This window comes from Coturnix japonica, chromosome 1, assembly GCF_001577835.2.
Source record: "Coturnix japonica isolate 7356 chromosome 1, Coturnix japonica 2.1, whole genome shotgun sequence".
Taxonomy (NCBI): domain Eukaryota; kingdom Metazoa; phylum Chordata; class Aves; order Galliformes; family Phasianidae; genus Coturnix; species Coturnix japonica.
Genome location: NC_029516.1, coordinates 148,954,364 through 149,098,542, shown reverse-complemented (window position 1 = coordinate 149,098,542; position 144,179 = coordinate 148,954,364). Strand labels below are relative to the sequence as shown.

Here is a 144,179-nt window from a genome sequence, read left to right as displayed (position 1 = left end):
GCTGATTTACTAAAACAAGAAATGTGAAAATTGGTTAAAATGAATAAATGAATGAGGAGAGAAGGTGGATAATTATCTCTTCATGTGTGCGCTAAAGCAAATGAGAAACAGGACGGTTTGCAAAGAGAAAATCTATGCTGAAAGATGGGGGGAAATCTAACAAAAAAAAAAAAAAACAATTAAATTTTGATTGGTGAGCTGAACAACATTCTGAAGTGATGCAGAGGTAATGACTTTGACATAAATGGTGTAAGCAAAGGAGCAGGAAACACATTACCAGAGTAGGCAGAAAGAAGCAAGAATAAGGTAGATTGTGAGAACCTTCTATTCTCTGGGCTGAACAGTCCCATCTTTCTCATCTCATACTGGAGATGCTTTAGTCAATTTGTTATCCCTGTGGCTCTGCTGAACTCACTCCACTACACCCGTGTTTATCTTGTACTGGAGAGCCCAGCACTATACCTAAACAGAGAATACAGTCTATTGAGATCCCTCTGAAGGGTAGCACAACCATTTGGGATGTCAACTGCTCCTCCTAGTTTTAATCATCTGTGAAGTTGAGGATGGTACAATGTCTTCTATCACAGAGGTCATTAACAAAGATCTTCGGAAGTACTGGCAGCAGTATTGACCCCAGGGACATACACTGCAGGTCTCTTGCTACACTTTTTGATCCACAATGCTTCAGGCCATGCATTTCTAAGTCCATCTCATGAGCACATTCTCCCCAGTGCAGTGAAATACATTGCTACAAGTCTCTTTCATGGGGTGGCAGATCTTTCCTGCTCCCAGCTTCCACCAGCATTTAAGTACCACACTGACCACCACCTTCTCTTTACAGGTCACAGGCAGCAGGACCAGCAGGTCTCCTGACAATGACCCATCTGTTTCTTTTTCTCCTTTTTGGAGCCTTAGCTCTCTCTGGCTCAGAAGGTGAGTTTAACGTGATTCAGCTGTATGTCTGATCTTGTTATATATATATATATGTGTGTGTGTGTATATAAAATCTGCCTCCTTGCTTCAGCTTTTGGCCTCTGTTGTCAGAACAGGCTTATTTCACAGTCATTAAAGAAGAAGAGCTGAGGTGTTTTTCTAAATGTAAAATGAGTTAATGTCATCTCGACCTTTTCAGAAAAGTACTGAGGAAAAAACAGAAGTTAGAGACACTCTGCATGTGACCTTGCCACAGTGCAAGCTTCTCTCTTGCAAAGCTCTGCAAACTGTCATTAGCTCCCGTGATTTATCTGTCCAGACCAGGTCCTGTGGTTTATCTGACCCTCTCACTCAAACCCAGAAGCCAATCTTTCCATGGCAGGGACTCCCTGCGCAGGGATGGGTTACTTTGGAGGTCACAGAGAATGCCAAGAGAAGGTGGAGACTTCCCCTGAGTGTTGCTGAAGTTCTACATAAGAAGCAATGTACAACTGCTAGCCAAGTCAGAGACAATTGTGCAATCAGCTTGGCTTGGCTAGGCTTTGGTGGCATGACCATGACACTATATCAGGGCAGAAGACACTGTTTTTTGTCCTGTTCTGTCTTAGAGGATAAAGACTTGCAATATGCTAGATATTCCTGTTGAGAAGGCATGAGCAGCACCTTAGCCAGCCTCACAGACTGGGCTGGCCAGAAAAGCAAAAGCACTCAGAGAGAGCTGGAACAGTAATGTTGTGAATCTCCCTTCAGGAAGCAGAAAAGAGGGTATGGGAGGAAAATATTTATCATACCTTCTCCCTCCTTTTTTGTTTTTTTGTGGTTTTTTTTTTTTTTTTTTTTTCTGGTCTGGACTAGTGCCAAGCACATCTGCCCAAAGAGAGGGGAAATGTGGTTTCCACAAGATGAAACTTTGAATGGATACAAGTAGTTTCTAAGGAGACCTGCTCTATAATTGTAGAGGAAATTACAAGCTGAATCATCTGTGGTCTGGGGAGAGAAATCAATGATATTTTGTAACTTGAACCCAACTCTGCTGACTACTTACCAATAAGGAAAGTGGAAAGAAATCAATTCCAAGAACTTTCAACAAAATCCATCTTAATTCAGGTCTGACAGATGTATTTTGTTCTCCTCTGAAGCAATGTGATGAACCAGCCTGAAATCCCTATTACTTTTACAGAGATAGGCTCTCCCCAGCAAAGAGAGACTAATACACTCCAATTCAAGCCAGTCAAGCCACATGCTGATGACTCTTGGAAATCCACAGAGTCTTGCACACCTTTCAGAACTGGCCTGCTGAACCTGCTGCTGTGTTTCCAGGGGACAGATCCACAAATGTGATGCATTGCACCACACAGTGGAACAGATTGCTAAAGTACTGCTGCACCCGCTGGACCCTGTAATGACAACAGGAAGTTAATTCTGTATATAACCTAAATGGCATTTGAATCCTAAATTAGTGCTCTTTGTGTACTAATATTTTACATTTATTGTTAAAAAAAAAATAAAAAAAAAATAAAAAAAAAATTAAAAATCAGGAAATAATGATAAAAAGTGTCCGGATGCCTTTCACTTTGTAGTTTCACTTCACTGAACATCCCTGTGAGATGCTGAACTCAGCTTAGTTGATTCAAGATATTATAGGGAAATAATACTTTCTTTTCTGGAAAGATGAGTGAGACTTTTGAGTTTATTCTTTGTTTTTTTTTTCAGGTGCTGGCAACTCCACAGCCAAGCATCGCAATGCTCGGTTCTTGTTTAATTTTTTTGGTGGAGTTAAGCCTGAAAATAACGTAATTCCTAGGCCACCTCAAGAAGACCCGCCTGCAAAGAAGATCTGTACAAACCTATGCCAGAAAGGCTGGATTAGTTACAGAGGCCACTGTTACATGCTTATTCAAGAGAGAATGACATGGCTGGAAGCTGAGGTACTGGGTTGCTCAAAACAGGAGTGTTTATTATTTCTTCCCTTTTTTTCTCACATTTACCTTTCTTGTGCCTAACTCTTTTTCCTTCCCTTTCTGCTGCTTCTGTCATGTACCAGTGTTGACCAAAGGTGCCTGATACTCATTTCAGTGCTCTTGATGAGACAGGTTGTACTATGCTTCATAAAATAACATATTTCCACAGTTAACAACATCCTGCTTGGAACATAGACATAGAGTTGCTGTTTCTCCTCTTTTCCTGTATCGCTGTTGAGTTGAGATTGGGGTCTATTTTCCACATGCTTTAAAATGAAGAATCTGTAATCATAGAATGATAAATGTTGGAAAAGACCTCTACTATCTAGTCCAGCCATCCACTTACTGCCCACTACATCCCTCAATACCATATCTACACATTTCTTGAAGATCTCCAGGAGTGGTGAGTCCACCACTTACCTGGGCAGTCTGGGAATAAATACACCAGTGAAGAGAAGCTGTGGGGATTCCTTGGGGTTGTTGATTGTAAGAGGACACCAAACTGATGAGTTACAGTTGAAACATTTCTCCCTCTGCTTCCCTTGTGGCACACAGCACCATCCCTACTGGGTCTGGCCTTCAACTGTGATTCATCAAACCCTTTTTCCACTTTGTGATGCTTCCTAAAATACATTCTGACTTCATTTTGCTGCATGCTCAGAAGAAATCAAGTGAGCCCTATAATTTTAAACCCTGCACCTGATGCTGTATTTCTGAAGACTAAAACAAACATTTCCATAAAAGTTTACCTTGGCATGTCATATTCCTCTTAAGCCCTGTCTACAAGAGTCTATGAAATTTAAATGCCTCAGGATGGAGAGTTTTCCCCTGAGCCTAAATACCAATTACAGTGGTCTTGCTTCAAGGTGCAGAGGAAAGTATCATTCTTTATCAAATGCAAATCAAGCTCTTGGAGTTGAGTTTAGAGAAAGTCGAGAATGGAGCAGCGTTCCTGCCTACTCCATTTCCCATCTGGCTGGAGGGATGAGGAAGAAAGGTAGTAAATAGAGTCCATTTGGACCAGGTGCCCTGAAATTTCCCTTTCTTCTCATCAGTCTTTTTGCATTTATTTTCATTGTACAGTGCATTTTGCCCAAGTGTAGCTATCAAAAGTACAGAGGTACCTATGCTGTGTTGCTCAGTAAATTCTGTCCAGTGATAGCCACTTGAATCCATATCCTTTCAGTTTCTTTCTTGCAGTTTGGAGACACCTCCTGATTTCCACTGACAGTACAGAAAGCCCATACAACTGGTTGCACTATAGACGCTACTCACTCAGTTTCCGTTGTCCTTTTCTTTCACTGAGCATCTCTTCTCCCCGTTCCTCTCTTTTTCTATCTTATCTTTGATTTTTCATTATTTGAAACTGCAAACTTTCAATGGATTTCCCTGTCACTTCAAATTTCCACTCCTCTTAGATTTCCCTTTCTTGGACTTTCTCTTATTGCCTGCCTCTTTCCATCTCCTCATCATTCTTTCTACATTTTTTTTCTTTGCCCACTTTTTATTCAGAAAGCTTGTCATGAAAAAGCTGAAGCCATTTTATATTTCCCATGTTTAACTCTCTCTACCGTACAGAAAACATGTTCGGCTAAAATTATAGGAGGTCACCTAACCAGCATCACCAGTGCAGAACAGAATGAATTCCTACGGAGGCTTTCTGAGGTACAACAGACTACCCAGTTCTGGACAGGGGGAACTTACCAAAAGGCAAGTATGCCAGGACCAGAAATGAAAATGAACAACAGTCAAAAGAACTTTAGGACTCAACTGATAAACCTATTATTAAAAAAAAACAACAAGCTTTTGTTTTCAAGTGGAGATCTTCCCTTTGTTGCCATACAAAATAATTTCAGTCTCATCAAAACTAAGAGAAGTATTCAATATTACTGTTATATTCTTTCAATGGTTTCGGAAAAAAAATAGGAGCTGGAAGGAAAAAGGTTGAAGGGATAAACTCTCATTAACATCATATTCCAGTTAAATTCCCCCTGAAGGAGAGCTGAGGTACAAACCTCAAAGAAGAGGATGGATGGTGGGTAATAATTTCTCTATTTAATCTCAGTTTAGCAGCATACCTGGTCAGTAGACTCAACTTGGTTCTATAGATGGATACATCCATTCAGATTATTATAATGGATTTGTTCTGAATGTCCTCTTGCCAGTATTCCAGCCAATGAATCTACCAGTGCTCTTGCTGGTATGATGAATTTGAAATTAGCATTTTAGAATGGTAAAAGCAAGTGAATTTCTGACTTTTAAGAGCCTTTTAGAAGCTAAAACTCGATTCTGTAAGTTTCAGCATGTAACAGGGTGCATGAGTGACCAGTGTGTCCATCCCAAGCATCTCAACACCTGAATGTCACCTACCTGCAATGAATTACTCATGAGTGCTATTGTCTGTTCTGAATAACAAATATATTCAAGAAAATTACAATTTATTTGAGCACAATTCACGAACAGAGGATGAGGTGAAATTAATCTAATGCGGAATTGAAAATGAATTATTCATGCTGTTCTACAGAACAATGATATCCCCACAAGCAATAACTCTTTTGACAACCGTATGGAGGAAAGTCCCCACTCAGTCCATTTTCCATATCAGTAAATATGTAACTGTACCAAACAACTTTCAGAATTGAAAAGCAACCTGAAGTTCCCATTAGATTTCTGAAGTTTTTCTTTTTTTGACTGCAGGGTTCGTCACTGAGATGGAGTGATGGATCTTTGATAACCTTTGTCCAGAGGCCTCTGACATCCATTTTCAATGCTGTTGGAGGACTAATTAACAGTCTGCTTAACTTTAAACTTTGTCTGATGGTCAATATTGGAGGTAAGGAAAACCTGGGATGGTTTATGATTCCTGTAGTTTACTTTGATCTTGAACTTCTGACATTTCAAGGGGATAACTCTTTCCAGGATAAGAAAGAGAAAGCACCATCTTATTAAAATGTTGCTCAAACCTTCAATGTATGTACTATGGATTTCCGGAGACCAAGCTGAGATTGAATGATTTCATCTCAGGAGTGAAATGGTTCTCTATCACATCTAATATTCCTTTGTGATTGCTCTTTGTTTCCAGGAGGGGCTTATTGGGACAGCTCCCCCTGCAGCCAGAGGCTACCATTCATCTGCACTTACAAACAAAGCCTGGAACGCCGTTAACCTATCACTGAACCACTGATGAAACCCAACTGGCTGTCACAGCATTTGGAGTTGAGTTCACCTGAAGTACTTTAGTGCAGAAAAATCTTTTGCATGGAAAAATCAAGGTCTTATACTAAAAAAGAAGAGGTATTGTAGCAAGTGACATTTCTGTTCTGTTTGCATTATTATGGTGATTTTCCTGCAGACTATCTTTATAATGATCTTATTAAAATAAATCCTGATTTTATTTGAATGCTTGATGAAATCAGCGTACCGTTTAGCTTTTCCACAGGGTGTTCAAGAATATTCATAAGAGCTCTTTAATTATTAAATAATTACCAATCATGCATTAAAACTTTATTCATTTCACCATTTAATCATGCCAAGTAATACATTTTAAATCCGAGATATTTTTTCCTTTCTTTGTGTCAGATAGATCCAAGTAAAATAAATTGAATATTTTTAATATTTCAGTAGATAAATTGCTAGTTCAAGAAACAGGGATAGTCATAAGATGAGGCCAAGATCACAGGGAGAAGTCATGAGTGTACCACTGGGCCCAGGAGGTGATGCATCACTCTGTAGACTGGATAGGATGACACCCCATTAAATGAAACAAAAGCTTGCTCTCATAGTTAGGGTTTTCTAAGTTCTCAATATGATCTATCACTAGATAGTTTCCTGGCGGAGAAGAACTTGGGGGTCCCGGTGGGCAAGAAACTGGACATGAGAAAGCAGTGTGCACTTGCAGCCCAGCAGGCCAACTGTGTTCTAGGCTGCGTGAAAAAAGGGGTGGCCAGCAGGGAGGGGGAGGTGATTGTTCCCCTCTACTCAGCTCTTGTGAGGCCCCATCTGCAGTACTGCATCCAGGCCTGGGGACTCCAGCACGGGAAGTATGGGGAGCTCTTGGAGCAGGTCCAGAGGGAGGGCCACTAAGATGATCAGAGGGCTGGAGCACCTCTCCTATGAGGAAAGGTTGAGGGAACTAGGCTTGTTTGGCTTGGAGAAGAGAAGGCTCTGGGGAGACAATAACACAGCCTGATCTGCATTCAGTGAGTCACTGACAAACTGACTTAAACAGAAGCCATTACTTCAGTTAAGTTCCTAATGAATGTTTCTTCACACCAGAGGAGCTTTATCACAGTTAGCAATACCTCACAATTTAGCCTATCAGTAGACAAGGTCAGCAGAAATAGCAAGGCCTTAAACAATGAACTTGAGTCTTCCCCCTAGAATGAACATCTATTGGTCTTAAATCACTTTCTAAAAGGGAGCAACTTCTTTCAGCCAGGCTGTCTCCTCTGAGAACATGTTTCAGCAACAACTATCCAGTACTTGTGGGTATCAAAGGGTTCAAAAAGAAAAGCTCCTGGGGTAGGATTTTTCATGCCAGTACCATAAAGCACTTAAATGCTTTCAGAAATATGACCCACAGATAGACTTGTAAACCTGAAAATTTTCCCACATCCTATTTATGTATGAACAAAAAGCTTCTATTTTCAGACAACAAACTGAGCATCCTCCCTGAGCTGTACATGTTTGGGAATACTATTTATTAATTCGTTTTTAAAAAGCAATTAATTATTGTGTTCCCAAGCTGATATGAAGGAATCTGTCTATATGCCATGACCATGAATTAGAATAATTTCATTTCTTATTTATATTATGGTGATACCTAGAGGCCAGAAGAAGGAAGGAAGCTCTCCAGGAAGGTTTCCAGGAAGGCATGCACTGAAAATTTATGGCTTTATTTATGAAAAAAGAGCATTAAGGCTGATAAAGGAGAAATGTTCTAACAAAGATGTGAGACAATTCGTCATTCGTGTTTTCTGAACTGGCTTATGAAGCTGATGACCCTCTTCTGAACTGTCTGGGCTGTTTGTTGTTATGTAGTAAAACACAACATGGAGAAATAGGAAGGGGGACACCATTCCCTGCAAAAGATACATTTGATTGACTACTCATTAAATCCCTCCTTGTACACTGTTAGAATTGTGAGACAATACAGCCTAGAAGGCCTTGCCAAACCATTTGAACTTTGTGGTAGCCCTTTGTGAATGTTTTATTGCTGACAGTCAATCACTCTACACACTTTGCCTAACTTGTGGGTTCTTTTCCCCCAGGCAGTAGATGACATTAGATTGGTGTCTTGTTAACACAGTTTTCTGAGCTATGCAAACTAAAGGTTAGTCCTGATTTGTGCAAGCAGCTACCACAACATGAAAGCTAAAGGGATAAATGTGAGCAATTAAGCATAATGTTTGTTTTGTGATAGAGTGAGAGTGGTCCAGAATGACGTGTGTGTGTGTGTGTGTGTGTGTGTGTGTGTGTACATGCTTTTGGAGACAAAAGCCGAGCTTTGCATATGCATATACGTAACGGCCCTACTTCATGTATAGTCTTATATGCAGGCTAGATGTCTCTTTGCAGATACATGCATAAACTTAAAGATCACCCTTGGATCACAGCAACAAGAAGAACAACAACAAAGGGTATTTTTTTTTCTGCCAAATGAGAACTCTGTGTTCCACTGTTGAAAGTCCAAATCAGTGTTAAGGTAAATGCTGTAGAATTTGAATAAAAAGCCCACTGGAGTCCACAAATGACATAGATCAAATACACCTAATCCTATAGAACCGTACAGAAAGGATGGAAAATCACTTGAATAGTCCTTTTTGCCTTTTTCTGGTAGGAAATACATAAAATCATGCGTTTCTTCTTCTAAAGCAAGAAATCCGTTTCTGTAGACATGGGTGATTGTGCTTAAGACTGGGGAAAAAAAAAAAAGAAAAAAGAAAAAAGAAAAAAAAACAAAAAAAAAAGAAAGGAAAAAAGTAAGTTAATTCAGCTTCCAGACCGCTACAGTATACAACAAGACCCTGAGCTGCTTTACACACAGCCTTCACCTCAAAAGACTATAACAGTTTTCTTCTTGCTTCTAAGTGATGATTAACATACATGCTCCAAATACACCAAGGGCTAATAAAAAACCCTGTATCATGCACACATACAGGAGATAATTCATCATTCCTCAAAAGTCTTGAAAGCGCTGCCAGTAGTTCTTCCTGTGAAACAGTAGTTTTTCTCTTGAAATATTATATTCTGCTTACAGAGGGGATTTTTTTCTTTTACTGCAAGGAAGTATCATAGAATCATCAAATCGCCAAGGTTGGAAAAGTCCTACAAAACCATCCAGCCCAATCATCCACCCGTCACCAATAGTTGTCACTAAACCATGTCCCTCAGCACAATGTCTAAAGGTTCCTTGAACGCCTTTAGGATCAGGGTCTCTACTGCCTCCCTGGGCAGCCCGTTCCACTGCTTGACCACTCTATCAGAAAAGTAGTATTTCCCAAAACCCATCCTGAATCTCTCCTAGTGCAATGTGAGGCCATTCCCTCTTGTCTTATCACTAGTTACACAAGAGAAAAGGCTCACCCCCAGCTCACTGCAACCTCCCTTCAGGTATAGAGAGTGATGAGGTCTCCCCTGAGCCTCCTCTTCTCCAGACTGAACAATCCCAGCTCCCTCAACCACTCTCCTTAAGGTTGAGGTGATAGTAAGCCTTTTTTGAACCACCTCTCCATGGCTTTGCTATGCTAAACTATCACAAAATTGTTTTCTGCTCTTGCTAAACCTCTGCTGTACTTTGTGGACACCACATGAGAGTCTGAGTGGCCAGAGATCAAGCCCTTCTTCAAGGGATGACTGAGATCACTGACAACATTAAGAATAAAAGATTCATCTCCTTGCTAGATGATGCTTCCTTACCACCTTGCTAGATGAGCTAGATTGAGTAGTATCTCTAGTACTGGCAAGACTGAGAAACTATTTAATTTAGAAATGAGAGATGGGTCACTCATGAAAAAATTATATCTCATGAATTCAGATTTGTAGATCAACTCCACTCCTCTGTGGCTGCTTCTCTGAACATCATTATCAGAGTTGATGATCTACAGGCAGACTGGTAGTGCTTTGAGAGACCAAGATAGCTCCACTGGCCTAAGTCCTATGCAAAAAAAGAGCAGTTTGGATGGGATTCATTTCCCTGACCCTGAGCATCTACATGGCTGTCATCTAGGGAGAGTTGTCCTCATCTACCTCCTTAGGCCTTGGAAAACAATAGGAATATTCAGGGAGAAATTTCTCTGATCACAGTCAGCTGACTCTTCTAGGATGAAGTGGATCACAACTAGAAGTCTCCATGTCTCTGCAAAGTCAATGAACAGATTTCAGCAAGGAAGAAATCCTTGACAGGAGGCAGAAGACTGTGCCATTACAAATCAGTGCTTTGGTAAGACATAAGGCCCTCAAATTGTCCAGCTTTACGTTTTCTAAGCAGATTAATGAATCTGAAATTTCTACATTGTGCTTTACTTCCAAATATCATAGGGAATACCTGCAACCCAACACTCCTGTCACACCATGAATCACAATCCGTGTTTTTCATTCCATACCCACCCATCTTCTTCCAAGCTCGTCATTTGTGCGTTTAGTTAATAATGCAAATCACAGAAGTTTTGCTTTTCCTTGTTAAAGCACCACAATACTGGATTAAAAAAAGCAAGGTTCATTTATTGAACAGGGGAAGGAGACTAGCAGGACTGGTCTTTGAATACCCAGAAAATGCTTTCCTTCATTTAGACCAATGTCCCCACAGTCAGCATCTCAGGAATGGCAGCACCAAGACTACTAGCAGAAAAGTTAAGGTTCAGACTGTGTGCTAACAGATTCAGATGAAATGCACTAATTAATTTCTAATTAGTCAGCTCTACATATACATCAATGAAAGCTGAAAAGATTTGTTGTATTTTTGAGCAAATTTTATTATAGTGTAGATTTCTGGATTTCTTGGAAAAGTTCTTAATGTAGGACATATCTTTTCATCACTCACTGCCATATCTAAGAAAGAGAGGGTAGAAAGAACATGAAGAATAAATATTTTAATATATGAAACAAGGAATTATTAATACTCTGCTTCTCATGCAGAATATAAAGTGTATATATAATGTCCAGGAGGAGGTGGCTGATGATGCAGCTCAACTAGAAACTTTCTTCATTAGGTGGAGGCAAACAGGCAGTGCATGTGGAGTCACATTGGGCCACTCAGACCAGGCAACACATGAGGCTCCCTGAAAAAAAATAAGGGGAGATGAGAGGTAAGGAAGGCTTAAGCAGTGTTTTCATTCACTGTTGTTATTTTGCCTCAGAGACTGATCAGTCAGCATGGGAGCCTCCTTTATTCCTGTCCTAAATAAATTGTATGTAGGATCCTTACCTGTCAAGGGCGAATTAATTAATTTTTTTTTTTTTTTCACTTTGCCAGACTCTTTTCCACAGAGGAAAACAGATATGGAGCCTAAAACTACCCAACAAGTCTTTGTTTTTCATTCGTAGTGCTCAACAGTATTTAGTTGGCCAACCAAACAAATAACTAACTAAATAAAAAGGATGCTCAGTCCCCAGAGACACTCAAGGTCAGGCTAGATGGGGCTCTGAACAACCTAATCTAGTGGCAGATGTACCTATTCACTGCAGTGGAGCCGGGCTAGATTACTCAGTAGCACGTCCCCTCCAACTCAAACAATCCTATGAGTCTCTGATTAAGAAATACAGAAGTCTGAGAGGAGATGCATGAAAAGAGTATTTTTTCTTCTGTTTAGCTATCTAGAAAGCCAGACTTGATAGAAAGAGCCATCTTGCAGGCAGGATGTCTGTTTGTTCCAGTTCATTTTTCATTTTATTGGGAGAAGAGATCCTGTTTGGTTGGTTTTATTGTTGTTGTTTTTCCTTTTATTTGTTGTTGTTGGTTGTTGGTTGGTTTGTCTTTTTGCTATTTTTCTTTTTGACATATTACTTTGAATTTTCTGGGCTGAAAATATCGTATAAGATAGGGTCCAAGGCTCCAAGCTACACTAATAAAAAGTGACAATCTAGAAAGCCTCTTTTGAAATCTTCTGTATTAGAACAGGGTACTATCTACATAACGTGGAATGGGGAGAGCAGACTTTCATTGCAGACTTTCTGCAGATTCTTTCTGTCAAAAACAAAGAGCCAGATAGAGATTTGACATTAATTAATATATGCCAAAATATATAATAAGCAGTTTAGATTTTGCAGACTCATGAAAAGGAAATTGCTTGCCACTTATGAAAACCCTTTCCCTGTCATAAATAGAGCTGTTTGTACTCAAGTCAAGGCTTACCGTGTGAACACAGCTGTACCAAGATAAGGAGTGGGAATCAGTTTTGTACCCTAAAATTGTACTTGCAGATGAAGCACAGCAGTGATGTGAGCTGCCAAAAGATGAAATGCCTTCTGCATGCACATACCCTATCACTTCATCACAATCTGGGCTTCAGGCTTTGGAGAGACAATAAAGAACAAAACCACAAATAGAAAAAGAAATCTCTGAAGTTTTTTTTGCAAAAGGCTGTGCTGGGCTTTCACTCTGGACCCTTGTTTTATGTTACAGGCAAAACAATGAGTCATCTTTAAAAGCTGTTAATTGATTGGGGTTGGACCATGTGACCCATTAGCATTGTGAGCAGTTTTAATGTGTTTTACAGCAAGTGAACAAAAGGAGAAAAACATGCAGTTGCAATAGAGTTGCATGCCCTCTTCTTTACTGTTTGGTTTTTCTGTAGTATGCATTCAAAATATCTTGGTATTCCTTTAAAGAAGAAGAGACTCGTCTAGACTGATAAATTGAATATAAACAACACAAGCGCAGAATAGATAAAATACAGCTCAGCCCAACATGCCACAAGGTTTACTTACCCTTCACAATTTGTTTTATCTTTTTTTTCATTTTAGCTGAAACTTTCTCTACATCTGCTTCAGTATATACTTTTTACATACATACTATTTCAATGATTAAAAAAATAATATTTTTCTGTGAATGGGGCTGGGCATTGGACACTGATTTCTTTGCATAGTTTCTCAAGTTGCTTTTTGTGCAATTATACTGTAGGCGCTCATACTTGACAGAGAGGCCTCTACTTGATCAAAGACTTGCCCAATGCTGTTGGGATTGCCTGTGATACCCAGGTACCCAAGGGGAAAGCCAGCAGGAAACAGGTCACAGGTTGAAGGACAGAGTTTGAAATGTCATCTGGAAAACTTTGGGGAAGAAAGGAACAGATGCTATTTGATGCTATGGACACTGTCTGGATCTCATCCCAACCATCCATGTCACCAACTGTTAATTCACTCCCTGGTTCTCTTAGAATAGGCTCTTTCTAGGACAGATTTACAGTGATGGAGGGGATATATCACACAGCAAGGGACAAACCAGGTAGGATAGGACATAGGGTTTTCACTGTGTTCAAGCCACTTCTTCATTCAATATACAGTGCTTCCTTAGCTCTAGTGCTATTCCCATGTCCTTCATAATCCCCATTACATGAGAAATGGCATTGGCTCACTATTCAAGAACAAGAAATATGGTAGAGAGGGGGTTAAGTAGCAATGAATATTCATGGCTTTGGGGATTTCTTATTTGACACACAGTTATCTGCCACTTTCTCCCTTCAAAGTGCAGCTGCTGGTGATGTGTACCCACAGCTCTGAACTCTCAAGTATTTTGCAAATCAGATGGGAAGCTCTAGTTGGGCTCTCAGAAGACAAAAATTACGTGACAAAGCAGCACTTCAGCGGCCTGCCTAGACTTGCAAAGAGGTTTACAGTCTGCATCCTCCTCTGCACAGAGAGCTCAAGATAGATGCTCTCCTTTGGGTGTTGCCACCCTCACTACTATTTGAAGACACAGTATTTATGGTCTCACAAGGAGCCCTTGTTATAGTATTTCATGGTTGATCGGCAATAAACACGGTTGGCTCTGTGATTAATTTCTCTGGAGCACTTGTCAGACACCTGAACTGGGAGCTGGCTTCTTGCTCCCTATTTACGTGCCCAGTTCCAAAGTGCTTCGAATGCACCATGACCTAGAGGTGATTCCAGAGTCAAGGCTGATCTGCTAATATATAAAGATAAATCACTCTCAGATTCTGGGTGACACTTTTCAGGTAGATAGATTCATTAGAGTACACTGCCTTACAAAACCACCTCATCCACTAAGACACAGAACAAATTCTGAATTACCAAATGAAGTGTGACAGCTTTGCTCACACAAGAATACTTTGTTATCTCAGGTGAATAAACTGAAAACCTAATGTCTTTCAAAAAGCCTCTTGTGTCATGATGTAATCCAGCACAAAGCCTAACCTACTTAGGTGAAGTATTCAGAGGGGCTAAAGAAAGAAACAGATCGTAGGATGTAACTAAACAGTTCTCTCTCTAAAGATGGAAGAATTTGAAAATACATAGTTAATCTTCTTTCCTGTTTAAATGTGTTTATTTTATTTGCTGTATGAAAGAGATATTGATCTAAACACTTGTTATAACACAGTTCTCCTTTAGAACCCCCTAAGAAGTTCAGTGTTGTATCTTAAACGCAGAGTTTAACTGGTACTGAGTTATACCCTTAATATTTACTTTTGTTTTGGCATCTAATATTACTTTAAACAGACAGGAACAGAATATTTTCTTTAAATAAACTCCCAAAGTTTATTAAATTAGGTCTGGAGAAACAAAATGAAAGTGGGATTTGGATAAGTCATACAATGCTCAGAGAAGTGTGCATACAGTATTCGACTTTAGGTTTCAAAATATTCGTTTTTTAATAGGGAGGAATTAGAAGACCTTCACACAAAAGGCAATGAGTTAGCACTGCTGAGAAGCAGAGATCAAGGCTGAAGGAGGGCCAGGAGCTAACTAGAAGAAATCTTCAGAGCATTTGGTGGTAAATATGGCTGTACAAAACCTCCATAGTGAAAACGTAAACCAAGAAGGTAACTCAGCAGAATTTAGATTTTCTTATACTCGGCCAATATTCTCCAAAACATCTAGTCGGGTTTGGAGACTGTCTCACAACTTTGGGTTGTGGCTTGAGTCAACCAGTGCTGAGTTTCAGTCGAACAGTCTTATTTATAGTTTCCGGCAGACACAAAGCCAAACTCAGTGGTTTTGCATGGTTTCCATCTGAAAGCTGGTGAAGAAAAAAAAAAAAAAGGCCATTTCTGCTGATTTTTACTTTGGGTTTTTGGGGTGGAGGAGAGGAAAGAGGGAACGTTCATTCAAAAATTGAAGCAACGAACAAAAATAAGTCTAAAAACCTCACCATCCAAAACTACGAAAGGTTGACATAGAGCCTGGGAACAGAAACCACGGCGATTTTCCTGTCTCCCATGGTAAGCAGAGACTGTGTGGTGAGTGCTAGTGCTGCTGGAAAATGTCTGAGAAGAGCTCCACAAACAGGGGGTGGAATGAGTGGACAAGAAGCCAACTGATTGCTTCTGGCTGGATCCTGTCCTCCTACATTAAGAAGATCTGCTGTAAAATAATCACCAGCTCACCCATCAGCAGCAAGAGCTTTTACAGCCTGCACCTCTCAGCCATGAAACCCCAAAGCATGCCAAGAAGAAGCCATGTGGTCTTCTCAGTGGTTGGAATAAAAATATGGGAAGCCTGAAAGTACCAAGCCACTGACTCAGAGTGTGACTGTAAGAAAGTCACTCCACCTTCTTGTGCTTCAGTCATAAAGTCCAAATTAGCTTAAAAAGTAGGAATCACTAAAAAAAGTACCCACTCTGACTAACCTATTTGTTGAATCATCACACATGTGATGTCTCTAGGAGCTTTCTTAGTGCATGAAGCACCTTCCCAAATGAATAATCATCCAAGATTAAGACACTGAAAAAGGGAATCTTATGAAAATAAACTACAAGATGTCCAAATGCATAATCTATGGGAGCAAACTTAACCCAGAAACCCAAATGCCATTTTTCAAATTAATATCTCTAGTGACCTTTTTTTTAACTATTGCTCATTTTAACTGGATGATTTTCTATTTCTGTGTCATTGTAAAGGGGAGGGAACAAAACAGACCAAAATTAGAAATTACTAAAATCTACTTGCTGAAATGGATGAAGATGTCAAGATGTTCCTTTTTTCTCCCCTTTTTTCCAGCTAGAGGGAAAGACAGTGAAGCTGGGTTATATTATAATGAGTTTATCTTGCATTTCTGTACTGAAGGTACACAGCAATTTAGCAAGCATTAAAAAGACTTCAGAAAAACTTTAGTGGAAAAAAATATGTAAATTGGTGCTATTCACACAGAATAATGGCATGAATAGAAAATACATTTAAGGTGTTAAGCTTGTTCTCCTCTGCTCTCAGAATTATACTCCCAGAGCCTTGACTGTCTCCCAGGTAACATACAAAGAAATGGGGACAGACACACAAGCAATATCCATCACAGAAAATGAAAAGCAGGCTGAGAACTGATTCTGAGTCCTGAGCAACAAGACCTTTTGGGATGGCTTCAGCTTAAGAGGAACCCAGACACCAAAGATATCTGTAAAGGGCTGAGAAGCAGTCAGACTCCCTGCGGTGTAGCATGTCTGGTCCTTCCTGTTATAGCCTGCTATTACAAACAAAAATATATGACCACTCCAAAGTGCCGTGCTAGTTCATTATCAGTCCCACCAAAGAGTGCAAACACATGCAGAACTCTCTTACGTGCTCTCTCTTGCTTCATTCCTTTGACCAGTAATTAATAATGATAAATTTGAGGTGGTGCTGAACAAAAGAAGTTATAATTTGATATAAAAATATAATCACTCTCAAGAAAGCTGTTTACAGTTCTAATCAAAAAAGCTGTTTACAGTTCTAATCAAAATAATCGTACCATGTGGTTGTCAGTTAGGAAGATCATTCAGGGAAAAGAGCAAAAAAAAATCTCAATTTATTTCTGTAAGGATGAAAGGTACCAAAACATACCATATTGCCTGCACTACTGGAACTATGCATGCTAGTTGGAATACCCTTGCTGTCAAAGGGTCAATGATTCTCTCCATTAAAAAACAGATCTCAGCTGATTCAGGTGGAAAAGACCTCTGGATGTTATCTAGTCCAATCTCTGATGATGTGATTCCATGAATAAGGGTTATCTCTGAATTTAGGTCACACGCTCCAGCTGCGCTTTGTGTATCTACACAAAGGACAGAGATTGTACAGCTTCATTAGGCAACTTTTTACCATCTCTTCTTCATGTTGTTAGATCTTTTATTTTCCCTTGTACTAAGCTGGAATTTCCCTTTTTGTAACTTGAGTTTGTTGCTCCTTATCTTTGTATCTCTGCAAAATGTTTGGCACCACCTTCATCACATCCCTAACTAGGTAGGCACTGGCAGTTTGATGTTAGCTTCCTCCAACACCAACTCTTACCCGAGATGAACAAGCCAAGTTCCCACAGACCATCCTCATACATGGTATGCTCCAGTCCTTATCCATCCTAGTAGTTCCCAAGTTCACTTCACTTTGTCAGCAACCTTGCAAGCATGGGCCCGGTCATCATCAACACTGAGACATGGGAAGATTTAGACTGAAAGAGATGATGGGTGCTGGTGTGGGTCTTGCTCTCTGCAGCAGTAGTAGATGGTCACTTATGTTGCTGCTGCTTCTGCACTATTTGATGGTATCAGAATAACGAAGTCTGAGAAGCCTTATTCTAGGGAAACTTCTAAAACATGCCCTGATCCCACAGTGTCCTGCAGCTGCTCAAAACCTCCCTGCCTTCATATGCATTCCCAAACAGAAGCGGTAGGATCTTTATATCTAAAGATTTTAGAAGCATTCATATTAGCTTGTAGGACTATTTATAGCTCACTGATGCTAGCAGCTCTGGCCTCTTTGCACTGCCCTCTGGTCAAGAAGCCTGGCTTCTGCCCAGGACAGTGTTATTTGGAAGACAGTGGGTATCCTGACTATGCCCTGAGAAGTGGCCAAGGGGCACCTGAATGCAATAAAGAGTATAATATGGTCCTTTGCCCTTCTCAAATTGTAGGGCAGGCTGGGCAGCAGTCTGGTCCCCTGAGTATTTCTGCTTCCATTAACATCAGCTCAAAGACAGATCAGAAGGAACTTCCTGATCAGGCACACAGCTAGGGAAGCAGCCCAGATGGACCTCTCTACTGACAGGAGCAGAACATCTAAAACTGAACTAAACGTACAGAGTAAGTGAGGAGCTGCAGCCATCATCAGGCTCAGCTCCTCTGCTCTGGGCTGAGTAAACCAAAGGACTTCAGCTACTCCACCTTCCCCTCCAGACCCTTCATTATCTTTGTAGCCTCCTTGGGATACAGTGAGAGCCAGCATTCCAAAACAGTGCACATACCTCACACCCCTTTTTTCCCAGGGCAAGGTTTTTCCTACAGCACCTTATGCTGGTATTAATGCAGATCTTAGCTGCCCAAGTACAAAGTGCTTGCATACCTCAGAGAATCTTGTCCCATCTATTTATTTAGTAGATCTTATGTTTGGTAAAAAAGATAGAAGTGTCAAGGGGAAAAAGTACTGTGCAGAGTAACTCTCAGAAATAGCCGGATTCCAATTACTGTAATTATATCTTTCAAAGGTAAGGTATGAAAATTATCACTTAAACAAGGGAACAAGGAAAGCAGAGAGAACAGCACCTTATTTCTCATCTTATCTTTGTCTCCATGCCATTGTAGTGAATTGCCGTGATTACATTTTGTTAAAATCTATTCATTTTTCTCACCGCTCTCTGAAGATGTGAGGCTGGCTGAACAAAGCGGGGTTATCAACCCAAATTCAATTTCACAAACTCTTAAAGGGAAATATTTATGAAAATGCAGACTTCAGAAAGGTTTGATTCCTGTCTGTCTTTCCTTTATGTCTTTGATAAGTGCATGAACAAGAGCAAATACTTCAGTGCCGGGATTCTTTTTGCTTTTTTTGCGTCATTGATTTTTGTGTAGCAGAAGTAAGGATGTAAAAATCCTCCAGAGAATGGAATTTTTGTTTTGTCAAAACAAGCCCTCCTCTCCCGTTCTCCTCCCATAGGAGCTGGTGGTCACTGTCTGATGGGGTCCCATTTGGACATGCAAATGGATAAGGAAGGCAAACTAACCCCATAGTCCTGTTTGTATTCTCACTATTGAATCTGTTTTCCTGGCATCACAGATGGACAGCCTGATATAGCTTGGGAGGAGGCAGATTAAGAGGTTACATGGTTTGAGGAGGTCTCAGAACGAGGTGTAGCCAGGAGAAGGACTGCAATAGTGTGTGCTCAGGGCAAACCCAGTCCCCATTCAGCCTGAAGATGTCTACGTCAGGAGAGCCTTGAGAAGGAATGCGCTCTCCCCTCCTGCACTGTGAATGATTTTTCATCATTTCAATGTTTTCTGCAAGAAGTGGGATGAGGCCAGGCCAGAAGTCATCCTTGAGGTGGTATATTAACCCCACTCTTACCTGGGCCAGACCAGGTGGTGAGGGAAAGAGGAGAGAGAGTCCTCTGCTGCTGTATGTTGGTGAGTAGGGAAAGCACTGTTTGCAATGCCACTAAAGCCTATGAGCATATGTCACTTATATGTTCCTAAAACCTCCAGATGAATTATGGGGAATCTGCAACTACATATAACCTGATGTGGAAATTGGACTGAACTGAGAACAGATGCAGTAAGAAAGCTGTTTTGTTGTGTGAAACCATCTCTACTATATTATTCACACTCACTCCAGTGAAAGCACTGCAAAGAAAAGGCTTAGTGAGTTAAAGGCAGCTATATGGATTCATCTTCCTAATGCAAAGAATTCACAGAACTAGCAATGACAAAGATAGAAGCAAAGTTCTTATTGCTTTGGACTTTGATGGAACAATTTGATGGCGGATTCTCAGGCTCATTTTGAAGGAGAAATTTGTAGTCACAAATGCTGCATTTCAAGATAGCCTCACTTAAACTAGACAGCACTGAACTCTCCTTGGAACTTTTTAAATTAGTGACAGAATAATTTTGCAAAACTTTTTCTTTCCCCTTTTTAAACTGTGAAAAGTGTTAAATTAGTGCTTTTAGAACAAAAATGCAATTTAACAATTCAAAGTGAGAGCACTTAGCTACTTAAGTAATGCCAGACAGCTCCTACCTACACCAGGTCAGGGTAATACTGCTGAAAGATGAAGAAATGTAGATAGAAAAATCAGACTCAAGGATACTTCGGGTACCTTCCAGCCTTTCCAGTCTCAGAATCTTTGCATGTAGACGTATGTATGCACAGTATATCTAAAGCTCTCCATCTAGTGGCAGTTGTGAACAATTGTGTCCTACTGCTTCTACGGCCTAGATTCAATGAGGCTGCATACAATTATTACATGAGCACATATAGATAAGATACAGCACTGCCCATACAGAGCTCATCTCAGCTACACTGCCTTTGCCAAATTCCTTCTTCTAGCTGGGACAGAGCAGATACAGCCCTTTCCTAACACTACTGATAATTACAAAGGAAAAAATAAAAACAAAACAAAACAAAATCCATCACTTTCCCTACAACATTCTCAATCTACAGCGCCTTTCCTTTCAGATAAGCAACTTCTCTAAATTTAATGTGGGTACCTAGACCCTGGAGTTCGTGCATGGGAGATTGTGGGACATAGTAAGGTGGGGATGAGAGGAACTCCAAAGATTTTCATCTGTTGTCAGGACATGTGTCTCTAAAAACACCTTCATAAGGAGCAGAGATCACACATGAGGTGAGAAAAAGGAGGCTGAAGAGGAATGAAAAATACTTCTCATCCAAACTCTTTGTGTTTTCACTACAAACCAAAGGAAACCTCTCCACAGTTCCACCATGGTAAGTGCTAGGTCTGGGAACAAGTCAGAGAGCGTGGGACTATCACTGCAACCTCATATGTGTTTCCAAAGTGGATTTATACATAGCTGGAGCGTAGCTCTGAATTGGTGAACAAAGTTAAGAGTGTTTTCTGCTCTCACTCTGGTAGTAACCCGTTATTTCCTTCAGGCACCTGACAAATGCGGCACACACAGCATTACTCTTCACTCTCCCATTCTAGCAGATCTCCTGTTGGAGTGGGTAGGAAACAGTTCCAAGCAAGGGGCAAAAATTCCTGCAAAACCATCTGCAGTCACACGGGCTTTCAGCCAATTTTTATGCAGCTGATTGTTGGCTGGTTAGCAGATTCTCCAGATGTTTGACTGAATTTATTTTTTCCCCCTGCTCTCCAGCCGATGGATGTGCATGCCTGCCAGATGGTCTCAAGCTGGGGCTGGTTATCTTGCCTCTGTCTCTGTTGTTTCTCCAGCAAATAAATTGCCATCTCCTAATCTTTCTTTTCTAAACTCAGTTGTCTTGTGCTTTGTCACATAATCTCATGACACCTTTCTATGCCCCATCACCAGCCTGTTACATAACTGCCTGATAAACAACAGCAGCAGCAAGGAAATCTCTTGTGCATGTCAAGGAGCACAGTGCAGCCCCTTCTATGCCTTCATTCAGATGCAGAGGGAGCAAAACCTGGCAGCTCTGAACAAGGAGAGTTTCTCCATGCTGCAGGTGAAATCTATCTACACAGAATCTTCCCAAAGTCTGCTGTTGAATCAGTGACATGAGCAGGGAAGAGAGAAACAGACACTTTGAAAGATCTAACCTATGAGATGAGGAACCACTCTCAGGAATTTCTCTGCACTGCTTCTGTCTTTGTGTTTGTGTTTCTTTACATCGACCCTGAAGGGAGACCATATTCCTTTATGCTTGCCGTTGGGCAGAAGAATCCCATCCTAGTCAAAAAGCCTGCAGAAACTTTGATCAAAATATTCAGGAAAGATTTTTGGGTGGAAGACTGGTAGATTTCTCCATACAAACTTTTTGGTGTGTTCTCAGCAGTAAAATGAATAATTTTATTCAAGATATTTATTTTGGCATTTTGTAACTGAAAATCATTATTTTGTGCTTTGCATAAAAATAATTATTGTCTATAACAATACAAGACCTAGAAACCTATGCTACTTAGGAATGATACAAAAGCAATAGAACTTCAGGTACTGTTTTTAAGTGGAAGAAACACTGGGGCAATGTCAACTCAAAGTTACTTGTCCTTTCCTCAACGCAAAACACCAGATCATAAATAGGACAAGAGAAGAAATTCATGCAGGTTATTTCAAACAGTTGCCCCGCTCCTCCCTTTCTATTCCTAGAGAAAAATAACAGCTCCTGAGGCAATAACATTTGGATATCCTAAAAAAGGATTACAAGTTCCCTTTACAGAAGTGTGCAGAGTGCATAAACAGGACATAGTTCAGTAGATAGAGGTGTCTTTTTGGTGTTTTCAGTCTCTCCCACAGTAAATGCTTAGGCTTTAGGATGGTGATGTGGCTCAATGTTTCTACTCTGATGAAGCAGAAAAAAAGTGATGCTGCTGAGCGCTATTGTCTCTGCATGCGCACAGTCCTTCCCTTTGAGCTACAAGCACGTGTACAAGCAGCGGGTAGCTGCTGAGAATCTTACACAAAACTAATGCTGGCTGCCTTCTGATCCGCTTCCGCTCTCTTTAAACTCAACAGAAAAATTCCCCTCAACTTTAATATGAGCGGGAACTAGCTTACTGACCTCCTCCATATGCGTCTCTTGGGTGGCCTTTGTTTTCTTGTTAACTCAGGGGGTTCCCTGGTCATCTTCACTGCTAAGACCCATGGCTGCAATGTTCACTTTTGGTCTTGGAGTTTAGAAGAGTTAATAATAATACAGATGCTTTCCACAATACATAAATAAAATAACAAATATCTGGGGGGCGGAGGGAAAGAAAGAAGAGGACCCCTTTAGGTCATTCAGTTAAATTGGGTCTTTATTGCTCAGTTTTTCTCCAGGTCTTTCTACTGTCGTTCTTTTTTATTATTATTATTTTACCTTCTCAGTTAATCTGGAGAATTTCTATATGTACCTTGCTCACCAGCCCTCAAAATATGAGATGTTAGTTTCAATCTATGAATTTATATGCTTAAAAAAAAAACACTACAAAAACAAACATGAAAAGGAAATTAACAAGAGCATTTCTGTTCTTACTGCATCTGTTAGAAACCAGCAAGGAAAGAAAAAAAAATGTGCCTGGAAGCCTAAAGTAGAAGAGAGGAGGTATAACCATGCCATATTAGAAAGATCTGGGGGGATATAAAGGAGTAAACAAGTGAAGTTCTCAACTGGCAGGGGATGAGCCAAAAACTTCGGGAACGCAAAGATCATCCAGTGGATATTCAGCTTCATGTGTCAGTTTTAAAAGGGGTTGTTCTTTCTTCTAAATGTAAAATGTGAAAACAGATGATTAGTTTTACACACAGGTAAACTGATAATGCATAGACGAAGAAAACTTCAGTTTGCAAATCTGAGTCAGCCTTCCAGATGATAAAGAATTTTTGTGGGAAACAAGCGATTGAAAATGATAATTGCACATGAAAGCAGCTCGTGCTTCTATGAGAAAAAAGATAAACATTTACCAAGTGGCCTCTTGAAGCAGACAAACAAAATGTTACTGAGTCAGGCAATATCGTAGCTGAAAAGTGTTTGATGTTTTGCTGGCACCAATAATAGGTCCGATACCCACCAGTGAAAACGTTGTACAGGGCTTTTAATATTGGCTGAATGTATGGATGGTCTGTGTTCACCTGGGAAAAGTTAGAGTCGCTTCAGGAGGGAGCAAAATATTAGAGTCTAATAAGACATTCCAGACCTTTTTCATACTGGGAGTCTCACCTCTGTGAAACACAAAAAGAGCAATTAAAAATATTTATTCAAGCACATCCCTCTGGATATTGAAACATGAAGGGTTCATTATGCAGTGTTGTAATTTCAGCAAGAGAGGACAATTTAAAGGAAGGGAAAAAATTAATTTTGACACAAATGCAAGATCATTCCCTGACTAGATAACAGTTATGCTCATGGGAGGGGGGGAAAAAAAGACTTTTCTAACTGCATTTGAATTTTCATTTGGAAATTAAAAGAAAATAGGATAATGGGCATTACTTGAATGAGAAGCTATCGAAGACTGCAGTGGGCAATTCAATAGAGCTTTTGGTTCAGACAACAAAGCAAACTGAGAAAGGAGTTTGTCTTAAGCTTTGCCATATTAATTTCAGCTAACTACAGAAACTGCTACTGGAAGAGAATAAAAAGGGGGCTAATAATCCCTTACAGCACACTTCTCATGATGCTGAGCCCCTGAACCAGTCCTTATCTGGTGTTGCTTGACCGTGTCAGTCTGACAGCCCAACATTTCCACAGTATTGCTGGCAGTACCTTGATCCTGGGATCTAAGCACCACAGGAGCATTGTGTTGAGGCTACAGGAATTTTTAGTTCCAGAAGACTAAAGGTGTTTCATCATAGAATAGAATCATCACAGAAACATTTGAGTTAGAAGGGACCTTTAAAAGTCATATAGTACAACTTCTCTGCAATGAATAGGGACACCTGTTGCAAGATTGAGGTTCTCAGAGCCTTGTCCAGCCTGAGCTTGAATGAAAGCAAGCTTCTTCAAGAGATGCCAAAGTCAGTTGTTCATCCAAAGAATAAGACTCCTGGTCCCTGTCCCAATTAGATCTATGGAAGGAGACTGTAGTAAACAAACCATTGAAAACTATGGAATACTCTTCTTGAGGAAATGTGAGAAATTACAAGATCCTCCCAAATGTACTTTTGAAAGAATGTTTAATCATTACAGGTGGATTCAGTTGCTTAGACACTGATGTCCAGGGTCATTTTAGACTCGCTACAGCACCAGACACTTCCGCACATAGCTAGCAGATATGTCACAGGGTTTGTGAGTATCTTTCCTTCTTTGCAGTCACAGAAGGACAACAAGCATGGTATATGGACATCTGCTGTGTATGTTTGGACAACTAATATCACACCAGTCCTCTGTTTGTGCACAATATTAATATTGTGATTAATACTGTAAGATTACAGAATCACAGAATTATCAAGGTTGGAAAAGACCCAGAAGATCATCTAGTCCAACCATTACCAATACTTCCCAGCTAAATCATATTTATCAACACAACATCCAGACGTTTCTTGAACACTCCCATGGTCGGTGACTCCACCACATCCCTGGGCAAAAGATAGGCTAAAGGAGCTAGAAGAATGAGAACCAACAGTTGCTAACAATTTCTGCATCTAAATGATTAGAAAATGAAGTTTTATAACTCAGCAGTGCAGGATCTCAGCTTTCACTTTATTTTATTTTCCTGAGAGTTGCCTTTGAACACCCAGAGTAGAAATGTACTAACTCATAAAGATGTTCATTGATTTCAGCGTGCTGAGGAATAAGTCCTCAGTACAGCTGTGTGTGTTTTGTTCTTCACCCCATTTTATAGACAAACATGAGTTACAGAATAGAGTCTATTTTGTCCAGGAAGAGAGGAAAGAAAAAAAAACCTTAACCAAATTTTGCTATACTATCATAATAATCCTACAAGCTTCTGTTGTTTGAGCTGGAGATTCCCTAGTTGGCAAAGAGGCTTGAGTTCTCCACCTGGGTGTACTTAGAATGCACATCAGTGCTCCATTCACCAACAGATTGAGGTTTCCAAACTTTACAAGTTCTGTCTGCCTCAGCTCCATGCATTACCTTTTTGACTTTCTGAAAAGCAATCAAAGAGAATGAAAAAAACTTGCTCCTGGAGTGATCATAGTTCTGATGAGTACACCATTTCATCTGGTGTTAAGCTCCTGGCACTTTTTAAAACACACATACAAAATAAATAAAAAGTGATCGATGTCTTAAAACTTGGGAAAGGAAAAATTTACTGTTTCTCTGTCTGCCATGATTCAGCAATTGACTACACAGCTTTAAACTAATCTCATCTCATCTGTGTCGTGGTCAAAGTTATATGACAACTGAGAGTTAAACTATTCATCCAGTAGTTCATTGAAGACAGGTTTATAAAATAAATCGTCACACAAAAATTGCTCAATATATGTAGTCTGTCTGTATTGTAGAAATTTTGAAGGTGTTTTCAAAATCCTTTCTAAAGATACATATTTGGATACAGTTTTACTGACAGTAAGGCGTAGGTTTAGTTTTCTGGAGGCTTGCTTTCCAGTTGCTTATAATCTTTCTATCTTATCACAGTGACAGTCAAGGATCTTAGTCTTTTCCTATGCCAGCTTTCAGTCTGAAAGTTGATAGCAGTCTCTGAGTGGAAGGACAGTTATAGGAGCACAATGAAGAAATGTAATGAAGTATTCTTCCAAACATTACCCCTGCCAGAGATTTTCCAGGTAACTTCAGAAAATTATATGTTACAAGCAGTTACTTTTATTACAGTAACATGCAAAGGCACTAAGCAAGTTGAGAGCCTGATAGCATGAAATACTAGTAAAAATAACACAGCACTATCTTTTTTTGACCCCAAAAACTTATGGTTTTGCTGGGAAAGCGAGGGAGCTCCCCAGTTCAAGGAAGCATTCAGCATTTTACCATCCTACATAAAACGTGGGTGGAAACTGCTTTTTAGAGAAGGAAAGATTTGGGTTATGGGCCAAGTCCTGAAGCAAGAACCAAATAGAATGTTTTGGAGGAAACGTTTATCCAGATTTTTTCATACTAACATAAATTCAACAAGTGCCCCAAAAGATAGTGTCAAATATCATACTTTGTCTTATCAACGCTTGGCTTTCTTCCTCTGAGACTAATAGTCTCTTGAGCCACTTAAATAACCTTATTTCAGCTGCTGTTATTCAGAACATCACTCCTCCTGTTTCTTCTTCTAAATAACATCTTTGTGTTTGATGCTATTGATTGTACTACGTTGCAATGCTCTGTTTGAGCCTTTAATTGTAAAATCACATCTCTGTCTTTTATTGTGTTATGAATGGAGAAAAACATCTCTAAAAGCGAGTGCAGGAATAGAATCATGCAGTTCAATGAATTAAAAAATTACTGAAAGCACCTTTATGAGAAGAAAAAAAAAAAAACACAAAACCAACAGCTTTGTTAATCTTATAAATATCAGGCATCATTAGGAAGATTAATACAAAAACATGTGCAACATGAAAATATGCATAAATTTCAGGTGGATCAAAAATGTAGATGAATAGAACATCCCCATTAACAAGGATTAAAACTCTTCCTTTTGCTGAATAGCTGAAGAATCCATTCAGTTCATAAATCTGAGTTTGGATTGATCTTCTGCCCAAAAAGTCCTGACCTCTTGGATCTTTCTAAGTGGATGCTGTGACGCCTGTATTCCAACCTTAGATATTTCCTACTTTCTCCTGTCAGAACTTCACAGTCTTGGCTCAAGTACTTTATTCACCAGGTTGGGAGGAAAAAAAAATAACAAAAAAGACACAATTCTACGTGCCTGAATAAACCTGTAGCCTGCTACACAAACCACCAAGGAAATAAATAGAGTTTCAGCTCTCGATTCCAAGAAAGCGTTCAAGCTTGTGCAAACAGTACCTGCCTCAGTGTGTATGTCAGGTAGTACTTAAGACACTCTTCTTGGAGATGGGATGAGTGGATTTAAACCTGTCAGACAATAAATGTATTTCTATTTAGATATCCCACAGTTTGGGAGAGTGCCATCACCGTTGATGAAGGAGGGTGCTAATAACTACCTCTGTGCTGTTTTTGTAGATGAGATTTTGAATTGCTTTGGCTTTTATTAAAAACAAAATGAAATAATCTTATTTGTACAAAGCAAAATGAAATAATTTTATTTCAAAAAGCATTGCATTTTTTCCCTCATTTTCCTTCCCCATCACCCACCCCACATTCTGTTTTAACAGTAAAAACCAACAGCTGCCTTTTCAGTGTTACCTTAATCAGCTTACACTCTTGATTTGGGTTTCGGAACAAATTCTGATTATTCACCCAGATTTTGTCTACACTGGATCAAGCCTTCAGCCTGTACAGGCCCTGGTGTATGATGCCTCTACTGCAGAACAGGGATCTGCTCAGGGAATTCTGGAATAGAGCAGACTTTCTTCCACCATCCTACCTATTTTTTTTTCAGATATTCCCTTGTTTGCTATTTATAACCAAGCATCTTTCTGTTGCTTAATAAAAACCCAAGTAAAACACTCTTCACAATGCCGATTGAAAAGTATTTGAAGCAGAAGCTACACGGGCTCTCAGTGTTGGAACAAGGGATGGAGGAACTACTCACTAATCCTTATGGACTTCTATACAGGGCCAACTTCATTCATTGCATAGAACAAAATGCAACAGCAGAAGACTGCACACCAAAACTATGTTAAATTATTAGATAACAATTTGCAGTATGTTTTGGTGAAGTCTTCCCATTCTGCCTAATATATATATACGAAGTTATTCAAAAAACAAGACAGGAAAAGCTGACCTCACTACAGTAAGCAGACTAAACCAGTTATACTTAGTCTCGCTGGTGTTTATAAGAGGTTTTAGCTGGCTTCCTCCCTGGCTGGCTATAATTGGCACAAACAATTCCCTTCTTTGAGAGCAGCTGTCACTGGTACAGTTTCTCTTAGGGCCAGGAATGGAATAAAGCATTTCTCCCCTTGAAGCATTCTCCTCGGCGCAGAGGCCTATAAACAAAAGGTAATGATAACCAGCCATTTATCAAATTGTGGCGAAGCGATTCGTGGGCTGCCTCAAGAATTAGTTTTTAACCTAGGTATAATTAGCAGCTTCAGTCTTTTCTTTAGTCCAGTGAAATCACACTGCTGGAATAAATTCTCAAATATGCAGGCAATTGTCTTATTTCCTTAACTTCTGTTCACAGTGTTGAGGTAAAGACTGTTCGAGCAACCTTTCCAATTGTTCTTTACTGTGAATTCTGGTAAACAACCTTGTAAACAACTAACTTCACATACGTGTCTGTCCGTAGTAGACAGTAGTTCAAAGTAGTTTTTAAAATAACATGACAGTGAAAGTAGTGTTGCAGTTCTGCACACTTTATAGCCTGTAAGACCCAAAGGGACACCATGAGCGAGACTGACATGTTATGGAAGAGAGAACAAAGAACCAAGTGAAATATGATGAGCTGATTGTCCATCTTGGTGCTGTGGACAATTAGACCAAATATCTTCATTTTAAATGATACTGTCAACATCAACTTTTGAAAAAAACTACCTTGTATCTCCCCATCATTTCTACTGGAAATTGGTTCCATAGCTCTTCCATTAAAAACTTTGCAAATTAAGTTTATTCATGCCCAACTTAGGACAGAACATTTGGAGGCTGTAAGTTTCTGAATCAGGAAAGAGAGCTTTATGCAAGCATTTCCTTAGAGGTCAGGTTTTACTTGCTGTTCAGACTCTTAAAATCCTTGGGCCAAGCCACAAAAACTTACATTGCATTTTTCACAGGTCCTATTCTGCTAACATTGCTACATTCCCATAGATGAAATTGGAAGAAGATATCTCCCTATTTAAGTACTCAAAATTTAGTATAGGAAACATTAAAATATGTCTTTGGCCAATGAAAACAACATAGCACTGCTTTATGAAATTTCATACAGAACAAAACCTGCAATTAAAATTTTAACATTAAGAGGTAAATGTTTTAGATCATCTAAAAGTGCATATAAAAAAAATGGTACAATTTAAATTTTCATAGTTTAATTACCTATGAAATAGACCATCAACATAATGAAACATAAAATCAGGTTAACGAGTTAATAAGGATAAAAATTAAGCAAGATATATATATATATACTTAGTACATATATTTGCTTAATGTATGTGATTTATCCAAATATATATATAGCAAGTTCACGTATAAGGAGAGTAATAATTAAACACTAACCATTAACAAAAATCATTCTGAGAAACATTTGGGGTTTTGAGAACTTTTACATCCTGTCCAAAAGATTGCTGTTGTTTGAACTAGCTGTTTGAGCTAAAAAGCCTTATATAAGTCATTCACGATGTCTTTACCAATGTTTGGCCCAAATGCAGGTATTTTTATGTAACTAACAACTGTCTATTTAGTGGTCTTTCTAAAAACAGGACCTACATAAAATTTGTACAAGTTCATTGCCACCTCTAAAGTATTGCAAAAATGTAAATGTCTGAAGCCCAACAGATGATTTGTGAGGCTTAATTTGGACCTCAAATGTTTGTAGATACAGACGAAGTTTATAATTGAAGAACAGTATTTACCAATGTTCAAAGGTAAGACAATGACCAAAGAAATAAATGAGAATAATTTTTGGTTTATTATCCACAATGAATGAGAAGACCAGCCAAAAAGAACAGAGCCAAACCAGCACTGAAGTAACCACCAAGTTGTGGTAATTAATTATTTAAAATAAATAAATAAATAAAATAAATAAAGAGAGAGAGAGAGAGAGAGAAAAAAAAGAATACCTAGATTGGAAGAACCCCACAACTCCAACTTTGTTGTTGCTGTTGTTCACAGAACAAGGCATTTGTTATTTTTAAATTTCATTAAAGGCAAAAGGCAAAACAACAACAACAACGAAACCCCATGGAATATTCACTGAATCATAGGATGGCTTGGGTTGGAAGCCAGTTCCTGTTCCAACAGATCAGGCTGCCCAAGACCCCATACAACCTGGCCATGAATGCCTCCAGGGATGGAGCATCCACTGCTTGTCTGGTGCCTTACCACCCTCTGAGTAAAGAATTTCCTCTTAATATCTAATGCAATTTCCCCTTTTTAATTCCAAAGCCATTCCCACTTGTCCTATCACTACTAGATAATGTAAAATGTTGATCCCCTCCTGTTGATAGGCTCTTTTCAAATACGGGAAGGCTGTAATGACATCTCTCTGGAGCCTTCTCTTCTCCAAGCTAAACAAGACCAACTCACTCAAAAAATCCCTGATATGTGATAATTTATTGTACTGGAATGTTTAGAAGATGACAAAGATGGTTGACAGTAAGTTTCTAATAGAGGCTGGAAGTTATATCACAAAGGATATGAGCTATCAGTAAGGTCACTGTTTCTAACTATGCTGAAAACATGGAAATGATATGTAACTTATGCAATAGAGTAGCCAAACTCATTCTGATACACATGCAAATAATATACAATTGATAACAGTCTGGGCATTAGCTGACCAATCCATAGACATAGAAATGGCAGCAGACCTTGTAAAATAACTTCAGAATTTAACCTCTCCAAATAACATTTTGCATATCATACTCAAGGGTGCATTTGTCTTTTTCTTAGCCATATCACAGCGTTAACTCACAGGTTGCAGCCTCAGAATCAGACTCCAAAATCTAGGTGTCTGTACATGTGTGCACCTACACTGCAGACAGTTATTAATCTCATCTTCAAATGAATCTCTGGAGACTCAACTTTCTGTAATAATTTGATCTCTATCAACTACTGGAGGATACTAGTTATCCAGCTCACACTAAGGCACATACACTGTAGGTACTTAGATTTAGGTGTCTCAATCTGTGCCCACGTTGTATACCACATAACTGGTTAATACTTTGAGGTCTTTTATTTTACAGAATCATAGAACTGTACAAATTACAGAATAATTCAGTCTGGAAGAGACTTTTAGGAGGTCATTTGTCCTACCTTCTGCTCAAAATAGAACCTATTTTGAACTATTATTTGAGCTATTAGAGCACTTCAGTCTGCTCAGGGTCTTTACAACCATATTTTCTTCATTTCTAACTGATGAGGTTCCATTTGAGACCAGAAATTCCTGTTATTAGTACTGAAGCAGTGACCTCCACTTTTGTACTTTCAAAGACAATTCCATTTCTATTTGTCCATTTCTACTTCCTTGTATTTCTTCTGGATGACATCCCAGTCTTTCTCTTTGTAGTGCCTTCCCAGCTTCAATTTCTCTTTGAACTAAAATATAAGTTTTTGAATAAAAACCCTACCTTCACCCAAAAAATCAAATCATGAATTCACCACAAGACTTGCTAACTTTTTCATTACTTCCTTAAATTTGCTTTCTTTTATCTTCCAACTCTCTATTTTACCATTTATTCAACTGCCAGATTAAGGAGCCTTTGAGAAGCAGCTCCCTTTTGCAAACATACATCAAAAGAGCATATGATGCTATATGTAAATGTAGCATATGATGCTATGTTTTGCAAACAGAAATTCAGTTTGTTGTTATATCACCACTCACTAGAAAGTAACCTTGTCAGGTAGGAGCAGTGGTCAAGGCTCATCTATCCAGCTACAGCTGAAGAGCAGTCACTCAGTAGGGCATCTCTTGAGCTTTCCTTCACACTTAATGAACTTCTCTTGTGAAGACAAATACTTGGACAACAGATGTCACGGCAATGTATATCACTGCAAAAAGTGTCAACAGTGATGAATGGTTTGGATGGAAAAATTCATAGGGCAAGCCAGAAGGAGTAAACATTGGCATGTAGAATGGTTAAACAACATCTAAGAGAGTCTGCTCTGCAGTTTCATCTGGTTTCTTCCAGTTGCATTGGCTGAGTGGCTTTTCTGTGGCAAGCTTGACCCAAAATAGCCTTTAATATAATGACATTTTTGCTGCTCTGGCAAATGTTTACATATGCAACAATAAAGTACATATGTGGGTAGTGACTGGGAGAGATACAAAAAATGGCTGTATTTTCCTATTACTGTTCTTACTTACAGCCTTGTTTAAATCAATTCTAGGGCTCTGAGGGCACTATCCAGACCTGCTCACCTACAGAGAACCCCACACACTGTCCAGGCCTCCATGTTGGTCCCAGGGCCAAAAAAGGGGAAAAGAGGGAGAGAATAGAGGGATGGGCCTAACAAAAAGCCAGCACAAATGACCTGAGGAGATATCAGAATGCAAGATAACACATTATCATACAACATAACCAGAATTGAAGCTAATAAATCTAATCCTTCCTTCCTTCCTTCCTTCCTTCCTTCCTTCCTTCCTTCCTTCCTTCCTTCCTTCCTTCCTTCCTTCCTTCCTTCCTTCCTTCCATCCTATTTCCTCCTTTACTTCTTTCTTCCTTTTTCTTCCTTTTCTTTTTCTTTATTTTCTCTTCCTGATGAGCAGTAGTTAAGGGAACAGGAATTGTTTAGTCTCAGGGAGGCTCAGGGGAGACCTTATTGCTCTCTGCAAGTCCCTGAAAGAAGGTTTTGGTGAGGTGGGGTTCTGCCTCTTCTCTGGTGTAACTAGCTGTCGGACTAGATGGAATGGCCTCAAATTGTACCAGGGGAGGTTCGGGTTGTATATTACAAAGAAATTATTCTTCAAAAGAGTGGTCAGGTGCTGGAACATCTTGCCCAGGAAAATAATTGAGTCACTGCCCCTGGAGGTATTAAAGTGTCCCTGGAGGTATTAAAGAAACATTTAGATACTGTGGTGAGATATTGGTGGTAGGTGGATGGTTGGCACAGAGGATCTTAGATGTCCAATCTTGATGATTCTATGATTCTATGACATCTTCTCCCAGAGGGTTGATTCCAGGACAGTCATTGCAAGGCACATGCTTCAATGAGACCTCACATAGCTCCCATTTGCTTAAGACTGTCACATGCAGTCCTTGGGACAGTTCTTCCATGGGAAGGAAATTTTTTTTTCTTGGAATAAACTGTGATCAAGCATATTCTATGGCTTACCTACACGGTTGCTGATCTGTATTTTGACACTTCTGATAAATATGACAAGGTGTTTTGCCTCCCATCTGAAGCATCTAATTTCTCATCTAATAAGCAATTTTCTGCCAAATTTTTAACTAGGTCTCCATCTGAAAGCATTCTCCTTTGTCAGCAAATCAGGCAACATCTGCTTGGTAATATACTTTCCCCTGCTCCCTGATCCAGATCAACAAATGAAACAATTTTTTTTAAAAACATCGATTTCCTGCCTACTCAGAAAACAAAAAAGAAAAAAAAAAAAAAAAAAAAGAAATCTTTCTTCAGTCCTATGTTTTCTGGCTCGTAGATGCATCATTCGTTCCCCCTGTTGAGTACCGAGGTGCTCTGACTGGTGGATGACCTGAGAGGACTTTTTTGCTTAGAAGATCAAAAGGAGTTTAAGAAGGCTGGAACAAGCTGGCCCTGATTACTGCATCGGGCTAGCAAGCCTGATGAGTGAGCCAACTCCACTCATCACAGGGAGTGCAAAGAGGGCACCCACCATACCCAGTGGGTGTAAGCCCACCCAGCTACACCGCCCTTCCCTGTGACCCGAACATGCCTGTTCGTACAACACACATGGGTCCCATCACAGGGAAAGAAGATGCCAAAACTGCTCTTGCCCTCTTGAATGCACTTGAAGCAGTTGGATTAGCAGGGGGATTCAGAGATTCTGCAATAGTCACATTTTCTCTTCCTAAAAAAATTCTGTTTGGAACAAATCTGTGGAAATTCCCGCACATGAGCTCTTGTTGGTGTATATGGAGAACACAGTGTATCCACAGATGGATTTACGCGCATTAAGAATGTGTAAAAATGCAATCCTTTCCTGTATGTGACTGTGATATCTCGGAAAAGACTGCTTGAACTATCAGACCACCCTACTGCAAGAGGCAGCTACGCCTTAACAATACGCTACATACAAAGCTAGCCAACAATTCATGGAGGGGAAAAGTTTTAGTAACAGGATTCATCAGGAACCTCACAACCTAGGTTGTCCTGATTTATCTTGCATGAGAGGTGTGGGTGTTTGGAGGAATCCCCTGGTCCCCTCTTGTCCCTGCCTGCAGAAATGCTGCATAGTGTTTCTGTACATCCATCTTAATTACAGCATTTTCCTTGCAGCGGTTTACATTTCCAAAGCTGCATTCCCATGACAAAGGTGATAGGCTTCTCTATTTTCTTCTAATCAAGAGCTGACTCATTCCCTTACAAAGCCCACAGGCTAGATTTGTTACTAATGCCATTGCTCAAAACCTTACAGTTTCACCAAAGGAGTGCAGACCCAGTTCTGAAAAAAATAGCTGTGATTCTTGCATGTCTCTATTTAAATAAACTTGATTCAGCTGTCACACCATTTCTTATGCAAATTTTTCATGTGCAGATCCATAAGTCCAGGTCCTAGGAAATATGTGAGGGACTAAAGAGAATTATTTCATACATATCCACAAAAAAATTGATTTTCCACCCCACAAAAAATAGTGAATTCAACATTCAAAACTGTTGTATTCAGTAAAAACAAAGGTATTGACCTCACTGGAAAGATGAGCAGAGCCAGGAAACGAAAACCAAACTCAAAATACCCACATAGTTATCACTCACTCCATCAAAGAATCTTGTCTTCCAGCTTCGCCTGAAAAATAGGCTGAGATAAATATCTGAATTTCTTTTTACTCTATCAATAATTTTCATTTGGATATTTCTCTTCCTTAGCATAAATCCCAAGCACTACTTGAAAGCAATCTACTCCTCATCCTGATTTCACAAAAAAGCTGTTTTACTACTGTTTATACAGCAGTGAAATGAGGTTTATATCCCAGCGCCATCAGTGTTTCTTTTATATCACACATGTACTTAGAACAAACTTCCTAGTGAAATGCCATTTCTAAAAAGTTTATTACTGAAATTTCAGTCAAATATTATTTCTCCTCATTCCTGCCAAGCCCATTCCACTAGGAATGCATTTATCTGATAAGATAGAGGCGAGATGTTTCTATCATTCACTCAGATAACCAGCTCCTCAGTTTCTGCTTACAAGGTTGTTTTTCAGCTACTCTGACCCAAAAAATGATTAATTTACTAGGAATATAAAACAAGACACAAAACTCAGGATTAGTCACTGTATCTATGCAAAACACTAATTCTTTTTATTTCTGTTACTAAAGGCCTAGAAAAACAGTAGGTGGTGAAACTGCATCTTCTATATTTTATACTGGATATGGTGAAGCAGTAATGACTTAAGTTGTGTAGTATCAGTTTTCTCCTGAATGTTGCATGCAATAAACTGACAGAAACTAACATTTTATTTATTTATTTATATTTTTTTTTGCCTAGGGAATACGTGCTTTGTACTAAATTTTCTGGCAGTTTTAAGATAGTCTCTATAATTAGTGGTCTAATTTTGTCCTGCACAAATGGCTTTACCCACCCAAGTAGGAACACAAAACTCATATTTGTGAACTCAAATTGGCTGAATGTGTGTCCTCAAACAAACGTGCTGTGAGTCTGCTGCATACTTACTATTAAGTGTGGCAGAATCTGAAACTACAGTCAACAAACACTGGAACATTACTCTGGGGGCAAAACAGGTGAGGCTAGGTAGCAAACTAGTATGAAAATGCAGGCCTTCTTAAACCAGCTCCCATTAAGATCCTCTGAACTTGAGTAAGTTCTCCCAAGAGATACAGGAGCAGTCAGGAAAATTTTCATTGTCAATGTGCCACCCTATACAGGTGTTAATATTTGGTATCATGATTTCATCATTGTTTGAGCCTAATGAGGCCACACATGAAGGAAGCCTATGAATCCCTAAGAACCAAGGACCCTACAGAATATCAGACAGAATAAACTACTGATAATTTCAATCATGATCCTCACATACACTTGCACAACACATATTCACCTCTGGTATTTATAGTCTTTGTTTCTGTGTTCTGTCTGCTTCTGTGTTTTATAAGCTGTCTACCAGTACAACTCAAATGCTGTACCCTTGGTCTGATCTTTATTTTATGATTGTCCACTCCTGTGTCAAAGTCAATGTTTCAAATTCCTGGAAAACCTATAAGAAATCTGGCAAATTATATGTGAGTAACCATGGCTGACTTCCACATACACTATGGTCTCAAATTGCACCATGAGTGGTTTAGATGGGACATTGGAGGTGTTTAAGAGAAGTATGAACATAACACAAATGACAGTACGGTTTGGTGATGGGACTTAGTAGGCCAGACTGACAATTGGATTTGATGACTTCGGTTGTCTTTTCCAACCAAGATGGTTCCAACATTCCATGAATCTATGCCTCTTTCAGTGTTTCATAGGGAAGCATAAAGCAGTCATATAATGAATGTGGAGGAGTTAAAAACACTTCTGAGGAAATACTTTTGTTTTCCTCTTGTCTGCGCTCTTTAATGTTATTTTTTCTATATGTAAATAGAAGTAAAAATAGCAATTATTACTATCATAATTAGTAGCACATTTCTTAAAATGAGGGTACTTTGAACTATAGGAAAACAAAAAACCTTGAAACAGGTAACAATTTCTTTTAAAATCGCAAAACAAGAGAATCTCATTTCTTAAAATGTTTGCTTTTGAGCTAAAAGTATAGTCAAGTTTAACTCAGAGCAAATTACTTCAGATGGGTTATATATCACTAAGTAATGATGTTTTTGATGAAAACGAGGCTAACTCAATGTGAACTGTAGCAGAACAAACTGTGTCTCTATAACTGTAACTTAATGGAACACTGCAGAATACGGACAATATTTGCTGATCGTTGTTTAATTTCTCAAAATCATATCATTTACAACACACTCTAAATAGGGAAAAAGAATTTGCAAGAATGTTGCAGAGATAATTATAAGAAGCACAAGCAGCAATGAGTAGGTGGAAGACTAAGAAGGCATTATTAGCCCCACCATAAATTTGGGACTTCAGTGATTTTATCAGCTATCTGCATGGGAGATGATGGAGAGAAGTGAGGATGGGGGTGGTTAGGTGAAGAGAAGGATACAGAACGTGAGTGGAAATGGCTTTGTAACTGGTGGGTTAATAACGTTATCTGTGTTGTTTTCTCCCCGGGTTATGGTACAATTACTGTATATGTAGGCATTTTTAATTGGAAGCTTGAGAGGCAATTAAGCAAATGAACAGCTAAAACCAAAGGGTCCAAAAATAAAAGAAAGGTTAACAAATTGGCTCTGATGTAAATAGCACTCATCATTTGTGCAGTATTTTACATTTTCGAAGCATTGTACAAACATTGGCTAATGAAGCATGGGTGTTCGTTGTTTATTTTTTATTCTCTCTTGAGTTAAAGAAATTAAGGTGTCTTCAGATGAGCAGGAACAAAAGAATAGTGCACCTACCAAACATTATACAATGCAAGAGCTGACTGCTATATAGATACACGGGCATTACAAACCTACAGGGCCCTATTCATCTGGGGCATTACCTGCTGCATTAATACTGTTCTTCCACAGGCCCTCTCTTAATCAGGCACAGTACTGTGCTAGGACTAGCTACTGCTCCATCAGCCACACTTCTGTGCCTTCATAGCACACAATGACATGTGTGAAGCACTACACAGTGCACCAAAAGAACTGCACACCAAGAAGTGGCATCCAACAGGAGTTCAGGTTGCAGAAAGAGCCCACAACAACCACACTCTCAGTACTGTTCTTTATCTAAACTCAACCACAATCTGGGCAGGAATAGCAGATGCATGGAGTGAAAATCACTGAAGCCTAAGGCTGATGGAATTCACTTGCTAAGGGAACATCCATGTTCTTGGATGTTAATTTTATGTATAAAAGTATTAAAATAAAAATGCGTAAGCCATTGTAGGAATGGGGAAAGAAACATTTGCTGATGAATGCCCTTATCATAAGATGATTTTGCAAGGGTTCCCTCCAGTCTCACAAACCATTCAGTTTCAGCTGTAAAATGACCCAGTTTTAATCCTCCTTGTTCTTCCCTCCCAGTAAAGAACTTGCCATAGTACCAAGCTTTAACATGTCACCATCCCGTGAGCTCAGTAAATGAAAATGCAGCAGTGGTTTCTCTGCTTCAAACTGAGACCAGTGTCGCATGAACTCATGGCCAGCAGGAATTATGTATGCTAAGAGAACAAACCTACTAACCCTGACCACATGGAGTATTAAGCACAGAGAAGCCTTGTGGAATCCAAAGGATCAGACTAAGTTCACACACTTAGCTGAGATGGTAGCAGTCCTGAAATGCTCTTCAGTAGGATTTTAATGTCCAGGCAAAAACACAAGTACTTACATATTCACTTTTGCCAAGAGGTTGGGAACTTGTGCCTTTGTTCCACCAAGGTAGGGTTTGAAGCACCTAAGTGCCTTTTTAGGATCTTGACATGAATGTTAGAGATTGCATTAAGAGCACAAAAAAAAAGGAGTTTTACACAGCCTGGATGGTCAAGCTCCAAGTCCTTGGTAGCAAATATGTTCTGATTCGTGAAGGATGGATCACAGAAGGAGATACTGAGAACATACAAGTCATTCTGTAACCGTGTAGAGTCTGCTGTTGCAAAGTATACATTTTCAAGTGTTTCCAGAACTACAGAAGTCTTGCAGCTGGTTCTGAGTCATTCTGAGCAGTAGAAAAGGTGATGAACATTATAGGAAATGATCTCCAGTTACTTCTAAATATTTTTCTGGAATGGAAACTTCTGCGAGCTATTTGCTCTGGGAGGTATTTTGTGGTTATTACGTTCATTTCTGTTCTGTTTTTACAGAAATCTGCTGCCTCCTCCTGCCCAGGACTTTTCAGTGACAGGCACAGCTGTATCCCATGAAGACCATTCAAGCTATCTCTTAAAGGAAGACAGTAAACAAAGCAACAAACTGATGCTCATTCTGCAGATGTTGAAGATAGCTCCTCACGCTGGCACACAGTGGGGTTCTTACTCCTTATGCAACTGAGCATTCACCAAAACTCTCACAAATTAGAGACTATATCACCTTAGAGAATGAGCCCCAGTTATGATGAACTGAGTCAGCAGCCATTCTGCTGGCTGCTGTCAGTTATCCTGTCTATCTATGTTTCCAGAAGGATGACAATCTGTTCTTGGAGTGATGTGTTATCTCAGCTGTTCAGCCAAAGGATTATATGATATGAACACATGAAATCTTACTGGTATTGAAGAATGCTCTCAAATTAAGCATCTGAGACACACAGGCCAGCGGCTGGGGCTACCTGCTCCCAGTAAATGCACTGAACACTAATCTTGCAAATTTTCAAAGAACATTTTCTTAACTCTGACTTCTATTCTGTTACAGCCTAGATTCTCAAAGGGAAAAGTAGAAGCTTCCTGACTTTAGGCTTTTAAGCCTTAATTGCTGAATAAAACTTAACAAAATAGTCTGTAGTGAGCAGCTTTTCTTTGGCAAGAAGACAGGCTCATCATAAGGGCTTGCCCTCTTGTGCATCTATGATTTCTGACAGATTACAGTTAGCCAAGTAATTAAGGTAAAGAAAGGAGCTTAAATTGGGAACCTAAAACTGTAAGAAAGGAGAATGAATATAAACACTGCAGACTATATTAGAGGATTAAAGGAGAAAGAAAAAAAAAAATGCCTCTGGAGGATTAAAGTGTTAAACATTAGTTAAACAGCTGAGAGACAACACAGTCTAATGTCTCTTTTTTCCTTCTTCTTTTTCTTTGTAATCCAGATTTAGCAGCAATTTTCAGATGTCTGATACCCTGACATGTGAAAATTGGATGTATTTTCATGAGATAAATTTCCCCAGCGGGTATGGGTTCTGGGGAGGGAGTTCTGCAACTTTCCACCACCAGGCAGCTACTGGTAGGTGGAGGTCTTTCTTGATGCAGGTCTTGTGTCTTGCTTGGCTGAGAGAGAACGGTTGCAGGAAGGATGGTTGTGTTATCTGGCTCAAGGTCAGCAGTAATGAGTACTACTGTTTACTTTGAGGGGGTAGAAGTGGCACAAAACAATGATTCCTTTCAGTATCTGGTGTCAACAGGAGGGAGAAAAAAAAAAAGAAAAAAAAAAGCCATAAAAGAAAGAAACATAGAAGATTTGTCCACAAGTGAAGCATAGATTTAACAGAGGGCACTCTATATGCCTCTGTGGAATGGTAACCTGAAAAAAAAACCAAAAAGATGGATTTCATCAGAAAGCAATTTAGGAGCACAGCTGATTTACAAGGTGAGTCACTGAAGCACATACTCTAAAAGAAGGCAGAGCCCAGTAAAAATTGAGTACATGTGGCAAACCACACACCAGGCCTGCCTTGGCTTCATCTATGCTGGCTCCACTCCCGGGCCTGGCCTATGTACCAAGCCTGTCCCAGAGAAAGCTAACGTTCCTCTCAGGCTTGGCAATGCTTAGGCAAGATTTTAGCGTAGATTCAACTAATGTATATCAAACTGTTTGCACTCTGTGCCTTTATCAGTTGAGTGAAGGGACCAAGCTGAGATTCTGTGTTTAAATGCAATTTAGGCTGACAAGCAAGAGTGCTCCCTGGTTGGGGGTGTGTAAACGGGAATCAAAGTGCTTGTTGTGAAACAGCAAGGTCAGTGATTCCTCTCTCCAATATTCAGGCCCTTGCTCCAGCTCTCTTACTGTCCCTGTGGCAACAAGAGAGCCTCAGGGGGAGAAAGTGGAAGATCACAGAACCATAGAATCATAAAATTAAGTTGGATCATCAAGTCCAACTCCTGGCTCCACACAGCACCACCTAAAGTCAAACCCTGTGTCTGAGAGTGTTGTCCAAACATTTCCTGAACTCCAAAAGTTCAGGGCTGTGCCCACTGCCCTGGGCAGACTGTTCCATGCCATTCCATCAGGACCTGTAGCTATCACAGAGAGCAGAGATCAGCACTGCCCCTTTGCTCCCTGTGAGGAGCTGCAGCTGCCATCAGGCCTTCCCTCAGCTCCTTTGCTCTGCATTGAGCAAACCAGGGGGCTTCAGCTGCTCCTCACACATTCCCCTGTAGATACTTCACCATCTTTGTAGCCCTCCTTTGGACACACTCTAATAGTTCAGTGTCATCCTTGTACCCAAAACTGCACACCGTACTTGAAGTGAAGCCATCAATGCTGCAATGATGCATCCCAAGATGCATCCCAAATGTATGGCAGGATCAGGCAGATACCAGCTCCTGGATCTTGCTTCCTTTCTTATTCCTCCTCAGGTGCCACCTACCTGTCTGTTCCAGTGCATAGCTCCAAATTCAGCCACCTCCAGCAGTTTTTCTGATGCTGAGCCCTTTGCTTGCTGCCCCAGGGAGGGAGATTTGCTCCCTTGCAGGCACGGGAAGGGCAGCAGTGCCACAGCAGCCACCTCTGCACATCCTGCTCACAGCAATCTACCTACGCTACTCTTACAAAAAATCATTCCAAGAAAAGCACCTTCTTAAATTGTGGTGATATGGGTGATTTCAAGCTGTCACCACACTGCCGCACAGATCTGCTCTCTGTGGCTGAAGTTTTCAGTACCGTCTTTCACTTCCCGTTAGTACTGATTCTTGTGGCTCTGGCTCTGTATTACTTTGAAAATTTGCCCATATGTATCTTCTAAGATCTATCAGCTCACTTTACTGACACAATCAAATCTTTACTGCTTTCAGTACTGCAGAACCAATATAGCTGAACAGCAAGTTATGTCTTCTTCTTGCAGCATCATCAAAATTGCCAGCCGAAGTTTGGTTTCTGATGCTTTATTACTGCCAGTGAAGATGTACAGAGCCAAATATATATATATATTTATTTATTTTGAGATACTCATATTATTGTCATTTAAGCAAACAAATCTCACCTCACTATCAAAATAATAAGAACCCCAGATTTTCTCCCAGAGCAGTAAATGAGTATCTGAGAGCAAAAATGAATTGGATAAGGAAGAGCCAATATGACACTATCTCACTTGAACTCCATGATGGACTACATTCTCAGAAACAACTGTCAGTATTATGGTCATAAATTTTGGTACCCATGGCAGTTAATGGCTAGTTAACAGCAATTAAAACCAGTTAATAGGCAGTTAATCCCAGCATATCCCACATTTCATCTTGCATGTATTTGATTGAAAACACAAATAACCACGATGACACTTCCTGCTTGCAAATGCCATTTGCCCCAACAGTGGGTGCAAACCGTATGTAAACAGTGTGGGGTAGCCTAATGAAGATCTGTTTTTAAAAGAACTAGTATGAAAATAAATGAACAAATAAAAGAAAACAGATGTTCAATACCAAATGCACACAATAAAAGAACATTTAAAAATAAAGCCTGAAACAGCTAAACTAGAATCACAGAAATCCCAAGTTGGAAGGGACATGTAAGGTTCATCAAGTCCAACTCCTGGCTCCACACAGGACCACCCAAAAATCAGACCATGTGTCTGGGAGCAATGTCCAGATGCTTCTTGAACTCCAGCAGTTTGGGACCTTGAGCACTTCCTTGGGAAGCCTCACAGTTAAGAGAAAATTGGGGTTTAAGGGTCGTCTGTCTCTGCTGTAAGCTTGGCTGGTTGGCCTCAGCCTTGAAAGCAACAGCAACACAGATTTTCTCTGCTTCTGCCTACACTGATCAACTCATCCTCCTTATGATCCAGAACAGGATGTCCTAGGCCTGTGGGAGGCTCTGGCAACAGATAACAGCAGTAGGATTTGTCTTCCCATGAGGCCTCCATGATGGCTTGGTACCCTTCAATTCTTGGCAGCAGCCACAAGCAATGTAACTTAAAGCTGGATGGGGAAAATCAAAAGTCAAAAGCCACCATAGCTGTCTGTTGTGTATTCTTCTACCTGAAGTTTGTTACTGTGGAAAAGGCAGGATATCAGTGCTGGGTGAAGTGAATCCTGTGCTATGATTGTGAAGACCTTTGATTTTAATAAAATAAGGCATTAAGGTTATTGTTGAAATTATTATTGTCATCCTTATTATTGTTTGTACAGCACATCTTCCAGTTTTAAAGGCCTGGAGAAACCTGACAGCTGATGTGAGGATTAATGTTGTCATTTGCTATGGTTACCAGCAAACCTTTGATTAAAGTCATTGCTGCAAGTTAAGCTCTATTGCCACATTCTCACTTGTTTTATGGCTGCAGCAAGCTGTTAAGGTAGGACTTAGTATTTGTCTGTTGAAACAAAACTGTGGGCAACTGATTCGTTGTCTATCATGCTTTTTTGGTATATTTTCTTTCTTCAGCACTTCAGATTTGTGCTCTCGGGGCCCCTCAATACAAAACACTGTTTCTGATCCATTTCTTGCAACAATTCTTTTTCTTTTTAAGTAGTTTATGCATGTTTTTCAACAAACAGATATTAAATGAAATGTATGCAATCTAAACATGTGAGTTAAAAATAAGGGGATGGAAATAAAAGGGCAACTGCATTGTAGTTATAAAATTAAGCAGTGTCGATGTGCCCATTTCCACTAAATTATTACACGTTAAAGGTTACCAGAAAGGCCACACTGCAGCAATAGTTTGATTTGTGCCTCTGTTCTCTATACGGTATATAAGTCCTGTCTTCAGTTTGTCAGACAATATGCCAGCCTAAAAGAAGGTATGCAATTAAGAAGGAAAAAAAGCACAAATAAACAGTGCCATCTTTTGGGCACTGCTTAAACTCCACAATTATTAAATTCCAGATATACGCAACTTGTGAACACTATATAGGAATCCACATAAAGACCCCATCTTTGTTACAAGTGACTTTAATGTATTAGCTTCACCTCTTCTTAAGAAGTAGCCATAAGGACTCAAACCATATTCATGATTTTCTGAATGCCAAAACAAATACCAAGGTCATATAGAGATTCCCAGGTGTATTTCTGCATACAGTGCTCACTCAGTGAGGAGTTAGGCCATGAAAGCTGGTCTGACAATCTAATTCCGCCTTGAAAGGAAACAATGTTGAGTCACGGTTTACTAACAAGGTAGATACAGAGTTTATGCAAGGCTAGGGGCTAAGTACAGAGTGTTAGAAAACTACTGCACTTACTTGGAATACATGCATCACAGCAGTCACCACCATAGTAGCAGACAGCATCATAGCTGACTGTAAGCAGTCAACACAGTGGACTATAACAAAGGACTAAGCAGTTCCTGAAACATCCAGAGGCTAAATGGCCAAGGAAGGGACTGTACAAGGAGATAAGGCACCTGTATGTCTGCTCCAATGTAAAAGCAGAATAGTAATTTGTACCTGATTTAGGCAGTGTGTGTTTCTTCTCCAGCTTTGATCAAGTTTGTGTTTAGTCCTGAGTAACATGACCTTTCAGAGACTTAATACTCAGTGTTTCTGCATAACTTCAGTACACTGTGAAGACCAGAAGGCAGAGCACTAACAAATCCTTCCCTAGTCTCATTCCCTGGAGATAAATCCTTCAGTGATGTACAGGTACTTGCATGCAATTGAGTCCTGTCCCAGACTCCACCATGGTAAGTCCAGACATGACATAATATTCATAGATGAGAGTTGTCTTACATTTGAAATAGTAAGTGATGCAGTTAGGAGCTGCAGAAATATAGATAGGTAGACAATGAGTGAACCCCCAAAGCAGAGATAAACAAATTATTTTGTGGCACAGATTCTGAAAGATCTTTAGGCTCCTAAATCTTAAGAAATCAGTCAAGGTTAAGTTATCTGTGATGTTCATCTGTACCAGATTCCATGTGGCTCTTCGTCTGCTGTCTCTGCATTCTCTCTTCTTTCTTTTCCTAGTACAGATCTATGATGGAAATGTTCTTGTACTCTTATGTTACCAGCTGAAGGTAGTATTATTTAACATCTCTTTCAGGAAGACCAACACAGAAAGAAATATTCTAGGAGAAGGAGAATTAGACTACAAAGCGCCATAACATGGACAAGGATCCAAAATTAAAAGGGTTTCTCCAATTTAGATATCTCTAAATCCCCACTGCAGTTCTCTACCGAGTTGTGACCTAAGTGATGCATTGCTCATCAGGTTATGGAGAACATCTTAGCTTTCTCTAACACTGTTCTGCTCTGTGTTTTTCTCCTTAAAGTTCCCAGCTGCCTGATTTGTTAATATTTTCACAATAATAGGGAGAATTTTGAAGACATATGTGCTGTCCTTATTTCTGTAAACTTATATGCTCTGTTTACTTGGAAGAGTTTGGCAGCAGTAGCCATAGACCAGTTGTGTGTGTCACACGGTGCACATTGCAAAGATCAGCACACAGATACATCTACTCTGCTTACCAAGCATATCGTTTGCTGCTTTGCAAACAGTGAAAGGCTTGATTAAATTCAGATCTTGTGTGTTTGCCAACCTGGCTCGAGGTCATAGTGGTGGAATAAAAATCTCATTAGAACTGAACTGTACACTCAAGGATAAATCACTGTCTTTCTTCATCTGCAGACTCTTCACATGCGATGTACGCTGTTTCCATGTGCAGTGCCTTTTATTTCGATTGGTCCTTGGTAGTAAAGACTGCATCCAGTTGCTTTCTGGTGACAAGAAGATACTGTTTGACACTATATAGTTTGAATGCATTTCAGAGTGTTCTCATCTATATTGCTCTTATGCTAACAGCCAAGAATCAGCAAGGATGTGACAATGGGCATCTGCTACACATTGCTTGGTCAAGAGCACATTGCACTGGGTGACACCTTCATTAAGCAACTGCATGAAGAATCCTGGTGCCTGGCCCATACTCTCAAGGGGAATTTTACCCAATCCAGCCTCTGCTGAAAGGGAAGCATGATGGAGCTCAGGCAAGCCAAGAAATTTCTGAGGTGTATTGAAGGCAAATTTTTGTACAAGCACTGGATACAACAATATCTTTGAGAGATTCACTCCACAAAGTGTTGTTTCCCTGGTTGACTGTGTCAACCTTATACCAATTTTACAGAGGCAGCTGGAATTATTCTGTTGGAAAACAATGTTGTTCTCACAAAAAGGCCATTTTTCCATGAGAAAATTTTCAATTTTGCTCAAAATCATTTTGATTTTCTGTCAAGCAAATGGAGCAGACAGCAGCCCAGCTGCTGACTTGGAAAGCTCTTTCAGCTGTGTTTCATGGTGGCAAAAAGTCAAATGGACAAAGGCCTGCTGAAGGGGAAGCTAAAGGCCACAGCTGTTTTATGAGCTCCCTTGCTTATGAGTGTCCAACAGACCACTCCAAGATATATGCTATTGTCTGACCAGAAGAATCCTACAGAAACTTCTGAGCCCTCTCAGCTCTTTTTGCTACTGCTGAAGGCAATATCTCCCATTTTCTGGGGAGTCCAGAAGCAACCCATTTTCCCTTGCCCTCAGCAACTCATCACCTTGCCTAGAGAATTATTTAACTGTCTTAGAAGCTTTCTTTAGGGTGGCCCCAGAAATGCAGGATCCATCCAGGATATTAAAAGGTTTTCTCACTGTGAACAAACAGGTCCATCTGGATAGCTCTGGGTACATGCTTAGGATTCTTAACTGGGTATATCTTAAAATTTGGTATAGAACAGATAATGTCAAACTGACCACAGAGATTCCTTGTGCCAGCAGGTGGAATACCTCCACAGGCAGCTTCTTTCTACATTTTATTGTGGGTTCAGTCCCCAGTCAGGACATCTGTTGTCTCTATTGACCATCAGCAGAGACTAGATGGACACTTACATTCACTGGTCTCAATTGGATGGCTGAAATAATGGTGGTTTCAATACTACGTTGACATTTTACAACACTTTTCACTCTGTTAAAATACACCTTACTTTACAGGGACAGCCCAAGGCCTTTTTGCCTCTCCACAACTCCTCTTACATCTCCTGATCTTGTTTATGCCTTTGCAAAGGACTTAAATAATATTTCAGAAACCTAACCCTCATGGGAGTAGCACTCAAATGACCAGGAACAGTTATGCCCTGCTGGTGGTGGTCCATTTTAGCTATCTACTTAATTGTAGTATTCTTCTGGCATCTATAGTGTTGAAGCTTTTATTAAAAGGTCTTTGTAGTTAGACAGCACAAGAACATTCTTGGACCCTTTGTGTTACTTTGGTTCCAGGGACCCAAAATGAACATTTAGGTTAGAAGCAAAATTCTTCATTTGCCATTATATGTCTACAAAATAGGCAGAAGCATACATGTAGCCATGTATATTTCATCATAAACCTACTCTATAATTTACCTTGATACCTCTGCTTTTCAACTCTAAGATGAAAGCCAAAAGTGATATTGTGGAGAAATAACCCATGTGCACATCTACACGTTTGCTAGGAGAATTAAAATGAATAACTTCTCATCACATCTGAGGTGATTTCAAGAACTGGAAAGCACATGATGAATACTAGCATATGCTGAGGTTATACCAGATAAAAGCATCACTTGAATTTTTACCAGATAACCCATTTCCTGCTTTGGATTTGTATTATGTATTTCAAGCGAAGAGGAAATTCTAGGTAGCTCAGCTGCCTTGCTGTGCTGTACAACTCCAACCTACCAGTGGGTGATTTCTGGCACAGTTTTAGCCCTGTGTATTTTGTCTGAGAGTGAGATAAGCAGCACAGATCTTGGTTAATGCAGATACTTCCTTTGTTTCAGCAACTGCAGCCAAATCAGATACTGCAAATATCTCAATATCTACCCCTTGTTTAATGAGAAGCAGCTGCCAATGCATGAGGAAAGGGAAGGTCCCTACATTTAGGTCCTTTATAACACACCAAATTTGAAGAACATTGTGTATGAGGGAAGGAGACTGGTAGGAAACAGGATCTTGGAGGTATTCAGAGTCTGCATCCAAAATGAGCACTGGTGGGGGCAAGTAAGACCATCAGCAGGTGTAAAAGAAGTCATTGTAGCAAAGATAATGTTTGTGCCAAATGGATATATGAGCCCCATGGAGCAGGAAAGGATAGGCTATAGGGCAGATGAGCCTAGAAAATGTGTGGGGAAGGGCTGGGGAACAGAGGACAGATGAAGGGATGGGGCAACAGAGGTGACAGGATGTGAGGAAACAGCCCAGGGAAAGAAAATAGAGGCAGCAAAATTCCCTGGCGTGCTTTCTCAAGCCTGCTGGCTGCAGAGATTCCCCTGGACAAAATCAAACAAACAAACAAAAACCCAATCCATTGCCATGACATCAAAGAGAATTTCAAGTCCCCCCACACCAACCAGAGGCAGTAGGAACAGTACCATTTGCAGGAGAACATGGCCCTATTTTCTCTCTTCACAGCAGCCATCCCACTGTTGCACATCCTCCAACACAGGCAGCAGTTGGGATGACTCCCTTTCTACAGAGCAGGCAGAAAGATTTGGTGGAGAAAAGCTTAGTCTTGGTTTTTCTGAGCTACTGAAGGCATTTTAGTTCTCAGCTCTCAGCATAATGAGCAGCTAAACCCCAGAGTTCAGGTTCAAAAACCTCAGCCAGATTTTTCATTGCTGTTGTTATTCTGTACTCAGATACATTTGGCCAGGCATATTATTTATGATCCTAAACAATTAACATCCCAGTTATTGTTTGCTATGACACCGAGGAAGGATGCAGTTGGAATGCTAAGAAGAACAGGCAGATAGCAACTATTTCTTGTATGGAAATCCCTGCTCAAATGAACCAGAGATGTCAAAGCATTGAGTTAGTTTTGATCAGTTGATTTCATGGACATGGTGGGTATCTGAGTCTGCTTTTCCCATTAGTGAGTCTGAAGAACCTATTGAGTATTCTTGTTTTTGATGTATAATTTCCAAGAGCTATCTCTTTGCTTGCTGTTGTGAGGTTTATTAGCACCAAGATGATTTGTTGATTATTTTAGAAAGTGATGCTCTAAATGTCTTCTCTGACCCCCGAAAACTCAAGTGATTTCTGAGTTTGGCACAGGAAACCTCCCCATTACTTATGTAATTTATAGGAATGGACCCAGAAAAGACTGTGTCAAACATTCCTGCTCGCAAAACTTTAAATGACTCAGTAGCAGTTCAAACCACATCAATGTTTGCACCATCAATTATTTTGAAAGGGAAATACATTTCCATTTTCATGAGGCGGAGGAAGATAAAGCGATGTTTTATGAACTTTCTCTTATGTGTCAAGCTGGCTTGGTTGAATTTTGGATAGCACTTAAACATGTCGGGGCTTTTCCAGGAAATGATAATTTACAAGCTTTTGAAACTCATACTCCCCCTCTTCACAAGTCAGAAAGTATGACCTAGTTTGTGTTACAGCCTGAAGATGTGACCTAGTTTTACAGGTAGCCTGCACCCATTGTGCTCAGCTCAGCATTGTAAAATTTGGAAAACTCTTCATGAAAAGTGAGCTGGACTGTCTCTTGGAATCATTATTCCTTTTATCTGGTCTCTGGAAAGGTAACAGTACTTCCTAATTTAGAAAGCTCAGGACATATAAAAAAAAGGAAAAAAAAAAAAAGACACATCTTTAGCAGCGCTTGACCTCCTTGGTTCATTTCCTCAGCAACACTTCTTGATCTGGCTCCAATGACTGCAAAAAGTCCAAACTGATCTCCTTCTATGATCTAGTCACCCATCTGGTGGTTGAGAGAAAAGCTGTTAATGTAATCTACCTTGACTTCAGCAAAGCCTTTGACACTGCCTCCTACAGTATTCCCTACAGAAGCTGGCTGCCCATGGAATGGACTGGTGCACTCTTGGCTGGGTAAAGAACTGGCTGGATGGCTGGGCCCAGAGGGAGAAGGTGAATTGAGTTAAATTCAGCTGGCAACCAGTCATGAGTGGTGTTCCCCAGGGGTTAGTGCTGGGGCCTGTCCTCTTCAACATCTTTACTGATGACCCAGTTAAAACATTAAGTGCACCTTCAAGTTTGCAGATGACATGAAGTTGGCTAGAGGTGTTGATCTGTCCGGGACTAGTGAGGCCCTACAGAGCGATCTGGACAGGCTGGATTGCAGGGCTGAGGCCAGCAGGATGAAGTTCAACATGTCCCTATGGGGCAGCTGCCCCCTGTCATGGGCACAGGTAAATCTAGGTAACCCGTGACAATCTTGTAGCAAATACCATCTGAGAGATCTCCATGACATCACTTACTAATTTTCCAGACTTTTCACTGCACTTAATAAGGATTTCTTTTAAATAGTATAAATAATTGAGAGCACTGTTTATCATCACATCCAGGCTGATGAGCAAGAAAAGAAATAATATCAGAGAGGGAAGTTTTAAAAGTATTGCCTAACCAAGGAAGGAAATAAAATGGAGTTTTCTTTGCGTGGAAAGCTGTATGTGGTCACACCCACAGCTTTTGAGCCATGAATCATAATGTTAAAAAGAAATTTCCAGGCTGGACCAGGCTCTGAGCAACTTGATCTAGATGTAGGTGCCCCTGCTCATTGCAGGGGAGTTGGACATGATGGTCTTTAATAGCCCTTCCAACTCAAATAATTCTGATTCTTTGAAATTATTGATTCAAGGCAGTGAAGCACTGGCACAGCTACCCAGAGAAGCTGGGGGTGCCCCATCCCTGAAGGCATTCAAGGCCAGGTTGGATGGGGTCCTGGGCAGCCCGAGCTGCTGGGTGGCAGCCCTTCCCACAGCAGGAGTTGGAACTGTATCAGCTTTGAGGATCTTTCCAAGCTAAACCGTTCTTTGATTCTATGATCTAATAAAAAGCTCACTTCTATGGTAGAAGACACATCAAATTGTGCTGCACTGAAGGATAGCAGTGATGTCTAATGTGAGCCTTCAGAGGCATGTGCTGAGTTAATTTTCCTCCTAACAAAACATAATTGACCTACAAACATGACTGCTGTGGGGATACATGGTGATGGTTACGTGTTGTCTCTTTTGCACGCAAAGAGGAACGGATTAGATGAACAAAGTGTTGCGAGGGTTACTTGAACCGCCTAAAACTAGGTCACATTAAGAAATTCAAAGAAAACTTCTGAGTTTACTGATACATTTTAGTAAGCAACACACTTCCGAGTATGCAGGAGACACGATAATATGAGAAGTACCAGTATTCTGTTCAGCTTGGCCTTTTCTTGCTTTAAAATTACACCTGTAGTGAACTTTTGGGTAAAGGTTATATAATGTGAAGCAAATGGGGAGCAAGGGGTTTGGTTGAGCCCAAACTCAACTGCCCATTTCCATGGTCTGAAGTTGCATGATGCCCACTGTCACCTTCAGTCCCCTTTTACCCTCTGAGAAAACCCAGCTGGCATGTACAAGACTCAGTGTCCAGCCCAAACTACCGACTCCAAACAATAGACCACGACGAAAGATAGTTCATCGGTAACCATTGGGCAGCATCAGCTATAATTACTTTGAAAGGAGGAGCTGGTATTAAACCCGTGGTACATTCTTGGTGTTGGTCCTTATTTTAGTGGCTCTTACAGTCTGTTATTTTTTCCTCCCTCTAATGGTCAAGAGGGAGAGGAGATCCTGCCCTGGCAGCAGGAACTTGCTCCAGCAGACTCTTTGGTAACGGGCCCGTTCCCATTGTTGATTCAGACTGTCTCGTGTTGGGAGAAAACCCACATTCATAGACCTTTTTTTCCTCTGTCATAACTTAGATTACTTTTCATTGAATGTGTCTGCAGCCCATAACAGCCTTCAAGGCCATCTGTGCCCCTGGGTGTTTGGCAGAGCGCAGCAGATGCTGACCGGAGCCTCCTCTGCTTTCCATCTTTCAGTTTCACAAGTGCCAGTGATACCTGGGCAAAACCAAAGAAAATAAAACAAAAAAGCCTCCCTAACAGTAACACTGAATTTCTGCTTGAGTAATGTCTTACAGACTTCACACAAGCACGTGTGATAAGGCAACATGAAAGCCTCTGGAAATCAGGTGTTATCTCTGTTCCCTCCAAGTTAGGATGGAGCAATCAGGTTGTCCTGTTCCTGGCTGCCAGCCATGGGTGCTGGGAAGAGATGTGTTGTGTTGGACACTGGTAAGCAAATACAGCATTGCCTATTCAGCTGTTAGTAATGTTGCCAAAGTCACTTGGCACCATCCTTTTAACACAGACAAGATAAATGCCATAAAGAATTATAAACATCGTGGCATATCTCTCAGGAAGTACAAAGGAAAGATATGACACCACTGAGCAAACTAAAGGACAGTATTATTCCCAGTTACACAGAGACTGTATATATTAAGTTTGAAATAGATGCAGCTAGTGAAACTAGCTAAAGGAAGCATCACTTGCATCGCTGCTAGGTTTTAAAGCAGTTTACACCGCACAGAGTGACAAACACCAGTACACACCGAAAGAGTTACCTCTAAAAAAAGGCTTGAAAAGAAATTGTCATATATAACACTATTTACAATACTAATCTGATTGCTGACAGCAGAAAAAAAACCAAGCTCTGGTTTGAAAGTGAGAAGCTAAGCCCTTTCTTACCATACCATATTAACCGAGATTAATGAAAATGAATGAATTGTAACAAGCAATTTATGTATTTGGAGGGAATTTTTCGCATTCAGCAAGTCTCACAGCACAGCTGGGCCGATAGACTTCTCAATTATCTTTTTTTATGCGAGCTGCTTTGTTTCACAGTCTCCCACATCAGCAAAATTCTGCGTATGTACAGATGGCGTATACCAGGGAACAGGAGCAAACTTGAGTAAATTCGTTTGCATGCTTTCAAATACATCATGGGAGCATTTCTGTTTGGCTTTTTTCTTCTTTTTTCTTCTTTTTTTTCCTTTTTTAAATGTTTTTAAATGTCATTTTCATCAAAACTGAAAAAGTAGAAGTAGCTGCTTAGCAAAGCAGAAACAGAATAAAGCACCGCTAATCCACAGGAAGCAAAACATGGGACTCACAGCCCAAGGCAATCAATACTAATTTAGTGTATTACTCTTTATATTTATAACAAGGCTAATTAGGTTACAGTAAAGTGACCTTTTCTTACTCACAGCGGTACAACAGACCTTTCAGAGTTGAGATGTAATTCAGAGAAGTGGTGATTCAACAGTGCGGTTATAGGTGACAATAGATGGTAGAACAGACAGCTGTTTCAGGGGTTAGTTACCAAACTAAAAATGCTTTCTGCTGCCAGATTCTTCCCAAATACATCACTCCCTATTGAGGGTGATAAATCAAGAAGGTGGGAGCTCAGGTCTGGACCTCCATTGCCCACCTTGGGCTTGTTTAACTCTCTCACCAGGTTTTGACCTGCTCGGAGGAGCTCTCCCCACCAAGCCCCAAGGCTCACAGCACGTACACCCAATTCCGTGTGATCAAAAGATAACTTTGTGGGTTGAAGCACTACTCTTGCGTTATTTCGAGCTGTGTCAGCTCAGAGACACAGAACAAAAGAGCTCAATGGAGAATTCTATAGAGCCTTGGTAGGACTTGGTAGCATCTCTCAAGTACTAGTAGGGACAAGCTTCAGTTGCAAGGTTGTTTTCTACTCAGTGTCTCCTAACTCCAATCCTCCTCCAGTTAGCAGGACAGAAATCATAAAATCATTGAATGGCTTAGGTTAGAGGGGACCTTGAAGATCATCCAGTTCTGACCCCTTGTTGTGTGCAGTGCCTCCCACCAGCTCAGGCTGCACAGGGCCCCACCCAACCTGGCCTTGAGTGCCTCTAGAGATGGAGCACCCCACAGCTTCTCTGGGCACCCTTTCCAGCACCTCACCACCCTTTAAGTAAATAATTTCTCCCTAACATATAACCTAAATCTCCCCTCTTTCATTTTAAAGCCATTCCCCCTTGTCCTATCACCATCAGACCTTATAGAAAGTTGGTCTCCCTCCTGCTTATAATCTCCCTTCAAGTGCCAGAAGGCCACAATGAAGTAACCCCAGAGTCTTCTCCAAGCCGAACAAGCCCAACTGTCCCAGCCTGTCGTCACAGGAAGAGATGCTCCATCTCTTAGATCATCCTCATGCCCTGCTCTGGATCCACTCCAACAGTTCCACAACCTTCTTGTGCTGGGGACCCCAGGTCTGGTTGCAGTACTCCAGATGGAGAGCAGAGCAGAGAGGGGGGGACAATCCCTTTCCTCTCCCTGCTGGCGCCACCCCTATTTTGATGCAGCCCAGGATACTGCTGGACTTCTGGGCTGGAAGAACAATATCATTACTCAATTTGTTTTTCTACAGCAAAGATTTGGAGCTGTGATGAACAAACAATCATTAAACCTTTTTTTTCTTTAAGTTTCATTCATGCGTGTCATACTGAGCAGCAGAATAATTTAGTGACACTAACATTGCAAAATGCTGCAGGAAACCAGGAAACTGGTTAAGCCCATAAAGTAGATCATCTGGGAGATATTTATATGAAAAGGAAAGACAATCTGCAAATGACTGATAACTGTTTAGTGCCCAGAGAGCAAAATCAGTATGGAGAGGTGATGCCAGTTGCTAGACATTGGTTGCTCTGGATGTCAGCGGGTTGGAGAACACCCACTTCACTCAGTCTGATGACTACTAAAGAGTGGGTTAAAGCATTTCAAATTGATGGGACATGAGCTAAAGGCATTCAGTACAAAGGAATATGTACACTTCCCAAATAATTACCTTCTGTGCAGGCTGTGGTTGTGTTTCAAGTGCACCAAAATTCATACCCTGTTGGGAAGGGGATGATGTTTGTGAATCCACACCTTACAGGGTAGGGGCTCCCCAGAATTGCCCATCAGGGCATTCACTCACACCTGGTAGTGCAGTTTAGAGACTATGGAAGCCAGGTACCTACAAAGTGAGGCAGCAGCTCTGTCGTGGCTGTAAAGATATGAGAGCACCTGAAATGTGAGTTCAGCTGCCAAAAAAGGATCCTGGCATCCTCTGCTAAATGAGCAACTGGGGATCTCTCACGTGGAGAATGCATTGAGAACCAGAAGGTTAGAAAAATGAAAGGAATCTGTCATTTTGTGACTTGCAGCTTGTAAGGAGCAGGAAGTAATTGGAGTTTGCGCTTGTCTTCTGTCAAAGCCAAATGTAAATGGATTGGAGTTTGGTGATGTGCAGTCTAGGGAGAAGCAGCACCCCTCACAGGAGGGGAAAAATATTGTATATGGTCACGTTCATGAAGTCACGTTCATTACTAATTTTGTAATGGAAATCTGTAAGAATGGATGATTGTTCGGAGCCCTCTGAATCAGAGACATCAAACGAAGTTCAGTATGGACTGATCTGTGCATCCCATCCATTGGCTCCTTATACCCCAACTACTTTGTTTCCATGCAGCTCAGCCTTTGCTCTCATGCCTCAAAAATCAGTTTGACACTGTTTCCATTTGCTGTCTGAAAGACATAGTAAATCCACCTGTAAGTGGTCAAAGGAGAGGGATGCTTTGATCTGAACTATATGTGCTGCTACCACCAGGAAAAAGCTGTAAGTCAGTGAGCAGGGTAAGCAGGATGCTGACAGCTGGAAGGAGCCAGGGAAAGGAAGAGGGATAGGCAGAAAAAGAAACACTCACTGGTTCAAGAGCATAGGGATGTGGTGTGGAGGTGTCCCCAGTTACCAAAATATGCAGTTGTAAGCCTGAGTATGAAAATCTACTTTTTCAGCAAGAATACAATAAAAGCATACTTAGGAGGAAGTTTTTCACACAGAGGGCAGTGATGCACTGGAACAGGTTGCCTAAGGAGGCTGTGGATGCCCCATCCCTGGAGGCATTCAAGGCCAGGCTGGATGTGGCTCTGGGCAGCCGCCTGGTCTGGTGGTTGGCGACCCTGCACATAGCAGGGGGTTGAAACTGGATTACCGCTGTGGTCCTTTTCAACCCAGGCCATTCTGTCATTCATACAAATGATTACATGCAAATACACGTAATTCCAAACTGCCATTTCTGGAGAAGGCTTGGTTGAGCAGGTAGTTTTACTTTATTATCTGAGCTTAAACACACCCATTGCCTTAAATGACCCTGCTCAAGCTTTCCAAACTGGGGCTGCTCAGATATAAAAAGCTAAATCAAGCTGTACTAACAATACTACATATAGTTTCACATTTTCTGTTGAATGCACATAAGAGGCAGAAAGACCAAGCAAAATGTGCAGATTAGGACTTCCATACATTGCTACAGGCTTGGGAAATGCTGGAAAGCTGTACAGAGGAAAAGGATCCAAGGCTGTTAGCTGACAGCCAGCTGAACATAAGCCAGCAGTGTACCCAGGTGGCTACAAAGGCCAATGGCATCCTAGTTTGTATCAGAGAGAGTGCAGCCAGCAGAAGCAGTGAGGTGACCAGTCCTCACTGTACCCAGCACTGGTGAGGCTGTACCCTGAATACTGTGTTTAACTTTGGGCTTCTCTCTACACAAAAGACATTGAGGCCCTAGAGCCTGACCAGAGAAGGGCAAATAAGCTGCGAACAGTCTGGAGCACAAGCCTTAAAACAGAGCAGCCAAGGGAGTTGGGATTGTTTAGTCTGGAGAAGAGTCTCAGAGGATACCTTATCGCTCCCCATAACTACCTGAAGGGAGGTTGTAGTGAGCTGGGGGTCAAGTATAACTAGTCATAAGACTAGAGAGAATGGTTTCAAGTTGTACAAGGTAAAATTCAGATTGAATTGTAAGAAAAATTTCTTCTTACAAAGAACAGTGATGCATTGGAAGAGGCTGCCCAGGTAGGTGGTTGACTCTCCTGTTCCTGGAGGTGTTCAGGAACACCTGAACATGTGTTCATATAGCTGTGGCACTGGGGGACATTGGTTTAATGAGCAATAGCAGCCCAATCATCCACCAACCACTAAAATGAATTCAATGGTCTCTTCCAACTTTAATTCTATGATTTCATAATTGCTTATTATTTTGTAGAGAGCATGGCCAGAACAGCGTTTCTAATTACAATTCCATGGTAGTCCTTGTAGCCCCTTGAGGAGTACTTTGTCACATCCTTCCCACCTGGCTCACAACAGCGCTAGACAATTTGCATTCCAAGGATGCTTAGCTAAAATAAATAAATAAATAAATAATTTAGGTCCCAAAGTCATCACACAAGGGAAATTTAAAGCCCCATATTGTACTGTAAATTTTATGCACCTGCAGTATTACTAATCAGCACTAATGCGCTATGAAGAAGATTCTTAGAGAGTGACCCGTAGCTCTTAAAAACTTGGAAGAAAAGGCCTAAACTCCTCTGTCAGTTCTGTCTTTGAACTGGTAACTGTATGGTGTGAAACATAGCAGGAAATGATGAATTTGATTTTATTTCCAACACCTGACCTTACCCCACTTGAAAGTGGTAGACGCATCTACCAAAGCTTGCAATCAAATCAAGTATCCATGCAATTTGGTGTAATTCTCAAACCAGGTGACTCGTGCTTCAGTTTCCTTAAGGAGTCATACCACACACCAGCCTGCGTATTATGAGAACTATTGAAGCTGTACATGAAATACAAGGGCACGGGGAAATAAAGAAACCACAAAGATAATTGTTGTTTTTTTTTAGAAATATATTTTGTAAGAAAACAATATTAACATTAAAAAGAAATGTTTATTACACAGTATAAAATAATTGCTTGAATTCAAATCCATTAGTTATAAAAAAGAAGTCTGAGGATTTGTATGAAGCCTCGTTTCTCATAGATTTGAGCCTTTTGCCTTCTGCGATTCCTACTGCCTTGAAGAGTAAGTAGGCCTTCCCCACATCATCCTAAGAGTACCCAAACACTCCTGAAGCCTCTCTCATCCCCTCCTCACCAACTGGTGCTCCTTGCCTAGACATACCCTAAATATCACCGGGAGTATTTGCAACTCAACCCCCATGTTCCCCAAACCCACCCTCAGATTCCTACCACCTACCATTTTCAGCCAAGCAACTATACAAGAAACAACACGTGTAGCGGCTAGCTAGAAGTTTCCCCATATTAAATTGTTGGCTAATATGAGCAGTGGCCAGCCACTGACAAATTATGTAAAACGGCTGAGTTGTTCTCAGCTGTCAGTTCTCACAAAAATCCCATAAGATTACCTCTTAACACTGCCGTTCATCTGCCAAACGTGGCAGAAAGGCACAGAGTCTCAAAAGCTACAAGGGGAGAAAAGGACAGGCAACGCAATGATGTAAGCTTCACTTTTTCAGGAAACTAAGCTAAAAAACAAAATTTCATTACAGAATTTATACTTTGCAGAATTCATCGTAGGAAAACTTGCCTGCTTATATATTAAATACCCCCAATATATTTCTGTGTTTGTTTGGTTTTTCTTAATGCCATGCCAGCTTCGTAATGTTAATTATCCTTAAGGTTAGAAAGGCACCCAGTGACCAGCATTCTGGTGTGACTACTCATGACTTTGGTGTGAAATTCCCTCCTCTCCTCCTAGTAATACTGACAACAGAAATCTATTAAGTTAAAAAAAGAACAAAGATATATTACATTTGCTAATTGCAAACAACCTCTTTTAGCTGCAATTTTTCCCATTGGGATTAAAAAGTGCACTAGTTTAACATGTCTGTACATTAAAAAACAGTATAAAACATTAAATATACAAACAGCAAGAGAATTTAAATATCTTGTATCAAATACTATAGGACAATATAATTTACATTTTTTTTTCTTTACAAGAAACATTACACCTAAAATATAACTTTAGATATTACAGAATATAAAAATACATACTTTGTGTCTAAAAAAAAAATGTCTTTGCAGGTTCTGGCACAATGTAATACTTTAAAGGCATACTGTATTTTGGCAATCTGTATTTGCAATTAGCTGTGCAACAATAAGAATGACCTGTAATTAACCTTTTAGAACTGCAAGGCCAGATGATCTTCCTCCTTCCTGGAATAGCCCTTTTAGTCAGATAAAAACTTAATTTGGACTGTTTAGGTGTTGTACAACTCATTTCTGCCGGGGCTTGAAGTCTCCAACCTTAATCCAGCAAAGCAAGAACCTGCTTAACTAAACATGTGAAAAACCACATCAAATGCAAGGGAATTAGTCATACGTTCACAATCTTTGCTGTCTCATGGTCAGAAGGCTCAGCCCCAAGCAAATCTGAGCACCGAACGCAATCTGGAAGCCAGTTTCTGCCCTGCCCTGTTTGTGCCAAAACTAGCAAGAGTAGCACAGATTATAAAGTCCGGTCAGGATGTGGAAACAAATCCAGTAATATTAAAAGCCCTGCTTTCAATTAAACCAATGTAAAAATCTTAATGACTCTTCCGAAGCCAATAGAGACACATGGAGTAAAATCAGCATAAGACTGAGTCAGGAGAGCTATACAATTATACCCTTGATTTATGGAACTGTTTAGAGAATCAGCACAGGGCAAAAATGTGTCTAAATTTAGAGATATATGTTTTATACAGATGCAACTTGGATGCAAAAGATTTTCAGCTCTGTCTTCAAGTCACGTCTGGACCACAACCCCCCCCCCCCCTCCCATAATTTCAGCACACTAGAAGATTCAGTCTAAATCCCTTACTTTAAATGCCCCAAAATAAGTTGCTTCTTGTGATGAATCCAGTAACAATGGGTTTGACACCTGGATACTTATCATATCGCCAGTTTTTAATTTTAAAAACCCTCCTATGTTTACAGAATAAAAATGAAATTCTGAATTCCCTGACCAGTATTTGGTGCTTCCTCCCTTCATCAACACTTCAGAGCGCCTTATTTTAAGGTTTGTCTTAGTCATATACACCATCAGCTGAAGCCCTCTTTTAGTCAGGTTTCCTGAAGTTTCATGATGTCTAAAACAAATGTTGGCATAAAGGTAGTAAAATCCATCTTGATTAACAATTAGTTTCCCATCGCTGAATGTCATGTTTGATAAGTTTGCCTGGCCTTTGTCATGATGCCAGGATGTAAGGTTCACTTTGCGAGTTCCTGAAGAAAAGGGAGGGGAAAAAAAACATATATTATTTATAAACATTTCACAAATCTCAGCATCTAAAAAACAAACCTCAATCATTACTTTTTAAATTAATAGCAACTACTGTTATATAAGCTACAGTAAAGTTTAAAGCTTCTGAATATGAGTCAATTCGTGATAAAACCCCATAAGGAAATTCCTTTTCTCATCATGTGCTGCCATTTGCTATTTGTAACTGTCTGCTCTCCCACAGAACATCAGCTGGAATATCGTGCAAGACATTTGCTTGGCCAGTAGTTTGATTACATTCAGCAGTCACACAAGCTCTGTACAGTAGCCATATATCTTTATAGCAAGGGGGTTGGAACTAGATGATCTCAAAAGTCCCTTCCAAGCCAAACCATTCTATGATTCTGTGATCTTTAGTATTCATTTGTTGGCTGTAGTTTAGATAACTCTTTAAAGTATGTATGACAAACATTTCAATGCAAAAACAATGTTTGGATTTAATCTGATTTGAAGAATATACCCAAAAAGAAAAAGCTCTAAAATCTCTTCTATTGTGCCCCCACAGAACAATCTTTGTACAAATATTTATATAGTTGGGCAATTACAGCTATCCAGGATGTTCACTTAGTTTTATTTGGTTTCATATCTAGCGGTAGGTCTTGGGATGACAGCTTCAGGAAGAAAAGCTTTGTTCTAGATAGCCTGCCTTTTGTTGCCCAAGGAGGTTGTGGATGCTCCATCCCTGGAGGCATTCAAGGCCAGGCTGGATGTGGCTCTGGGCAGCCTGGTCTGGTGGTTGGCAACCCCGCACATAGCAGGGGGGCTGAAACTGGATGATCATTATGGTCCTTTTCAACCCAGGCCATTCTATCATTTTATGATGATTCCATCTAGAAACAATGAGCTGATATTCCACATTTGGAGAACAATCCCCTTCAAATTATCTTAAGCTGGAGATCCACAAATTGGGAAAGAAGATAACCACTGTATTTTCTCCCTCCCTCTCTGAAGAGCATCGCACACATGAGAATCAAAGTATACACATGGTAGTTACCATTTGATTACCATAAACCATTAACAGAGCACATCTAAACAAGCACTACTGAACTCCTACATATATAACTCTTTCCTGTTCTGCCTCCACAATGAGAGGCTGGTCAACAACTCCCTTACCTATTCAAGTGACTGAATGCTTTGTAAAGAGGGTGAAAGAGGAGCTGAGACACTATAAATGTTTAGGTTTGTCAGCTCTGGACTGTAACTGAAAACCTACTTCATATATTCAGGTAAAAACTTCCAGGAACTCCGGTCTAAATGGCAACTCCTGGTTGCTGTCCTCAAGTAGCCACACTAGTAAGAGGCTTCAAGTATGTCAAGTCTCTCTCTAATTTCATTAAGATCCTACTGTGCTAAAAGATGCCTTGATAGGAGGGATTCAGTAAGAGTATTTGAGTTTTCCTTTCAAACCTCATCACTTTCGACTATTTAGTTTCAATGTCACAGTGTTAAGCGGCAACCTGCAACACCAGTCTAGGCAGCATGGCTACTACAGGATACACATGCAGAGGTTTCATACTGCTCTAATGAGGAACACCTCCCATAGCATATACCTCACATCTCCTTGCACCTTGTCATTTCCAGTACCATCCCATTAGCAACCACTTCAGCTCTCATAAAAAACCAACAAATGGAACAGGCAACAGGAGGTGTAGAAGATCTAGTCAAAACCAATGTCCCTATAGAGGAACATCAGCACTATCCTGACACTTCTTGGGATGCATCATGGAATGGAAGAGCCACTACAACCTACCACTTATTCACAAGACATGTAATGCACAGCACTGCAGATAGAAGTTGGACAACTTGTTCTTCTAACCACTACCAACTTCCAAACAGAAACCATTTCTGTTTAACCCACAGCAGCAGACCTGCATAGGCACCAGAGAACTATAAATCTCTGGCTCCTAGAGCATCTACCTGCCTGATATGAATATTCAGTACTCTATCTCCTCCTCCATACCAAACCAAAACGATCTAATCCCCACATAAGTTTCCAAGCCCAGTTGGTGCCATCCAAACATGTACCCAGGCATGCCCAGAGAACTGCCAGTGCTCACAAGCATCCTGGGAAACAGTCTCAGGTATGTTTGATTAGAGACATTTCCTGGATTTGTTTGTGCATAAGTGAGAGAGGGTAAGTAGGGACAGGGGAATTTGAGAGCTACAGTCTCCTCTAATTGCCAAGGACAAGTGACTTTTGCATGTGAACAGAATACTTTAATGGCAGTCCAGAATAAAAACAAAAAGCAACAGCCTTCCAGCATTCCTCCACAAAACTTTGTGCAAAGCACAGGCTTTAATAGCAAGACATAAATAGCTGCTCCCCTATGGCTCCAGTGTAGCCAAATAGAAATTAACCAAGCAAAATCATACAGAGATAAGCCTTATTCTGTGCAGTACCTCTAAAAAAAAAATCTGGAAACAATTGACCAAATCTCTTATCCTGGAATTATTCAACTGCAAGACAAAGTGGCACCAAAGCACATCTCAGAACTACTGATAGCTGAAGAAGTTGTGTAGGACTTCTTTTACACAGTGTTGAGTCTATCAGAAATACTGCCCCACGAAACTTGGGCTATCCTGAAAAAGAGGAGGATAGGTAAGAAATTAAGGCCTCCATTACTGGAAAAGGACAGAAGAACATCAGAGATCTGAGCAGGAATGCATATATATATATATAACAAAGCAGAAAGGCCGATAACCTCTTTAGTTGCCAGACTCGAAAACTAAGTACAAATTCTAAAGTCATCCTCAGGGAAAATGAGCATGACCTGCTGAAAGGGGAAGATGGAAAATAGGTGCCATAGTCATTTGTATTTGTGATGCTGAAAGCAACTATGGGTGAAATTTGTTCATACTCTGTTGCTGAGAGCAATAACATATCATTCATCCATGGTAAGGTGGGAGAGGCAGACCAAGAGAGACCTTAAGTACAGATGCAATTAGACCTGTTTCGAAGAGGAGATTACCCTAGATGACCTCTAGAAGCCTCTTTCAAACTAGATTATAATGCTATGACTACATTAACCAAGGTAGATGGATGTTTTGCAACAATTTAAAGCTTTAAGAGGCTCACCAGTGACACAGCACAATTTTTAAGCAGGCTCTCAGGGCTTCAGGGAGTAACACATACAAATCTGAAGACACCAAAACAAATACCCCAAAGCGCAGGCAGAGAAGAAAACTGGAACATACAAGTGCCAAGTCAGCTGTGACTGAAACTCTAATATATAATAATCCATGTCATGGGACAGTCAGAAGTGCTTTAATACAATATCTTTTCAGACAAAATTTATAATGGAGCCATGAAAAAAATAACATAAGGCAAGTTACATTGACAGAAAAGGAAGAAGTCAGAGATGATGACTAAGGTAGCCATCCAGACAACATAACAAGCATTAAAAAAGATTATTTTCAGTCTTTCTGGTAACTCAAAACAAATCTAGACAGTGTCTTAGATGTTAGCAGGCATGAACTCAGACTAACATAACTGAGTTCCAGTAGAATTAATTAGAAAAATTAGATGATGATGGGAGGGTAACAAAGGAAAGAAACCCAGTTTTTATTACTCCTTTGCACTTCAGTAGCATTCAGGTATAAATAAAGCCAGAGGAAAGGGCCAAAGTAATGTATACTCTGAAAAACCTCTTCTGGAGGCAAACAGTAGCAAAGCCAAACCTGTAGCTGTAAATAGCTCAAAATACTACAGTGTTTCCTTAGACATTTAAAGGTACCAATTCACATCCCGAATGATATTTTTAACACTAACATCTATTTACATTTGTGCTCTTCTCCTTTAAACTATGACTAATTTCTGTAATCGATTTATAAACCAAAACTCACTGCTGTCATTTAAAACTTAGGTAAGGTTTAAAGTAAGCTCTTGTAAAAAGCAACCAGCAAGCATCTAGCTTTAGCTTAAGGCAACAAACCTAAAAAATACACAAAGCAAACAAAACCACTATGGCTTCTGCAGTCAAATGATGGCTAGGACACCAAGATCTAAGAAGGGTTATTTCTGTTCCCTTCCCTGCCATTCTCCAACAGCAAAAATCCATTTGGGGTTTTTAATTATTGTGAATCAGGTGAATGGAACACATTCAGTGCCTATTTAAGGTGGGTGTTCACTTTGCAAACTACTCAACCCTGTCTGATGGTTACAAAACTGATTCATACTGGAAGTGAAAATGCTGAAAACAAATCTGCTAAGACTCGTAGATGGCATAAAATAATTTAGAAGACATGTAGGGCAAGGAAACATGGGAAGAAGATAGAAATTTCCAGTCAGAGAAAACAGGGATTTGCAGTCAAAGAAAAACTCCTCTTCCAACAAAAGGACACATAACCCATGTGGCCAGATATGGAAGCAACGAGCTCAACTCATTGCATTGGTAAGGGGTTGATTTGCTCAAAGGAAAAACAAAGTTTTACTTCTGGCATTATATTTCTAAGAGCTCCTATAATCTGTGCTGGGGGTGGGAAAAAAAAAGAGCAATGCTTCCCCTGCCATCATCTACAGACATGCTAATTCATTCCCTAGAAGTTAATGCAGTGATGCACATAAGTAAAAGTAACATCTTAGACTCTCTGTTTATTAAGCTCGAGATTCAGACAGTGACAATGCACTTGGAGGGAGAAAGAATCCTGTCCTTCCAGGCAAAAAGCTAATTTCTTCAGTGCAGAAGTGTTTTGTCCCTAGAACAGACTTCTGAAAACCTCAGGTTTCAGGCCTCAACAGAGCCATCCCCTTTGGTTTGGTTGCATAAAGGAGTAAAGCAATACACTTAACAACAAGGGACTGAATGCATTTATGGTAGCATTAGAAGTATTCACTTCAAACTTACCAGTTGGAATGTTCTTATCGTCAATTATGAGATGGGCAAAAGGTTGCTTCTCTGGCTTATTTCTCCTGTACAGTTCCAATCCTATTGCCTCCATTGCAGCTGGAATAAAAAGATTTCCATTACCTCAGAAAAAAATTAAGTTTAGAGTTAAGATCTTATTTCTTCATAAACCAGCACCTACCTTTTTCTGGTCTTGGTGGCTCTTTTCCCAGAATACGCTGAACTTCCTAGAATGAGAAAAACACATTGCTTTGATGTTGTCTTTTCTCCTCTAATACACTGCAGTTTATACAATTAGAACACAGTATCATAAGAATGCTGGCTTGCAATATCACCACACCATTTATTGGAAGAGTGATTAGAGGATTTACATTTACAACTATTTCCACTTATTGAACTTGAAATGTTTCACTAAGTATAATGCAACAATGATTGCTAAGAGCATATCCCATAAAACCACGGCACTTATGAATTGACTTAATTACTTGCAGTCGAAAGGTAATGAAAGAGGCAGTTCTGCATCAGGACTAGTATGTAATCACATAGCTGAGAAAAGCAAAGCACAGCATTTCATTGATGAGGCAAATGAAACCTCCAGCCCTTATGCTTGACCACTAACAGGAGAAGTTTTAAGACTACTAGGTTTCGCAGCCAAGCCTCACTCACAACAAAGTATACAGAAACTGAAGAATTAAGCATTTTCCACATTTGGACTGGGCCAAATGGACTGAGTGCCAGAGTCTGGAAGTGCATGCTCTCCAAAACTGCAGATTAATTTTAACATGAATGAACTCCATGCAATCCAAAACCAAGAACAGCACAAATAACAGATATCAGGCACCACGGAAAGCCTTGCTTTCAACAATCCACTCCTGCTTTTTCTCCTTGAGAAAAGTCACAGACAGGAAAATAAAATCCAAGCAACATGATTTTGTTAGAAGCTTTGTATTGTTAGGTTTACTCTTCAGCTGACTTGCCCTATTTTGTTTCCTACAGAATAAGGGTAATATTCCCCTTGCTATTAAGACTACCTCATACCATGCAACCATAATGAAGATGCTTAGTAGAAGGAAACATTTCACTGCAGACAAAAAAAATAAATCCTATTTTTACCACTGAAACCTGTGTGGTCCTGTGTGCTTTGTCTCCTGTATTGTTGGTTATATATATATAACCAACAATATATATATATAACCAACCATATATATATATATATATGGTGTTGAATTAGGCTTTGTCTCCTGTATTGTTGGTTGCCTAATTCAACACCATATATATATATATATATATACATACACACACATATATATATATATACACCTCAGATTTGACCAGTTCAGCAATGTTCCAAGTATTCTCTATTACTGTACTGCTTCAGAATTTGAAGCCTTGCTTTGAAAACACCTGAAGTTCTGCTTTTATGTAACTTTGAAGTCACCATAATATCAGTAACAGCTTTGCTCTGCATTTTCATGTACTCTCACTTTCTCCTTTCAGTAGGTGTCTAAATGTTAAACCAAAATGAAAAGCCACAGCAGCATGGAAGTTGTAGTATGACTATCAAAGCTTACTACCTCAGCAGAGATGTACTGATTTTGTAGATCTGAATCATTAAAAATGCTTTTTGCCATAGATACGAGAAGAAAAGCAGAAGAATCGCAACTTCAGAAGCAGCAGAACCCACATCCATCTCCCCCCCGCTTAGATTCACTTCCCCTCTCTGAACTTCTTACTGAAACATCAATTCTAGCAGCATGAAAATAAAACTCAATTCTAGGAGCTGTGCACCAACATCACGCTCTAACCACACCTGATCTCTAACTTCTAATGAAGTAGTAATAAGAAAAATCACAAGTACTAGGTACTAAGGTGATAAAAATCATAGAATCAAAGAACGCTCAGGATCTTAAAGATTATTCGGTTCAAACCCTGTGCCATGAACAGGATGGCCACCCAGTAGATTAGGCTACCCACACCCCCATCCAACATGGCCTTGCAATGCTTCCGGAGATGGGGCATCCATAGCCTGTCCAGGCAACCTGTTCCAGTGCCTCACCATTCTCTGAGTATGGAATTTCTATCCATCATGATTTTCCCATCCTTTAAAGCCACTCTTCCCAATGGGTCTGTCTTGGCACTGGTGCTCTCAGACATTATAGCTCTATAAATGCCCCCCCAGAATTTTCCCCAGAAAGGGAAGACTTCCTTATTTTTTTCCTTTCTCAATGGAAATGAACACAAATTGCACCAGAAGAGGTTTAGGCTAGACATAAGGAAGAACTTTTTCTCTCAGAGAGCAGTCAGACACTGGAATGGCTTGCACAGGGAGGTGGTGGAGTCTCCATCCCTGGCAGTGTATCAGAGGTATCTATCAGGATGAGAAGCTATGAGACATGGGTTAATGACTTGTGGTAGCAACAGTGAGGGGAGGACAGTTGAACTAGATGATCTTGTAGGTCCTTTCCAACCTTGTGATTCTGGTTACATCTATGTTCTGAGATCTAGCAGCCTGACTTAGCATATCTTCCACGCAGAAAGGCCACAGTTCTCACAATATGTAGTACGAGCTTTTTTTGTAACTAGTGATGGTTCTTTTAATCTGCAATATCATTACTTGGTGAAGAGAACAGCTACCTAGGAAGATCCAACTCCACTGTCTTCCTCATCCTGATGGCCTTCAATCTATCTATCTATCTATCACTCTCCTGCTACTTAGGAGCAACTCTGTCACCAAGCTACAGACTGGACTTGACAGGAATACTCTCATCTACTCCTCTTGAAGCTAGGCTACTATGCAATGAAAGATGCAAGCATCATCTTGAAATACAGGAAGTTCCATATGAACAAGAAAGAAAACTTTAATTTGAGAGTGACAATACTAGAACAAACTGCCCACAGACATCTTAACACAGACCAGGCTGCCCAGAGCTATTAGAAATCCATCTGGATGCTTTCCTCTTCAACCTACTCTAGTGACTATGCATTAGCAGGGAAGTTGGACTAGATAATCTCCTGAGGACCCTTCCAAACCCTATAAGTCTGTGATCATGGCAATAAAAGGGGAGATAAGAATGAGCCCAACACTAATACACCTAAGAAGAACCTGAGTCTGGCTGATGCTGAAGGAACCTTTTGTGTGCCTGTCAGTGGATTACCATTAGTTAGCCTATGACCAGAAAACAAAAGTCCTCCATCAACAGAATTCTCCAAACCCTGCACCAATGTCAAGCTCTTCACATGATTCTGAACAGCCCCACTGAATTTTGTAATTCTTTCTTTCCTGTTACCTGGAAGTCTAGAAAGAAACTGGGAGAAATACATGAACACATTATTAAAGAACAAGGATGAAGCTGTGGGTTTCCTCATGAAGAATATGTACTTCAAAATTGTTCTTGACTTTAAAAAAAGAACTTCATTTGTTTTTATGGTTCCAAGATGCTGGTACACAACCTGCCATAGAAGAGCTAAATCTGTACTTACTTTTCTGATCCTGAAAGATGTAAGGACTATGCTACCTGGATAACTACAGATGCCCTCTTAATGGACACCTAGATGTCTTTAAGTACCTCATGCTTTCTCACAATGCACACTACCATTAAGAAAGCAGAAACAGTTCAGATCTTATAACTAAGACATAACTAAAAGAGCATGAGAACTCTTGACAAAATATTACTGGTGGTTCTCTTAAGAGTTTGAACCACACAGCAAAGTGTGCTACCAAGCTGTTATTTTTAGAACAACTGTTTGCGAACAAAAATAAAATCATACTACACATCATCTTCCACTTGTACATCTTTGCATCATTTGCTCACTGCCTACCATGTCAACTCTGCTGGTCTGCTTCCCATATTTCAACCTCTTTCATACAATCACTGTTCAACAACACACAAGCAATTAGTAAAATAAAAAGTACTTATTCCTCACTTCAAAAAAAAAAAAAATAATAATAATAAGGCCATTGGGAAGCTGCAAAACTTCCAAATTTTGAAAGCTAAAACCATGCTTTAAGAGTCTGAAGAGTCTGGAACTGCTCTTTCTCCTTGCAAGGCAGGATGCAGGTTTTAACCCTTAGGTAACTATCAGACCTATTACCACACCAGCATCTCAGGTCTTCAAAACAAGTCCTATCCTTAGTTACATCCAAGGTTGGACCAGACTACATTAGAACAACACTTGTGAATGGTTTTTCCTCCTCTTTGATTATACACTATCTCATTACCTACTTTGAGTAGCTATAAGTAGCCTTGTGAGACCAACCACAAGAGACCATTAACACATTGACAAATTAAGGAAGTTGTGACTAAGGCTGAGGCTCCTGCCTAGGTTTATGTTTCTTTTTTTCTACTCTCAGTGTTTCAAGTCCAGTTAACATCAAGAAGTAGTACCTTGTCAGAAACCCAGCAGAAGAAAGCTAGTCAGAAAGGAAGTGAAATAGAAAGTACATATTCTTCAGAAGATTGAAATTAGAACTGCAGTGTCTATTCAAATGAGCACTCTACTGCCTGCAGAAAAAAAAAAAAAAGCACATAAGGTTGTAGTATGGAAATCAAAATTTGACAACTTAAAAGTCACCCATAAAATCTTCAGTTTGTCCCTAACCACATGCACTTAAAATGTCTGCTAAAAAATATATAACTCTTTTTAAGTTCTGCCCTGGAGGTCTACCAACAAAGTACTTCTTTGCCATGTAGAGGACTAGTTTATGCCTGAAGTCCCCAAGAAGCTGGAAGCTGGGAATACAGCCAAAAAAAGACACTCATGAACTGACCCAAGATATGTTTGTAGCCCTTTCTACTTCAGACACATAATAGACTTCATAAGAAATGTGGTTAGTGCATCTGAGTTGCCAAAGGTTTTTAGGGTTATACAAAAAAAAAAAAAAAACAAAAAAAAAAAAAACAAAAAAAAAACTGAAAGGCTAGGAAAGCATATTATTTGTCTGCTCTTGAAAGTTTATATGCAATAATATTGCATGTGCGTTTTCTACTGAGTAAGCTGCTCCCTAAAAGGCATTTTGGTTCTGGAATATGTTTTTTTCTTTCTCCAGGAGACTTGTTTCTAGATCTTGCAGCACTACTACACTGTATTTGTAACAGTACTGGCAACATCAATCTCTACTTTAGATTTAAACGCTCATCTACAGGTGTATAAAGAAAACAGATGAGAATCAGTGTAGTTGGCTAAAAGCTGTAGCCAGACTATAAAATTCAGCCAAAAAAAAGTTGTCTGTTTTCATTTCCTGAACAGTTTGAATTGCAAAAGTCAAACAATTAAAAAAAGCTATTTTTGAAGTGCTCCACTTCAGTCACCTAATATATTGCCAATGCAAATAAGGATATTTATTCTTAAAACACAGGTTAGATTCTCTTTTAGGATAGTGAACTAAGTAGAGAAAATAGGAAGCAACTTTCCAGTCACACAGACTACATTCTCACACAATGAACTAGCCATATTGGAGATGACATTCAGCTACACCTCTGATTTTTATTATAGCAAAACCAATGAAAGGCATAGCTTACAGAACACTATCAAGGATAATTCTACTTTAATGTTTCTTTCATTTCTGAAATTAAGATGTAGAAGATGCAAATGAAACCTCAGCCACACATTTGCCCATCTTTACTTTTCTGTCATCGATGTGTGGATGACAAAACATCCAGAACACTGACCCAGCTACTTAATACACCCTGTTGCATTCAAGAATTCCAGTCCGATTACTTTGGCAGAGGAAACCTTATTGTTCTCAAGCTAATGGTCATTGACCAAAAAAATTTATCCTACTCACTACTTATCTTGGCCACTGACATTGCAGCGTTTAACCTCTATGCTGGAAGGCAAGATATGCAGCCTCCACTGAAGTAAATGCCTTTGTTGAGTAACCAGCAGCAAATGCCCAGAACACAGAGCTTCCCATTCACTTACAGTAACAACCTCCTTACTGCCAAGGGAACTGCTTGAAAGAGCACTCTGATATCAGTGCACTAAAAACACAGAAGTAGGGGTAAAGTCTGAGTCTAAAAAAATGCTGGAAGAATGAACAAATCCTATTGAGCCAATCCATCACTTCTGAGTTTTTAAAGAAGGCATCAAGCACCCATCTTTCTTTCAAAGCTTTGTTCTGAAAAAGATCTGTCACTCTGGATACTCTATTAAAAGGAAGCATCAGCACAATTAAAGTAGTGTATAGTTAACTGAAGTACAAGTCACCCCATAAAGTATACATCAGATCAGATCAAATCTAACAGAGTACCCTTTAAGAAAAAGCTGACAGTCATACACAGATGTGTAGAAGTAATTGATCAGGTAAGCCAGGAATTATAGCACAACTTCAGCTTATTAAATAGCCTATAATAGCCTTACTGCAGTAAGAGGTGACTGGGTCAGCTCTCCTAGGTTTCTTCATTAATGCAAATTTCCTTTTATTACTTAAGTTTGGGAAACACACTGTCATTCTCCCCTGCTGGGCAGAAACTACCTAGTTTTCATAGTATGGCAAAGGAGCTCTTCTATCACAGTGGGAATGGTCTGCACACAACAGATGACTGTGCAAGTGAGCAAAAAGAAAAAACAAAAGAAAGGATCTATTCTTCATTCTTAGTAGTCAAAACTACTGCACTATAACAAGTGCAAATGAGAACAAATACTGTCCTTTCCATCTTCCAGACAATATTTTGCTTGCAAATGTTCTTGGCTTGAAGAATCCTCTTAGGAAGAGTCAGGAAGAACAGGCTGGGGGAAAAAAAAGTGGAACTGCCCTTCATAACGACAACCACTCAGACCACCCCAAAAGTCAGAATGGCCAATCAACTGCGATTAGTTTTTCAGTGTGTATTCAAGACTTCCCATAGCAAAACTAAAACCTGTTTGAATTGGTTAACCAGCAGCAGGTTTGTAAGCAAACACATAAGAATCTCACAGACAACATCAGATATCACTCAAAACAGTCGAGAACTTACCTCTATATGCAGACCCTGGACAGCGTGCTAGATTTCACAAGAGTACAGAATAAAGGAAAACACTATCTGGCCACTTACCTTCTGCACAGCTCTTTGGAGAGCCTGCTTCATCCTTCTGCATGATTCTGGCATTAACTTCACCTCTTGATTTTCAAAGGGCGAGTCTTGCAGGTCTATACTTTCTTGTGATCTGAAAAGCATTCTGACACAGTGTGCATCTTCTTTTGAAATCCTACTGGGGTCCATCTGAAACAAAAATACAAGCACAGCCACAGTTTAAACAGTCTGTTTGTCAGGCAATAAGAACGTTTAAGTCAGGCAGGATTTTCAAGCATCTAAAATTCTGGCAATTAGCCATGTTTATAATCTAAAGCTTCATTCTAACAAATGAAAAGAGAAAATGTTTCCCATACAAAGGTTTACTTCATCCAACAGGCTTGTAAGATAGAACAAATTACCTTTTGGAGCCACTTAGCTCATCAGCTTTGATTGGATACCTGACTTCTCAAAGGTTAAAGAATAGTCCTACCTTCAGAATAAAAACCAACAATCCTAAATTCCATGTTTATACCACTCAATACAATATCAACATTACTATAGTAGGCAATATACACAGCCATCCTCCCTGTCAATAGTAGTCTGTAAGATGACGCACAGATGTCAAGAGCAGCAGCCTATTAAATGTATGTACAATATCTAACTCATCCATTTCAACAGGAGAAACAGAAGTACAGAAAGCAGCTACCAAACACCACTTTGCAGACAAGATGTATTACAAAACACCTCTTTATTGGACAAAGTTTAGTAAATTTTAAGTATCTCCAAGATATTTTAGCAGTTGACTTCTTTAACTGAATCAAATATACATTTAAACTGTAAGCTTAATGCTCCTGAGTTTCATCAGCTAGATGACTGAGAAGAATATTCCAAGGATCAAGACTGTGCCTTGGCAGAGTTCAACTGAACAAACTTTAAGCCATTCCATCCTTTCTCTCCCTTTCCACATACCTTACACTTAAGAGATACGAAGGGATAGATAGACTAAGACTTTCAGTAATTGATCTTGGCATATATTCTGCTTTTACCTCAGAAGGGTTTGTACACTCCAAACTTGCTCTGAGGTCTTTAACTATATCTGCCAGTCTATAAGAATATATAAAATCATAGAATGGCCTGGGTTGAAAAGAACCACAATGATCACGTACTTCCAATCCCCCTGCTATGTGCAGAGTTGCCAACCACCAGACCAGGCTGCCCAGAGCCACATCCAGCCTGGCCTTGAATGCCTCCAAGGATGGGGCATCCACAACCTCCTTGGGCAACCTGTTCCAGTGCATCACCACCCTCTGTGTGAAAAACTTCCTCCTAATATCTAACCTAAACCTCCCCATCTTAGTATAAAAACCATTCCCCCTTCTCCTATCACTATCAATATATACTTCTGCTGTTTTCCCTAACATACACACAAAGCACTAATTTACAGCTAAGAATTGCAATATTGCAAATACTCATGATGAGGGAATATTACTTATTAAGGATGACATCAAACCAGTGTCACCTTCCTTTAGCACAGCACCGAACACAGCAAAGCATCAAAAGGAACTTTAGCAGAACATAGAACAGCCAGAATGAATCAGATTTGTTCTATCAGTTGTTCACATGAACAGGAATTGAATTGCCTAAGTCCTCCCCCCCAAAAAAAACCCAAACTGACTTAAAACCTTAAGTTAGGATTACAAAGGTGAACTTGAGTCTACAGCAGGCAGCAATCTATCCAACAGGCACATGCCGTGGAGAAACATTTGTTGCACAGACGGCAACATTCAGAGCAAATTGCCTTCTCCCATCACCATCCACTCACTGAATGCTCTGCTTGCCCATTCACTTAAATCAGTGCCAGCCTCTACGAGATGGTTTAGCTGCCTCACTTATCCCTGCAGATTTGGAAACGAACAGGTCAGAAATGGTTCCCCTGAAGATCAGCAGATGCCACAGCTTTGAGTACAGCGGTTGAGATGAGTTACACAATAGCCTGGAGGGAGTACCTTCTTCCTGACACAGCTGAATTTGAAAGAAAATCTGTTTATAGCTATTGCAACTCTACTGAGCACTAACAACTAAGAAGCCAGCTGGCGCAGCTCCGTTAGCTGTTTAAGTAGATCTAAAAGAGTATTTCTGGGCCCTCACCTTCTTCACCATGAAATCCTGCTTCTGGCTCTCAATCTTCTCTTTAAACCAGTACCAGGGATGATTTCCTGCTGATCTAGTTTCCTGAAGGATGAGCACCCAGAAGCCGCTTCCTGCAAGTGTCAGACAAGCATCAGAGCCAATAGAAGCGCAGGCATGAAGGAGCAGGTAAGCAGTATGAGCTTCAACAACCGTACAAGTGCAACCTACAACTATCTCTCCCCGTAGGTTCCACAAGTATCCAGAAGCTGAGAGATTCAACAGCAAATGAAGCAGGGAGAGGGGAAAAACAGCAGCACACAGTGACCACCATCAGCTGTTAAAAGTCAGGCAGTCAATACAGAATGATCTGGGGTGGACAGTAACATTGAAAGGTGCAGGCCCTTGTTTGAAGCACAATCAACTTGTAACTTAGGGCAGGTTGCTTGAAGCCTTGTCTAGGTGAAGCTTTGTGGCATCTCCCCATTCTATGCTCCTCCTGCATTGAGGCACCCAAATAAGAGCCATTATCCAAGTTATATCCTCCCCTATTGCTACTATCAAAGACCTGAGGGAATTAGTGTCTTAAACACGATGTTGATATTTAAGTCTTCTCCATTCCACACACACCACTGGACAGCAGATAAGAAAGCCATAATAGGGAACTGCCACTTACATCAGTAATACTACCCGTGAGAAACTATTACACCACTTTCTGGATTCATTTAAACACATGTTTTGAAAAGCTGACAGGAAAACAAGGTTTTAAAGCAGAGATCATGAAAGATCATTGGTCATAAGGGCACGAGCATCCAGCATGATTAATTGCACATAGCACCAACATCCAGCTATCACCCATCAGTTATTAATTAAACATGCCTCGCAGTGCTCCAGGACAACAGCAGCAGCTTGCACGGATACACTTATTCAGATCATAGCTTATCTGCTGAAGGCTTAAGACAGGAAAACATCTCTGCACCTCCAGTTACAAGACTGAAGGTTTAATGGAAACACTGATAACTTCAGCATCCTAAATTGAAGCTGTGTAACCCATCCTGATGAATCACAAGCCTCCAGAGATTTTGTGCCTGATAAGGCAGAGCTCTGATGGTGGAACTAGCTAATCTACCTGGAAGTCCTTAACCATTTTCAAGGAATACTCAAGTCTTCACAACTTAACCATGGAAATTAGCTTGCTATTCTGAACAGATACTCTCAGCAAGCCTGCCACTGAACTGTCACAGATGTAAACAGCAACGCTGAGCACCAAGAATGATGGTGATGGTCCAAAAAGTCAAAATGCAATACTGGAATGGTCTATAGAGAGCAGCTTGCTAGTTCACAAGGCACAGGAGAGTAGCCCTTGAACAAAGACCTTCTGCACAGCAACCTGAAGATGTCAAGCATGGAAGCTTCAAGACACCATCAACAGTATTGGAGAAAGCTTTATGACACATTAAGGAAGTTAAATATCCTAGGTATATAACCCTCTTTAAAGAGAACATCTATTACTTTGTTCATGTTTGTATACCTATCTATTATGTCTGACCTTACATTGAGATCTCATCATTCAATACCCTCAGATATGAAAATTTTTCAGGATCTCTAGTCATTTTAGTTGCACCTCTAAACTCCTTTCAAGCCAATTAGGGCAGTCAAAATAAGCTCCAATACTGTGGCCAAGACCAGAGGAATTTACAGATTTAAGAGCCAATTTTATAACAATAAAAAGTCCAATTTTATTTTAACAGACAAAACAATCCAGCCAACCTAATAAGTAAAATACTGCCTTTTTTTTCCCCCCAACAGTACCACATTCTGTACTTTCTCCTTAAAGTAAGCAGTTTATACCATCCTTGTTTTCAAAACTTAAACCAACTTCCAGTTTAATCATATCAGTTTACACTTCATTATTTTTCTTAACTACCAAGAAAAAGGTTCTTCCAGGCTTCCAGAAAGTGCTGCTGACCTCTAGCAAGTGGTTTGCTGTTAGTCACTGCCAATGGATTTGAGATGAAGCTCTCTGAAAGGAGACCATTTAAAAACACTGCAGCAGAAGTCAGGATACCACAGATGTAAGAAATGGTAATAAAAATCCGTCTTCCAGATCCCCATTTATCTAAATGTGAATGGTGCAGCAGAACGCTTAACATTTATACAGGCTATTTACTCAAATGGAGCAAAATAAATAAGCTTGGCATACCAGGTTAAACTACAAGAGCTTGACACCCAACCTCCAAATCTAGTTTTGAGCGCTTCCGGCTTTGTTCCAGTACCCACTGGTTCAGTCAGCATTAAACCCAGTTCATATCATTTTATGCCCTAAGTACATTAAGGAAATAGATCAGAATGAAAGATGTAAAAGAGCTTCTGAAGACTATACGTTGTCACCTAGCAATGAAACTAAAACACTCAGCAACTCCAACATTGTGCAGTGCCCATCATCTCCAGCTGTTTGGACCACCTAACTAAACTCTGACTGCATCCTCATTGACCATGAGCAAATATTACTCACAAAGTGTAATGAAAAATGAATACCAGGAGCAACACATTTTGTTAGCATTTAATTCCCTGGGTTCAGAACTTCACACAAGATGCTCCAAAAAGAAAAGCCTTTGCCTTTTTACAGTTCAGAATGTCACTGCTGGGATATTGGTAGCATTCAACTCCCAGCTTTTCCTTTTTTAAGCAAAGACATCAGTTCCTTGTCTCATTCACATTGTGCTACGTTATTTCTTGGCCACAAACATGTTTACTCATGAAAATCTGGTGTCAGCCTTAGTTTTGTGTCTTGTGAAATTCCAAATGCTCAAGCCACAACATAAACAAAACTAAGGAAAAACCAAAACCTCAATTATCGTCTCAGCTCATATTGTGTCATGATCCAGCCCAAATGATTTTATGCAAATGAAAATAAAGAAGCGTATGGTAAAATTGAGTCAGAGTTTACTCAGCCTCTTAGAGTTTTATATAAAACAGTCACATTTGATTGTATAAATTCTCACTATGAACCTAAAACATCAAATCTTGCTAATTCACATTTGGTTAGCCCACCAACGAATTCCCATCTTATAAAGCACCACTGCTACTATTAACTTCTCGTTATTTTTTTAATCAAAATACACCACAGTACTTAGTTCTGTTATTAAAGCGGTATGAATTTAGATAATTAAATTTAAGAGCAAATAGATTAACACAATTAAATTTGACAGCACATTTCCCAAAACAAAGCAGACAGATAGTGCCCCATATAAATAAAACCACTGGCAAAGCAGTTAGGATTTAATTTCTCCAAGATCTTCTGGATTTTTTCCACCCATCTGTGTTATTACAGAGTAAGAAATCGAACAAACAAGGATTACCATATCTTCTTATTGTGAATTGCCGACTTCAAAAGCACACTTATTAGTCTATTTTTCAGTGGCGGCAAAGACATTTCTTTACTATTAGAAAGTTTGCAGGCAAGTCTACATCTAACTACATCACATCCTTCAGTCTGCTGAGAACTTCACATGTTCAAAGGACTCCATCCAACAGCATTACTCTAAGTTTACAGGAACCAGAAACTGGGAAGAAGCTGCCAAAAGCAGAATTACACCAGACTATGTAAATTATAAGATAAAGGAAGCAAAACGAGAATAGTTGTTACGGTATGAAAATTCTTTTTACACTTTGTTGGGCACGTGTGAAGCACTGACATTGACCTATCAGAAAGAGTCCAGAATAAGGGGAGGGAAGAGAGGAGGAGTAGGAATACAGGGATTTTAAAAGTGCATTTGTATTAATTATACTGATTGCAATAGCTCTCTAATGCATCAGTGTGCAGCCATGCATTTCTATGAGCCATGTTTTGACAAAGATCTCTCCAGAAGTTCACGCAGACATGGAGTGAAAAGCACTTTGCCATGAATTGAAGTAGGCATTAATTCATGACACTGTCAGGCAAACAAGTAGCTGCAAGCTACTTTACTGTGAGTCTCATGAATTAAATGTCTCTCTTCTGAAGTGTATGGGATACGATCGATTAAGTAGTGTACCACTGCTCCAAGAGCACAGAGCTTTTGTCAAAGCAGCAAATCAAGCCATCGCAGGTAACAATATATGAATTGGACCGCATAATAAATGACCAGTATGGTCACTGCCTATTTGACTGCTGTTCATCTGTTTAAGTGCATACACGCTTGTGCAACAGCTATTTTCAGAGTGCACTTTGTTAAGAAATCCAGCCTTGCCTTTGCCACATCAAGATCAAGCACATCTACCTAGAAAGTCAACCGGAAGAAACAGGTTTCCACTCCCACTGACTTCAAACAGAAAGCACAAACAACACCAGCAATACTTCTACGAAGGCCACCAGACCTGTGTTAGCAGAACAAGTGAACAACTGATAAGAAGCCAAGCAGGCAGCTACAACCTGGCCCTGAGAGGCAAACTCCCTGCAGCCCCACACTTCCTTTGGGGAGGCCAAGTAGCACAGTGCAAGGGGATGCAGGCAGCCAGCCCAGCTGTTTCCAAGAAGTGGGCTCCTTTTCTCTCCAAAACCCAAACCACTCAGCAGCTCTCCACCCTGCAGCAGCATCACCCTGTGTCTTCTAAAAGGTCACCAAGCTCTGAGACAGACCTGCAGCCTGGCTGAGCTCACCTAAAAGCACACAGGAGATCCCACTCTAAGGTGCCTCAGCCCAGGCTGAGAGCCACACCATCCCAGATGCTGAGTTCCTCTGTTTGCCTTCCACCTCCAAGAAGCTTCTTATGCTGGTGAATCTCGTATGACAGCCAAAGACCTCAGGAAAGCTCCAACCAAAAACTGATCATCAACAACCAAAGCCCCCCCCAGTGCTGGAGAGAAAGCCTTCACAACCAAAGCCCCCCAGTGCTGGAGAGGAAGCCTTCACAACCAAAGCCCCCCAGTGCTGGAGAGGAAGCCTTCACAACCAAAGCCCNAAGCCTTCACAACCAAAGCCCCCCAGTGCTGGAGAGGAAGCCTTCACAACCAAAGCCCCCCAGTGCTGGAGAGGAAGCCTTCACAACCAAAGCCCATGTGGGGCTCTGAGGATCCCTCACACCTGGCCACACAACTCAGTGTCAGTCATACAGCTCCAGTCACCAGGTCAACACACAACCTGACCACCTCTCTAACCTGGGCCAACTCCAGGCGCTGCTTACCTGAGCTCGGAAATAGAGGAAAAGGGCGACGCTGCAGACCACCTGCCCGAGCCCCAGCAGGACGAGGGCGGCCAGGAGGGATCGTGAGGCGGTCGGTGGGTGAGGATGTGCCGGTAGCGGCGGTGCTGGAGGCGGCGGCGGGGCGCTTTCGTGGGCGGCACCGCTGCCCACCTCCTCGGAGCCGCGCAAGTACTTGGTGTAGTCTCGGCTGGCGCGCCGCATGGCGCCGGGAGCACTCCGCTGGGTCGGCTCCACACACGGCTCCACGGAGCACCCCGACCTCGGCAAACAACCCCACAGCCTCGGCCGGGAAGCTCTTATAAACTGGGCGGCCAATCAGCCCCAGGCGGTGCGACCCGCCCTCCTCCCGCCGCCACCACCCTTCCTCACCGCCCCCTTCCCTCCCCGAGATCGCCTTGTACCCGCCCCGAAGCTGGACCCCGGCCTCCTGCGTGTCATCTGGCGACTGTGTCTCTCTGATGGCCAGTTTGCCCAGTTTAGTGTGTAGGGTGAAGAGCTGTCAGCATCTACAGTGTCTTGTGTTCAGTTTTGGGCCCCTCATTATAAGAAAGATATTGAGGTCCTGGAATGTGTCCAGAGAAGGGCAGTGAAACTGGTGAGGGGTCTGAAGCACAAGTCTTATGAGGAGCGGGGATTGTTCAGTCTGGAGAAGAGGAGGCTCAGGGGAGATCTCATTGCACTCTTCAACTTCCTGAAGGGAGGTTGTGATGAGGAGGGGTTTGGCCTCTTCTCCCAGGCAACAAACAAGACCCAAGGAAATGAACACAAGTTGTATCAGATGAGGTTTAGACTGGACATAAGAAGGAACTTATTCTCTCAAAGAGTGGTCAGGTGCTGGAATGGCTGCCCAGGGAGGTGGTGAAGTTGCCATCCCTGGCAGTGTTCAAGAGGCATCAGGATGAGAAGCTACGACATATGGGTTAATTGCTTGTGGTAGCAACAGTGATGGGAGGACAGTTGGACTAGATATTCTTGTAGGTCCTTTCCAACCTTGTGATTCTTAACTTACCCTCCAGCCAGTCCAGGTTAATATGGAAGCAAACTGTGTTGGCTTGCTCTGTCCAAAGCAGGCAAGGAAGTCCTGATTTTCCCCTAAATCCTCATAGAGGCGCTTGTTGTAAAGGGACTGCAGATATACAAGAGCTGCTCCAAAAGTTACTGCATTATGATGGCCCCCAATGTCAAATGTTGGTAGTGTGGAAGTAGAGGTTAAACCTTCCAACCAATATTCCATTACATTTTGTTGCAGTGTGACAGATGGCAGCGGAGAGGGACACTGACAAAATGATGTCTGACGTGGAAGTGCAGATGAAGCAAAGGTGTGACACTGTATTCCTCCACGAAGAAGAAATGGCACCCACTGACATTCATGAACGTTTGCTGAGTGCTTATGTAGACATAAGAGCAAGTGATTTGAAGTACACTGTGGTATGTATACAGGCATTGGTGAACATGGAAGAGTAACACAGATACATGTAAGTCATTTGTACTGTTAAAAAGAAAAAAAGAAAAAAAAAACAGTTTATTTTTTAGCTCTTGCTACATGGCAGAATATCCTGTTTGGGGCTCCATGTTAAGAAACTGAGAAACTTCACCTCCTGAAGTGGCTGACGGAAGCAGACATGATTACATGCTCCAAGAAATAAAAGAAAACTGTCTGAAATATACTAAACCACCAAGCAAAAAATTACTATCAAAATAAGCTGACATCACTTAACGCTGTGTTAAATATTGCAGTAACAATTACTTCACCAACGATGAGGCACATCTGAGAAATGATGGTGACAGCACCTGTTTCCCAACATCACCCCCCAGGAAGTCATGGAGCAATAGCCCAACCTTGAGTGGCCTCCGCTATCTCTTCCATCTCTTCTTTCCAAATGCTTACACTTCTGCTCAGAAACACTGCTAACATTGTGGTCTGTAGGACCACATGAGAAGATGTTCCTCTATGTGTGTCTCAAAGAACTTTCCTGAAAACATATGGGAGATAACATAGCTACCATCCCCTGCAAAACGATCTTTAAAATAATGTACAAATTATACTCATCTAGACAGCCCATACCGGATGAATGTTGTCTTGGTCTATATTAACATTTCTTAATGAGAGAAATAACAGTGATATATATATACATATATATATATATATATATATATATAAGTTGTACCTTTTTTTTTTTTTCTTTTTTTTTAAGAGTCTGTTGGTTTTAAAGTCCAGTTGCCAATTACTAAATGAATAGAATATCATGATTGATGGCAATAGATTATTTTGCTCATGTTTTTCATATGAGAAAAGAACTCAGGAAAGGCCTCTGCTCTGTTCACCATGGAGTTCAAATCTCTTCTTAGTGAAGAAGAAAAGTGCTAATTGCTCCTGTTACCACCTTAAGACTTGCATTTTCTAGATTATTACAAAAGAAAACCCAAGAAGGCTTTCACTGAGAAACTATGAGGATCTTCTGACACCATAGAATCACAGAATCATAGAATGGCCTGAGTTGAAAAGGACCACAATGATCATCCAGTTTCAACTCCCCTGCTATTGCCAGCCACCAGACCAGGCTGCCCAGAGCCACATCCAGCCTGGCCTTGAATGCCAGGGATGGGGCATCCACAGCCTCTTTGGGCATCCTGTTCCAATGTGTTCCAGTTTCACCCTGTGTGTGAAAAACTTCCTCTTACTATCTTTAAACAGATAATTGTATATGAAAACAGCTTTCTTCAAAAGCACTTCTCCAGAATCACTGTGTCATAATCTTCTTTCCAGCACCATGTTTTGTGTTATCATCATTAACTGTGCTTCAACAGGAAGGTGACTTGGAGTGATACCAGCCTTCTAACTGTCACAGATATTAATGTCATCTATTTCTTCATCCGCAATGAGTTCATCCTCACCACACTACAGATGCAAGTACAAGGAACCAAGTGCTTGTGTCCAAACACGAGGATATCAGGCTATTCGTGAGTCACTTCAAGAAAAAGACTTTAAATAACCATCCCACCAAAACAATGTGGGTTCCTAGGATACACTAGGATACATAGATGACATCTGGACTGAAAATTTGGATTCCCTCATTGATTTCTACCACAAATTTAACAGCCAGAATTGTCTATCAAACTACCTCTGGAAAACTCTTACATCAGCATCAACTTTCTAGACACCATGGTCAACATAAAAAATAGCAACCTACAAACTACCATATGCAGAAAATCCACAGACCAACACACCTCCTTCCACAAACCAACAGCTATCCAAAACAAAGCAGAAGAGCTGTGATACAGTACCAGCCCACAAACATCACCTCATTTGCTCTGAGGAGTACATTCATAACATGCCCTCAGAAAGCAACAGATGATGTCCATCCAATAGTGACACTCCTCTATGATTGCATATTTGAAGAAGCCACCTAAACCTTGTACAAACTTACTACAATACAGAGAAAATCCCTCACTGGTTATCATGCACCACAATGTGCAAGAAATATATACTGGAAAATATTAACAATCTGCAACTTATATTTGAAGAAAATCATCCCTCTAAATGATTTTTCCTAAAACCATCCCTCTTTCCCTTCCAGCAGCACTCAGCATCATTAGCCCCAACGCTAAGCAAATTTTTGGCAGACCAGAACACACTGGCCAGAACTAGATGACTCCAGAAAATCAGGTCCAAATTTTGCCACAATCTATATAATAAATGCCTGCTACTCCAGAGCCACCAAAATCCATAGATCCTGCAGATGCACATCCTGTGATGCACTGTGTGATGCATTCGGCGCTCTCAGGAAGCTGTGGCTGAAACCACACTACCACTGGTTTCTACGTAATTAGGATAGGACAGTAACACCAGTTGGAAAGTGATCTTCCCAAAACAACTACAGGCATCTCCAAACTTGCTGGCCTGACTCTGAACAATTAAAGGTAGGCTGGAGAACAAAAGTTTGTAACTTTGTTGGATACCAGGTACTATATCAGATGAATTCAAGACAGACCTGTGATTTTCTCTGTATTTCAAGTCTCAGTGATCTTCAGTAGGAATTTCCTACCATATTCTCTGGTCTTCTATGTTTCTGTCACCTCTTGAAGCCTTAGCAGAGCCAGGATCACCTTTCACACCCAAAAACAGCAAACACTTTTCTTTCAGATGTCCAACTGATTAACAGAAGTGCAATGAAGTGCAATCATCTAGAAATACCTTCACATTTTCTCTCTTTCAGACCCAACAGGTCATTCATCCAACTGAAATGTGTAACCTAACAACTGCTTTACCCAACTGTATATATTGACCTAATAAAAGATCTTCTTTTCCTAAAAAAAAAACCAAAAAACCGAACAGTTGCTTTTTTTGAATAGCAGCATAAGGAAAAGTTTCTGTGATTAAAGCCCTGGCTCTATAATGCAGGTTCTTGGACACTGAACAGAAAGTAGCTCTGCTATTGTCTGCGAAATCCTTGAGTTGCAGGAGATTTGATTATAAATGCCTGTAGTGATAAGACTGCTTAACTGTCAAGATTTCTTTATCATTTTGCTTTGAACCAAAACAGGAAGTACAGTGTTTACATAAAGGACTGTGTTGAAAGTAGGTTCTCACTGCAGAGTTGAAAGTCTGCAAGTCAACATAAAACAATGAAAAAATACAGTGTTTTAGTTTAGTTTGTTCTCCTTCAAAATAAGGAGAACCACTAAAAAAATTCTCACAGCCTATACAGTTCCAGTAAGGCAACATTTATTATCTCAGTAGAGACTCTGTAACTGAGATATTCCATTTTAGTAGATCAGTAAGTGCATCCTTCTGCTTCTTATTCTGAAAGATGGAGTACTCTTGTTCTCTCAGAAAGGCATCCTTTTAGTGCTGCCAGCCCTATTTTGTTCCTCTGTTTCTAAGGGCAGTTTCCCAGGGGATCTCATCTAACAATTCCTTAAACAGCCTGAAGTTTGTTCTTATAAAGCTCAGGATTATGATGCTGGTCTTTACCAGGTCCATGTTCTTCAGAATCACAAACTCAACCAGGGAATGGTTGCTGCAGCCCAGGCTGCCTCTGATCTTAACGTCTTTAATGATCTCCTCTGCATTGGTGAGCACCAGGTCCAGCAACACTTCACCTCTGATGGGTCTGTCCAATACCTGAACCAGAAATTTTTTGTCATTGGACTCCCAGAGTCTTCTGGACTGCTTGCAGCTCACCATGTTGTTTTCCCAGTGGATATCTGAGTGGTTGAAATCTCCCATCAGGATGAGAGTCTGTGAGCTCAATGTCTCTTGCAGCTGAAGCAAGAAAGCCTCATCAGTAGGCTCCCCTTGATCAGGTGGCCTGTAGCAGACTGCAGACATCAGGTGTCCTTTATTGGTCTAGTCCTTAATTTTAACTCACAAGCTCTTGACCTGTTTCTCAGAGGCAACTCTGAGACCTGTGCTCCTGATCCCTTCAGCAGATGTCCAAGTGACATAAAGTATTTTTTAATATTTTTGAATTTCTTAATTGTAGCCTCATATGATACAGTTTTAAAGACCGGGAGTGGATACATCCAGCTTTATGATACCTGGTATCCTCTTCCTGAAATCCTGAATGTAGGCCCCTGGCAAGCAGCAAAACTCTATAGAGAGGTTATCCAGGCTGCAAATGGGTTCCTCAGTGCCTCTCAGCTCAGTCTCCCATTACCAAATTCCTTAGCCTTTTTACAGTGGCACTGGTTGTGACTCAGGTTCTTGGTTGAACCTTCTTGCTGTGGTTGCCCTTTTTGGTTTTGAACCATCACACCCTCTTCTCTTTCCATTCCCAGAGGTTTACAGGGGGACTCTGCAGCCAAGGGGGAGGTTTATTCTTCTGCCCTGAGCAGAGGCAAGGTTACAGTCTCCCTCATCCTTCATGAGTTTGTCCTCTGTCAGGTTTGAAACCTGCTTATCTTCTTCCCCTTGCTGGGACTTAAGACAGGGCTGTTGGTCTGCCTGTGCCACTGCATGATACCAGGCATCAGTCTCTCTCTCTGACTGCTGGATACATCTCAGCCTGATGACTTCCTCTTGCAGCCTGGTCAGCTGCTCAAAAAGATCATCAAGCTGGGTGCCCTTGCACCCACAACACTCCCACTTACCTCAGTCCCTCGGGTGACTTCCAGATTCCGGAGCTCCCCACAACCAGAGGTCTGAGCATCTCTGTTGCTCATCAGGAGGTCCATCTGGGAGCATGTGGTTGTGGTGCCTCTGTCTGAGTTGCTGCCTCAGCCCAGCTGTTGTGGCTGATAAGCACCATGTTAGTTTCAGTAGGATGCCGTAGCCGCAGTTTCCCAGACAAGAGAAGTAGCCAGCGTAGTGCCTTCCCTTTGTGAACTGCTGTGTAAACTGACTCGTTGCTTTAGGAGGAAATGAAATTCCACTGCCTCAGAAACCGTAATGAAATGAAGTAACATTTTTTCCTCTCTTACTTCTCCAGTTGCTGCATGGAGCCCCAGACAGTGTGATATCGTGGGTGGCAAAGCTGCCCATGGCAAGGGATTGGAACTGAGTTATCATTAAGGTCCCTTCCAACACAAGCCATTATATGATTCTATACAGTGCTGAATATAAGCAAATGTATAAGTGTAAAAACAAGGGTGGCAAAATATAGCCAGTGGCCTAGAATGCCTTACTGAAAACTTCTGCTTTTATTTATATCTGTCTTCTAGAAACGGCTGGGAAACAGCAATTGATATAACAGGAAATAATTGTTGTATTTCAAAACAGTGGAAAAATGTATTAAAATGTCCTTTAAGTTTCCCAGTGAGTTGCTGTTCCTCTTCTTTATAATCTGGTAGATTTGACAAGGTCAGAACAATGAAGCTGATTTTGAAATCTCAGCAGAACTAGTATTAAAGTATCATATTACTATGGTAAGTTGTCAATAGTGAGAGCCTGCAGAGGTTGTTAAAATGCTCAGAGAAATTGACAGATACAGCTTCAGGATTTTCACAGGTTGTGGACCAGGCATCCCCAGTCTGCAGGCTTGAAGTCACTTCGTATTAATTTGCAGTATTTATTTCTTCACTGTATAGCCTTTACACATGGGACTATCATCTCAAGGCTTCTTGTGCAGAAAAGGAACCTTCTGTATATGTAAACAGGAGTGTTCTTCCAGATATGCGGAATCATTTCTGAACAGCATCATTTTGAGTCACTTGGCTGTCGTATCACATCTCTACATAGCGCTAAGGTTCCAAATACCCTCAGTTAGAAAAGATTTGTGACTGAGTTACAGGTGACATGCAGCACTGTGATTACCTGATGCTTCATGAGGTAGAGTCAGAAGGGAACTCCATGCTGGGGTTATAATCTATCCCAGGAGAACAGGCACTGAAGCACTGTAGTCTGAGGAGCTCCATGTTGGATAAAATCACTCTGCTTCAAACTATGCATTCTAAGTGTTTCAATTTGGATTTGCTAAATAAAACAAAACAAAATAAATAAATTAAACCAAAGCATTGCAGAAAAGTTACGTTCAATTAAATCATGTTGTCTGAATTAGATGAACATTCTCTTTCTAGTTTCACAGAGCTGCCTTCCCATCTTCATGACATTATGATGAAATGCATGTAGCCCTAAGATTCTATTAAGATCATCTACCCAAACTTTGTGATTTCAATCAATTCAGTTACAAGCTGTATAATTCTAAATACTTATGGCCATCCTCTGATGGCCTACCTGTCTGCTCCCTTCAGTACCGCCCAGAAATGTTGGAATTACTTTGATGACAAGGTAGCTGGCATTATTATCAATTCAGATTTAGTTGAGATACGTGCAATTGAAAACAAATCATTTCTTGATAGCAGTAGTGCGGAGAGTCTGCTTTCTCACACAGGAGAATGAGAGCAGCAGCACTGAGTCAGATGGAGTTCCACTGAGCTCACAGTTGTCTTTGTGGGTGGCAGCTGCTACAGAATAGGAGCTGCAATATCCAGCTGTGGAGAGCCATGTGGCTAGCCCAAGCCGTGCTCTTTGGAAACCAGACTGCATTTCCCCAGGGTCTGTACTCCACTTTGTTAATCAAGTAGAGTCTGGAGCTCCAGCTACCACACTGGCACTTCATAGATTAAGACTCTTGAATTGGATGGCAAAACAACACCCAGGATCATGTCCTAGTACGTCCTGCATTTCACCGTTCGTGGTGACAGGGAGTAAAATACTCACGTAACTCATTCAATATCCAGCTTCTCATGCTGCCCAAGAAACCAACAGTTGCAAATTCGATTGTGAGTAAATCCTGCTAAGACAAGAGAATAATGTTATGATTTCAGAAGTAATAGTGGCCAACAACATATGCCCAGGAAAAAAGTAAAAGAGCAGGGCAGGCATGTAATTAGAATTCCCAGTACACATGAGCAGCTTGTGGCTCAGAGCTGTCCTAAGCCTGTGGTGATGTTTTTTTATGTTTAAGGCTGTGCCTGAAGATGCCTGAGGATTGTGATGGTGTGTGGACATGTGATGGAGCCTTGGTGGGAGCTGAGTCTTGGATGAGGTACAGGCAAGTGGCTGTGACACAAAAAGAAAAGGCAAAACACAACAGTAATTACAACAGAGAATATGAAACAGAATCTGTCAGAGCCCTAGCAGTGCTTGTGGCTCACAACAGGGACACAGAGTACCAGATGATGTAGCAAAGATCCCTCAGAGATCATACTGAACAGAGAATACCTGGAAACGTGAAGGAGTGGTTGAAGATCTTACAAAGGAGGCATTTCTAGGGCATATGGGAGGAGGAGAAAAGAAAACGTTCTTTTCACTTTCCACTTTAGACAGTTTTCTCATCTAATCTCAGATTTCACAAACTACATTCTCTTTGCCCATCCCACCGGCATCAGCATCTGTATGGTGATCTCTCCCACCACTGGCATCTGTAGGTGGTCTCTGAGCACTGGACTGGGTTTGACAAGGAACAGCCATTTGGAGGAGATGCTGGACACCCCCACAGCACTTGATTTTATCTATTGGGTCACAGACTAGAGCACTCCACAGGATGTGGGAGATTTGCCTTCACATTCTTCTTTTGCCAGTGGGATCCAAGCCCACACATATTCCAGGATCCCCAGGAAGAAATCCTAACCACATATCTGTGTGCTGTCTGAGGAATGTACTCTCCCATTTTGCATGGCAGTATTAAGGATTTGGAAGTGGAAGGGAAAAGGGAGAAAGAAAATATTTGTCTCTGTGTATATAAGTGTTCCTACATACAACATAATCTGCCTCAGATAATATCTGTTTCTCTGGGGCGTCTGTCTCCATCTCTCACTTCCTCTTTTTTCCATATAATTCAATGATTAAAGCATGTTTGCTGATGATATGAAGCTGGAAGGAGTGATTGATACATCAGAAGACTATGCTGCCATTTACCAAGACTTGGACAGGCTGGAGAGCTGGGTGAAGGGGATGCCAGAAAGGAAAAAGAGCTCATTTAATTAAAGGGTTACAGATAAATGGAAGAGTATAAACTGACAAGGAACATATCTAAGCAGGAAATCAGAAGATAAGTTTTAAACAGAAATGTTCTGAGATAACCTACCAGAATCAAGGAAGCAGGGAACTTCTCTAGAAACTTCACTAGATAGACTTTACTCCATTTGTGAAAAGAATTATTTAAGTATTTTGTTTCAAAACATCCTTGCAATATCAGGGGCTTATCTTGGCTAGGATGTCTATCCCAGTCCTTCTGTAGTGTTGAATTCTTTTGGATGTCAAAAACTACCTAATCCTTAATGGGAAGATATTTCTCTGCTTATGCAAGGTGCACAGCAGACTTACACAATCTCTATCTTAGGGGAACAAAGTGTGTGGATCTACATAATAAAACTATGCTTTATGCAAATATTAGAAGTATAAGAGAAAAGAGTTTGCACTGAACCAAGGCTCAACATCTAAGCATTGTTATTAGCATGAATAGTGAGGTTTAGAGGCAGAAATTACAACACAAGTTCACAATTCAAGCTCTGCACAGCTTTCTTCCCTTGGAGACTAACACTTATTCTGCCTGTAAATGGCACAGAACTGAATCCAACAAAGAAAACGAGAGCTTACAAATTGTGGCAGTAAAGGGCCAACATCTGTGGCAAGACTTCCAGGTTAATCATCTTGCAAATTAGGAAGGGAGTTGGAAAGGAGGACAGATGGAATTCTGCACCATACAAATATGCTGACATTGGAGTTAAGATGTACTGCATGTCCTTGGACTGTATATGCAGGTGGTATGGTTTTGTCTTGCTCTCTTACAGAGCAGTGTCTTTCCCTGAGAGAAAGGCAAAATCTTAACTAGCCTAGTTCTTTGACTTATTTTTTTCCCTCCAGACATCTTTTGATGGAAAAAAAAAACCCACCACTTTGGTCCAACGTTTGCTTCTAGTTACAAGACTCACCATTAATTAAATGGCAGTTTTTCAATCCCATCGCCACATTTATGGACAGCAGAGTTCAAGAAGTTCATGAACTGGTTCCCCACAGTTATCTTGAACATGAACTCACTGTTTAGTCAATGGCTTAGAAAAACAAGGCTGGACAGCTGGTCTCTGTACTACTTACCACAGTCTCAGGGCAGGGACAGAGGAAACTTAGAGAATATTTCCAAATACAGTCTGCCAGATTATTCAAATCTACAGCACATCCACATAGATGTTTGCTATTATTTGCTCTCGAATTTAGCATACACTGTAATATGCTCTATTTTATGAGGTGTGAAAGCTGACATCTGGAATGATTGCTCTGTCCTAGCCTGATATCCAGTTGCCACATCTGGCTGTGTCTTGTAGTCTGGGGAAGTGCCCTACCGCAAGGACTTGACCCGCAGAGGATGGTGAGACAGATGAAGCTAGATAATCTTTTTTATGTCCGTGAGGGTCAGTCTTTCAACACCAAGAACTAAAACAAATAAACAGAAGCGGGACACACTGTAATTAATGGCTCCAGAACACAATAAATCCGAACAGCTTCTTTTTTTCAAACCGTGGCTCACTTCAGGGTAATACAGAAGTTTAGAGGTGGGAAAAAAAAAACAAAACACGACTCAATAATTTCTTTCACTTTAACTATTGAATTAGATCCACCAGACAGAAACACTTTCAAACTAAATATGCACGTAGACCACTCTCCGCATATGTATGTATGTATGTCTGTGCAAGTCATTTGATAGGCTTCTTCCTCTTCCAGCATTTCTTCATCCTAAGTAAACACTGTCTCCTCACTCTATGACTGGAGAGCAGCATTTTCAGGATGTTGCCACACAGACTTAGATACCCAATACAATTTGATCCTGCTTGGGTGTTTTGTATACTGCAGAGATATAAACTGATTTTCGTTTTTAAGTCCTTAAATGTCAGCCTGGAGGAAGAGACAGAAAACGTCTGCAAAGACTATTTTCAGTGTATTTCCAGATTTGTGCACACATCCACTGCAGGGCTGTAATATGACAAGATTTGTCTTGTGGGAAACTAAAGATGAGTTCAAAAGCTTGATATGCATGTGAACACATCAAAATTTTAGAGCAGAGTCACTAATCTCTTAAATCTCCCTTATCATACAACTCTGAATCTCACTGTGGTGCACGCTGTTTGCTTTTTAGTTTGTTAAACACATCAGGCCTAATTCAAAGCAGTGAAGCCAATGAAACATTTCCATTTAGAGACAGATTGCCTTCTCCTCTCTCACACTGCACTTCAGACACCCCAAGGCATCGTCCTCACTCCTCCTCTTTGGCTTAGCTCTGGGGAGAGAAGGGAAGAAAAGTGGGAGCAAGGCAGGATGACCGGGATGAAATCCCTGAGGAAGGCCACAGTGTGTGCAAGCTTCATGCTTGATGTCTGTTCAGATCAACCCTGTGATTCAGCACTCTGACTGCTAAATATATAATGTTAGATTTGAGGAAAAGCTTCCAGTTCTACATCATATCTTGAGGCTGGCTCTTTTTTTATTACATTTTTAGAAGCTGATTTGGAAGTAATCTGTCTCTATTCATTAAGAACATTCAGGCAGAACCTCTCTATAAGACATATTCAATCTCTCTCATCCTTTTTTTTTGTTGTTGTTGTTGTTCTTGTTCCCCTTATTTTGAAGTGCTCCACACATGTGGACTGTCAGTGTGCCAGCCCTTGTTGTAAATAGCACGCTGTCCTTCTGTGCCCTGGGCCTCCTGGTTGGTCTGGGAAATGCAGTGTGCTAGGAGTTTCTGGCCTCCTTTGGGGTTAGGTATGATGGTCTCCGTTGTGCGTAAGCAAGTGGTTTCAATCTTTAATTGCAATGGGGAAGTGGTCAGACAACATACAGTCCTGGCAGGATAATGGTAAAATGTCTTGGAGGAAAACCAGAAAATAACAAATACGTTACATATGAAATGAATATGTATTTCTAACATAACCTGGAAAATGTGTAACATATAGGAAAGCAAAATACACATTTATTTTTCTTCGCGGTGCTTACTTGAAGCTTGAGCACTGTCTCATGCTATTCCCTTTTTCCTCTTTACAGAAATTAAAGTGAACTGAACATTTTATTCTCACCTCACAATTACACAATTCCAAACACTTATTCTGAAGAAATGGATGTGGGTTTTGACTGTAATTATGAATTTGCAGTGAGCTGTCAGTCATCAGTAGCAAAGCACAGAATTACAGGATTTTGCTGTTCTATGCAATAAGAATTGCTTGATCACAGAAAAAACTATGAAGAAGAGAGCTCACCTCTTCCAAAGAGACACAAAATCTTTCTCAATATCAACTACATCCTTCCCAGATATGTTTTAGTTTACTCACTTTACAGAGGATTAAGCAGAGATGTGGAAAACTTAGCAGCTCTATGTCTCTCTGTAATTCAACACGACAGCTGGGAATTACTCCCAGGAATCTTGTTTCCATTGCTTTCTTACAACCACTTTAGTGATTCTCTTGAAGACGTGCTGGCTTGTATAAAATTTAGCTCACGCTCCAAGTCTTGTTTGCGAAGCTGATCATCTGAATAAACAGCAGTCATCAGACACATCCCCAAAGGAAAAGAAGGATTGATCCCTGAGGGACTGATTTGGTACAGGTGTGGATGGATGCTGATTTCAGTTTGTATCCACGATCACTTTTACACTTACAGACATTAGGATGACAGGATATTGTATGTATAAGTTAATGTAGATAATAGCATTGGAGACCTTGGTGTCCATTTCTCAGCTCTCCTCCATGTACTTCTATGTACATTTCTAAGCACATGAGCATTTTAGTACTTTTCTAACAGGCTGAGGAACCAGGGCATGGTCACTTCAGAGCAGCCAAGAGACAGTCTCAAATTTACAAAAAAGCAAGGGGATGAAATGATAGAAGGTCTCTGCTCCAGGATTCAGGGCAGCACTGTCTGCCTCTTAGCCAGCGTTAGGAGCTCGAGAGATAAGCCAATGCTATCTCAGTGCAATGCACCAAGAATGTGTCTGCAAACACTAACAAAGCATTAAGATGCTAGTTAACCCTCTGAAGTGCAACACACAAGCCTTGTCATCATCCCAATCCTACCACACATGTTTTGGGTTGTTTTGCCTTTAACAGAGTGGAACTCATAAACATACATGAAAAATTGTACGTCCATGGGAAGCACCACTGCTTTTAGATCACAGGCTTCCCTGGCTATGTGATAAATCCTCTGGCTTGTTCAGTAAAAGCCAAAGCCTATCTTTGGTTTTATGTGATAAATGTACAAATAATAGTAACACCTACATGGTTCCAGCCCAAAATAAAATACTGCTTGGAAGATAACTCTTTAAGAGTCTTCAAAGGCAGAGATGATTCCTTTATTGCTATAGGATACATGCACAGAAAAAAAGCACTAGGGCTGTAGCCTAAATCAGCAAGAAATGTCTTAGCTTACATCACCTGGGAAGTAGTGGCAGTAATTCTTAGAGAGTTGGTCAAGATCTTCTCCTAAATCATCTCTGTCTCAGAAACAAGGTAGTTGGTATCTCATACTGGTGGACTGTGGCGTCGTCTTGCATGTCTGTAGGACATGTTACCCCAACTCTACCTCGATTCTAGTGCACTTGCTGAGCTTATGGTTTACCTGAAGTGCACAAGTTTGTTAGCAACTCAGTCACTACGGTGTGGAGAGAGAAGAAACATCCATCCAAAAGGTTATTAGGCTTCTTACCCACCAGTCCAAATGCTTTTGCTGATATTAAGGAGCTTGTACCTGGAGGCTCTGCTCGGTCTGGCCAAAGAATGGTAATTGAATGGATTGTAAATGTGCTGTTTTCTTTATGTTTTATGAGGGAGAGAAGAGCAGAGTAGAGATGAGGAGAACTGAGAAAAGATGAGGAGAAAGGAAGGAGAGAATGTTGCATTACTCAGGGTGCTATTTCTGAATTAAATATACAGTGGTTTTTTTATGTGGATTCTTCTAGAAAAACTATGTATTGGGGAGAAGAAAAGAGCATTTATTCTGAGGACACTGTTTCAGTTGTTTGTAAACAGCATTCTTTTTTTTTTTCTCTTTTCACATAGGTTTAACCAAGGACCATACATTAAAATATCTCGGGGAAATGTCACTGCCATTTTGCAATACATTAGAATGGTTTCAGATGGATAGAGAAAACTGCAAAGGCATTTTCCACTCAAGATGGCATTCAGAGCTCTGAAGCAAAAGTGAAAACAGCAAATTGGTTTGTGCAGTTTCCATTTGCTCTTTTCTCTTGTTTCAATGCACTATTTTCAGTATTAGACTTCAATACCTGGGGAGTTAGTTATCATGAAACAAGCGTAGCTCACCATTCTGCTAAAAGTTTCCCAAAGGTCGAGTGCTGTTCACTCTAAAACTGTGATAAAACTTAAGTTTCAGAAATGTTTTTTAGAGGTTGCGTCATATGGTGCAATGTATTGATATGTATAGGTGTCACTTTAATTTGAGTGTTTTTGGGGGAAGAAGTGAATTAAGCCTGATATTTACCGAGCTCTGTAAGGTAAAGTCAAAGTATAAAAAAATGAAAAAATAATAACAAGAAAAAGAGTGGGCAATTCATATTCTTTGATACATTTTTAATCTCCAAATTGCAGATAACTGACAGCATCCCCTGGGTGTTTTAAAGGTCTCCAACAAGGTAGTGCTAGTAGGGGGATATCTTCTTAGTTGGTTTCCCAGCCATCTGATTAAGAGAGTATATGAAAACAATGCTGAAAGACAAATCTAAAGAAAAACTCAAAGGAAAGACACTGACATCATGTTTTATTGCTTTAGTTCTTTGCAACTCTATTTCCTGTTGTGTGATCAATTTCTTACCCTTTTACTAGATTAACATGATTTTCATTACTAACCTTGTCCAGTAAAAACAAAAGCAATTTGGCAGAAGCAGGTTTCTCTGTAACAGCTAATCTACTTAGAGGGTAAATTGGCAAAGTATTGATGAATCTACAACCCACTGTGTCTTGCAGTACAATTGCAGGAGTCAGTTTAAAAATAGCTGATATCAGGGAGAAATTGTGCAGAGGACAATTATTTTCCAAGCACAAACCATCCCCCTGTGGACAAAAAGAGGGTGGTAAGAATATAGCCCGTTGTCTAAAATCCTCATACATAGATTTCCTTCTAGATCTTGCTATATTTTGCTGGCTTATATGGTAACAAGGAGAAAAAATCTTTGTCTACAGTAGACCATGCAAGCACAGCCAAATACCTGGAGAATAATACATAAAGCTGACTATCAAACTGATGGAGCCAAATTGGATCTCTGAAGTCTGCTTCATTAACACCTTCTCAGACATATCTCATTCACTTGTACTCATAAACTATGGTAGTTTCAGTACCTAAGTAAGGCCGCTCTACCAAGAAATATGACTATGATCTAGCCTCTCCAACAACATTTCTGGAATCTGGCTTTAGATATACTGCAACAAATAGGAAAGAATTCAAAAGAATAGAAGTGACAAAAATCAAGACGGGAAAAAATAAAAGAGATTCTGAGATTGAGATTTTGCTCAAAGCAACATCCTTGCGACCTAATACTAAATTTAGGGATGTATTTGGTTTGTGTTTCTGACCTAAGTAGTTCTTGCTCAACAATTCAAGCTGTAACATTCTAATCAGCTTCTTAAGAGTTAGTATGTCTTTAGTTCTCCATGTTGAAACTTTTGATGAGTGGTTACTCATTACCTTACAGTTGACTCCTTAAAAAAATAATCTACTCGAAACCATTCAGTTTGGACATGCTCAGTAACATTCTGGTAGCTGGCAGCCAAGAAATCTTCTTTCACTACAGATGTTTCAGTAAAGGGATTTTCCCTGCAATTATGTTGAATTACCCACAAACTCAGTTTCTCCCTTAGTTCAAATTGCAGAAGCCCATGTACTGGATCAAAATGTTACAGTCCCTCAAATTCACATTGCACAATACCGCCAAGCTCTGGAACTTCAATCTTTTCGATTTTCTTGTCTAAAATTCTAGGAAGGAGATACATAAATGTATCAAGAGCATGAAATGATGGCAAAGACAGTTAGGAAATGTAGTATCTGTATATATTTATGATACTTCCTGTATATATCAGAATCATATACTATTTCATACACTATTATTGTAGAGAGATTTTTGTAATATTTCCTAGCAAACTTTATTTGGAGACATAAATGCTTTGGAAAGGCATCAAAGAAATGAGTGATGTACAGAACTGGCCAAACTCTATCTTTAAAGCCTCAAGCAATTCAAGAATGTCTCCCGCAATGAAAGTATGTCCTGTGACCCCAGAAAGGAGCATCCTCAAGTCTTTTTATCCACAGAACAACGTGGTGGGGTGGGGAGGGTCCTTTGGGTCACCGCTGTGCCCCCAGCCTAATGCATAGTAAGGTGGAAGATGCCTGAATATCCCCTGGTCCCAAACTCCTGAAGTTCCTGGTCTGTCTGTCTTTCTAGTGTCTGTGGTCCTGGTCTGCCTATCTTTCTAGTGTCTGTGGTGAACATCCTGTGGCTATCAACCTGACGAAGGTTTTGGTGTGTGGTTCTGTATGGGGTCAGGAGTGTCAGCAATCCCTGCTGTAACTGCGCAGCTACAGCAGCAGTGCAGTCAAGAGTAACTCGCTACCCCCACATTGTGACACAGCTGGTTACAATAGAAACTTGTACACTTTTATGATGTTGCTCCAGTGCCTGTTTGTGCAGTTGGCCAGCTTGTCAGCTTGCAGATGAACTCAAGGAAGAACTCAGAACCAAGAAAGCCAAGATTTCTGACTTTATCTGCCATATTCCAACATATCCATTTGCACAAAAGCCTCAAAGTATGATTGATAAATGTCGGCAGGAGCCCTAGCTCCTTTACAGGCAAGAGATGCAATGATTTCACAGCTGCAACACTGGAGGTTGAGGCAGCCTGGGGCTGCAAACTTGCATCAGGATGGCCATAAATCAGTGCTGGCTCCCACCAGATCTCTTTTTCCCCATAGGATGGTGTCTGGATTACCAGCAGCTACAACAGCACATGCAGACTTCTTGGCCTCCAAAAAACAGCACAGAACTCATGTTTCATCCCAAGGGTCATCTAAAAAGCAAAGATGTACAGACCCAATAAGTGGAAATGCATACTTGTAAAGGATTGTATGAAAGTTTCTGGAACAGCAGTCTTAAGGCCAGCACCAGCTCCTGTGCATAGGACTGAAGAGGATGACTATCTGCTGTATGAAGTCCATGAGTAGAAATTTGTTTTTAAAACATGAAATTTTGGCATTTTCAACATTATTTTTGAAATATGTTGTTTTTTCTTTCCTGCCCTTTGGTGTCTTAGAGGAGTTAAGGGTCAAATGTGAATTTGTTGGCAAACTCTGGAGGCTGTAATGACCAACTTAAATATTTCTTTTCATTATCAGGTTCTTTAGTTAAATGGCAGGAAGTCTCTCTTCTTTTATGTTTTCTACTATCTTTTACTTAAAATCGATATAATGATGGGGTTTTGTTTGTACCAATTCTCCTAATGTCCTTTTTTATTTTTTCTCTCAGCATATATCGTCTCCAAGTGGTAATGATCCCGAGAGAAGAGAGATGGATGGCAAAGGGGAATATGTATTCCCATGGACAGAGGGATAGGATGAAAAACTGAGTAAGGAAGGGAAAAAAGAGTGGAGAATGAGAGTGATGGCATTTGTTTTCTCAGATGAAAAGCTATTGCCCTTTGAGACTGCTTAATGTATTTATCTTTTAGGGGAAGAAAAGAATTCCCACTAGATAGACTGAAAATTTGACAAAGGTCTGAGAAATAGGATCTTCTCAGGCTTTGTCTGTAGGTGGGTAAAGTCATAATAGCTCTGTTTTTCTTGGTTTTCTTTACATGAGAAAAACTGAGTAAGAATGCCTTACTGTGCATAATTGTAAGGATATGCATTTCTCTGAGACTTTTTACACTGCATCTCACTCAACTGAAAGGTCAATTTAGTTATTCTTCCCTCCCTCACTTCCTATAATAAGGAGAAAAAAAAAACACCAAAACATGTAGACAGGTCTTTTAGATTTCAATGAAAATAACAGATGTTACCCATCAAAACAGCTTCTACCCAGAGCAAGGATGACATAACTAGAGTGACTGAGATTTTCCTTCCAACAGATAGAGCTCTATCTCAGACAGAGCCAGGCAGCACTCTGCTTAACAGAAACAACTGTCATACTTTCACTGTAGAACATCCTCTGCTCTGGGGTGGAAAGGAAACATTTGATTTAATTGCATCTAGCAAGTTAACATGTAGATGATTGAACTTATTGATTTCAAAATTCATCACACTCAGCATTTGTTTGCGATGGAGAATGCAGAGCATATTGCTTTGGTCAGAAGCAGCTTTATAATTCCTTCCATGCTGCCTGATCCTTCTGCTGGGAAGACCACCAATCATTTGGGTGGGATCTGGAGTAAACCTTGATTTCCCTGTATAATTAAATTCAGGGCATGAAGTTATTGTAACACAACCACAAAAGCAGTGGAGTTTACCAACTAGAACCTCTTCTCTGGTGGCTTAGAAGTAGCTGTAGCATGATACAAAGTAAGCGTGTATGGTTTAACAAGAATTTGGTTTCTGCCCTAAATCAGGGAGTAGCTGGGAAGACTGGCACTTCACATGTGTACCAAACTGCAGGCTAAGCATGGATGCAGTTCAGTAGAGATCTCAAATTCAGCCTGACTGAAACTAAGCTCCTGCTCAAACAACTCTAGAGCACAACAAAGAAAGTTTGATCAGACTTCCATGTTGACCTTGGTCCACTGGCTCACAGCTCGTAAGGCTTATGTCAGAATCAAAGAACAACAAAGGGCAGAGAAGGTATGGCTCATCCCTAGGTGGGATACCTGACCTCAGCTGGGTGTGCACTCTTAAGAAGCAGGTCATTCATGCAGGCTGGGATGCTTTCAACTGCTCCTATGCTCCATTACTCAAACCATCCACAGTGGAAAACATATTTAATAAGAAGCCTTCAACTACATGTTGTGAAGGACACGTACTGTGTTTCCCAATGACACTCAGACCCACTGTCTCTAGGTCAGAAGAGAATGTCTCTAGGTCACAATGTACAAGAACTACAAATGATATTCAGTTTTAATTAATGGGAGATGAACACTTGAGAAAAATCTAGCTCTAATTGGGCATGCTCATTATGCTTGAATTTGGTTTCAAGATTATCAAACCCAAAGTGTTGCTGCTTCAGGCTGTTGTGATAATAAGGAGAAACAAGGCCAGCCATGAGAAAGGGGTTTTACCTGTGTTAAAAGGCACCATCAGTGCCAACTTTTTTCTCCAGCTGACAGATTATGACAACTTTTGCTGTAGCCCCCAGCAAGCTCCTTGTTCATTTGGGTGCAGGATGGTACTGCAGTGCTCTGCCTCTGGTCCTGAGCAGGGCAGCTTCCAGCAGAACTCACTCTGCAGTGGCTGAGCAGCTTCCACTAATAAAGCTCTGCACACAAGGGTTTGGTTTGCAGGGATAATGATGTGGCTTTTTACATTGTCTGCGAGTATGCAGAGCTGCTGTGTGTTACTTCTCAAGAGACCTGTTAGCTACTTTTTAATATTTCAACCTCTGACCTGTGTGTTAATGTGTTGTTATAATTGGAAAAGTCCCTCTCCCTTACTCAGCAATTTAACTCTGTGTGTGTTCCAAGTCCTGCTTGCTGACTTTATTGACCCACATAATAAATTTAATACTTCTCCTCTTGCTGAATGCTATTACTGCCAAGTACTAGGCACACAAACTTCAGTCTCAGTGATGATGTGTAAGCCAGAAAAGGACATAGTTTGGGTTTTTTTTTTGTCCAGGGCTGAGGATGCAAAGGTGTCAAGTAACAAAAAAGGGTAAGAATGAATCCTTCCAATAGAAAAATGAGCATTAATCTGGTCCAGTAATCTTGTCAGTACAGCTTGGAAGAATGCTTGTTCTTAGCCTATCTCTGGCAATGGGAACTATTTTTTCACCATCAGCATAATATCTGCCCATCCCTTGCTTGTTTAATACTGTATTTGAATGTCTCTTTATTTATACTTTCCAGCTTTGTCCACAGAAGCCGGAAATGGAGCTATTCCTTGGCTTGGAGTTAGACCATACTAATTTCTGCTGAAGTGTGGCCAAAGGTACCAAATTGTTTTAGAGCATTTAATTTTAGCTTTAAGCTTAAGATGAGTGGAGCTGTCTTAGATAAAATGACAGATAACAATAAACAAAGAATTTTAAAAAAAAAATGGAGAGAAAGGGAGAAATAACAGAAGAATGAATGTAGAGTTGGAGCCTTTTCATCAGTGGGAAAAGTAGAACAGTATACATAATACAGAAAACAGTAACTTGAGAAGGATGGGTTAAGTAATAAGAAACCAAATTAATATAAAAAGCTAGCACATGCTTGTACATGCAATTTACATTCTCATCTTCACATTAATTAAGGTTATTTCTATTATTTTTCTTGTTGTTTTTTTTTAGGATGACCACAAAATTATTTTAGTGTCAGCTTAAGTCTTTCAGCCGAGTACAAAAAATTGAAGTTTGGGAGTTAGAACCTGAAAGTAGAGATAACACTTTGACCAGGTCAAGTTCAAGACGGTGCTGTCACCACAGGGGCAGGGAGGACCAGCGCTAAAGGGGAAAAAGTTTGGAAAGTCTTGCATGGCCAGATTTGTAGCTTGAGATATTGCTGAAGGGAAGTGAGATGCAAGAGGAAGAACTGCTTGTATGGCATTCAGCAGCATCAGAGGTTTTTAAACATCATGGCTCAGCAGCATGCATGCCTTTCTGGGACCCTATCTGAGATAGCAGTGAGGAGAACATTGCTTCAGGCAGCTGTTTTCTTTGCCTGTGTCTGAAATTAGACCTGTCCTGCTAAACTGGATATAGCTGGCATCACTGCAGAAATGAATCAGTACAAATCCCATTTATCCTCACTGAATACACTCATGGACATTCACCTCTCCTACCTTGTTTTGAGGACTGTGTTCTGGGACTGATTCCTCACCAGCTCAGTCTGCAGTGATCCATGTGTGTTCCCTGTGGTCTCTGTGACCTCTGCACTAGTTTGTGAACCATATCTAGATGGGATAAACTGTTTTGTTGGGATTTTGTGTGGTTAACTTTTGGTGGGTTAGATTTTAGCTATCTGATCCTCCTGAATCTACTTGCCACACATTCACACTCATTAGCACCAGCAAAGGAAATAGTTGGGAAGAGTTGTTCAGCAAAAGGAGAACTGGACCACATCATCTTCAATTCATATAAAAGTCAGTTGTTAGAGATCCACAGTGTGAGAGCTGTGGTACAGGAGAAAGCTCTGAGCAAGGCTCACATTTGCATCACCCTCTCCAAGTACATTATCTGGCTGCAGATCTAATCTAATGAAAGAAGTGCTTGCTTAGAGATTATTATGACAAGGCACAACTTTTAAACAATTAATTTCATGCCACGCTCAGCTACAGTGGTAAGAACCTCAAATAACTCTCAGGTTTTCATTTCCTCTGTGTGGTCATGGATTTTCCAGACGAGTGCAGCATCTTTGTATGCAGGCCATTCAAGCAGCCCCATTGCATGAAAATCCCACAGCAGTGATTGACATTGCCAGCTCCCTCAAGTTCAGCTCCCATTTGTACAAACGCTGATTTGAGGTGTTGTTTGTAAACTGTGAGTACTCCAGCTTGCAAAAATGAGCAGCATAATCCCACACTACAGGCAAGTACTGCGTACTGAGTCATCATAGTTCAGCTGCTCCTGTAAAAACATTGGGAGCTTAGTTGGACAGCCTGTGGGAGGCAGCCATATTACCTTCTGACTGTACAGTTTTGACAATAGTAAATGAAAAATATTGGGATATCCTGTGGGAATGTGGATATCTGCTCTCAGATGTGAATGCAATCACTCATTGCATTCCCTTCACGAGGAATTGCATGAGCTGTGCCACTTGTTGATATTGCTTTGTTGCTCTCCTTCAGCTCAGATCTTGTGCATAGAAATTTTTCTGCTCAAGTGCATACCTTAGCATGAAGAATAAATTTATTGGAAAGTGGTGTTATTGATTGTGGGTATTCTTGTGAACTTGAGATGTTCCCAAATGGCAACATTTGCTTCTGCAAGCCTTGAGAAATGGAAGTATTAGCAAAAGCAATAGTAGCAGACTCAAAGTAGTAGGTACTGGGCTTGAAGCTGTTGTCTTTTCATTCTGGGAATACACTAGCATATATAATCTGGCATGTTACAGGTTGCTACCAGGCTAAAAGGTGAAGGCATCCCAACAAAGATGCTGTGCATTCTGAGGGAAAAAAAATTGTTAAGAAAAAAACCAGTCTCTCTTTAAAAATACCATAATACAGTGCTGCAGTGCAATTACGCAGGAAATCTTTACATTATGAACAGAGAAGTGGAAAGAGAAGCATAAAGAAGACTGATCTGTCTGCTATCTTATTTCTTGTTTGGAAACTGTGTCATATTGCATTTTGGATATGTGTAATCTCAAAGACTCTAAGCCTGAAGCACAGGCAAGAAATAGGTATATAGGTGTTAAGCTGGGCCAAATTCAGGTGTTGTTTTCACTTTCTCTTGCTTGTTTGAAGATTAGCTGGCTAAGCAAAACACTTCTGTATCTCTGGGTAACAAAACAGAGCTTGGCTTTTCTTCAAGGCTGTGGGTGTTTGCTGTTGGTTGTAGTGACACATTCTCATACATTTCAGGGGGAAAATGTCTTAGTGTGGGATTGTCAGAAAGGGCTTAGAACCCACTGCTGCTGTGCATGATAATCATTTCTTCTCTATTTCATTTTCACTGTGCAGCAAAATAGTTGTTCTGCTCTAAATTGCTAATGAACAGAGCACTGCCATCTTGTGTCCTATTTAGCAAGCACAATTATCCTTTTAAATATTTTGAAGGGAGAGAATAAAAGTTATAGAATCATAGAATGACAGAATTGACTGAGTTGGAAGGGATCCTTAAAGACCATACAGTCCAACTCCCCTGCAAAGAACAGGGATACCTACAGCTAGATCAGGGTGTTTTGAACCCCATCCAGTCAGACCTTGAATGCCTCCAGGGATGGAACATCCACCACTTCTTTGGGCAACCTGTTCCAGTGCTTCACTACCTTTACCATAAACAGCCTTTCCTTTATATCCAGTCTAAATCTGCCCTCTTTTAGTTTGAAACCATTTCCCCTTGGCCTATCCCAACAGACTCTGCTTAAGAGTCTGTTCCCTTCTTACTTATAGCCCATCTTTAGGTACTGAAAGGCTGCTAATCTTCATGTTAACCCCTGAGGAAGGGCATTGATTCATGAGCAGGACAGCACTTGCTGTATTATGACCTTATGGGACAGCTCTGAGTATCCATGAAGACGATGCCTGCAAATTACATTCCACCTCCACAATTGTGCTTCTGTTGATGTCTGTGATCTGTCGGTGTATGGACCTAAAAATGAAATAAATAAGGCTAAATTTAAAGTGTAATATAATTTTAAAACCTGATCTGTGTAACTTCAATATATATTTGAAGCTTTCTTCCTATGGTTTTGGGGTTTTTTTTCTTTTTTTTTTTTTTTTTTTTTTTTCCTAAAGAGAACAGAGATTATCATTATCATGGGAGCCTCACAAGCTGGGGCCTCTCAGTTTCTCTGCAAAACTCACGGACCACTTTGGTACACTGTGAACTCAAAATCCATCAGTTATTCTTGAAGTGTGTTGACTCATGGGCTTGATGGTAGAAAGGCATTTCTTTGAAGATATCCTGGACCCAAATCTAACAGCTCTTTCTTACAAGTATTAATGTCGAGGCTGGTTTTTGGACTCTTTGTGAGGTAATAGATGTGAAATAGCATCGTTTGAAACACTCCAAGATGAAACCAGGAACAAAGGATTGCTTAGCATGGTTCTCCAGAATAGGAAGAGATGCTAATACTGCCTTCCTTTATGAAAATCACTTCAGTAAAATACAGCCTTAAAAAGAAAGAGAAAAAAAAAGAGAAAAGAAAAAAAAAAAAAAGAAAAAAAAGAAAGAAAAAACATTTTGCTTTGCAGACTCCTGTTCTCTAATGAGGAAGTGCCAGCATAACAGGATCAAGTCATACCTACACATCAGTGTTGTTAGAAAAGTCAAAGCATATTAATTAATATCAAGTGTACAAATCATGTACTTTCATCAGCATTTCTTTTCTCCCAGAGTCACTGACAGTGCCAGTATGTCTACAGAAATGTAGATAGAAATATAGCAAGAAAGAGTACTGGTGAGAAGCCACTTCAGAATATCATAATTAAAGAAAAAATGGGCAATTCAACAATGTGTCACAGTAAACTGGAAACAAACCAACCAACCAAAGCAAACCCAAGCAACAATAATAAACAGAACAGCTGGGAACTTAACCTTCCCTATATGGCTTCTGTTTGGCATCAAGAGCAATGTCATCTTTAGCAAAGCCATCTAGGCCAATTAATTGTCTACAGTATTGTTTAGCCTTTGTATTATATTCAAGAACATCACAAGAGTAACTCAGTTGGTATACTATGAAGAGCTTCCCCAGCCCTTAAAACTGAAGCCACTGCTTGAAGCTATCTGGATGGACCTTAGCTGGGACTGGCGAATGTTGAGCCATCCAGCCCATATAGACCATTCCTCTTCAGTGGCTCAATAAAGAGCTTCCTCTATGAGTCACTGGAATATGAGGGCTGAGAGATGCTACTCTACAACCCACATCTCTGCAGCAATAAAACATGGGCCAAAAGCAATTCAAAATGGGGAGACAGAGCCATCTCTGACTGGTGCTTCAGGTGGTGTCTTGACCATTACAAGGAATTAAGACCATTGTGCTAAAACCTGTTAATTGCCTACAGCCTAGAATAGCGATGGCTTCATCCTAGTCAAGAACATCTCTTGCCTGTTGTCAGGAATAAAGTGTGTGTCACTTGATGACAAGGGACTTTTCCTCTGACTCAGTACCTAAGGGAAAATCTTTGGTGACAAAGACCCCCTGCTTACAGTCCCTGCATCAAAGAACTGCCCTCACACCCTCCCTTCTCCCATCTTTAATGGTTGTGCTTAGGCTCCTGAGGACTGCTACAAAATCCAAATCATCTCTGTGGTTCATGTCCAAGAATAAAAAACCTTGTCTTTAGCTGGAAAAGCAGGAGGGTGAAGGGAGCTCCCCACATTCACCAAGGAATCCTTCTCCCAGTCTCTGGAGTAAGAGAAGATATATATGGTTCGGTTTAAATATGTATTGCAAGGAAATCAGCCCTGAAGAAATAACTACAGGACTTTATCATACCTTTTGTTATATTTCTTATAGTGTAAATGTGCACTGCCTGTAGGTTTCCCCTGCAATGTGAATCTGTAACTGGCCATTAGACACAGGTCACTTCAGACCAGAGTTCCATCACTGTGCTTGTTCTTGGAAGCAACCTAGTAAAACATCACTGGAGTGATCACGGAATGGCTTCTTCTTCTCCTTTGAGCCTCCGGTTCTTCCCATTGCTTCAGAAATTCACCATGACTCATGAGAACAGTTTATGTGATGCCCATGCTTACATGCTGGCACAGGTTTCCCAATGAATTTGTGGATGTCCCATCCCTGGAGGCAACCAAAGTCAGGTTGGATGGAGCTCTGGGAAGCCTATCCTGGTGAGCAGCAGCCCTGCTCATGGCAAGCAGTTGCAACTGGATGGGATTTAAAGTCCCTTCCAAACCAAGACATTCTGTTATTCTATGGTTCTGTGTATAGGTAACAGGACATAGGGAGAGGGAGATATGCACTCCTGCAAAAGATTGATGGTATGACCACCAGTAAGTACTGATATTCTCTATAACTTTATTTCTTCTTCTGTAAAATGGACTTAATTACATCATTTTTTAAAGGAGTGTTGAAAGTCACATCTTAGAAGTACTACAAGTAAGAGCTAGAACTTATTAACAATTTCTGGTCAAAAAAAGTGGAAATAAATTGCTTACTTAGGAAGTATCATGAGTAGTTTTATTAATGTTTGTAAAGCACTTTGACTCCCTAACACGCACTGTGGAAATAGTATTCTATAAACATGCTATTATTAAATGACCACTCTACTCTGGGAAATGGCATGGGAGTGGTTTTCCATATTTGTTGTGACTCAGTGATTCCAGGTAAAACACATTCATTTCACAAGTTAAAAAAAGAGAGTGTGTCTAACTGTCAGCCCTGTCAACACATCATAGCCAAGCCACGTTAAGCTGGCTTCCTGATTAACGCCAGCAGCAGCAATGCTACCAGCCAAACACTCTTTGCTGTTGGTTTCCATCCTATTCCCCTGGATTTCATGGGAGTATGTGGACTTTGCTTGCAGACGAAGGGCTGTAGAGAAAGGGTGTCAGCCATTGCATATTTAATGTTGTTATTGATGATCTCTACCTCTCTTTCCCCATACTTGGCTGTTTAAGCAGTTTCTACATATTAACCTGATTATTAAATGCAGCATGACTAGATTCAAGTAGAGAACAGGTAGTTTCAGTAAGAAGGGATGTTTTCACATTTTCACATCACCACTTTATAGAGTGCAATTTAAAGTATTTAATTATACCATTATTATTTGTCAAAATACCAAAGCCAATTCATCTCCTCCCTGGCACAACAGCCCGTCAAAACGTCACTTGTGTGGGTTCTTTTTAGAGTGGCTTCTAACCACTGATATTTAGCACTGATAATTATGCCTCTTCAAATGTAAAGTAGTTAAGCTTTGTAAAGCATGATGCACGAAGCAGTTTTACAAGCTGTTTATCCAGTTCTGAATTTCTGATACATCATGATCCTCTTGCATGACTTCTGGTGGTTTCGTGAAAAGCATCAAGAGGGAAAAGCAGCGTTGTATTGTATTTCTACTGTGTTTGGTTTACGGCCCATGTGGGCTCCAACACCCCCAGAAGCAAGCTGAAGCTGGCCTTGTGGCCATCAGCACCACTCCGAACATGGCTTATGGAAAAGTTCCATTTTATTTCACACTTGCAATAACATTATCTTTTGCATGGGGAATTTTGTTGGTTTTTTTCTTGCTTGTTGTTAGCTGAAAAGCATATGTTCCAACTTTTCCCATCAGCGTAGGAGCAATGGCTTGTATTTTAAGTCACGAGACAGAATAGAAATAACAAATTCAAGGCTTTCTTTCCAAATTGCACCTACCCAACATTTTTATAACCATTTTCCCAAATCTGCATAATTGATTTTGTAAATGATTTTACTCATTGCTGCCACTCAAGTTTTATCTCTTTGTGAGGACATTTTCAAATGTCCAGAAACTTGATCTCATGAGCTCATTTGTGAATCAAAACCTACTCAAGCTGAGAAAGGCATAACACCTAATGCTGAGTATAAATGTTATCTTGTTATTTGCTGGAGTCAAGATACAGTCCATCCAATAAGCATTAAAAATGCCGTAATAAACTGTTTTTCTAATGCCAACATAGCAGTTTTTTTAAAAGGATAATTACTGAATAGCTGTATGTTTTACTAGCAGACCCACCAGAACTCATATCTCATTACACTGAGTTCTGCTATGATTATAAAAACAAGCTTCCCTTTGATAGCAATAAAATCCCCACAAGCTTTCTAATGGACCTAATTCTGGATGTGGAATTAATTTGACAGCCAAGTAAACTCAGCTGATTAGAAGGGAAGGACTTCTAAGCTCATGGGCTTAGAAGGAGTAGCCTAGCATAATTCAGTTTTACTCAGTTAATGAGAACTGCATTAAAAAAAGAAGCCCTAAACTAATTCTTATGTACTGATTGAGGTAACTTTAAAATCCACTTAGGAAGGAATATTTCATCAGACATGTCAAACTGAGGTGCCTGCCAAGATGATGGGCAGTATAGATCCAATTGAAAATATATTAAGAAGGCGTTTTTAAAAAGCCATTTACCTATGCAAAGTTACTCTCTTGGTCTGTGCTGAGAACTAGCTATGCCCACCTGAAAGATGGCTTGTAACTTCTGCGAGATGCTCAAGAAATCTTATTTGTGCTGGTACAAATGGAAGGAGCCCCAGATTCCTGTGGATAGTCTGATGGCATCAGAGAGCAAAGCCCCTACCAGATGAAACCCCTGAGCAAGGGGATCAGACCCAGCTCAGAGCTGGCATCCACTGTCAGAAGGCGGTTTACACATGACATAAAGGTGATTGTGTGTTCAGAATCACTTCATTGTGTCAGCATACATTTGATTTTCCGGGATGGAGAATTTGCCCTTGCTGACTATTGCAAACAGGGCAAACATTAAATTAGGCATGGCGATGAGCCAGCTGACAGCAGGGAGCACAGCTGTATGTGGCAGCCTCTGAGATCGTGTAGGCACATAATGATCCTTGTCCCATGGATGGAACTGACATCAGCTCAGGCTCGTAAGTGGACTCAATGCTTGAAGTGCAGGCAAGATATTTCTAGAATCACTTACCCAAAATGATGATGCCGTCACATTTGAATGAAGCAGACACTGAAATACTGATATTGAAAAAGACTGAGCACTACCTTTACCAAGGCAGAAGGAAAGGTTTCTTGGAGAAGTCATCCTTTCATAAAACTATATATGCTGAAAGTTGTACTCACCAGTTAGAATCCTTTATTTTTCTAAAAAGACTGCATATAGAACATACATCCATCTTAGTGACACACCGCATTACACAGAGAAAAGTCAGACATAGTGGTGATTATCTTGTGGACGATTCCTCATTTCTCTTGGAAGTGTCTCAGGGATGAAGTAACAGTAACCACAGTGAAAAAGAAAAAGTCAAACAATAAAGTATTATGGCAAGTGATTACATCTTTTTTGGAAGAATAAAAAAACAACAACAAAAAACATCCACCATTAACAGTTCTGTTCTGTCTTCTTTTTTTCCTCTTTTTGCCCTAACTTGGACATCTATTTTCTCCCCAATCTCCATCTCCCCCAGTCTTCTGGCCGGGATTCATGCACAAAGCAAAATAGCTAAATTAACTACACGGTATGGTTCCCACCACCGGAGATAAAAAAAATATGGGATATACACTGTTTTCAAGGCTGCTAGTCAAGTAGTGCATTTAACTGTGAAATTAAATATGGCCCTGGGGATTCCTTTTGTGGTCACATAGAGCAGTAGGGTAATTTCCAATATACAAAACGTAGTATTCAAGGCAGGAGGATCACAGAGCCCGTAGCTTGCACAAATTAATGGCCATTCAAGTAAAAAAAAAAGATTATCACAATCATACAATTATGAGACTTTTTACTCCTGTACTTCCCAGAGACCTTTTGCTTCCAATTTTTATTTATAGTGACAAAATATAAGGGGACGGGGGGGGAAAAAAGCATTTTTAGAATCGTAGAATGGTTGGGTTGTAAGCAACTTTAAAGCCCAACCAATCCCAACCCCCTGCCATGGACAGGGTTGCCAACTACCAGATCAGACTGCCTGGGCCCCATCCAGCCTGGCTTTCAAGGCCTCCAGGGATTGGGGCATCCACAGCTTCTCTGGGTTGGCTGTACCAGGGCTTCCTCAATGTCTGAGTGAAAAATTTGCTCCTAATACTTAACCTAAACCTCCCCTCTTTTTAGTTTAAAACAATTCCCCCTTGTCCTATCACTATCAGCTCTGAAAAAAAATCAGTTGCCCTCCTGATTTTAAGTTGCCTTTTAGTACTTCAAGGCACAATGTGGCCTCCCAAGAACCTTCTCCAAGCTGAACAAATCCAATTCCCTCAGCATGTCTTCACAGGAGAGATGCCCCAGCACTCTGATAATCTCTGTAGCCTCCTATGTACCCACTCCAACAGCTCCACATGCCTCCCATCCTAGGGACCCCAGGCCTGGACACTGTACTCCAGATGGGGCCTTACTAGGGCAAAGCAGAGGAGTACAATCTCTTCTCTTGCCCTGCTGGCCACCTCTCTTTTGATGCAGCCCAAGGTACTGTTGGCCTTCCAGGCAGCAAGAGCACACTGCTTGCTCATATCCAGCTTTTTGTTCATCAGAAGCACCAAGTCCTTCTCCACAAGACTGCTTTCAATGAGTTCTTCTCTTAGTCTTTATCTCAGAATTGGAAAGATATGGATTTGAATGCTATTCAGTCAAATAAGAACTATTCAGTGGATAAAGAATTGATTGAGTGGTTGCAGCCAGAGGGTTACGATCAACAACTCTTTGTCCAAGGTGGAGGATGGTTATGAGTGGTGTCCCCTAGGGATCTGTGTTGGAGCAGGTGCTCTTCAGCATCTTTCTCAACAACAGACAGTGGTACTGAGTGCACCCTCAGCAGCTTGACATTAAGCTGAGTGATACAGATGACATAGGAGAAGGAAGGGAAACTATTAGAAGGGACTGTATACCCCTGAAAAGTGGGTCCACGTGAATCTAATGAAATTTGACAAAGCCCGGTGCAAAGTGTTGATCAGGGCAATTCCAGGTGTGTTGAGAAAGATGCTGAATAGCATTCAAATCCATATCTTTCCAATTCTGAGATAAGAATGTGATATGGGCCCATATAAAAGGCCTTGCAGAATTTCAAATAGATGAAATCCACTGCTTTTCTGTTATCTACTGAGGCCTTTAGTCTATAGAGGGTCATCAGGTTGGTCAAGAATAATCTGTCCTTGGTGAAGCTGTGCTGGCTTCACCAAGGGATCACCTGCAGATCACTTCTTTGTCTTGCATGTGCCTTAATATAGCTTCCAGGAGGATTTGTTCCATGATCATCCCAGGCACAGATGTGAGGCTCGCAGCCATGTCGTTTCTTTGAGAAAGGTGTTCTTAGGGAACATCAAAAAATCTTCAGGAATTTCAAAAATTAAATCACACCAAGAATGAAATCATGCTTGTAGAGAGCCAAGTTAATGACAAAATCAAGGCTAACTTCCACATATGACTACATATTACTTCACCCCAAGCACACATTGGCTTCTGAAATCCTGGAGCTTACAGACACACATAAAAATAAGTGTTTACACTAAAACTATTTAAGTTGGAATTAATAAGGTCAATTTTAGAATACTTTATAGAGGATACATTTCTAGAAGCTACACTTCATTACAGTTAGGAAAGTCCTACAGTACTGGTTAAATTCTTCCTATGATTACAAAGCAGCATAATACAAATCAGGAGTCCATTTTATAATATTGCACAATCAAACCAGAAAGCAAATAGAGCTAAACTGCCTTGAAAATCATAGAATCTGGGGCAAATGATTGTGAAGCATTCACATCACAGGTTAACACTGAATTACACTGTAACTCTGCTAGCTTCAATTTCTGGAAGTGAGAAGGTGTGGTCTTGTGGCAAGAGTTCTGCCTAAGTTCTGTGTGATGGAAGTAGACACAGTCTCCTACCTACAATAAGAAAAAGGAAAGGGAAGGGAAGGGAAGAGAAGGGAAGGGAAGGGAAGATATAACAAAAACCAAGAGAAAAGAAAAACAAAAAGAGAAATAAGAAAAAGAAGCTACATTTTTAGTTAATCACTTTAGAATGTCAACAACTTAAATAAATTATTGGAATGCTTTCTGACATTTATGCTTAAATCGAATTTCACTTAGAACAGCAGATTTCTGTATTACTAATATTTTGCTACAGGGCTTGCCACTAAACCAATGGCTGCTTTCCAGCAGACCCCTCACTCTGCCACAAATTGCACAACAACCAAAGCAAACATAAATAATGCATCTGGAGATGCACGACATACTTAAAACCAGCAATCAAAGAGAGTACAATGGGCAGCCAAAAACACTGGTACAGGCTCTATGACATGATATAGCATGGACCCTTTGCCCCTGAATACAGTCTTCTTGGGACACGCTGGAAAACCTCACTGGGCCAGTACTTTGTTCCTGATTGTCCTCGGCAAGGATCCAGATTTAACCATGCTGGCTTTGGTCTGAGAGATGACAGAGGGAATGAGGGAAGACGGACAAATTCATCCATTGGTCTGAAGGCCAAAAACATCTGCTGGAGTCATGGAGTTGTCGGTTGGCCGAGTCCACAGAAAGGAAGCCCCGCTGGGAGTCAGTACCCAGCTCTTTCTAGTTTTGAGGGTAGCCCTTGGAGACCACAGTGTTTTGCTGCCTAGGGGCAGCAGAATGTGAAAGCAACCAAGAAATCCTTCCATCTATCTGTGCAACATGATGCTCTATAGGCAAATCAGATAAGTTTTAAGATGTGGAACACCTTAAAGAAATCCATGGGGCAGCCCACAGCCCAAAAGCTGAGCTCACACCACTAAATTAAAGGTTTCAAGTGTGCAAGGATTGGCAGTGCATTTGTATGGGGAAATGTGGATGCTGGAGTGCTGAGCAGCAACCTATGTGGAAGACAAGTAAAATACAGCAGTTTTTTCTCCAGAGTAGCAAGACCCTAGTAAATAGAAAATTAAAAATTAATAGGGGGATAGCAATTGTGTTAGGCAATCTGAAGGTGTTGTGTCATTAATGCCACAATTCCTTATCTGTGACACTTGCTAAGTGTTTGATGTGGTGATTTTTGGTAACAGTATGATGCTAGTTTCATTTGTGTGGTTCACATCATTGTGTTTTAGAAAAATTGAATGCTACTGAATTAACCTGCTATTCCATGTAGTTCTGGTTTAAATAATTCTTAGAAATATCTCAGTTTTCAGCTCTTAGATAAGCATGAACTTAAAAAGCAATACATGAAACAATTAAAATAACAATCCCAAAGCTGCAGTCACAAAGTGACTCTGTATCAAACATTACAACGGAGTTTAGCTTCTCTCTCTGATGACTAAGGAGTTGCAATAAGCATTGTCCTTGTGGTTTAAGTACAATTTCCTAGCAGTCTGCTTTATCTGAGTCATCACTAACACTTGGCAGTAGGGACCGTTCCCCGGTTCAAAGACCATCAGAATCAGTGGGAATGTTTATCACAGAATCACAGAATGGCCCAGGTTGGAAGGGACCTCAAAGATCATGAAGCTCCAACACCCCTGCCAGGTGGGTCCACCAACCTTCCCATTTACTAGACTAGGTTGCCCAGGGCCCCATCCAACCTGTCCTTGAACACCTCCATGGACAGGGCACACACAACCTGTCTGGGAAGCCTGTGCCAGCACCTCACCACTCTCATAGTAACTCTCAGCACTTCTGCTGAATTACTTAGTTTTGGATGGGACCTAATAATGTTGCAATAAAATTAATAGAAAGACTTAACATTTGTCTCCTTTCTTTCCAAAACCAAAGGTATAGTGATGCTTTCTCATGGTTATCATTATAATTGCTGAAGTACTGGAGGTTAGGAATCCCATTATCTTGAGTCACTTGGGAAATGCATAGGTAGACATGAGGTAAGAGCATCATATCTCACCTGTAAAAATGACATTGTGAAAATTTCAGCTAGAATCTATATTTTCACCACATGTACTAATTTTGCAGGCTTTACACAAATATTCCTTAATAGTTGGTTCATTATCAGTGGATCACAAGTCAAAGAAATGCCAAAGCTGCCCGAATTTTCTGGGTTTTCCATAGGACTAGCTGTGAAGAACTTGGTCATCTTCTGCTTCTCTTGTCATTCAAATGTGAGACCCTAAATGAAGAGTCTGCAATCCAGGTGGTTAGAGTTATGGATTATCAGCAACCACGCATCATCTCCTTGTGCATGCATTTTCACTTCTGTACAAGTTAGACCACTCCTTAGTATCACAGAAAGAGAAGTGGAGTGAAACATTCCTTGCTACCTTTCAAACATTTTTTCAGAGAAGAACTTTCAGAACTAGAAGATACTATTTTGTTCAGAGATCCATTCTGATGAAAACTATCACACTGTGACGTAATCAGCTATGCTGATTCACCCAGAAAGTATTAGAAGAGTTATGGTTTCTTGCTGCACATCTATCTAATGGAAGAGAGAGAAGATGGGAAGTATGATTTGTCTTTGATACATTTAATATTTGGATAACTAATATATGGAGAAACAATCGTATTTTACTAAGCTCAAGGCTTAGATATTTAAACAGTAAGCTATTAATTCAACAACAGTTTTTAAGTTACTATCCATCATATTTCTTTAAGATGTCTCCTAAGATTTATAGAGTTGAATCCTAAAATATTTATTGAAGCAGCACTATGTTTTGCCTGGGTAACAGCTCAGTAATGACTTCAGCATATAATTCATATTATTTAAGTCATATGCAACATCCTTATTTTAAGCAGTAAGTCAGCTCCTTCAAAACTGTAACAACATTGTGTTGTATAACCTTGTGGTAGGAATAGAAGCAGTTTTTTTGTTTGAAGCTACTATTTAAAATTTCACCATAGAAAGAGAAAGTAGTAATTTATCCATGGAAATAAGATGTTTCTGAATACTACAAAATAACCATTATTTATGGCTAACTGTATCCAGAACCTTTTCTAAACTTGATGTGAACTTGTAGAATTCTTGCAAGAAATGGTTTTAGTCAATCTTTTATGAGATCTGTAGCCACAATCTGTGGAAAATAGAGTAACTGGAGACCAATATTTAGCACCAGTAGGATGTACTCTGTCTCTTACTGTTTATCAGTTATGTTTGCAACGCCTCAGCAACCGCTGCTTACAATGAAGGTACTGATTGCATTCTTGAGAAGAGAGCCTTTTAAATTGTAACACTGGGCTTACAGGCAGCCAGATAATTGAAGAACTGGATAAAGATTAAAGGAGAGGTTTTGATTGTGATATACAGTTATTAAGAAACTCTGTGCAAGTCAAAGGCACAGAAAAGTTACCATCAACATTATTTTTCAGGCACTGAAAGAAGATTGTCTGCGCCTTGCGTTGTAACAAAATCAGAACTCAAATCATTTTTAATTCAGGATGAGAATTTAGGCACAAATGAGACGCTTCTTTTGTCTGCAAAGGCCTCTGAAGGCACCATTCAGTACTGTGAACAGGAATAGACACATTATTTTGAGTGTGTGCCTTTTTCCTGGGCCTAGATTAAAAAGAAATGGATCCAGATGCTGTTGACAGGTAGGTCAATAATATGAGGAAAGACAGTTTTGCTGAAAAAGAAAAAAAGAAAATGGTGGGAGATTACATCAGGCTTTCATTTTTAACAAGACCATGATTTCATCACTCTGTGGTTGGCTAGACAGATCGCTAACGTTTTGGGTCATTAACACTGTTTTTGTCACTTTGTGAAATTGTTTGCACGTCTATATTTACATAATTGCTTCTCCAAACTGCAGCAGAATCTGGCATAAGCATGCGTCATGGAAGGAGTTGTTTTTAGACATCCTCATTGTCTGTCCTCTCTGATTGTAGAGAAATACAGGGTTTTACCTTCATCATCATAATGAACTGACCCATGTTATGGTTTTTACATGCTTGAAAGCAACTAGTTTCTGTTTCCTAGTAACCAATCTTTACCTTTAGAACTGATACACATATTGCAGAAGAGATTTCACCGAGCCTCGAAATAACATTCATATGAATATTTATCTGCTCATGACAGTAAAAGTAGGCCTGTGTAATGTCAATGGACTGAGCCAATAATCCTGGCCACACTAATATCTGCCTGTGTGGCGTTACATCGAGGATCAAGGCACTAATTATTTGCTCAGCTTTACTTACTCTCATAACAAACATATTTTTATTCAAAGAGGCACACTCAGTAGTGAGGAACCATGTATTTGAGGCATTGATCTTTAGCCACCTCATGGCCTGGAGACAAGTGCTCTGAAGCCCTGGATCCCACAGTGAGACCGCTGATAGGGAAAATGCAGCCTTTGGAAGATCAAAGTTATCTTGTCTCGGAAATTGCCCATAGAGTTTCCTATTATGGTTCTGAGCCTTTTAAAACCTATTGTGAATGTTGAAATCGTGTTCTCCTTTCAGTCCTAATATGTTTTCTTTAAACTGTGGAAAGGAAATTTGACTGTCTTCCTACTACTTTCTACATGGACAGAATATTAAACTGAGAGAGAATAGACACACACACACAAAATAATAAAAGGTGCTAAAAAGAAAGTGGAAAAAAATAACAACCAAACATATTTTCATGTTTTCAGTCTAACCAAAGTTAACCCACCTGCAAGAGTTGTCACTGATGAGCCTGCTGCATATCTAACCATATCTCAGCTTTACAAATCCCTGGCAGTCCTTCCGCTGCCACTACAGAAGACACATTAAGCTTCTTAGTAGATAACAATATTTTGATTTCTGCTTCTCTTTTATGGCAGTTTGCCATAGATCTACCTTTACCCAAGACAGTTTTCAAAGCATGGAAATAAAATCTCTAGTAACTCAGAGGAAAGCAAGACATTTGTTGGTGTTCCTCTGCCATAAGAGCTCTTCCCCACCACTCTTACACATCTTTTTCTGGCATTCCTGGAAAGTCTGGTGTGACCACAGATTATCAGATTGACCACAGATAATCAGACTCAGCTCAGCCTTCTTGTTCTGCTCCTCCCATATGAGAAATGACACATGAGCACACCCGCGCATATGGCAAAACAGGAAGCATCTGAGTAGCTGTCACATTGATATTAAACGTTTTCTCCATCATCAGCTGCTGGGGCCCCGGAAAAAAAGGCCACTGAGGGGGTAAACTACACATCTGTTTGTTTATTTGTTCAGTGTGTTGGACTTATGTCAACTGCTCAGAGAGCTTTCTCAAACCACTTAAGCAATGGTCAGCCTGATTCCCGAAACTAGTCCCTGTCCAGAACTGATGCAGGCGTGTATCAGAAATTTGCCTTAAAGCAGCAAGCCAAGTAAGTAATTACTGATTGGTAATAATTACAGAGAAACTCACCTTCTAAGACTTTATCATTCCTCATCTGCCTCCTTCTGGCTTTATCTGGGAAGGAAACGGCATGGGAAGAAGGACAAGGAAAGGGGCTTCTATTTTGAGGGGCATGAATCAACCAGTTTTGGGACCTCTAATAGGTGCATTTCAGGTAAAAACAGTGTCAGTGTCTTCTTTGCAGTTGGTCACTCTGCATTCCTGACAGGCACGTGGCCACTTGACATGGAAAATGGGAGACTAAAAACTAAAGATGCCAAAACACACCACAAGAAGAAATGCAATCAGAAGAAATACGTTAATATGAGTGTTTCGCTGAGGGCTCAAACCTGTTGCCCACGCTTAGATATTTAGAGACATTTGAGGTCCCCTCCAGTCTCCTGCCTGGACTCCATCAACTGGGCCATGGTTCCCTGCAGGCTTTGTGTTCTCAGCCCACCTGGACATCTCAGACACCACAGGGCATCTATGTTTAGGCAGCTGAATCCCTAAGCCACAAGTATTTGATATTCAGGTCCAGACTGTAGACACCTAAATATACTTTCTAAATGTGGGTGTCTTCACATGATCCAGGTGTCTGAGCTCCCTTTATAGCTGGTGGAGACTAGTCAATAGGGTTAGAGGAGTCTGGAAGCTATTCTGATCTCCCTAAAGCAGACCCCATGTCTGGCCAACTGAACAGCCCTGCTGACCGCATGGATGGAGCAGAGCAGCTTGTTTTTAACGTGACAGCAGGTTGGTTGACTGGTCAGTGCTTAGGCTGGAGGTCTGATTGTCTACAAGAACAGAATCCAATCCTGAAAATCCAATTGGTTACCATAAGCAAATGTTAACTGCAAGAAACCATGCAGTCTCAGTCTTTACTGAAGTTCAGAAACATTGACTGTGAAGATTTGGGCCTTTCATGATGTCTCTGTAGCTGTCTGAGAGTTATATACCTGAACAGAAAGGAAAGACTGCCAAGAAGTTCTTCTGCGTGGAGGAACAAAGCGGCTGTGATGGGACAGTGTCCATTTTCTACTGAAAGATCCTTAGGTCAAACCAGGCCGACAGAGAGCAGGCATCTTGAACAATGGCTGGTATAGCCCCAGGGGTCTTCTATTGCCACTAACAAAAGGTGATAGACATGGGACTGCCTAAAATTATTTTCTTCACAGAAATTTTAAATATCTCTGAGATGCTTTAAAAGAAATTAAACATTTAATGACTCCATTTTCCAGAGTTCCTCAAAGGCACTGCTGTCTTCAGAGCTGCTATGAAAAGCTATATTGAGGTTCTACTAACATCACAACTAAAGGCCTTTGGAGACATTTAATAGGTTAGGAAAGCAAACTGTTACTGGGTATTTTCATATAGTGCCTGTTTACACCAGGACCAGATAAGCTCCTTCTTCACTTCCCTCCCACTGCTCTGCTGTGTCTGAAAGACTCACTTTTAAAAGTTTGAAATACATTTAAAAAACAGAATTTGAATTATTCACCCATAACCCAAAGTGGAAAATATTTATCACAAACTGGAAGAAATTCAAACCATCTTCTTTTGTGCTCCCAGCTGTGGGACAAGTTCTCCATGTTAAACAAGAATGACAAGTGGCATTAACAGCACCAGAACAGAAAAAAAAGAGGACATAAAGAGAAAATGTCCCCCTCTGCCCTTCTACTGCCACATGGTGTGGAGACTTGATGTTGGATCTCACAAGATGGTCAGAGCCTGGCATCGAATGTGCGCAGACAAGAAACAGAGTAAGTAGCTTGTGAGAATGTTGTTTTTTCTTTTCCATTATCCTTATTAGTTTATGTGATTTGCATATTGATGTAGTTACTTAAAACTACTGTGAATGTTAACATTCAACACCTGTTGTATGGACAATAAAAATAACCCAAACAATTTTTTAAGAGAGGTACCTTAAATGGGAAATTTGCAACCATTGTTTTCTAATAGGGAAAGGAATTGAGGCATGTTATTTTATTGTTCTACTTTGTTTGAAAGTACCTTGATCTTCACACTTGAAAATACAGCACTCGCAGTTGAAAAAAGTTTTAAGAATCCCAAAGAAAATATTGTGCAGACTGGACTCTGGCCAATATGTTGGCCCAATAGACTCTAATAATTCTACTATTCAATCTGTTTGCTAACTTATGTTATATATATACACAGAGAGAGAGAGAGAGAAGTGAGATGTAAAATGGTCCCTAAACCAGCTTGATAATATGATTTGCCCAGATTTTCCAGAATACATTTGTTTGATGTGCATTCATATTTCTTCAAAACTAGAGTGCCGTGGCCACTAGATAATTGCATCATCTTTCATTTCTCATAAGAGATAACCTAGTCCATTATAGGGGATGATTTTAAATGGTAACTGTTTGAAAAGCACCTTTTTGCTCGAGAACGTTCATAGCTCTATTTTCAAAATACCAAAAGTCTTGCACAAGAAGTTTGCACTGAATTTCTGATGATGGACTACATAGGTCTGCGTTGCTACGACCACAGTTAAATCATGGTATCAATGAATCATAGAATCATAGAATGGCCCAGGTTGAAAAGAACCACAGTGATCATCCAGTTACAACCCCCTGCTATGTGCAGGGTTGCCAACCACCGGACCAGGCTGCCCAGAGCCACATCCAGCCTGGCCTTGAATGCCTCCAGGGATGGGGCATCCACAACCTCCTTGGGCAACCTGTTCCAGTGCGTCACCACCCTCTGAGTGAAAAACTTCCTCCTAATATCTAACCTAAACCTCCCTTGTCTTAGTTTAAAACCATTTCCCCTTGCTGTGGGATACTGACCACTTTCCTATCAACAGAGAGGCCTTTCATACATCCTTGGAAGTACCAATAATTATCTCAGCTACAAAGTTTTTTAGTCATGCTTAAACCTATCAGAAGAATCAGAAAATGAGCAGGAAAGGAAACAGGATTTGAGTAGTCTCAAAGTTTTACATATATAGACTAAAAATGCATCATTTCAAATCTTAAAAAAAATAAAAACAAATCATATAAAGCACCTCTGCTAATAGTTTGCTGTCTGGTTTGAGGCAGTTTAACCTTAAGGTGTGGTAGGCTCTGGAAACTTACTGTGACTCACTGAGTAATAACCAGCTACAACATACAACATCAGCCTACACGCAATTTTCCAACCTCATTCTGTAAATCTCTCACTTGAAAAGAAAAATAAAACAATTATCTCATTTAGTCCGTTTTTAATTTTTATTACAAAAAAGTAATGTACTTAAGCAATAATACTCTTTCTTAGAACCAGATTAAAATAGTCAAAAGCCAACCAATATTAAAAAATATATTATATTCGTTGTTCCAGGCAGGATAAGGGTTATATTAAAGCTCATGTAAATAATCTTTGTTCACAGAAATACTCTTGTTGAGTCCAAATCAAGGACCACATGAAGGATACTGTGAGTACTCTATGCCCCCATCAGACCTAAGTTTTCTTTTCCCAGATGAAAACCCACATGTATGAGGAGGGAGAGTGTAAAAGAGGAGAGCCAAGATCTCACCCCAAAATGGAGTCAAAAGCTGGTTGTATGCACACCTGGATTTGGGAACTGCAGGATGATCCTAGAGTTCAAGACTCATCTACATGTATAGATACACACATGGCTGAGTGAGTATGGAGCTGGCTGCAGCTGCAAGAGTTTTCTGCTTACCAGAATGCAATCACACAGATGTGACTTCCAGGATATGAGCTTTTCTTCTGCACCTGCTCCAAATGCTTTTGCTGTGATAATGTTGATAGAAAGCAACCATCACACTTACCGTAAAGTATAAATTTGCTTTTCTCTGCAACTGCTGCAAAATACACTTATTTTTAAAGCCTTCAGTCTTTAACACAGTGGGGGGATTCTTTAGTCCCTTTCCTGATGCCCAGGTGAAAGCAGCCATTTCCAATTCTCATCCCTGTATCTCTCCTCCTTCCGTCATGCAATTCAAGGATCTCCATGAACAGGTGTGGTAAAGACCTTCCAGATAGGGGGCATTCACCTCTTGGTTTGGTGCTCTTGTCTGACAAGACTTTGATTGCTCTGTTGGATGATTTCTTCTGCCAGATTATACCAAATGGAAAGAATTAATTAGTGGCAGAAAAAAAGAAAAAAAAAAAAAAAAGAAGAAGAAGAAAGAAAAAGAAAAAAAAAAAAAAAGGAAAAAAAAAAAAAAAAAAAGCAGAGTTCTCCACAAAGTTTAAGATCTTTTAAAAAAATAAATTAATATGAGATTTTAAAGTCCAACACCAACTGCCTAATTTTGGTAGGAAGAATGAGGTTACTCCAAAGAGAAGAGGCAATGAACCATGTATTTGTGGCATTCAGATTGGTGATACAATCATGTAACTCCAAAACAGGAATAATTCGCACTGCCAAAAGCTACAGAATTATGTGCAATCCAAACTACAGAAGGAGGTGCACAAGCTGAGCAAAATTATGATCATTTCTGGTGACTGCATCATTGTACGCCGAGTATCCAGGTAAGGTGCTGTGGGGTCCTACCACTTTTTAGGAAGGGGTGTAATAACAAAGTTTGTGTACAGAAGGGTATTACACACCCTACGTTGTTATACCAATCCTTTTAGAATAAACATTGTTAGGTTGTTGGGGCTTTTTTTTTCTTTCTCAGAAATCACCAGGGCTTTTCCAGCTGTGTGTTAAAAGCACAAGTGAAATGACATGCCTAATTTAATCAAATAAGCACTACCCTTAAGTGGGATCTTGGTGACTGCATGTGCAGAACCCCTAAAGTAGCTGAGAGGCCACAGAGGCAGTCAGCCTACCCCTGTAATTACTTCAACAACACAAACACATTCTGTAAAAACGGTGTTCTGTCCTTAGATACTGACTATGTGAGTGCTTAATGATAAAAGAAACGCAAAGACAGAAAACACGGTAGTTTTCCAGTCCTGCGGGATGATTTGTATGAGGCTTTGAAGACTGGGCCCCAAATGCAAGTGTTCTGTTTTGTTTTTAAATTAAAAAATAAATGAATAATCAACTCTACATTTATAGCTGGCAGAGAGTTTTGCACTCTGCAGCATCTCACACAAATTTTGCTTGTGGCCGTCTTGAACGCCCACAGGGCCAGAGACACTGTAATTACCCAGCCCGCGTGATGCAGCATGTGCCTTCCTCTGCCAAGGGGTAGATGTCTCCTCCATACAGCCCTTTCCTGGCTCTGTATTCTGCATGCAGAAAAGCCCGTGCAATAGGAATACAACTGGCCATTCCAATAGTAAAGCAATCAATTTGAATTACTCACATGCTCTGAATTTCCCAGGCATGTTTAATATAAAGCTTACCAAAACACTGTAAGAAACAAAACTAATCCATTCCCATATGTACCTATAAAATCTGTCATTTGTGTTTGCTAGAGGCAAGATCACCGCATAAACTGCACAATCAGTTATGACAGTATTAAATTAAAGCTATTGTACATTAAAAATAATTAAAAATTAACCACTCAAGACTGCATAAGATAATTAAATACGTAACCAAACCAAAAACTACTTTGACAAAACATGGTGAACTCCAAGGATTTTACAGCAATGATCACAAGGATGGGAAACAAGCCCCCAGGAGTCCCCCTTTCTTGAGCCAAAGAAAACACAGACAACAACAGATTGCAGCTACAATACAAAATCAAGAAATATAGAGAAGCCCATGTAAATATTTACTGCTGGGTTTGAAGAACAGCCCTTAGAGATGGCTATTAAATGGGGAAAAGTCTGCCCAAAAGTCCCTCGAGTCTGAATTCTCTAACTCAGCAGGCAAGATTTCCAGTTCAAGAACATAAACATTTTTAAACGTAGTTAAAATACCAGTGGTTATATATTTATTTTGATAAATGCCGTGCAATTATTGCTTACAACATTAATAAATGCATGGCTAAAAAGGAATGCCCATAAATAAAACTGGGCAGCCGGCCACTTGGTATCACTTGTCATGTAGTATTTGGGATTAGCTATGCAATCTACACGGGGCCTCATCATCTACATGGATATATTCTATTTAAGCATTTCAAACTATTCTTTGTCCAAATTTAATGAAATGAATTTAATGAAACACTATGAAGAGCTAAACATTGAGTAATGTTAAAGGGATATGTTTATATCCCATTCACTTGTCTGGACACAGATGCGTACCAACATGTGGATGTGGCACTAAGGGACATGATTAGCAGGCATGGTGGAGATGAGCTGATGGCTGGACTGGATGACCTTAGAGATCTTTTCCAACCTTAATAATTCTGTGATTCTATGATAGAAAATGCCCAGCTGAGGTACATGCACTGTTACACCTCTGCCTATATCTGCAAATAGGAGTTTTCCAAATACCGAATTGCTTTATGAAGAGCTGTAAGAAACCTTAACCACTTTTTTTTTCCCACAGTTTTTGAGATGTTTGCATTGGAGTGGTAAACAAAAAAAAAAAAAAAAAAAAAAAAAAAAAAAAAAACAAAAAAAAAAAAAAAAAAAAAAAAAAAAAAAAGAGAGAAAAAACGAAAGTGTCCCCATTTGCCTAAACTTCCTTTAGATGCACATTTATTTGTCAAATACTTGTTTTGAAAAGCGGTCCCCAAATCCCATCCAAGTGGCATTGTGGCTCAAGGGTTCCTAGAAGTAAGAGATAAGAAAACACTCCTTAGATCACCCGGTTCATCTCAATGCTAATGTCAGACAAAATTACAACAAAATAACAACCCTACTGCCAGGAAGTTTCTCTTCCCAGCTAGCAAGGGCATTTACTTTCACTGTTTCACTCTATTTCATCTGCCTTGCACTGTATTCTCTCCCTTTCTGATATTCCACCCACCCGGTGACACTGTAGTCATGCTACTCTCAGTGTACCATGCACCAGGCTCTCCTTGGTCAAACAACGCTCCCATTAACACAGGCATTCAAGAATCACAAAGCAGTACCCCAAAATGACAACAGCCATAAATATATATAAATCTCTTAAAAACGTATATGCATTTGAGTTCTTCTCATTCAACCTTTCAGGCTTTTGAGATTCACAGTCTAAAACATGCTTTCTACCGGGCTTTTCTGCATGTTTGTTTTTTTGGCTTTATGTTAGCGAGAGCTTTGTGCCTTTATTTGTCTAAAGGATTGTAGTTCTAAGTAAGTGAAGAAAACATACATTTGTAGTTCAGCAAAACACTGTGAGTTTGGGCGGTATCTTATCTTTTTGGTGCACTGCCCCCCAATATTTCTGGTTACAATGAGAAATAATACCCTGGTGGACAAGAGGAATGAGTTCATGACTACTTCCATAGATTTGCTCCATTTCTCTGTATTTCCAAGACACACAACTGTTGCAAATCTGATTTCTCTATGAATTTCCTCATCTGAGGAGCGACAGAGGAGGTGGCTGTCGACCTGCTGTGGGAGGCACAGACCTGCTCCTTCTCTGTAAAGTTCAGATTTCTCCAAACCAGAGGGGTCATCTGTGCCCGCATCTGCCCCATCCTGAGCTCTGCATTGGCCACCAGCCTCTATACCATAACCAACCACCTCTTGTTTTGAAGAAAGACTTCTGTTTTCCTGTGAGTGTAGAATGGAAACAACAATTGAAACCTCAGAGGTTGCCACACAGTGAATTTCTCTGGCAGTTCTGTTCACATGGGAGCTTTCAAAGAGCCTTTAATAGTCTTGAATCCAAAAATATTCCCAAGAATTCTGACTTTTATCCGCAATGGTCAATGGTTTCCATGAACTGCAGTGCAGCAGTGAGTCTGTCCATAGTAAGATCACCGCCTGCATTCCCAAACCTTTGGAGGAAGAACCGAAAGAGCCGCCTCTGAGGAGTGTTGCCATCTCTGCTAGTTTCCAACCAATAGAAATCCTATCCTGCTCTCTCAGTTACGATGACTATTTTCTGCTTTTCTGTGAGCATTTCCAATGCGGGGTGGAAACGCCAAAAGGAAACCATGGCTGGGTGCTGTCTTGATCCAGGAGAAGCAGCTCGGTGGCAGAGAAGAGGAACAGAGAGGAGACAGGGAAGTAACTGGGTAAGAAATGAGGAGTGGTGGGGATGTGAGAAGCAAGAAAAGTGAGAGTGCAAGGGAAAGTGTGGAACTCTGTCAAGAAGCAAGAGGAACAGCTTGGTAGGGACAATACAGCCACAGTGGCTGAGCAGAGGAAGAGTGATGTAGGAAGAAATGATAGATTTACAGTCATAATTACAAGCCGTGAACAAGATCATTTTTCCTAGAGAGCTGATGAGATGGCCAGACCGGTGTGGATGTGTTTCCCAAGTTGTCCGTAGGAAAGCAGAACAGCAACGGGACGTTTTTAGCCATTTACTTCTAATACTCTGCATTTTTAGCTCATAATCTGAATATCTGCAGGAGGTAACAAGGTGATAACAAGACTGAGGATGCATAAAAAGCAGTTTTGGTCTGTTTAAAATACCTGTATGCTCACTGCACTTCAGGAGAGCCCTCAAGTGTCGCAGCTGGAAATGTTTCTGAGCCAGGAAAGACAGAGGGAAAACACATTTCCCTTAGACGGGGAAAAAATATGTATCTCAGACTCTTATAACTACCACGTAAATCCTTGGATGGGATGCTACGGGACCCTAGGGTCCAGAAAAGCGCTGTCATAAAATACAACGTTCTGCTATAAGAGGCTAATCTGGATACAATGAAGGATCATACTGCACTGGTTGAAGAAAACTTTCATCCTAACCAAAATGTGAGTACTGATCAGATACTACCGGGCACAGGAAAAGCCTGCTGTGATTGGTTTTTCACCTGGGAATTTCTTTAAATCAAGAGAGTGACCACTGAGGCTTGCGTAATGATTCTTTGTGATTCCCCGCCTTCTGTTAGAAGGGATTAAATCAAGCTAGGAAATTGCACTTCCTTGCATCAGAAAACCTCACATACCGAGATGTCAGAGTGCAATAGAAAACCCTGAATTGCACAAATTGCACAAAGCCACAAGTGGCCCTACTGCATTTTGTGTTTTTACTACAATGAATTAATACATATTTGTTTCCTGTTCTGCATTGTCTTAAGAAAAATACTAGCTTGCTCATCCCTTATATTGCTGGAGGGAATGATCTTGATTCGAAGAGAAAATAGTAGTATAGAGCATGAAGTCAATCAGCAATATATTTCTCACGTATTTCCTTTTATTCACCTGTAGTTGAAGAAAGAAGTGCAAGAGCCTTAATTTTCCCTGTTTGTTTTTTTTTTTTTCTTTTCTGTAACTTGCCCTTTTTTTGCATTCTCGAGATCTAATAACTCAAGGCAGTTCAGAGCGATCACTGTAAATACTCTCAACAATGGTGATTAACTGCGTGTAACTGATGGTGTGCTCAAAGCTTTTAGAAACGATGCAATGTGACTCATCAGTAGGAGACGCGAGACTTCTCCCCTCTTGGTTTATTGGTTGTTATTCTGCAATTCGATTTATGCTTCTCTGTTTCTAACACTGGGAACTGCCCAAGCAATGGAAGAAGGTGCCATTCTGAGCCTTTTGTCTTGTTTTAGGAAGCAGGTCCAGTTAGATGGAATCACAACACTTTCTGAGGAGTGGAATTTCTACTCCTAAGCATAAGGAAAAACAGCTTTGTGAGAGCACATACTCACTCTTCTTATATTACATATAAAACTGCCTGTGAGTAAGTATATGCCATTGAGTCAAGAAGACAATCTTAACAAAGAGCTGTGCGTTGCTGTTTTTTTAAACATAATTTTTCAAAGCTGAATCACACTTTAAGTGAAATGAATTCCCTTGATTTATATATATATATTTTTCCAGAATAACTGGGGGAAAAAAAAAAAAAAAAAAGAGATGGAAGGAGCAAAATTTATAAAAACCATCCTGAAGTTAAGGTTACCGAGTGGTGCGTGTTCATCTTTATATGCCAAAAAACCTATTCTTAGCACTGTTCAGTAGACTAGGAACACATCCCAGCAACCAAGTTCAGATTTATCAGCCAGCCCTATAAAATCATGGTCATGAGATGAGGCTGTTTCTGAAGAATGTGTAAGAACTGTGATGAGTCCCAGCTGAGTGGCAGATACCACACCTCAGGGTCACAAGTGTAGGTCTGGGCTTTTTAAAGCAGTGTTGAGTCCCACAGTTCCTGACTCAGATCCCACTGATCAACCAGGGTGCTTCTGGAAACCCCACCCAAAGCCTCCACCCTAAGTTCCTTTCAATAGGATGTTGTTGTTTTAAATCCTGGAGGTGCAGAGGTCACTTCAAACTACTCCTGCATGTATGTAGAACTCAGAAGTGCGTCAGACAATGTTTTCAAGTGTGGTGACAGCCATGGCCAGTCATTAAGACACAGTAATGTCCTTCAGCTGTACATCAGCTCTGGTACTACCAGATCACTCGGCCAGTGGAAAGTAGAAATGCAGCCAGCAAACTGTTCCACATACACAGTCAGCATTCGTAATCATGCTCTTCTTACTATTATTCGTGTAACATCTAATCCACCCATGACCAATTGGCTCATCCACATAGCACATCTTACTGTTAGCAAAGTTTATAGGGCAAGGGCTGCTTCTGCTTCCCACATGTACTGCACACACAGAAAAATGAGGTCCTGTTTTGATAGCTGCTGCTGAATGTTACAAATAATAGCAAAAATATAACTGTTGCTACTATTTGACATGACCTATTTCCAGATAGGAAATGGTCTATCATAGTGTAATTGGGAAGATAACCCATTATTAACTCCTGTCTCCTAAACTTCCAAGAAGACTGATTATATGGTTCACCCTCGAAACACTGCAATTTCACTAACATATTTGTTGGAGGCAATTATAATCTATACAGTAATTCATAGATCCTGCACTACAATAGCTTTAAGTGGAGGAAATGGCTCGTATGCCCCGATTTCAAATGAAATGTGACACTATTATATCTTCAGAGGTTACCAACAAATCTCTTTCTCCTGGATAAACAAAGAAAATCACGAGGAGGAGAGAAAAAGAAAATATTTTGAGAACTTGTGAGCCCAGATTCTCTCTGTCAACAGCTGTGCAGACACTGGGGCTGACTTGCTGCCAGAGTCAGCACTCTTGCTAAAAGTCTCACGTTCTGCAGGCAGCAGCTTCACAATAAAAAAAGAGAAAAAAATTGCTTTTCTTCTTTGCCTCCTTCAGCAGATGACCCCAGCCTGCAAGGCAGCCAACCCAAGTGTTTGCAACAGCAATCTGTAAAGCTTTCACTCATTAAGGACTTTGCCAGAGCTTTATTCCATGACCTGAATGAACTGTCTGACTGACTGCCTCTTCCCGGACTGGGAAGGTTGAGATGGAGAGGTGACACTCTTTCTGTTATACTGATGGCAAAATGAGTGTTTTTCACTTCTCAACCAGACAGGGATGCAATGAGAACTGCTACATGACACTCATCAGTGAGCCAGGAGGTGACATCCCACTGACACAGCAGGCAGTGCACCCCACCACAGTGAGCAGTGAGGGTCCTGCTACTGCATTCAAGAAACACTTCACTAAAGGTAATGCCCAAGGAAGGCAAGTGTATTGGCTTTTTGCTTTAGACACAATAGCAGGCTAAGAATCTGAGAGCAGGAGTGGCAGTGGTGTCCTACCCATTCCTCTGCTGCATGGGGGCAACTTCTACAAGAATACCCTTGGATGCTTCATGAGCTATTTTGCATGAACTCTCATCAGGCTACATGGTCATATTTCTGTTCTCTCCCACCTCAGTATTTCATTCCTTGGCTTTCATGGTCCTAGAGGTTCAATAGCATTGATAAGGAGTGCTGGGAGAGCAGCAGTGCAGCTCTAAGTGGCAGCAGGCCAAAAGAAAGAAGCCTGCCTAGCAGGAGAGAGGCTGACCCTCAGAAAAGGATTTAAGGCTCTGGACTCCAAGCAGATGGAGCAGTCAGTGCAACCAGTTGATATGTGCTTGTTGAGATAACCAGGGTTTGAGTGTTATTACTCCATGTAGCTCATTGTCACCACTGATGGATGATCTGCTGGCTTAGCCATTCATTCGTCCCACCCCCTTCTGTCCATGTAATTGGAAAGAACAGCGGTTTATAAATAAAACATAACTAGGAGTGGGACAGGTCTAAGATGCTCTCAGCCTTTCCTCCTAACTGGGTGACAGTGGTTACCCAATTATTGTGCTTTTTACCAGACCCCAGGTAACCCCATAATGCAGAATGTTTAGAATGCCCATCTCAGGGCCTTGGCCAAAAGCTTACAGGCATCTAAATCCCTTACTGCTTCCACCTTTATAATGAATCCCCAGTGAGGAGGCCTCCTCCTTTCCAAGGCTTAATCTCCAGGTGATGGGAAACTAACAGTCCCTGTTAGTGAGCCACAGAGGGGGAGGAGGGAGTGCATAAAGAGATGATGGCTGTTGCCTGGTGGAAAGAGATAGAAAATGCTCTTCTTTCTCCACAAGGTAGATAGTTTCCCAAAGAAATAAAAGCCAAGCAAAGCCATTTGTCATGCCTCTTTCTGCCTGTCCTCAGAAAGGCGAACCGTGTGAGCACTGTGGGGCAGAGCCTGCTTAGAGGAAGCAGGGGAGGATGTGATGCACCGCAGAGAGGCCAGTTGTTTGGGGTTGTTAAGATACACAGCTCTGACATCAGTTCCTTGCAGAGAATGACAGCCAAAAGACCAAAGAACCTATGAAGTAATTGAGAGAAACTAGAAGGTCCTCAAAATAACATAAGCTCTGCCTCTAATAATATTGTACTGAGGAAATCCATTATCGTATTTGCAGTTTGTTTTTCAGGGTCAGAGGGGACATGGTACTATATATTGTGAAATACAGGTTTTAATGGAGTAACAGCGTGGGTCACCAGCGGGGGTTTGTCACACTGTCCCCTCTGGACTATTTTAACCGGAGTGTACTCACCAAATATAAGAATGTGTTGGTAGTTCTATGAAAGCTTCAGCTTACAAGCAAATCATCTCTGCCCAAGAGACAAGTAGGTGTTTATGGCACCACAAAAGTCACTACACCCTGCTCTCTCACTTGCTTTCAGGGATGGAGAAATGGATACTGAGTGTGCCCTGCTCACTCTAACTTTAGGTTACTGCCATGTAGCAGTCAGTATTGAGCTAGCCTCCTAACACAGCCTCCCACCCTGCCTTTCTGACCTACTTTGCACATCACCAAGATTAATATCTCCATGCTTCTTCATTGACCATAAAAGGAATCAGTGGTGATGAAGGCGCCTAAGTTCTGCTAATAGGAAATTTAGCTTGACAGACCAAGCCTTAACTGTTCAAAAGTTTGATGGTATCTGTTCCCGGTTACACAGCTTGTAGATGATAAAGACTGAGACATTTCATTGGCGGTGCTACAAATTCACTCTGGCTACACACAGTGGTTGAAGAGAGAAACTCTCAGTGAATGTAAACCATGCTGGTAGAAGGGAAACACACTTACAACGGTGAATGTAAACCATGCTGGTAGAAGGGAAACACACAGGGAGAGCCAGAATGACGCACTGTTGCTGCTTGGAAGAGGCAGAGAAAGCATGGCAGAGATGGATTTTCTCCATCATAGAGACATAGAATTATTTGAGTCAGAAGAGACCTTTAAAGTTCATCTAGTCCAACTCCCCTGCAATGAACAAGGACACCTACAGCTTGATCCGGTGCTCAGGCACTGTACAGTATAATCTTGAACATCTCCAGAGATAGATCTTTCACCTCTCTGGGCAACCTGTGCCAGTGTCTCAATATCTTTACTGCAAACAACTTTTTCCTTATATCCAATATAAATTTCCAACCTCTTTTCATTTGAAATCATTTCCCCTTGTTCTATCAAAACAGATCCTGTTAAAGGAGCTGTCCCCTTCCTTCTTACAGCCCCCCTTTAGATACTGAAATGTCGCTCTCAGGTCTCCCAGAGCCTTCTCTTCACCAGGCTGAACAGCCCCAGCTCTTTCAGCCCATCCCTGTAGGAGAGGTGTTTCATCCTTGGATCACTTTCATTGCCTTCCTCTGGATGCTCTCCAACAGCTCCATGTCTCTCCTGCACTGAGGACTCCACATCTGAGGTCTCACCCGCACAGAGCAGAGGGATACCTCTTTCCATCCATCGTTTTTGGAAGGACTGAATCCAAGGAAGTGCTTTTCAAGGAAAGTATCTCTCTGTCATCTTGGCTGTAAAAGATGCAGAGAAACTTTATCTTGTTTACATATAGGTCTTCCCACCTCCCTGGGCAAATGTCCAAGCCACTTGCCAGAAAGCAGTCAGCAAAAAATAAGGCAAGAGAGGGGAGCAGAAAGATGTAGATAAACTCTATCTGTGGAATAACAAGGAAAGAAATTTGTGAGATGACTGTGATGGGGATTGATCAGTGATGCCCTTCAAAACTGCGCAGTGTTTTGACAGCTCAAGCTGTCTTCTGAACACCGTACTGCTGAATAATAACAACAGCTGTATAGCTATTTACTTCTTATAACACACACAGCACACACTTCTCACTTTACTCTTGAGAAAACTGATGCAGAGTAAATTCAGACTCCCTTATGTCTGCCTGGTAGAAATGTCCATGCTGGGTCTGTCACCTGCAGCCTGAATTAAAGGGGAGGCAGAGAGGTTTTAGAGGCGCAGGTATGCAAAAATGAAATGAAGCAATACAAAGAAGAGCCCATATATTCAGTCCAAACACATACTTAAGAAGTTACAGGCCCAGAGGCAGGCTCTAAAGGGAACATCCTGCTGAGCATTAGGCTAAAGTCTCTGTCACTGCCCTCTAACAACTTGCAAACGATCTCCCAAATGATTGCTCTCCCAAATGGCTGCTGAAGTGTTGCCAGCATTTGTGGTTTGATGGTTGGATCTAAACATAGTTGGCTTGTTTTTTTCAAGTCCTTGTCCTTAGAATCAGGTTACTACCTAAGAATTTCACCTCCTTTCATTTGAAAGACCTTCCAACTGCAGTGAGGGTAGGAACTGAGATACCTAGAAATTAAGTGTGATGTTAGCTTGTGTCAAAGAAGCCTTGCTCAGCCCAGCTTTGGGATGCAGCACTGTGCTCCTCTGAACCCCCTGGTGTCTGCCTGTAGCTGTTTTGGAATGGAGGCAACTTGGCCTGGGTGGGATATGTTGCAATGTGAGAAAACAGCAGCAGTGTGTTTAATGGTTACCTAAGCAACCTGTTCTTCCATCCATCTGGTTTACTGATAGCTGCCTACAAGCGTATAAATCCCTTGTTTGCCATTCAAAGCCTCAAGGAAAATAATAACCCAGCACTCTCTCCTGCAGACTTTGTCACTTTATGCTCTGAATGGACATCAGTGTCTCAAATGGGCTATCTGTCTTCAGAACTGTGTTTCAGTGGCAGCTCTGCCTGATGCACAAGGACTAGGAGTTCATGCCTTGCCTTAAAAATCCCTACTTGAAAGTTTCTGAGTAATGTTAAAAACTCTTCCTGGCTGATGGCTTGAATTCCTGCTCTGCAAACAGCAACTTTGCACTTGCCATGCTACTGGAAGCTTACATTTGTTAGTCCAAAGGTGCTGTTTCTCATTTGGAACCTCCTTATCCTCCCCACCTCCGACTGCCTATATGGAAGTAAACTGCAGCCCAACTGCATGAGGGCATTTGGCCAACACAGAATGCTGCCCATTTAATTTAAAACAGTCTGCAAGCATGCTTTGCTGAGGCAAATTGGGTTCTTTTCAGTTATTTTTCCTAGATGAATTTCCCAGCTGCTAGTCAATGCAGCCAAGGGTCTGCAAGAACTATTGCCAGTGTAAGACAGTGTACAGGGATGCCAAGGCGGGACTTGCAGAAAGGGCAGCGGGATGCTGGGTGCCAATCCTGACCATGAGACATCAGCTTCTCAATTAAACAAGCACTCCCCATCCCCATGCACCAGCTGCACACATCAGCCATCCTTTTGCCCCAGCTGCTGCCTGGGAATTCCTCTCAGGTGTTTTGCACAGGGGGATCTCAGTCCCCTCCTTCCACCCTACTCCTTCTCACAGTATCAGTTTTTCTTTGTGACCCACATTCCTTCCGGTCAGCCATCATGTCAAACGTGAATAGGATATTCCTTCAAATTCCAAATGCTTCACGAGGGCCATGATAGGAAATACTTATAGCCTGTGATACTGAAGAAACCTCTCCTCCTGACAATTTATCTGCACTACTGTACCCCCAGGTACACTGCTGATGGTAAACAGGGTGCACCCAAGGTTGTTCTGTCAGCCTGAAGACAAGAGGCACAGCACAGTTAATCTCTGCATGAATCTCTCTTCCATCCACAACAGCACATATTTTTCTCTGGCATCTGTTAGGAACAGACCATTGGCCAGACCATCCTGCAAACAGGCAGAATGAGTTACGTGGTACAGGTGCAGCAAGTAGGAAGAACCCAGGTGCCATTGTACAGCTTTCTTTTCTTCTAATTTCTGCTTTGCCAATAGATGGTGATGAAAATGAATGCCTAGAATGGTTAGATGGTTGGACTAGATGATCTTAGTGGTCTTCTCCAACCTTAATGATTCTATGGTTCTGTGAAGTAGTAAAAAGCTCAAGACAAAAGCAGTAGATTTTTCCCAGTGGTTTTGTTAATTTCTGTAACTAAACGCATGTGGTAATCAGTGACAACAAACTTGTTATGTCATTACTCTTCACTTTAGTAAAGGTGTGAAACTCACTAACGTGTTTTCCATTCCCAAGCATGCACTGGGGAAGTAGGGCAAGTGTGTATCTAGGGTCGCCTAAGAGCATGAACTCAGTCACAGGATGAGCAGTTGAAGGCTGAAGCTGAGGTTGAAACAAGGTCTTCCATTCTTGGTCAAGGAGATGGAAGTACAGCAAAGCTCTCTTGTGGTGTATGGTAGCACAAATCATAGAATCATGAAGGTTGGAAAAGACCAAAACTCCAACTGTGTCCATGCAATGCAAAATCATACAGGTCAATGTATGCTGTGATGGTTGCTCATAGGAGGCAAAGGTTGGGATGCAGCTGGTAGTCCTGGGCACCCGTGTGCCTGTTATAATCTTAATCTTGTGATAAAATGCATATTTATGAATATTCCCTGGTTGCCTGAGTGAAAAATATGTATCAAGGCTTCAATATGTTATTCCATTACTGCTGCTAATGTTATTAACAACGTTGGTGAAGGGCCCAGAGCTGAACTGGAGAAGATAGTAGGAACGTTGCTATTTGGCTGTTGTAATTATTTCCAATAGCTGTAAATCTATGTAGCATTTTGTGGACTCCACCATATACTTGGTGACGTTCTATAAGATAAAACTTAAAAGGCAATGAATACCCCCATGAGGCAGAAAATCTATGAAGAAAATGGAAAAATGAAATCACAAGAAATAAAAGAGAATAGTTTGGAATCACGGAGGCTCTGCAGGGAAGGGAAAAGAGAAAGAAGGGGAGGAGAAATGAGGGGAATCTTTCTTCAGACCTAGCCAAAGCACTGGCCACTCTGAGCGTTAACTCTGTGCAAGAGCAAGATGTTGTGTTTCCTTTGTGGTGGAAAAAGAAAAATAACATCAGCTGTAGTTGTATAGTCCTATTTTAATTCTCACCTGGATGAGATCCATGTACTTATCTCTTCCTGTTTTAAAAAAAGCCCAAAAAAACTTCATATTGTTGAAAGCCTAGAAATGCATCTTAAGTAAGACATGGCTCACAGCTTTCATTTAAGGTGCTGAATAACCTTTTCATCACCTCTCAGTTTAGTGAGTTTAAGAAGAATGTTATATTAAGCCCTGGCATTAGCAGGTGTCTGCCTGCATGATTCAATTCGTTGGAGTCAAAATGCACCAAGAAGTAACTGACTTTCATTGTCCTCTCCTCAAAGTAACAGGGTTTGTTCATATTTAGAAAACATCCTTATATAGCATAAATTTTTTTGAGAGTTTAAGAAGGAAAAAATCACTTATATATAAACCATGAACCAAATGGTCTCTGAAAGAAAACAAAGAGTCCAATGGACAGCTTGCCTGAGCAAAGAGATGAGCTGCAAGCAACTGCCTGTCCTGATAACCTGCCAGAACTTACTGTGCATTGAGGGTCAGAAAACAGGAGACACGGGGAGGATGTCATGTACCGCAGACAGGGCACAGGGTTTTTAGTGGTTAAGATGACAACAAACGTGCACCTCTGTCATCAGTCCCTTGTAGAAAGCTATATCCATGGAGAAATTTAGAGAAACCAAAAAGGTCCTCACAAACTACTGAGGTTTTGTTTTTTGAATAATGATAATGTACTGAGGAAATCCATTATCCTATTTATGGTTAGTTGTTCAGACTCCCAGCCAACAGTGCACCATACCCTGTGAATATATGCATTCTAATGACATGACAGGGCAGGACGCAGATGTTACTTACGGGTTTGTCACACAGGCCTGCATGGTTTGGCTTAACCAGCATATAATCACTGAGCATAAGAAGCATTTGCAACTTTAACAACTGCCAGGCCAGCATCTCCTAATTGCTGCAATGCAACTGCGAAGGACAACTAGAGAGGGGAGTAGGAAGGAAAAGATGGAGGGAAGTGTTTGTGGGACCAGACCAAAGGACAGAAAAACTGAATTACAAAAAAAAATCAAGTTGAAATAATGTAGCGATTTCATGTAGAACTGCAACCGATTTGAGTGATTTAAGAGTTTAAGAACAGTCTTAGCTCAAATGATGCCAAAGAGTCCACCACACCTCCCTAGGGCTGGCCAGTCAACAGGAGACCTGACAGATTAGGTTTATCACTTCATCTCTTCCCAAAAGAACTTCTGTGGTGCAGATGAGTTCATAAATCATTGTTCTCATCCTTATTTCCTTGTTTGCTTTTGCAGCCCACTTGTTGGTATAGTACAAGCAGGGATTTGTTTGTGTTTGGGGATGAGTTTTGCAACATTTCAGTGTTGGATTCACAGCTCTTCTGTGGAATTTACTGTCTTATTGGGTAAATGAAGTAAGGCCAGGTGCCTACATGGAGATTTGAGGTCCAGATGGCTTGTATCCTCCTCTACCAATCTACGGCCCTTTTAGACAAGATTTGCCCTGGAGACAGGATCTGAGAGAAGTCCAAACCAGTGCTGGAGAACAAACCTACTCTTCAGCACTGTGGATAAGTGGTTCTCAGTGCTAAAGCTCATTCCCTGGACCTTTTTTATTTGGCAGCCTAGATGTACCCTTAGATTCCTTCCATGATCCATGGAAACGGTCAAGAAGAACCAGCAACTGATTCCAACTCTGGGAAAGTTGCCTTGTCCTCCTACATAGATACCTCTTTCCATTGGGAACAGAGAGAGCAGAGGGCTTGGTGACAAAACCATCTTGCAAATCTGGACATTAATGACAAAAAGGAACAAGTTGAGATTGCTGTTGGATAGTAAAATTCTTTTCTTACAAATACATGAAGAGCTGTTGCATATTTATGAAGATGTTAAAAAAGTCAACAACATTTCAAGCTTCAACATACAACTTTTCAACATTTAAGCTCTGGCACATATTATCTAATATGGAATTTCCACCAGAATACATATATTATTTGTCATTATTATCATCTAGTTCTAAGCATTTCTAATCAGGAAAGGAATTATTTTTGTGTGATTTTGGTGGCAAAACACATACTGTGAGTAGGAAAAATAATCCGTTTTTCAACAATATACAAGCAGAAATGTCTTTATACATACACTTTCAATAGTACTTATGACCAGAAGTAATTTCTGTCTAGTGAGAAAAGTATGTACGTCCAAATCTCAGCACTTTCAACTAGGGAAAGAACGGAGAAAACTGTATCCTAATGAAGTTACAGAGCAGGCACCCATCCATATTATCAGATCAGCTTGTAGCCACAGACATCTACCACGTATCTCACAGAGAAGACAAACTGTGATGTGTCATGAGCCTCGAATGGCAGCTGGAAAGCTCCGCCCTTTGAAAACAACGAGGAACAAAAATAATTCTCTTAGCATTTCAGAGGTCTGATGGATGAACGCTACCATTAATTTAATCAAATTGCTTTCCTTTGGGTTCTGTCAAGCAGCCTACCAAATATCCTGACTTTTCCTAATCTGAAGCAACAAATGTTAAGTCCTGATGGAAAAACATCAGAAAAAAAAAGGGGGGGGAGGGGGGGGAATCAACCATTTTCCTGTGGTAAATTTTGATTTCTATGAGAACCACATTTTCCATTTGGAAGGTAGAATTTCCAAGCAACTCTTAACTATGGCTAACAAACAAATCCGTAATCACCAGGAACTGCTGGTTAGCAAATGGAAAGAAATCTCATGTTCAAAACAAACACCACGGGTTTGCAACCTTTTGCAGTTTCATTATAGGTATCATGATAAATGACCTTCTTCCCCAGCACCAAACAACATGAATTCATTCACTGTCTCAAATTCTTACAGAGAAAACAAAAAATGTGAGCGCAACCACCAGCAAGCGAATAAAACCAACACAAAATACATTATTAGTAAGTCTCTTGGTTTTGACTGGTTGGGGTCCTGACTCATGAGTGTTGAAAGTCTGGGGTTGCCAAAACTGCTTTTGTTTGTCACTAATAATCACTCACTCCAAGGAACATGTGGTTTACTGCTTCATGCCAGGACTCCAATGCTTAGGAGCTGAGGTTCCTTGGTGAGACAACCTCTCATAGCTCCAAGACGTATTCTTCCGCATTATCGGAATACTTTATTATTTTTTTAAGCATAAATTGTAAAATAAATAGGTCTTTCCCTTGACAGATACTATGGTTTTTGTACTACTTTTTTTTTAAGAATGACTTTGTTAGCCACAGGAGTTTTGCAATATTTCAAGACCGCTGATAACTGACCAGGATGGAAAAGAACACACGTACATCCAGTCTGCTGGTTGTTTGTTTTTAATTACTTTCTCTGCTATGGCTAGAGACTTCTGTAATTGTCCTCTTGGTGGAAATAAAGTGAAGCAGTTGGCCTTTTCCAACAAAATGCTTAGCTGAGTCATAGAGGTTGGGGAAAAAGCAACACAGGATGAGCTGACAGTTGTATTGAATTGAGCTGTTGACCACAACTCTGAGTGCAAGAATCCAGGCAATTCCTTATCCATTGAGTGGTTCATCCATCAAATCCACATCTCCAATTTGGATACAAGGATGTCATATGGAACAGCATTCAATATGTTGACCATAATCATTGACCATTCCCTCCTGATTTCATTCAGGAATATGGTCATCTCAAAACTGGCTCCAAAACTACTCCTAAAAGCAGGTAATATAGACAGAACATCACTGCAAATCTCCTACAAGGTTGAGCAATAGAGCCAAAGGGACAGATTTCCTTTAGACGTGGGGATTCATCCCTACTAACATAATATTACTACTATGTAAACATCAACGTATGATCTAGTGATCCAGACTTCTTTAAAGTCAAAAGAAAGGAATAAACTTACCCAATTCCCAATTCATCTGATCTATTTTCAAACGTCTACATTAGAATGAGGCAGACTCTTCTCCTTCACTGACTAGTTTATGGAATTTATGGAAGGTAATTCATTCCAACTGCCACATTCCTCCAGCAAAGTGAATCTCTCCTTCCATGCCTATATTTAGCATTTCATCTTTGATAAGACCTTGGTTTGAAGCTAGGAATCTCCTATCAGAGTGTGGATTTTACAGTCAAGATCTCATCTATTGCCCAAACCTCTGCTGTAGTTCTGTGTCAGAGAGGGAAGGGCTCCAAAACCAAATTCACCAGGGAGGTTGGATCCTGCTTTTCACGCACTCACTGCCTGATATGTCTACCAACTACTGGTCCTATCTTATCTGAATGGGCTTTAAACTTCCAAGATCCTGCTGTCTCAGAGGTTGTTCTTATTTGCACACTGTAAGGAAAAATTAGACTTTCCATTTTAAACCAAGGCTCATCTACTTGTACATTATCACAGAATTCATGGAGTGAGAACTACAAATAACAAGTAAGAACAATTTGACTCTTAACTCCATAAAGTGGAAACTTCCCTAAAGACAGGGACTGTCTTGGCCTCTCTTCTAGGTACGCCTAAGCAATTTTTCACTTCCATTTACTCTGCCTTGGAAAAAAATATATATATAAACAGCTGTAATATGGACTGCCAAAAGAGAATCTCCATCCTACTTTTGAAAAAGTAACTTAAACATTATGGAAAATGTCAATGCCTGACCCTTCTTGCAAAAAATAACTTGGCCTGACTACTCATCTGGCTGGAGCTTTACTGTTACCAGCTATGCCAATGTGGAATTTTTATGAGGAAATCTATCCGCACATCATGAGTTTCAGGCTTTCTTCCCTTCAGAAGTTCAGTGCAGCAGTTTTTGATGGGGATGCTTGTCTGAAGGGAAATCCGGGCAGAACTTCATCTCACTCATCAACATCTCAAGTTGTCCTCATTCATGAGGATATATGTCAGCAGAGTGCGTTTGAGTTGGATAATGGGATAATGCCATCTTTAGGTGTGACTAGTGCATGCCTCTATATTGTCAAATACTGATACTTATAGTAAAGACATCGTTCTTGATATTCCTGAAAAGCAATAACGAAGTGCTGTAAAAGTAGCCTCAAGCAGAAGAAAAAGATTCTTTCTACACAAATGCACTGCTTCAAAATTCTGCCTATGAATTTCTCAACCCCATGAAATAAATCTAATGGTACCTCTGAATGTTTATTTCTGACAAAGAACTTCAGAAGAGATAATAATCCAGTAAATAGATACCACTTTTTTTCCTCAGGGTTCTTACCCACTAATGTAATGAAGTGGCAATTTACTAAACATGTTGAGAAACACACCAGTATTTCACTTTTCTCTCTTATGTGTGTGAAATATTGGAGGATATGTCAAATATTTCCAAAACTTCTGTAGAAAATTACCTCACTATTAATTATTAAATATTAGTAAGATAATTAGTAAGGTGCGTCTCCATGTCAAACATACACGAGTTATCTTGTCAGGTGCACAGACACTAAAGGAAGTTTGGGATAAAAATACCAAGATATTGAGCTGAATATAAGAATGCTGACTTATGATTCAGTGAATGACAAGCTGTGTCAGTTCCATTCTGCTCTTGGCAGCAGACTGTAAAAGAGGCATCATCTTCCCATAGGCTTTTAGTACTTCCAAAAATCTTCCTTTATTTATGTAATGCCATCAATCTTCAAAGATTTTCCAACAACTAAGAATGATGTGACAGCTTAAATCATTGTCTAACTGAAAATCAGTACTAAAATGTTCGGTATCCAATTTTGGCTTTGATATATGTAGACTACAACCATTAGTGACGTCTACTCAAACACATCTCCTCAAGTAAATCTAAAGCTCTGGGCAAGCTTGAAAATTCTCTGTATCTTCTCACTATCTAAAAAAAAAACCTGTCAGAATCTGAAAGTGGCGACCTTGCACACATTCCCTAAAGAGCTGAAAACTGTGGGATCCCAGTCTCCCAGCTATGGAGTTCATATCCTAAAGTTAATTATGTACAACCGTGTTTACACCACGCACATCTTCAACTAGGCTTAAGCTTATGTATTTACACACTCATAGCAATTCTACATAAGCCTATGCTAACAACCAGTTTGAAGAACAAACAGAACAGAAGAACGTAAGGGAGATGATGCCAAGTTTGATGACAATACTATTTGTCATGACACAGTTTATATGTTCATCTCCAAAAGTCCATTACTACTGCGGTGTTTCACTTGGCCTGTAGGTTTATCTTTAAGTCTGTGTCCTGACTTTTGTTTCTGGTTCTGCAAACAGTAACATTTATTTTGTTAGTTGCCCACTGGCAACGTGCGCCTACACGTTAAAAGATCCATGCTTTTCAATGAAGATTCATTCCCTAACATTACAACTTACAGCAGAACTATCTGGTTAGGTTTTTTTGTGTTACATCTGGCCTACTGTTTGCAATCACTTAGATTTCCACAGCTCCAACACCTTTTTGTCGTTCCAGTAATCTCTGCCTTTCTGGTGACCCATATCCCTGCAATTTGGCAACTGAAAGCCATATTGGGTGCGTCACTGGTGCCTGTGGGTAACCTCATCCCCCTCACAGCAAACTGCTCTTCTCACCCCTTGCAACACAAACCAAACAGGAAAATCCCCTTTGCACTAACCCACCTGTGTCATCTTCAAGCTGAGTAAACCTGTGTTTTCTTTTAAGTTTGGCACTGAGATCACCTTAGCCATAGCATTCATAGTAATTTCCTATAATCGGAAGTTGCTGCTGTTACTGTGGTGAAGAAAAGGAAGGCAGGATTTTAAAGCACAGCGAGGACCGTAAATTTTATAATCAGTGGCGACCCAACACTCTACTGTCACTTACAGAGCAGAGTGATTAAGGGAATACACAGAAGCAAGAGAAGAACTAAAAGGGGGTCAGTATTAAGAAAATATATGGTCCCTGAATATTGCATAAGGGATCTTGCTGAGACTGAGTCTCTCCGATGCTGCTTTGGCACAAAAAATTTTCTTTGAGTTCCAGCAGGCTGTTTATAGCAAGGAGTGGGAGGTAAGCAGAAGACAGAGAAGATCACTTAAGGCTGCCCAGGTACTGAAAATAAAGATGGTTCTTTATCAAAGATAAGAGTTTGTTTGGATTCAATAGGAAACGTTCACTTCTTTAGATGTCAAAAAACATAACACCCAGGCCATATATTCATCCTTAATGTAAAAGATATGTACATTTGAAACTTTCTACCTATTAAGCAATCACAGTTCTGAAGAAAAATCTGAGTACAGATAATCCTTCTGTAGATTTTAGTGTCTTAATTGTGTGCAGTTCTACACCTGAGATGGTTTTTGTAATGGCCAGTGAGTGGGGCAAAACTTGAAAGCTGAAGCACAAGGATTGCTATAAAACCATCATACAAGCTATGGAGGTACAGAAAAAGAAAGTAATTAAAAAGATAGGATAGTAGACCGGATGTACTCACTCATCACTAGACACGTTACATGATTAATCACTTGTCCTCTTTGTAACAACGAAGCCAGGAAATCCACAAAACCTCAGTATGTGTGTAATAGTGCATTTCTAGTTAACAAATTACAGCTATGAAGCTACAGAAAGAAGCATGCACTACATTTACTATAATTTAACATACTGGCCTTCCCTGAAAACCTGGCAAGGTTTGCAAAGATGCAAGCCTGTAGCATTGAGCTGTATATTTCAATGAGGGCAAATATTCTCGTGTATGGCATTTGCATGAGATTCAGCCAGAAGACCAAGATGGCTCTGGGCAATTTGAGCAAAGTATTTAATTACAAAGGTGCTTATGATGGTCCAGCTAAGCCAACGCATCCATCGCTAACCATAAAAACAGAGCAAATGTTATAAACAGGTTGTGGTGGCGTTACCTGGAGCCAAAGCACAAGCTTGGCTGCATTTCATCTTAAACCACTGACCAGTCCTCGTGCTGTTTGGAAAGTATGGCTGACATCCGACGGCAGGCTGCTCTGTGAGGTTCACCAAACCACCAGCACTAAAGTGGTTACGTTGCTTTCTTCATGACATTTTTGTGGCTTACTTGGGAACACAGTGCTTGCCAGGTGAGTAGCTTAGCTGGGATGGTTTTATCTCTTTGCCACCATTACTTGTGCTTCAGTACCATTTCAGGGCCCCTTTTCCTCTCAAAACTATATAAAGTACACAAAGAACCATTCTCTAAAGGGGCTGCAAGCATCAAGATAAATTTTCAGCCTAACAAACAGCGTTTTTAGTCTGAACTCCCTTACAACATGCAGGAAATATCACCTCATTATTTATATCAATCTGCTTACAATATCTTTTATTTGAAACATAACTACCATTTCCACCATTTAAGGTGCAATTCTGTGGCGATTCATAATGAATAACATCTTAATAGGAGGGGACCACAATCCTGAAATGCTTTTTTCAGCTCTTCACAAGAAGCGGTTAATTAGCTATTGAATTAACTACGCACACCTTAATTAATCCACGACCAGCTCCTAACATGCCTATTAACAACCATCTGCTGTGCATCATCTTCTGCTGCTAACGTGTTCCCTTGGCGCTTTGTCAGTTAAATTCAGCTCTGGAAGGCTCCTCCATGTGAAGAACGGAAGAAGACTGTTCCCACCAGCTCCCTGCACAAAGGGCTGTAGGTAATGGTCAGTTTCCCAGAAAGCAAACTAAGAAGTGTTGAGAAAGGAGACTTTTCAAAAGATAATTCAGGGCCCTGTGTCAGAGCAGTGTAGGGAAATCCCTCATTCTGAACAAAGCATAGCATTACAGACATCATTCCTTACGGCTTAGTAATCTTTATTGCCCTAGTTTTTATGCCAGTGTTATGCCCTTGGAAGAGCTACTCAAAGAAGGATAATGTGTGGAGCCTCACATCCTTCATTTCATGTGTTGTCTGTGGAAATTCCTAGACTTCCTGGCCATGCAGTCAGCGTTTGTGCTACCTTGGAGGTAATTCATCATCTAGGACAGCGAGAGAAATGTCCCATCCTTATCAACCACTACAGAAACATTTCAAAGAACAAGACAGGTACTTGTCCTGACAATGATACCAGCTTCAAAATTCAGAGGGTTTTTCCATCCATTACCTGTTTCGGGTTACCTTTGACTGATTTATGTGTTTGCCAAAAAGAGACACACGATCTTCAAGCTTTATTAAAGAAAGAGAATTGACTGCAATTGTAAAATACTCATTGGTTGAGGGGGACCCCTTAGGAGCTGCCAAGTTGGAGAAGAGTGAATTGCAGAAGACAAGTTCCAGGGTACCTTGTGTGGTCACAGCAATCAGTGCACAACCTCCAACGAAAGGTTTTACTTTGGGAAGAAGAACTGGAGAATGGCCCACCCAGCAATGAAATCACAAACAAGAAATAATGAGAACTTTGAAACCTCTACTCTTCCCAATATCCCAAGATTGTTGAAATTGCCATTATAGAATCTGATGTTGCACTTACAACATGACTGTGTTTGAACACTGGACTTGCAAACAGAAGGAAGATGGTAGGAAATTAATTTATGTCTAGATCAACTGAGATGATCTTTTTGTTAATTAGATACAATTAAATGAGCTTTAGATACAGCGCACTTCCAGTCTAGTCACCTGAAAAAGGTTTTTGTTTTAAGAAAGAAAATTAAATATGAATGGTGGTAACAAACAATTATTTCATGCTGATGTATAATTGGATTCAGGGTTCTAGCTCTAATTAATCCAGAATGCTCACACCATGTAATCTAGATGACTGCAGCAATGAGGACTTCTCTTCATACTTAGATTTTCTCTGTAGCGTTAACGGAAACTAAAACACAAAGAAAAACAAAATAAGGCCAATTTTAAAGGCAAAATGGGTATACACCATAAACAGCTACATTCCGATACTGCAGGAAGAAAAAAATCTCACAGAATAATTTAAAACAGAAATTAACATTAATCCTTCTCTAAAACCATGTCTCTAAGAGCCTCTCCGAAGCACTTTGATCATACTGATGAGGGCCCTCCAGACTCCTTGGGGAATTTCCAACACCCACCTCTTTTATTTTCTCAGGCAGTCACAGGAAAAGAGGTTTTGGTCGAAGATGCCAGCATGTACGAGGCGAGTCAGGATGTCTCAGGCATAACCCCTTCATGACTCTGACCGCTCTGCTGAAGATCTTCACATGGTACTTTACGGCATTAAC

General features: G+C 40.5%; 2 protein-coding genes and 2 long non-coding RNA genes across 6 annotated transcripts in view; 2 read left to right on the top strand and 2 right to left on the bottom strand.

Moving 5' to 3' along the window:
• The window catches only part of LOC107308114 (snaclec bitiscetin subunit beta-like), a 7,414-nt gene extending 996 nt beyond the window's left edge, over positions 1-6,418 (top strand). The window contains exons 2-6 of the mRNA XM_015851737.1: positions 842-933; positions 2,647-2,861; positions 4,473-4,604; positions 5,592-5,727; positions 5,977-6,418. Coding sequence (XP_015707223.1) covers positions 876-933; positions 2,647-2,861; positions 4,473-4,604; positions 5,592-5,727; positions 5,977-6,059 — 624 coding nt within the window. The 5' untranslated portion in view covers positions 842-875 and the 3' untranslated portion in view covers positions 6,060-6,418. The remainder of the gene's footprint in view (positions 1-841; positions 934-2,646; positions 2,862-4,472; positions 4,605-5,591; positions 5,728-5,976) is intronic.
• A 51,384-nt stretch (positions 6,419-57,802) lies between these two features.
• TNFSF11 (TNF superfamily member 11) lies at positions 57,803-79,670 on the bottom strand. Of its 3 annotated transcripts, none has more exons than XM_015851735.2 (6): positions 78,567-79,121; positions 74,229-74,476; positions 72,120-72,287; positions 65,267-65,312; positions 65,086-65,184; positions 57,803-60,186 (listed from the first exon to the last, which is right to left on the bottom strand). In XM_015851735.2, the coding sequence occupies exons 1-6, from the start codon at positions 78,784-78,786 to the stop codon at positions 59,765-59,767; spliced, it is 1,203 nt and encodes a 400-aa protein (XP_015707221.1). In that variant the 5' UTR covers positions 78,787-79,121; the 3' UTR covers positions 57,803-59,764. The 3 variants fall into 3 exon arrangements, with proteins under 3 accessions (XP_015707221.1, XP_015707222.1, XP_032297978.1); XM_032442087.1 differs by lacking the exon at positions 78,567-79,121 and adding an exon at positions 79,374-79,670 and having other exon boundaries at positions 59,765-60,186; positions 74,229-74,341; XM_015851736.2 differs by lacking the exons at positions 74,229-74,476; positions 78,567-79,121 and adding an exon at positions 79,374-79,595 and having other exon boundaries at positions 57,806-60,186.
• Positions 79,671-87,075: 7,405 nt separating this feature from the next.
• LOC107308241 lies at positions 87,076-97,051 on the top strand. Its single transcript, XR_001552704.2, has 3 exons — positions 87,076-87,390; positions 87,803-87,883; positions 96,802-97,051. It is a non-coding gene; the product is annotated as an uncharacterized LOC107308241 (long non-coding RNA).
• Positions 97,052-103,126: 6,075 nt separating this feature from the next.
• On the bottom strand, positions 103,127-107,958 carry LOC116653543. Its single transcript, XR_004307607.1, has 2 exons — positions 107,780-107,958; positions 103,127-103,264 (listed from the first exon to the last, which is right to left on the bottom strand). It is a non-coding gene; the product is annotated as an uncharacterized LOC116653543 (long non-coding RNA).
• Between the last annotated feature and the right edge of the window lie 36,221 nt (positions 107,959-144,179).

Coding starts and splice junctions, on each gene's coding strand:
- TNFSF11 (XM_015851735.2), bottom strand. CDS start 78,786: ATGCTGCTGCAGGGTGGAGAGCTGCTGAGTGGTTTGGGTTTTGGAGAG. Junction 74,477..78,566: donor CACTTGTTCTGCTAACACAG/GTCTGGTGGCCT, acceptor TGAATCTCTCAG/CTTCTGGATACTTGTGGAAC. Junction 60,187..65,085: donor CGATAAGAACATTCCAACTG/GTAAGTTTGAAG, acceptor CCTTTTCTTCAG/GAACTCGCAAAGTGAACCTT.